This window comes from Saccopteryx bilineata, chromosome 1 (genome assembly GCF_036850765.1).
Source record: "Saccopteryx bilineata isolate mSacBil1 chromosome 1, mSacBil1_pri_phased_curated, whole genome shotgun sequence".
Lineage (NCBI taxonomy): Eukaryota > Metazoa > Chordata > Mammalia > Chiroptera > Emballonuridae > Saccopteryx > Saccopteryx bilineata.
Window position 1 is genome coordinate 309,770,536 of NC_089490.1, and position 128,542 is coordinate 309,899,077.

A 128,542-nucleotide genomic window follows, 5' to 3' on the forward strand; every position below is an offset into this window, starting at 1 on the left:
GAAACCTCAGTTGAGGCCCAAACTGGAACTGGTGATCAGAGGGCTGATCCCAGAGAGCAGACACAGAAGCAAGTTCCAGAAGGAATAACAACAACAAAAATCCTTTCTGAGATTCCACCAGAGATCATTTGTTCCAAAGTAACGTTGGGCCAGAAATCCGAGGAGCTCAGTCTAGCCTCCACCCTATCGGGCCAGACAACGCGGAGGCCAGGAAAAAGAACTGGAGCCCGGCAAACTCCACACTCCATGCCAATTCAACCAGACTATAGCTGGACCTCGGTGAGATTAGGATAACAAAAATCTGGGTTTTGTAAACCTATCCGTTTGTCTGCTCTCATATTTGCTTTCTTTTCCTTCAGTTTGTTTTTGTTTGTTTAAAAAAATTCCAACCAAGTCCCAGTCGAACCAAAAGGAAGGCTGATTTCCCACACCTAAATCAAGATAAATAATGGAATTGCTCCAGGGGCAGTGGCGACAGAGCCAGGGAATCTGAAAGTGAGGATGTAGAAGAAAGAGTTCTGAATGGTAGGGCATACCAATACCTTCCTGCCTGCCTAGGGATTTTTTCCTTTTCTTTCTGCGTTTTCTTGAAGTTTGTGCTTAAACAGTGGCCTTGGGCACAAAGTGGAAGAGGCCTTGTGACTTTCCCATGTCAGGGCAGGGGAATAAATAAAAGATTGCTTTTGTGGAATTTTGGAAAGTTTGTTATCCTAAACAAAAGCACTTGTTTTCTCTTACAGGGAAATTCTGTCATCTTATGTTAGACTGGCCCCTAAAATAAGTAGTCATCAGTGCCTTTATTTTTTTTTTCCAGCTTTATGGAACTATAATTGACATATTACATTGTTTGCAGTGTAACATGTGATGATTTGATATATGTATGTATTGCAAAATGATTATCACAATAAGTTAGTGCCTTTAATATAAGGAAAAACCATAAGCACGGGAAGGTCAGGTGACCTGTCTGTGGATAACCATCCAGGGGCAGTAAATTCAAAAGCAACCTTTATAGCTGCTCAGGTTGTTAACATGACCATGAAATCACACCCTCTTACCTGATCCCAACTGTTTCCTGCTCTGTCCTCTCCCCATCCTCCCTTCTCAAGGAGCAGGATTTTGGAGGCTACAGCCTTTGAGTAGAGAATCAGGGCTCAACCCCAGAGATGGGAAATGGAACTCGTTGACAAGTATTGTTGTGAACTCCTAGTGTGTTTAAGAGCTTTGAGGCAGCCAGAGAAAAGGGGGGTAGTCCAGCTTGCTTTACAGTTGACCCTGTCTTGTTGACAGAGAGTACTTGGGCCCTGCTGTGGGGCCCAGAGCTGCTTGCACAACTCTGCGACGGCCCTAAAGTCTATTTCTAGTTTTTAAAAAAATACATATTCCTCTCCTTTGTGTTAAGATTTTATACATCACCTTTCTTTAATCTCTATAATATAAACAAATAAAGTATGACATTAACAAAAATTTGTTAGGTTTTGTGACTAATATGAAGTGATTTACAATTCTACTTCCTATCTTTTTCTTCTTTACTTTCTATTTTGATGCTCACTTTTTAAAATAGTTTTCCAAAGTGAAATTAGAAACTCAATGTCTTTGTCCTCCTATTTTCATTGTTCTTCGTTGCAGTCTAATCTATAGTATACTCATGCACCCAAACCAAAAGAAAACATAATTATAAATTTATATAAAATAGTTTCTGAGCTGATGTTATTATTCCTTGATAAACCCACATTTAGAAATTTGTAAAATACAGTACAATCTAGTTGATAAAATATTCCTATTCCCAAAAACTGGCAGAACTGGAAAATTTTATGATTAAAATACAAAAAAAATTCGACAAAAGAATTGTTCAACTTCATTGTATAGAAGTTAAATGGTGGAAAGAAGACCAGAGAACACAGTGAAATGTAATGTTTATTTCTAGAAAATGAAAGCTAGCATATAAATTCTATGAGAATTTATTCCAAAATGAAATCAAGTTTTTTTGTTTTAAGATTATATAATTTTGTAAGACTACTACTAATTCTGTATGCTGAAGTTTGTTATCACATGTCTGACCAAGTATTACTTCTTTTGAATAATTGAAAATGCTTACATCAGGAACATTTTAAATAATTTATTGTCAAATCCAAGAATGGAGAAAATGTCCCTACCAAAGAAAAATGTAGCTGATAAGGCAATATGGTTTTACACATTGTCTCTATTTATTAGCAGTGTAAGTATACTAATCCCACATAAGCCTTGCAAATGTTATCAAATGTATGTTTATTAAACAAATGAATTGTTATTTTAGACAAGTGGAGACTTTTAAGCCTCAGACTTTTGATAAATAGCAGAAGCCGGTGTAACTGCTGAGGGTCAATCTGACAGGAATTGGCAAGGATAACAAACAGAACAATGAAGGTCCATTATCCTAGAGTTCACAGAAAAATGGCGTGGCACCTAGCCAATTGCATAATCAGTGTATTTTAGTGTTTATCTCACAAAGCAATGGATTTTTCCAAATAGTTGTAAATTAGGTGTGGTTCTTTTTTTCTTTCTTTCTTTTTTTAAAAGAGGATTTCCTGACAATCTGTTTAGAAGTTATGATAATATCTTTTTACCGTATTTTCATAAAATGGTACATTATGCATCTATGATAAGAGACAATGGGTCTTTGGTATCAGCTTTTTGATTCTGCGTGTTTGGGGAATTTTATTTTCAGTGGTTCTTTGATTCTTTTTTGATTTTGTTAGTCTATTCAAGGATACCTTTATGTTAGCCTAATTCCTTTGAAATATGTGTTTTGTCATGACCCCTAACAATAAATAAGGAGAGTCACATTGCCTATATGGCAGCCTGCTACCCACATATCCCTAAAACATAAAACTGTAGGGTCACACATATGTCTCCGAAGTTTAATAACTGTATTTATTAGCACTTTGCAATAATTATTGCATAATTAACTTTCCTAGTTGTCACATGTATAAAAACTAAACTTTTAACGTTTTGGTTATTAAGAGAAAATACTCCTAAACTTAAAATTATTGAATATTATGTTCAATATTGAAGTTGCCATAAAAAAGTTAAATATTTGTTCTTAATATTAATATAAAAATATTTATTTTTATTAATTGGATATATTATAAATCCATTGAAAAGTCTACAAATAATATTAAAATATGACTTACTATTGTATGTATTTGGTGAAAACTTTTAAATTATATTAAGTAATTGCTCAAACATCAGATAAAGTTCAAAATGTTCAACTATTCAAAACCCATTCAAAATATGAATAAGAAGCAGCTCCTGCAAAAAATTTTATAAAGAGCAATTATGAAAAACTACAGTGAACATCATACTTAATGGTAAAAACCAAATGCTTTCCACTTAACATTAGCAATGTGGCAAGGATATCTACTTCTCTTTAAGACTGTACTGGAGGTCTTGGGTTATGAAATAAAGAAAAAGAAATAAAAGGTACACATATTAGAAAGAAAAAAGTAAAGCATTCTTTATTTGCAGGCAACAGGACCACTTATAAAAAATCCTATGGAATTACAAAAAAATAGGCCCTGGCCGGTTGGCTCAGCGGTAGAGCGTCGGCCTGGCGTGCAGGGGACCCGGGTTCTATTCCCGGCCAGGGCACATAGGAGAAGCGCCCATTTGCTTCTCCACCCCCACCCCCCAGCATCGACCCCTGGTGGGCAGAGCATCGCCCCTGGTGGGCGTGCTGGGTGGATCCCGGTCGGGCGCATGCGGGAGTCTGTCTGACTGTCTCTCTCCGTTTCCAGCTTCAGAAAATTAAAAAAAAAAAAGATGAAAAAATAACTATTAAAACTAGTAATTGAATTTATCAATGTTAGTGGCTATAGATCAATATAAAAAAATCAATTACATGTCTACATACCAGTAAAGAACAATGTCAATTTGAAATTTATTTTTATTTAATTTTTATTAATTTTAATTTATTGTGTTAACATGGATTCAAGTGTCCCACTCAATATAACAAACTCACTCAACAACGTGTCCCCCATTACACACCCCTCCCTCTAACTCCTTCCCCCTTCCCTCTGAGATTTGCTGTCCTGTTATCTGTATCTATGTGTTATGTATATATAATGTCACTAATCCCTTCACCTTCTCTGATCCCATCTCTTCATCCCCCTTCTCTCTGACAGTTGTCCTTCTGCTCTCTGTGACCCTGCCTCTGCCACTATTCCGTTCCTCAGTTCACTTTGTTCATTAGACTCCACATATAAGTGAGATCATATGATATTTGTCTTTCTCTGCCTAGCTTATTTCACTTAGCATAATAATCTCCAGGTCCATCCATGCTATCACAAAAGGTAAAATTTCCTTCTTTTTCATGGCCGTGTAGTATTCCATTGTGTATATGTACCACAGCTTCATAATCCACTCATCTACTACAGACATTTGAGATGTTTCCAGATCTTGGCTATTGTAAACAATGCTGCAATAAACGTGGGAATGCATATCTTCTTTTGAATCAGTGATTTTGTGTTCTTAGGACATATTCCTAAAATCGGGATAGCTGGGTCAAAAGGCAGTTCCATTTTTAATTTTTTGAGAAAACACCATACTTGTTCTCCACAGTGGCTACACAAATCTGCATTCCCAAAAGAAGTGCAGGAGGGCTCCCTTTTCTCCATACCTTCTCCAGCACTTATTATGTGTTGTTTTGTTAATGAATGCCATTCTGACAAGTGCAAGGTGGTATCTCTTTGTGGTCTTAATTTGCATTTCTCTGATGATTAGTGATGTTGAATATTTTTTCATATGCCTATTGGCCATCTGTATGTCCTCTTGGGAGAAGTATCTATTCAGTTCTTTAGCCCATTTTTTAATTGGATTGTTTACCTTACTGGTGTTGAGTTTTAGAAGTTCTTTATAAATTTTAGTTATTAACCCGTTATCAGATGTATTGGCGAATATGTTCTCCCATTGTATGGGTTGTCTTTTTGTTTTTTCATGGTGTTTTTTGCTGTACAAAAGCTTTTTAGTTTGAAGTAGTCCCATCTGTTCACCTTGTCCTTTATTTCACTTGCCCGTGGAGATAAATCAGCAAAAATATTGCTACGAGAGTAATTGGAGAGTTTACTGCCTATGTTTTCTCCTAAGATATCATATTTATGGTTTCGCAACTTAAACTTTCATTTAAGTCTTTTATCCATTTTGAATTTATTTTTGTGAATGGTGTAAGTTGATCGTCTAGTTTCATTTTTTTGCATGTCCCTGTCCAGTTTTCCCAACACCATTTATTAAAGAGACTGTCTTTATTCCACTGTATGCTCTTACCTCCTTTGTCAAATATCAATTGACCATAAAAGTGTGGGTTTATTTCTGGGTTCTCTGTTCTGTTCTAGTGATCTGTATGCCTGTTCTTATGCCAGTACCAAGCTGTTTTGATTACAATGGCCTTATAGTATAACTATCTATCAGAAAGTGTGATACCTCCACTTTATTCTTCATTTTCAAGATTGCTGAGGCTATTTGTGTTCTTTTTTGGTTCCATATAAATTTTTGAAATATTTGTTCTATATCTTTGAAGTATGCCATTGGTATTTTAATAGGAATTGCATGGAATTTATAGATTGTTTTGGGTAATATAGACATTCTAATGTTTATTCTTCCTATCTATAAACATGATAGACCTGTGGTGGCACAGTGGATAAATCGTCAACCTGGAATGCTGAGGTCGCCTGTTCAAAACCCTGGGCTTGCCTGGTCAAGGCACTTATGAGAGTTGATGCTTCCTGCTCCTCCCTTCTCTCTCTCTCTCTCTCCTCTCTAAAATGAATAAATTAATAAAGTATTAAAAAGAAGAAAAAGAAAAATTAGAAAAAAACACCAACAAACATGATATATGCTTCCACTTCTTTAATCTTCCTTGATTTCTTTTATCAATGTCTTATAATTTTCTGAATACAAGTCTTTTACCTCCTTTGTTAAATTTACCCCTAAGTACTTTGTTTTTGTTGTTGTTGTTGTTGTGCAATGCTGAAGAATATTGTTTCTTTAATTTCTCTTTCAAACAGTTTATTATTGGTATATAAAAATACCACTGATTTCTGAATATTAATTTTATATCCTGCCATCTTGCTTAATTCATTTATCAGGTCAGTAGTTTTTTGACTGAGACTTTAGGGTTTTCTATGTACAGTATCATGTCATAAGCAAATAATGTTAGTTTTACTTCTTTTCCAATTTGGATGCCTTTTATTTCTTCTTCTTGTCTGATTTCTGTGGCTAGGACTTTCAGAACTATGTTGAATAAAAGTGATGAAAGGGGGCAACCCTGACTTCTTCCTGATCTTAAGGAGATTGCTTTTAATTTTTTCCCATTGAGTATGATATTGGCTGTGGATTTATCATAGATGGCCTTTATTATGTTGAGGTATGTTCCCTGTATTCCCACTTTGCTGAGAGTTTTGATCATAAATGGGTGCTGGATTTTATCAAATGCTTTTCCTGCATCTATTGATATAATCATATGATTTTTATCCTTCCTTTTGTTTATGTGATGAATCATATTTATTGATTTCTGAATGTTGTACCAGCCATGTCTCCCCAGAATGAATCCCACTTAATCACTATGTATGATTTTTTAAATGTGTTGCTGGATTCAGTTTGCTAATATTTTGTTGAGAATTTTAGCATCTATGTTCTTTAGGAATATTGACCTATAGTGTTCTTTTTCTGTAGTATCTTTATCTGGTTTAGGAATGAGGATAATGCTTGCCTCATAAAAGGAGATTGGAAGTTTTACATCCTCTTGAATTTTTTGATATAGCTTGAGAAGGATAGATGTTAGTTCTTTGAATGATTGGTAAAATTCACCTGTGAAGCCATCAGGTCCATGAATTTTTTTTGCTGGGAGATTTTTGATAACTGTTTCAATTTCATTTGTTGTAATTGGTCCGTTTAGTTTTTCTGATTTTTACAGATTGAGTTTTGAAAGGCTGTATGTTTCTAGGAATTTATCCATTTCATCTAGGTTGTCCAATTTTTTGGCATATAGATCTTCATAGTATTTTCTTACAATCCTTTGTATTTCTGCGGTGTCAGTTGTTACTTCTCTACTTTCATTTCTAATTTTATGTATTTAAGTCCTCTCTCTTTTACTTTTTGATGAATCTTGTTAAAGGTTCATCAAACTTGTTTACCTTTTCAAAGAAACAGCTCTTGGTTTCATTGATTTTTTTTTTTTTTCTGAATTGAGAACCTGGGAGGCAGAGAGACAGACTCCTGCATGCACCTGAACGGGATCCATCTTGCATGCCCAATAGGGGTTGATGCTTGCCCACCTGGGGCATTGCTCCATTACAACTGAAGCCATTCTATCACCTGAGGTGGAGGCCATGGAGCCATGCTCAACACCTGGGCCAACTTTGCTCCAATGGAGCCTTGGCTGTGGGAGGAGAAGAGAGAGTCAGAGAGACAGGAGAGGGGGAAGGGTGGAGAAGCAGATGAGTGCTTCTCCTGTGGCCCTTGCCATGTATTGAACCTGGGACTTCCACACGCCAGGCCAATGCTCTACCACTGAGCAAGCTGGCCAAGGTCTCATTGGTCTTTTGTATTGTTTTTTTAGCCTCTGTCATTTATTTCCACTCTGATATTTATTGTTACCTTCCTTTTACTCCTATGGGCTTTATTTGTGTTCTTTTTCTAGTTCTTTAGATGCAGGGTTAAGTTGTTTATTTGAACCTTTTCTTGCCTCTTAAGGTATGCCTGTAACACTATGAACTTCCCTCTCAGGACTGCTTTTGCTGTGTCCCATGAATTTTAAGATGTTGAATGTTCATTTTCATTTGTTTCAAGAAAATTTATTTCATCCTTAATCTCATCATTAACCCATTCATTATTTAATAACATGCTATTTAGCCTCCAATTGTTTGAATATTTTTCAGTTCTTCTATTTTTGTTGATTTCTAGTTTCATGCCATTGTGATCAGAGAAGATGCTTGATATGATTTCAATCTTCTTAAATTTATTGAGACTCATTTTGTGCCCTAACATGTGGTTTATCCTAGAGAATGTACCATGAACACTTGAAAAGAATGTATATTTTGCTGCTTTGGGGTGAAAGGTTCTAAAGATATCAATTAAATCCAGTTGATCAAGTGTGTCGTTTAAGGCCACTGTTTCTTTGTTAATTTTCTGTCTGGAAGATCCTTTGTTAATTTTCTGTCTGGAGAATCTATCCATTGTGTTAGTGAGATATTAAAATCCCCTACTATTATAATGTTGCTATTGATATTGCCTTTTATGTCCATCAAGACTTGCTTTATATATCTAGGTGCTGCTATATTAGGTGCATACATATTTACAATGGTTATATCATCCTGTTGGATTAGTCCCTTTATCATGATGTAGTAACCTTCTTTATCCCTTACTAAAGCCCTTGTTTTAAAGTCTATTTTGACAGATATAAGTATTGCTACCCCAGCTTTTTTTTCATTTCCTTTGCATGAAATACTTTTCTCCATTTCTTCACTTTCAGTCTATTTATATCTTTTGTTCTGAGGTGGGTGTCTTGTAGATGTATGGGTCCTGTTTTCTTATCCATGCAGATATCATATGTCTTTTGATTGGAGCATTTAATCTACTTATATTTAAGGTTATTATAGATATGTATTTTTATTGCCATTTTATTCTTTAAATCTATAATCCTCTTTTTCTCTATTTCATTTTTTTTCTTTGCTGTTTTTACAGAAGGCCCTTTAACATTTCTTGCAGTACTGGTTTGGTTGTAATGAATTCCTTGAGTGTTTTTGTGAGTTTGGTTTTTTTGTTTGTTTGTTTTTCTGTTGTTTTTGTTTTTGTTTTTGTCTAGGAAGCTTTTTATTTCTCCTTCAATTTTAAACAATAGCCTTGCTGGATAAAATAGCCTTGGTTTTAGGTTCCTGTTTTGCATCACTTTGAATATTTCTTGACAATCCCTTCAGGCCTCAAGTGTTTCTGTTGAGAAGTTGAATGTTATCATTATGAGGGCTCTTCTGTAGGTAATTAACAGCATTTCTCTTGTAGCTTTTAGCATTCTTTCTTTGTCTCTTAAATTTGGCACTTTAATTACGATGTGTCTTGCTGTAGGCCTTCTTGGGTTCTTCTTTAATGGGACTCTCTGTGCTTCTTGAACTTGTGTGCCTTTTTCCTTCATCAATTAAGGGAAATTTTCAGATATGATTTCTTCAAACAGGTTCTCTACTCTTTGTTCATTCTCTTCTTTTTCAAGAATCCCTATGATGAGGATGTTGTTTCTCTTCATGTTGTCACAGAAGTCTTTTAGAGTTTCCTCTGTCTTTTTTTGCCTCTTTTCCTTTTGCTGCTCTACCTCTCTGCTCTTTTTTATCTTGTCTTCTAAATTGCTGATTCAATTCTCTGCTTAATCCAGCCTGCTGTTGATTCATTCTAGTGCAGTCTTCATTTCTAATATTGTGTTTGTAATTTTTGTTTCTTTTTTATGATTTCAATATCCTTTTTTGATGCTTGCTATCTCTTTATTCAGGTGCTCATTGTGTCCGTCCATTGTTGTTCTAAGATCCTTGAGAATCCTAAAAATCATTATTTTAAACTCTGCATCTTGTAGTTTGGTTACTTCCATTTCATTTAGTTCTTTTTCTGAGAATTTCCCTTGTTGATTTATTTAGGTCATATTTCTTTGTCCATTTTGTCTGTGTATTAGGTAGCACAGTCTGACTTTAAAATTTTTGTGGTGTCTTTATGAGGAAGATGGGCTTGGTGGTACTGGTCTCCAGGGTCACCTGTTTTCCTTGTTCTCATGCTTATTGAGGAATGCTTATTGAGGTTACTATTTTCCCTCCTGTAGTATGTGAGTACTGAATGCAGTTGGTCCTTTCATGGGTATGGTTATTTCTTCAGACTGGCTGGCTCTATGGGTCAACCTTGATCATCTGTATTATACACTGTGCAATGTTTGTCCTGTTGGCCGTATTTATTCTCCAAAGTGTCTGATGCCTGCAACTCCTCCTTTGGATGTGCTGCTGTGTAGCTATGTAAGCTGCTGGAATGGTAAGGAAGTTAATGTCTGATGGGATGAATTTCAGCCTATAGGAACCAATGTTTGAATTCTCCTCCTTTCCTGCCTGGACATACTGTTCTGAGATTCAGTCATTCACACTCTTTTCTGAGTTCTCTTTTATAAAGTTAAGCTGTAGGTTGTGCTTGATACCAAGTGATGGGCAGCTCAGCAAAGACCGTAGTATTGATTCTCCTTTATTCCCAGCCTCACTCCACCTTTTCTCACTCCTGCCTCAGGCTCTGGGAAACCTGGGTTGTCTAGGACAGTTGTAGCTGTCCGAATTAAAGAGAAGGGAGTGGGTTGTAGGACTCCTTAAAAGATAATACTATATATTTGGATTTGGTGACTGATAAAAAGTGGAGGCTAATGAAAATGAAATTTTAACAACCTCAAATCTAAAGGACACAGTAAAAGCAGTCTTAAAAGGGAAATTCATAACTATAGAAGTAGAAAAGCATTTAACAAATCCAATACCCATTCATGATAAATACTCCCAGCAAAGTGGGAATAGAGAAAACATACTTTAACATAATAAAAACCATATATGCCAGACCCACAGCTAACATCATACATATTCAATGGGGAAAAATGAAAAGTGTTTTCCTAATGACCAGGAACAAGACAGGGATGTTTGCTTTCACCACTCTATTCAAAATAGTATCAGAATCCTAACCAAAGCAATCGTATAAGAAGAAGAAATAAAAGGCATCCAAATTGGAAAAGAAGTAAAATTGTCATTACTTGCAGATAACATGATACTCTATATAGAGAACCCTAAAGTTTCCACAAAAAACCTTAGAACTTATAAATAAATTCAGTAAAGTAGCAAGATACAAAATAAATATTCAGAAATTGGATGTATTTTTATATATCATTAATAAACTATCAGAAAAGAAAACTAAAAAAACAGTCCCGCCCTGGCCGGTTGGCTCAGCGGTAGAGCGTCGGCCTAGCGTGCGGAGGACCCGGGTTCGATTTTCGGCCAGGGCACACAGGAGAAGCGCCCATTTGCTTCTCCACCCCTCCGCGGCGCTTTCCTCTCTGTCTCTCTCTTCCCCTCCCGCAGCCAAGGCTCCATTGGAGCAAAGATGGCCCGGGCGCTGGGGATGGCTCTGTGGCCTCTGCCTCAGGCGCTAGAGTGGCTCTGGTCGCAACATGGCGACGCCCAGGATGGGCAGAGCATCGCCCCCTGGTGGGCAGAGCGTAGCCCCTGGTGGGCGTGCCGGGTGGATCCCGGTCGGGCGCATGCGGGAGTCTGTCTGACTGTCTCTCCCTGTTTCCAGCTTCAGAAAAATTAAATAAAAAAAAAAAAAAAACCAGTCCCATGTACAATGGCATCAAAAAAGAAAATACCTAGAAATGAATTTAATCGAGGATGTAAAAGACCTGTACTTGGAAAATAATAAGATATTGAAGAAAGAAATTAAAGAAGATACAAATAAGTGGAAGCATATATCATGCTTATGAATAGAAAGAAGTAACATCATTAAAATGTCCATACTACCCAAAGCAATCCATAGATTCAATAACTTCTTATCAAAATACCAATGGTGTTTTTCACAGAACTAGAACAAATAATCCAAAAATTGATGTGGATCTACAAAAGACCTTAATTAGCCACAGCAGTCTTGAGAAAGAAGAACAAAGTTAAAGGTATCATGCTACCCGATATCAAACTATATTACAAGGTCATAGTAATCAAAACAACATGGTACTGGCATAAAAGCAGAAAGAAGACACATCGATCAATCAAACAGAATTGAGAGTCCAGAAATAAACACAAGCTAAAATAATCAATTAATATATAACAAAGTAGACAAGAATATACAATACGGTAAAGACATACCTTTTTACACTATATACATGAATAAACTCAAAATGAACTAAAGACTTAAATCTAAGACTCAAAACCATGAAACCCCTAGAAGAAAACATAGACAATAAAATCTCAGACATTTTCCTTACCAATATCTTTTTTTTATTAAGCAATATGGTAAAGAGAAACACTTGTACACTGTTTGTGAGAATGCAGATTAGTTAGTGCAGTCAATGTGAAAAACAGTATGAAGTTTCTTCAGAAAATTAAAAATGGAACTGTCTTATGATCCAGTGATATCCAAAGAAACACAAAACACTAATTTAAATATATATATGAAGTCTTATTTTCATTGCACCCTTATTTACAATAGCCAACATTTGAAAGTTGGCTATTGTAGCCCAAGTGCCCATCAATGAGGAGTGGATAAAAAGTGTTGTAGATCTTTATAATGAAATATCACTAGGCATAAAAAGGAATGAAATCTTACTATTTATGAAAGCATGGATGGACCTACTGGGTATTATTCTAAATAAAATAATTCAGACAGAGGAGGACAGATACCATATGATTTTGCTTATATGTAGAATCTAAAGAACAAAATAAATGAACAAACAAAATATGAACAATCTGATAGATACAGAGAACAGACTGATGTTTGCCAGATGGAGTGTTGGGTAAAAAAGGTAAAGGGATTAAGAGGTACAAATTGGTAGTTTCAAAATAGTCATGAGGATGTAAAGTACAACATAGGGAATATAGTCAATAATATTGTAATAACTATGTAGGAAGCCAGGTGGGTATGTGAAGTTATCAGATGAATTACTACATAAAGTACATGAGCCTGACCTGTGGTGGTGCAGTGGATAAAGCGTCGATCTGGAAATGCTGAGGTTGCCGGTTCGAAACCCTGGGCTTGCCTGGTCAAGGCACATATGGGAGTTGATGCTTCCAGCTCCTCCCCCCCCCCTTCTGTCTCTCTGTCTCTTCTCTCTCTCTCTCTCTCTCTCTCTATCTCTTCCTCTCCTCTCTAAAATGAATAAATAAAAAAATTTTTAAAAAAAGCACATGATTGTCTGTCCACTATGCTATATACAGGAAACTAATACAAAATAATATAGAATGTAAACTGTAATTGAAAAATATAAATTTAAAAATAGATGGAAAAAGAAAGTGAAGGCTGGGAGGAAGAAGTTTAGAATTACTCTCAGGTTTCTAGGATGGATGTCTTATTAGAAGATACTTTCACGAATTGAGATGGAATATATTACAAGGAGGAAGAAGTAGAAGACAGGAGAAGGTTTAGTGGCAGAGATAATTAGTTCAATTCTGGGCATATTAAATTTGAGATATTCCTGGGTATCATGTAGAGATGCCAAGCAGGAGATAATTATATAAGCCTGCAGCTCAGGAAAGAGGGCTTAAAGCACTTTTCAAATGATTTTGTAATTTTCTGCTTGTGACATTGCTCTTCCCAGTAGACTGCGCTTCTTGAGGGAGAGTGGTCTCACTAATCTTGTGTTCCTAGCACCTAGAACAAACTGCTACACAGTCAGTGCTCAATACATTTTCTTCAGTAACTGAGAGATAGATTAAATAAATGAATTTTAGTCAGTCAAAAAACAAAAAAAAGAAAGACTTTCTGTCATTTCAAGCTGAAATCCTGATATATATTTCAATGGGAACGTGATTACAAATCTCAGTTGGTTGCACAATATCATTGGTGTAGCCACATTATGTTTTCATGAGCTTCTGCAAGCTAGCCTCAGAACTGAACCACCCTTCAAAATCATTTCCACAGAGTGGAAAAAATGTCTTTCAAATTTCAAAACAGTATACACCATAGCTTTAGAACAAAAGGTCCTTCATTAGTTGGGAACATCATTGTTTTATTTTTCCTTTCAAAAACTTACCATAACATTTTGCACACATGTGTCCTGGCAGCCATCATGTCTACCATACAACTGGGTGAAGGTCACTATCTCAATGCTCTAGTGTCACCCTCGTCCTCCACTTTTGGAATCAAGTCACAATGCCCCAAGGAGTCTTGGGGAAGGGAACAGAGGCACATCCCAGTGACTTGAAAATGAATCCAGAGACTAAAAATAGGACTAGATCAAGACACATGTGAATTTGCAAAGGGCCTAAAGAGCTCCCTTTTTCTTCACACTTGGTTATCAGTAATAACCAACTCTGATTCCTTCACACAGTCCTTCCAACTTTTCTGTAATCACTATACTTGTATTAATTTTCTGAGTAAAAAATCATTTAGTTACTAACTTACTAAATCTCATTGTGTAAAGCAATATGTAGTATAGGTTACTTCTGAATTGTTTTTAGTAATGACTGTTCTATTAGTCAGGGTTCTCCAGAGAAACAGAACCAATAGGAAATAGGGAGAGACATATATAAGAGGAAACATTATAAGAATTGGCTCATGCAGTTACGGAGGCCAAGAAATCCCACAATCTTCTAACTGTAAGCTGGAGAACCAGAAAAGCCAGCAGTGTAAATAAATCAGTCTGAATCTGAAGGCCTCAGAACCAGGGGAGCTGATGGTGTAAATTCCAATCCAAAGTCAAAAGCTTGGGCACCATGGGACTGTGGTCTAAGTCCAAGAGTCTGAAGGCCCAAAAACCAAGAGTGCCAGAGAACTAGATAGAGGGTGACGGAGGACAATCTGACTTTGGGCGAGGGGTTTGCAACATAATTTGATGACAAAATAACCTAGACATGTTTTCTTTGAATATATGTACCCTGATTTATTAATGTCATCCCATTACCATTAATAAAAATTTATTAAAAAAAAAAAAAAAAAAAAAGAGTGCCAGAGGTCAAAGGCAGGAGAAGATGGATGTCCCAGTTCAAAAGGAAAGAGAATTAGCCTTTCTGTCCCCTTTGTGCTCCATTCAGGCCCCCAGTGAATTGGATGACTCACCTGCATTGGTGAAGGTAGGGCTCTTCACTCAGTCCACTGAGTCAAAAGCTGACCTCTTTCAGGAACACCCACATACACACAAATAATTTTTTACCATCTGGGCATCTCATAAACAAGTTACACTGACACATAAAGTTAAGCACCACAGTTGTATTTTAGAAAGTAAGTGGCAGAGTCAAAATAAACAAGCCCACACAACAACAGGGCTACTTTAATACAGTAACCATGCCTAGATATTACAGACCACTAGTGTCACCAAAAACAATCTTTGAGGAATATCAGTGATTTTCTTTTATTTTAAAAATTATTATTGAAGTTATTGGGGTGACACTGGTTAATAAAAACTAGATAGGTTTCAGGTGTACAATTTGATAATACATCATCTGTGTACTGTACTCTGTTCACCACCCTAAGTCAAGTCTCCTTCCATATCAGCGATTTTCTTTGCACTTAATAGGTGCATTGACTTGATAGACTTGAGCACCCCAAATTGAGAGCTGCAGAACATTAAACTTGGAGACAGAAAACTTAGGTTTTAGTCCCACACTAACTTCTTGGGTGATTTTATTAATCCATTCAACAAATATTTATTGAATGCCTTACTATGTTCTGGATATTGTATATTTTTACTTATTGGGCATCAGAGTAAAAATAAATTAATGGTGTCTACATTTATAGACCTGTAGTCTAATAGAAGGAACAAAAACAATTTTTCTTTTAAGTCTCTGTGTTAATAATGCAACTGCTATTAAGTACTACAAGGAAAATTTACATAAAGATTATACCAGGGTGGCACGATGGTCAGGATAGCCTTGATTATGACTGAAATCTAAAGAATGATTAAGTGTCAACTGGGTGAGTGGGGCAGAGGGAGCCATATAAACAAAGTCTCAGTGCTCTGGATGGGATAACAGGCATAGTCTAGGAATGGAAGAAGGTCAGAATGGCTAGAGCTTGGAGAACAAGTACAAACCAACGACCAGCAATGGGAAGTCAACACATGGGACTGGAGGTGAAAGGAGATGAAAAGGAGATGTGAGATAATTATAATTGTATTTCAACAAACTGACTTTAGATTCAGTGTTAAGAACTAATTGTAGGAACACAGTTCACATGAGATGACTAGTTAGGAGGCTACTGCTTGGAGTCCTGGCTGGGAGTGCTATAGATATAAAAGAGGGGACAGAGGCAAAAGGAGGTCAAAGCAATAGGAGTAAGTAATAGGTTGAGTATGAAGGAGCTGGAAGAGAGGAAGTGTTAAGGATGGCTCCTACATTTCTAACAGACAGGGGGACACTGGAAGCGCACCAGACTGAAGCAAGAGAAACTCTGCAGATCTTAATTGCCGTTTCTGCAAAATATGAGGTGGTCTTTTCTCTCAAGTCTCATCCAGTTCTAAACTTTTATGTTTGTATTATATAAGTCAGCCATTTTTCTGAAATTAAGGAATGAACTAATTAGAATAGAAATATCTGTAAATGCATTAGTTATTTATTGTTACATAAAAAATTAACATAAACCTTAGAGATGTAAAACAAGGAACACTTATTATCTCACAATTTCTGTGGGTCAGAGATTCAGAAACAGCTTAGGTAGGTGGTTCTGGCTCAGGATACAGTCATCTGAAGGTTTGGTTGACAGGGGAAAATTCATCTGCTTCCACAATGGCTCATTCACACGGCTGTTGGCAGAAGTCCTCAGGTCCTCACTGGCTCCTGGAAGGCGTCCATTTCTCACCATATGGGCCTTTCTGTAGGCTGCTTGAGTGTCCTCATGATATGGCACCTGGCTTGCTCCAAGGCAAGTCATCCCAGAGAGTGCCAAAGAGGAAGCTGCAGTGACTTTTACCATCTAGTTCCAGAAGTCACATAACATTAATTCTACTTTGTTGATTAGAAGCAAGTCCTATATCTAGTCCACTCTCATGAGTGGGGAATTGGGCTCTATCACTTGAAGAACAGAGTTTCAGCTAATTCGTGGATATGTTTTAAAATCACCACAGTTAAATTTAAATCTCATACACTTGACATTTTGCAAAGTGCTGGCCACCCTTCTTTTATATTGTAAATAACAGTTTTATAGATTCAACTAAATGAAAATAAAACTTGTTTGATCAGTGCTAAAGTTCAGGATGAGTTTGATTATTTTATATATTTATATATCTGTATTTTTGAATGTCATTTAGTCACAAACTAATGAATATTTGGGTCAAAATTATAAAATATCATGGTAAGCAATTCTGGATATAAATGTTTAATGCATATGTTACACATACATATTTTACATGTAATCAGAGTTGATGAATTTTAGAGCTTGAAGCAAACTTACACATGGTCTGTCTAATCCAGCTCCCTTATTTAATATGAGAAAACTGAGAGTTCGTTAAAAAAATTTTTTTTTCCTAGAGCTTTCACACTGTGGCTGAAAGCTACTTGATGGGATGGCCATTTCACCATAATGTTGGAGAGGGAATTCAATGCTCTTTGAAATTCTCTTTTAATCCTGAAAACCTACATGTCTGAAAACAATCTCCAGGAAAGGCACAATAGGTGTAACATTCTCCTTTTTTTTTTTTCGCCAGAAGCTCTTAATTGTGGTAAGACTGAACTCTTGTGTGGTAAAAAAATAGACTCCAAGTTAGAGGGGTACAGCAGAGCCCAAGTTAGAATGATATATAAATGTTTGTACTTTGCACTTAAACATGGGAAACAAGTTAATTTGTTGATCAGTTTTTATTTATTTATTGTGTTTACATAGATTCTAGATTCTCCTTTTAACGCAAGTAAGTTACAGACTAGTCCATTGGATCTTTCAAGGTCACCTAGCAGCTTGTTTGTAGAATTTGAGACGAAAGCAAAAGGGATAGAACCTCTCATTTAGACTCTTTTTATTCCGTTTGTGACTTACCTCTGAAATTTTATTGCCGTTATCACAAACTAAATTGGCTTTATTATGTAAGTGGAGAGGATTGTGTTAAAACTTGTACCTTGTCTGTGTTGAAGACTGAAATGCTCATATCTGTGAACACAATATGAATTATGTACTTATGTAATTTGATCTTAGATAGGGAGAGAATAAAGGTAGAAAAGGTCTGTGGTTTCTTGACTCTTAGTTTAAGTACATTAGCCATCAAACTTCTATTGACTGTACTGAAATTTTATAGCTTATATCAGCAATTAAATTTGCATGACTTACTAGGCATACAAAGTAGATGATAAGATACTTTTATTTACCTTGTCTATTTGTTTCCTGAGGGTTATTATATTAGCAAACAAATTGTGCTTATGTACTTAAATACGCAAGCTAGTGTGAATAGTATGAAATACAATTTATAATAAAAATTAATTTTTGCATTTCTTTCTATGCAAAGGTTTTAAAAATATTCAATAGTTGTGATTTTTCATGGTTATGGAATTTATAAAATGGTAAATAAAAATTTTTGATTTATGCTTCAGATTAACTTAATGTCTAAAATTGTAGTAAAATCACTGGCTTGAACAAAACTATATTTTTCAAAAAATAGTTGGAAATGAAAGGCTTATTTTATCATGTTTTCTCTGTATGTTCATTTATTTAACAAGTACTTATTAGATGTCTCACTTGCCATTGTTCTAACAGTGCATTTATTTCCAGCTACTGAATATACATTATTTCCTGATTGTCTATAGACATAAAAGTCTGCATCTTCCTAACCTGCCTAATTATCTTGATCTCTCAGTTCTACTTCTTTAATACTCCCCATTTAGCATAATGGTACCCACTGGAAACCCTGAAATCATTTTAACATCACCCTTTCTCTCACTCCTCATATCTTTTAAAAGATTCTATTTCCTCTTCTTCATCCTCACAGCCTCCCAAATTCTGTTCCTCATCCTCTTTCCTGAGCCTTTATAGCAAAAATCTACATAAGATGTCCCTCCTTATCCACTCACTGTCACACACTTTTCCCCAAGCAATCCACATGACAGCCAGTTACTTACTAACATAAATCAAATCACATTATTCCTCTTTTGAACAACTCTTATGGATTTTCCTCAAGGATGAGGGGTGAACTCTGAACTTCCCAAAATGATCTTAATTTACCTTTCTGAAACTTCTGGTTTAAACGTCTTTGTTTCTAAACATCAACCCCATCTTGCTACTCAGTATCCAAAGCTAATTGCCTTCCCCCAGTTTGGGCCTTTGACTCTCCCTTCCTCTGTGGCTTTCTCTTCCCTAGGCAGAGTTAATTGCCTTCTTGTCTGTCTCCCTTGACACTATGTGCCTATCTTTATTGTAGCTCATATTGCACAGTGGTTTGTTTGCTTTTCTCATTACTGAATCTAGAGGGCCGGACAGAGTTTTACTCTAACTAGCACAGGGTTTGGAACTCAAATGTTTGTTCTAGATTGGAAAACTTCCATTTATAAATAATACTTACAAAAATGAATTTTCTTCATTTCAAGAAGTACTTTTATAGGTGTTAGTGAGACAAAGGTTTTGTAACTATTCCAGAATTCAGAATTAGCCAATAGATGATGGTGGAGTAGAGTAGGATTGCAGCATAAACTACTTAGTAATAGGTACTAATAGATTGGTTTTTGGCCTTCTTTTTATGTATATTATGTGCTACATGTGAAAAATTTTCTTTATAACTACTGATAATATCAGATTTTTCCACCTAAAAATGTTTCAGCAAATATATGTGATACTGTCCCCTTGAAATTTGGAATGTTGGAATTAAACTGTGAAAGAAAATTTTTAATTAAGTCTCTCATATATTTGATGTAAGGGACAAGATAAAACAATGGTTTGTGTAGATTACATTTACCACCAACAGTAAACCTGACCCCTGACTAAAATCCTGTCAACTCAGTTCACCACAATTCTTCACAGAAGAGCCTCACACTTTGGAAATAGTGTCTTTGTTGCTGGTGATGTCAGCTCTCAGTCCTTGAGTTTGACAAAGAAAGAATTCAGAGCCAAGAACTCCAGCACAGAGGAAGTTTATTTAGCATGCAAAGCAAAAGTACTCTTGAAGATTTGCGCTGGCTGCTTAGAGAGCTGCCTTGGACATTTTGAAAGAAAGTCACAGAGGCAGAAGAAGTGAGCCAGTTGGGCCGCCTGGACTCAGGAAACAAGTCACAATGGCAAAAGAAGGGCCCTTGGAGACAGGTTCAGGGGGTTGGCCCAGGACAAGCTGCCACTACCTGCTGCTCCCCTGGTTGCATCTCTCGTGGGGACTCTTAAAGTTTAGGAGAAAGAAAGCAAAGGTACATACCTGAAGAAAAAAGGCGTGGGCTTGCTCTAGAGAGAGAGCATGCACTGGGTCCTTTGTCTTAAGGGGTTTTTAATCTGTTTTCTAAAGGCAGGAATTATCAGGGAGGTCTCAGGAGAGGGTCTCAGTAGAATATTCATCAGCTTTTCAGGTGTAACCTTTTTTATTTTGAATTTATCGGGGTGACATTGGTTAATGGAATGACATACATTTCAGGTCTACTGTTCCATAATACATCCTCTATACACTGCACTGTCTGGGTGTGTCCTTTAATATACTGACACACCAAAATGAGCTTATAGGGTCAGGGTTGTGGTCTCCAATGACTGGTCAGTGCTAGGGTAGGGGGTCATTGGTCACTGCATCTGGTCTTGATGTTAGGCATGGCACTGCTTCCTCTGTTTTGTTGCCTGTCTGGGCCTAGAGCTGAAATACAATTGAGCCCTAGATGTTATCTCTGGTTGACCAAAACTCTGTTTCTGTGGGCAACAGATATGAGCCTTCTTCAGTTCTAAGATCGATTCTGATCAGAGTGGCTGTGCAAGGGAGAAGGAGGCACATGAGTCAGGGTGCTGGATGAGGCTAGTTTGAATCAGCTTTTTATCTCAGTTTCCCCATTTCACTTGCCAAGAAATTTTCATAGCTTCTTACTACCCTGCCACAGCTTTGCTATTTTTATGTAACTGTCAACCCATACTGTAGTCAAGTTAAATAAATTGATTTATTTTACAGCAAAAGTAGCAGAACATACTGAAGAACAGAATAAAGGTGGAAATGCCCATAGAAACACTACCCAGAGACAACTCTGGTTTCAATCTTTCTTATTTTCTAACACCTCATAGATTTTTCTTTTTTAAAAAAAAAACATAGATGTGATCATACTTCGTGGGTAGTTTAACTTGTTTTTTTTCCACTTAGTACTAAAAAAAAAAAAAAAAAAACCCAACAAACAACCCAAAAAACACTTGCCATGGTGTCATATACATTGCATAAACATTTAAAATTGAACCTAAAATACTATGGAGTAGACTTAAGTTTTTATTTTTGCATCTTAAAAATAATACTATGTTGGAGAGTTTATGAATAAAGCTTTTTCTCTGTTTCAGATTTTTCATTCAGGGAGACTCCCAGATATGGGATGACAGGTTCCATGAACATTTATATAGGTTGAATCACAGTGCCAAACTCCTTTTTAAACAGGTTGTTTCAGTTTATCCTCGTACTTACAATGTCTGCAAGCACCCTTTTAATCTCATCAGCCTTGACTATTATCCTTTATTTAAACATTTACTAACATGCTAGCCGACTGAAATGCTACGATTTCTGGTCTGTTTGCTGCTGCATAATATGGAACAAAATCAAGGCTTAGAATTAAGTACAACTAGTTTGGTCATAGCCCTGCCCCTTTCCAGCTGTGTTACATTGAGCAAATTACTTATTAGTTTGAGGCTCTCTTTATTCATTGTCTCCCCCCCCCCCCACCAAACACAGGGCTGTTTTAATTATTAAAAGAAATAGTTATATAAAAGCATTCCACACCAGTGCCTGGCATATGTCAAACAACAATGAATCATTAATTTTCCATTGCAAAAGTATGTTATGTACTTTTAAATAGTGTACCACCTAGGAATTTACATTTAACTTTGACTATTATGCATGCAACATGATGTGGATAATTTCTGCACCCCAGGGAGAGGGTCAGGGGGCAATCTTTTAGTAAAAACAGACAAGCACGCACCTGATTTCCATTCCTGAGGAACTGGCAGTCCAAAGCCCTTTGAGTTGAACTCTTGGGACTTCTGATTGGCCAGAGAGGTCTCAAAGGGCAATGGTGAAAACACACTGAAGAGTAAGCATAGTCAAAGTGATCTGGAGAAAGAGTTACAGGAAAAGCTACTAAGGGAAGGCAAATGTTAAGGAAGGAGGGGATGAATTATTGTTTTGTAAAAGTTAAGTATGTTTCTGGTGTTTTATTTGAATCTAAAGTTTGTTCAGAAACGGTAAACTATATGAAGTATCACAAACTGGGCCAAGCTTAGGCTAATCTAATTTTGTGCACTTGCTGATTGTTTACTTATTAGCAAGTGTTGCTCTTGGCATCCCAGCAGAAAACAGAGAGGAGAGGGAGCATGGCAGATGACACAACCCTGACCACAAACCTATCTTGTTAGCCACTAACTAGAGTGAGTAGGCTATGACCAAACGTATTTGTCTAAATTTAAGATAATTTAGGTTTGGCTGCTCTTTAGCAGTCCCACTTCCAACTTTTTGATCTATTCCTTCCAACTGCCAAAGAACATCGGTGGTGATAAAACAAATTATCAAATATTCTTGCCTGAATAAAAATCTGCATTCCCGTTTGGGGCCATGCCCATCGAGGTTTTGGTGGAGTTTAAAAACTACTCCTGAAAAGCACGTTTTTCTAGTTGGGTAAAACCTGCCAAACTAATTTAAACGTTCTTTGTGGCAAAACTGAATTCCCCTGAAATAGGCCCATTTCTCTCTCCCGATCCGGGATTTTAAAGCTGAACAGCTAAGTAACACCCTCGATTTTGTTCTGGATTCCCTGCGGGAAGAATTCCTCCTCAGGGGCGATGGAGACGCCCTCGGCGAGTTTTTTTGCCACCAGTGGGAGTTTCAAGTTTCTGCGCAGGGGAGGCGGCGGGCGCATTTCGGCCTTCGCGTTGGGCGGCTCCGCTTTCCCCGGCAGCCGGCTCCCTCAAGCCCGGTCCCTGGAAGGAGTGAGCCTTTCTTTCTCCGCGCTCGCCCCTCTTTCCCCCGGGCTCAGCCCGCAACCCCGCCCGGGACCGGGAACGCCGTGGACGCCCCGTGAAGCGGGCAGCTGGGCGCCCGGGGGGCAGGGCGGGCGCCGCGCCTCGCTGCGGCGGCGGCAGCGCTGCGTTCTGGCCGCGGAGGGCGGCCAGGCGGCCGGCAGGGGGAGGCGAGGGGCGCGGGCAGCCCCGCCTTTCCCCCCGAGGAGCCGCTGGGCGGCCATATTGCGGAGCTGTCTGCGGTGGCCGCGGCGCCTCTTTTCTCCGGCGGCCCAACGCTCCCACCTCTGGCGCTCCCCGACTGCCGCAGCCGCAGCCGCGACGCCCTGCCCCGCTCAGCGCCGCCGCCGCACTCCGGGCGGGAGGACCCGCTCGCTGTGGGGTAAGCCGCCGGCGCTCCCTTCCCCCACCCGCTCCCCGCTCCTTCGAGACGCGGAGGTGGCGAGAAGTTGCGGGGCCCGCGCAGCGAGGGCCTCGCTCGCTGCTGTTCGCGGGCCGCGGCTCCGCCACCCTAATGGCCCGGCCGGCGGGCAGGCCGCACCCGGGCTGGCGGGAGCCGCGATGCTCGGCCCGAGTTTTGACCGGGCTGCGGCCCGAACGTGCGGCCGCGCGATTCTCCTCCCGGCGGACGGGGGTCCGCTTCGGCGTCGGCCCTGGAGCGCCGCTGTGCTCCGGGGACGGTCGGACTCCCGCTGCCTGGCGCGGCCCCGGCTCGGCCTGGCGCGTTTCTGCAGGGCAGCTTGGAAATACGGGTATTAAGCGGAGGTGAAATACAATTTGCAGTGTAGGGAAGGAATTCGGTAGAACTTCTTACCCGGTCTCCAGTTTGAAAGTAAGGGTGTTGGATTACTAGAGAGCGTGCGTTCCGCCCTGGTGGCAAAGGGGATGCTGCACTACGGGGTTCGGGGCGCAGAGCGGCTCCTGGGCGCCGGCGGGCGGAGGGCAGTGCTGCGCGCAGCCTCGCCCTACCTGCTGCCGCCGCTGCCCCCACTGACCGCCGCGTCCGAGCCTTAGAACTTTTTTGGTCCCGGAGGCAGCCCGATTTAGTATCGCAGACCCCAGTAGACAAGTTGAATCCATTACAGTCCCCCCCTTCCTTTAAATGGTTCTAAAGTTATTTTTCGGGCTGTGAAAGGAGGGGGCACTACAGTATTTCAGTTTAAAAAGAGCACCTCACTTCACCGATGTCATGGTTCTTTAACCACTTCCAATGTTTGTTTGTTTGTTTTCTTAAGGAGTGGTTATTAATGAGGTTGGAAATGTGAAGGCACCTTCCTCAAAGATGTATTTTGAAATCGAGTTGAGATTTTCAAGAAGACATTTTAACGAATCCTGTGGCACCAAGGCTGGCATGATGTGTATGTGTAATCCTAAAATAGTATGGGTGTATTTGATAAACGAGTACTTGGACGTAGACATTACAATCCAGTGTTTATGGAACATTTGTTAGAACAATAACACTAAATACTTTTATACTTCTAAACAGATTTCTGAATGAACAATTGCCTCATTCACTTTGCTGGATAAATAATGGCTTAATCCATTTGCCAAAACAGCGTTATTAGATTTGAGAAGAGAGATTAGTACTCAGACTTGAAATATTTTTATTTTCAGAATTCCATTGCTTTCACCAGTGTGCTTTAGCTTTCAGAGACAGTAAAAATATGGCAAAATTTAGAACATTCATTTTGAAGTTAATAGTATATTGTAAAAAGGATTGCACTCACTTTGTTTAATGACTTTTATATAGGATGGAATTTAATAAACGGTAATACATTATTAGTAAATACATTATTTGTAAAGAATGAATAGATATACATTGTAATTCTTTACAGAATTGAAATGAGACAAAATGTGGTTATGGCATTTCAAAATGTTAAATTCTTGCCCTTGTGGATTATACCTTGTTTTGTTTACTTCTGTATCTCCATTTATGACAGAGCATGGAGGAGAAGTTTAGAAGTATTTGTAGAATACATGTAATTAATTTCTGTGCGGGGGGGGGGGGCGGGGGGGAGGCTGTTGCCTCTGTCCTTTGTTTTAGACATTGTTATTACATAGTTGGAAATTCATTATTATTTTTCTTGTGGTGTTAAGAAATGACAGCTTTTACTATTCTTTCTCTCTCTTGCTAACTCTCGGGAGTCTCAGGGAGGGAGGGAGGGCAGGAGTTGTTTCTTGTTTTCTGCTTCACCAATCCTAAGAACAGAATTGGGTTTAAGATTCATTTTCATCTTTTGCAGGCTGTTGAAAGTCTATAAATTTCATCTTAATTGCAATTTTCAATCTTTATAGAGGTTGAAATGTTGGATGATTGTGAGAGCCTTGTTTTTCATTCATTTCTAATTTATTGCATTTTAACTTACACCGTTTAAAAATGGCAAGTTTTAGTCTATTTTCCAAAGACTAAAGCCTATAAAAATGTGTTCTATTAAGATTGTGAAGACTGAGCTATGCTGATGGAGCGTATTTGATAAGGTATAGCTAGCTAATAGAATTTTATGCTACTGCTTTGAATTTGGTAAGTCAAGGAACACACCCTTTCTTGGATGGCTTGGACCTACCTCCTGCAGACCAAGAGCTAGAGGGCACTTCTTACCTACCCTGTTACTACTCTTTGGGTAGTGGATCAGTGGAACTGGATTGAGTTGCTGTAGACTCCACCCTTACAAGGTTATTTTAAGCCTCATGGTGTTACTGAGAGCTAAAGGCTGTTTGTTTGGGGAACTTCCAGTATATGTTCACCTCTTAACCGTGGTAGAAGTAACTGGTCTGCCCCTGGAGAGAGGTCCTCACTTTCTAGCTTCTTTCAGAGAACTCCTGCCTTTTCTATTCATTTTAGTTCCTGGTATATTTCTCAATATTTTATTGAACATATATTTAAGCCATTTTTAAAGACTGAAAAAGTAATAATATTTTAGGAGAAAGTTTAAAGACCTCAAAAGGTATTAAGGGAGAAGTAAAAGTTCTCCTCAGTCCTCAGAGTCTCTTAACCTCTTTCCCAGACCTGTTTCTCATAGGTAATTGCTATTAGCAATTCCTTGTATATAGAAAATGCCAGTACTTATGGAAGGATAAACATATAGTTTATCTTATTTTTTACTTTAAAGTCTATAAAAATAAGGTTATTTTGTAACACAGTAAAAGGGTGTTTATTACTTTGTTAAACATTAATTAATATTTCTCAGATTTTCATCATTTGAATGAAATAACACAGTGGAATAGTGATTTTCAACTGGTGTGCCGCAAGAATATTTAAAATATGCAACCCCTATTTAGTCAGGGCACTGACTTCTTTTCCCTTAGATTGTCAAATAAAAAAAAATGACAACAGCCAACATAGCAAAAGCCATTCGATGTGAATGAATCAAAATTATACCTACTTTTGTCAGATTGGCAAAAAGTATATTTTTCAGTGTGCTGCAGAATTTTTGTAGTTCCTTTGTGTGTGTCTTGAGATGAAAAAGGTTGAAGTCTCTGTCCTATAATAATTCTTAAGGATGCTTATGTATATGTGCAAATTTTCTTCACTAATGATTACGGGTGAAGTCACTTCGTTTTTTTCTCAGTATATGGTATGTTAATGCCAGTGGAAAATGGAGTCTTTTGAAAAAGGGTTTATGGTTTTGGGTAGTGAAATGTGCATATAATTTGTATCTTAATACCAAGAACTATTTAGAAAAAAATTATTGTTCATATGATTCAGTGCTTTATTCTATTTTAACTCTAATTCAGCTTCCTGGAATAGAGGAATTCATTCAAAGTTAGGAACTATATAGCAGATATCTTGGTTTCATTGGCCAGAATTGGGGCACATTCTATACCTAACCAGTCACTGGTGTCGTAATGGAATTGCCTGTTCTTCTAACTGGATATTTCCATTGGATTATTTTCTTCATTCATATACCATGTATAGATTTTTTTCTTACCCCCATCCAAAATCAGATCCAAGATTTGTCACACCTAATCCTAACATGGGTACCATATTTATTTAAATTATGGAATGAAAAACATTGATTTCCTTCCAAAATACTTTAAGGCAGGGGTTGACAAACTGGGGCCCATGAGCCAGATCCAGCCTACTGCCTGTTTTTGTAAATAAAGTTTTATTTGAATACATCATAACTTATTTGTTTACATGTTATTTATGTCTACTTTAATGCCACAACAACAGAGGAATTGCAAAGAGACCGTAAGATCCACAAAAATTAAGTTTATTTCTCCAGTCCTTTACAGAAAAAGTTTGCCAGTCGCTGCTTTAAGATATCTTTTTTACATCGAGATATTTATAATTATATGCCAGATACTCTGGACATTTGATGTATAAGATACTGAGAAGGTCAGACTCTAATGGAAATATAGTTGTGCCATATTGTACATCATAAAGTGTGTTAAGTGCTCTTGCCTGTATAAACTGGAGTTAATATTCATTGCAATAGATTTTAACCTATCTTTGTTTTTCTATTTTAAACATTTATTATATGAACTTTTTATGTTTTCATAAATATAAAATGAAGAAATTGGACTGGATTTAGCTTTCTTACCTTTTAGCATTTAAAATTATCATTACAAATGGTAATGTGTTATTTGTTTTTCTACCCACCTTGGGAATACAGATATGGGATTTCTTGTAAATTTATAAAATTCTTTTAGAAGAAAGTGTAAATTCAATGTAAAACTTAAAAAAAATATTTGTAGTTTTATACTGCTCACAAAAATTAGGGGATATTTTATCATTCCATAGTCATTTTGAAATATCCCCTAATTTTTGTGACCAGTCTATAAGTTCTAGACCAGGGGTCCCCAAACTTTTTACACAGGGGACCAGTTCACTGTCCCTCAGACCGTTGGAGGGCCGGACTATAAAAAAAAACTATAAAACTATGAACAAATCCCTATGCACACTGCACATATTTTAAAGTAAAAAAACAAAATGGGAACAAATACAATATTTAAAATAAAGAACAAGTAAATTTAAATCAACAAACTGACTAGTATTTCAATGGGAACTATGGGTTTGCTTTTGGCTAATGAGATGGTCAATGTGCTCCTCTCAATGACCACCAATGAAAGAGGTGCTTCTTCCAGAAGTGCAGTGGGGCTGGATAAATGGCCTCAGGGGGCCGCATGTGGCCCACGGGCCCGTAGTTTGGGGACCCCTGTTCTAGACATTGCATTTTCAAAACATGTATATTTTGCTAAAAAATGTTGACTGTTTCTTTCCCTTGAAAATACACTTGGGAAAATAATCAATTTGCTGCATAAGAACGTACTTAATATCTTATTTAGAACTGCATATCATCCTTACAGGAAATCCATTTATGGTGGTGATTATACCAATATTAATGTGTACTTCCAGTATCCTTAGAGGTAGTCTTTTGACATGCAAACCAGAGAAGAAAGCTCTAGCAATTGTTTGGGATGAACTTGTCTAGAATGATGTCTGAATAAAAGGCAGAATAAGATAGCCCAAAGAGCCTAGAACTAGGATTTAGAAGGACCTCAAAGTTTGTTAACTAGACTTTGGGCAAGTCATTTATCTGAATTTGAATGTCCTTATTAGAATGAGGGATTATGATACTTATCTTGGGCAGGGGGAGGAAGGGAAATTATAAAAATTAGATAATGTGGCTGAAGAGTGAGCATTCTCCAAGTATTCCCTCTATTCTCCAAATATTCCCTCCATTCACTACCCTGTTTTTGCTTTTAGTCTATTTTTCTATTTGCAAAATGGAGCTAAAAGTTCGTGTTCTTTTTGTTTCACTTGAGGAGTCACATGGTGTTATATAGATAAAAGTGAATTATCACTATTAAATACAGTATTAGCACTGTGCTAAACAATAAATAAATATTTCTGTATAGATTAGAGGTTTTAAGCCTATGGATCTGTGAGCTTGGATAGGGAAAAAAAGTTACATTATTACATATGTTTTTTTCATTATAAGTGTGGGCAGCAGAAGCAGAGACTATTTCCAATAGAAATTACAGATTTTTCTTAATCCATTACTGTTGCAGATTGTGTTAAAGTGAAATTTATACTCATTATTACTTAGAAGTTTAAGTATTAGACCCACGAGTAGATATTGTTTAAAGATTAATAAAAAGCATATATATTATTATAAATAATGTGCTTTTTATATTTTGATAATTGTATTTCATTGTGATTGTTTTTGGTGTTATTTTATGTATTTATTTTATGATTTTAAAAATACTTTTCTAAGAAGGGGTTCATAAGTTTCACCAACAGGGGCCAGTGTGTGGGGTTAAAAACTATTATTATTGATACTGTTATTGTGTTGATTTGAATGCCAGAGTTACCTTATTAATTCAGTTTATACTTCTCTTTGTTACACTGCTTCCCAATCAGTAAACTGGCAGAGGAATTCTTTTGTAATTTTTTGGTTTGCAGAGAGACCAAAATCAGAGATTACTTTGTGTCTCAAAACACAAAGAAATTTTCAGTTAGGCTTGGGGAAAAGACAGAAAAAAATTACAGTTAGGCTTAGGGAAAAGAATATCTTAAGAGTAAAATTAGGCAGCTTGATATAAATTATTGAAGCTTTAGTGTAGGCCCAGTATGGACTAGACTTAACACCTGTTTTCCCACCTGACAGGTGGGAAGAGTCTGTTGTGCTGCTGATTTACCAGAGCTCAAGGTGTTACGCATTAGGCTGTTCTTCCATTGTGTGACTAGAGAGGAGGCTGTTTCAGAATCCCCCTTACATTTAAAGGACAAAGAAGAGAATGTTTTATATGAATGTTTTGTTTCTATGAATGTTTTGTTTCTAAAATGTGACACATTCAGTGTTTCTGGAAATGGGGAATATGTATGCTGGCAGCACTTCTTAATTGTTGATTTTGCTGCCATGATATGGTTTCACTGCTTATGGGAAGTCAGTATGGAAGAGGAAGGGTCAGACCACCTTGAGAAATTTAGAAAGAGTGAGGAGGAGGGCCTATTTTTTTCTTGGATATTAGGTATTATGAGGGCAGAAGGAAGAAGAGTTGATTTTTATTATTTATCTTTGATTTTACAGTGGTTTAGGTGATTACAGTGTATATTACCATTCTTTTGGAGAGGGAAGAAAGGAGGGCACTGACAGTATTCAAGATGAATCCGTTAGAGGTGGAACCGGACGTGTATCTAGGTATAATGACTTTTCCTGTGACATTTGTCTGTTCTGCTACTAGCAGATGGCAGTTTCAGAAGAAATACACTAATACAATCAGAAGGACTAGAAATGTTCAATTGAGGTTAAATAATATTGTATAAATATTTTTCAGTAATCACTTAATTGGCTAAAAACTTAGGTTTTAATTACATTTATACATAGTCTTATCCTAAAAAGTTTAAGGCAGAATTCTTATCTATATCATATTATATAATTGAATAATATATAAACAATTTAGTGAAACAAATTCTCATTTGATTTTTAAAATTAGAAACAATAGAAAATACTTTGATTAGAATTAAGTGCTCAGTTCTGTATATCCAAATATAATTTGTAAGGATGCCTGCATTTTTACCTAGTTATAATGCCTGGTACATAGTCTGTCTTTTCACTTTATTGACAGTTTGTCATAATATAGCTCCAAGAAACTAGTTCATCATGTCACATAGTTTCAGCATTAATTGCGTTTTTAATCACTAGCTGTTATAATGAGTGCTGCTGAGACTATTTTGGTACAGATTACTTTCTTTTGTAGTTGTTTATTTCTTTGGGGTATTGTCCAGAAGCTGACTTTCCTGTTCAGATACACTTGGTAGCTTTTGTTCTGCTTTGACAGCTTACTTTCTGAAATGTGGAGTCAAGTTACATTGCTACCAGCAGTATTTTACCTACTTGCTTACCAATACAGACTGATCAGTTCTGGTATGCATAATTAATAATTATTTTGCTAATTGAATGAATATATAATCAATAATACTTTAAAGCAGTGGTCCCCAACCCCCGGGCTGCGGACCTATACCCGTCTGTGGGCCATTTGGTACTGGTCTGCAGAGAAAGAATAAATAACTTACATTATTTCCGTTTTATTTACATTTAAGTCTGAACGATGTTTTATTTTTAAAAAATGACCAGATTCCCTCTGTTACATCCGTCTTACAGGCGTCCCCAAACTACAGCCCGTGGGCCGCAATTTGGCCCCCTAAGGCCATTTATCCAGCTCCCGCAGCACTTCCAGAAGGGGCAACTCTCTCATTGGTGGTCAGTGAGAGGAGCACTGTATGTGGGAGCCCTCCAATGGTCTGAGGGACAGTGAACTGGCCCCCTGTGTAAAAAGTTTGGGGACCCCTGGAAGACTCACTCTTGATGCTTGTCTCTGTCACTTGATACATTTATCCGTCCCACCGTAAAGGCCAGTCCGTGAAAATATTTTCTGACATTAAACTGGTCTGTGGCCCAAAAAAGGTTGGGAACCACTGCTTTTGAGTCATTTTGATTTTTAGTTTTACTTTTTTCTTTTACATATGGTTTGTTGGTGAAGAGTTCTCATTTAACCATTTTTACTAAGTGAAGTCTGAGTGGTATTATTATATATTTAATTACTTTATATATTTAATTTTTACTTTCATAGTAACTTTTGTTATGGCTGTTGAATATTTTTCTATTCTATTACTTTATTTTGATGTTTATTTTATTCTACCTGTGTAGGGATTTTAAATAAAATATATTAGTCTGTTTTGCTCATAACCTATATATCTTCCTAAATCATGTTTTTCCTCTAAAACTAGAATTATTTTAAGTTTCTTTTTGATAAAAGATTAACCTACTTAGATTTTATTAAATGTTATTGTGAAGTTATAAGTCCAACTTTAGTTTATTTACTTAAATTTTGTTCTTTCATTCTAAGGAATTTATTTTTCTTACAGCTTTACATTTTTAATTTAGAAATTTATAGATTAATTCTAATTCTGCAGAGATTCAGTACTTTGGAGTTTGATCATTCTCGGTCTTTTTATACCTTTTAGAAGGAATTGATGATACTGTATTTATGGTTTTATAGCCTGCCTTTGTACTCAGTAGTTTGTAAATAATTTGCCATGTCATTTAATATTTTTCAGTAATATTTTGATTGGCTGTGTTGTGATCCAGAAGAGCCTACAGATGTATCTAACCTCTTAACTAACCTCTCAGTATTCACTTAACTAACTTGTCAATCTTATATATATATATATTTATAAATAACACAATAACTAGAATCTTTATATATTTGTTTTTTCTTTGGGCAAATATTCACAAATGAAATTATTTCCCTCTTTATTATTATTATTTTTTAATATAAAAAGGAAAACAGGTTGATATATGGTGGAGTTTTGGACTCTAGGTGTCTGAAGACCATTTGGTTATTTATTACCCAAGTGATTTAGAACAAGTCACTTTTATGCAGCTGTTTCTTTAACTATCAGGTATCTATAATACAGCCTTTCTTATTTGTCTCCTAATTTTTGTTAGAAAATTAAATAATGTATAAGAATATACAACTAGGAGTTATTTTATAAATACAAAGCATTGTTAAGTAATTACTTTTATGTTCAACTGGTAAATAAGGATGTAGAGTTGTATTATTCTCAGATAATTTATAACTGAAATAAAACAGAGTGATGACTAATTTGAATTTTAAGAAAGAATACTGGTTAAAATATACAGTTTTAGAAGCTCCTTTTAGAAGTTAACCATCTCTGTATTTGTGAAGGCTTTGGGTAGGTCCTGTACTTCCCACTCTGTTTAGATCAGTTAGGCTTGTTGGAGAGTTAAAAAACTTAATTAGCTTGTGTAATACCTGGGTTTTTTTTTGTTGTTGTTTTCTGAAGCTGGAAACGGGAAGAAACAGACAGACTCCCGCATGCCCCCAACCAGGATCTACCGGGCACGCCCACCAGGGGGGATGCTCTGCCCACCAGGGGGCGATGCTCTGCCCCTCCGGGGCATCTCTCTGTTGCTACCAGAGCCACTCTAGCGCCTGGGGCAGAGGCCAAGGAGCCATCCCCAGCGCCTGAGCCATCCCCAGCACCCGGGCCATCCTTGCTCCAATAGAGCCTCGCTGTGGGAGGGGAAGAGAGAGACAGAGAGGAAGGAGGGGGAGGGGTGGAGAGGCAGATGGGCGCCTCTCCTGTGTGCCCTGGCCAAGAATCGAACCCGGGACTTCCGCACATCAGGCCAACGCTCTACCACTGAGCCAACTGGCCAGGGCCGAAAGGTCATTTTTATAGCATATAACTTGAAGTAACTCTAATATTGAAAACAGGGATAAATGATTTTTTAAGGAAAAAAAAAAACGCCCTACCTTCATTTCGGTCTAGTATTTGAGTAATACATAGCTACCGAAATTCTGCAAACCTGCATACTTGATATTTATGTACCTGCCTATCTGGTCCTTGGTTTGGTAAATGCTTTTTCTATAATTTGAGTGCTTTAACTTTGTTTATATGCTAGCATATAATTAATACTTCCTATCCTTATTTCCCTACTGATTAGAGATAGCATATGATCAGTACATGACTCTTAAGTCTGCTAACTTCTTTAGGGTGTTGCCATGGGGTCTCATATGTTAATGGAATGCTAAATCAGGGAATAATAAAAATTTGCCTAAGACAATTAAAATTTCTTGTACTCTGGAAGGAACAAATCTGAAATATCTTTGTAGGGATGTGTACACATTCAGGGTTTGTAGGACTCTTACACTGCTAAAGGACATGGACTTTCTGTTCAAAATTACAAACTCTATAAAGAAATTAGCTATAATGAATTGAAAATAGTGAAATAATATAGTGACATGAAATAAACATCATAAGGATAAAAGGAAGATTCAAAAAAATTATAGTATAGCATTATTAATAAACTTAAATTTTATTTTAAAAATTGATTTTTATTTTTAATTATTTTTAATTTTTTTTATTTTTTACAGAGACAGTGAGTCAGAGAGAGGGATAGACAGGGACAGACAGACAGGAACAGAGAGAGATGAGAAGCATCAATCATTAGTTTTTCATTGCACATTGCAACACCTTAGTTGTTCATTGACTGCTTTCTCATATGTGCCTTGACTGCAGGCCTTCAGCAGACCGAGTAACCCCTTGCTGGAGCCAGTGACCCTGGGTTCAAGCTGGTGGGCTTTTTGCTCAAACCAGATGAACCCACGCTCAAGCTGGCGACCTCGGGGTCTCGAACCTGGGTCCTCTGCATCCCAGTCTGACACTCTATCCACTGCGCCAACACCTGGTCAGGCTAAAAATGGATTTTTAGAGAGAGGCAGGAAGGGAGAAAAGTAAGAAGCATCAACTTGGCCCTGGCCAGATGGGGTCAGCCTGGCATATATGTAGATGTCCCAGTTCAATTCCCATTCAGGGCATACAAGAGAAGCAACCATCTGCTGCTTCTCTCTCCTTGCTCTCCCTTACCTCCTCCTCTCTCTCTCCTCTTCCTTTTCCCCTCTAGAGGCCAGTGGCTTGATTGGCTCGAGGGTCACCCTGGTTGCTGAGGATAGCTTGGTTGGTCCCAGTTGGTTGGCCTCAGGTGCTAACAATAGCTCGGTTGATTGGAGCATTGGCATTAGATGGGGGTTGTTAGGTGGATCCTGGTTGAGGTGCATTTGAGAGTCTCACTGTCCCCTCGTTTAAAAAAAAATTTTTTAAAAGATGCATCAACTCGTTGCTTCACTTTAGTAGATTGCTTTATGTACATCCTTGATGGAGGTGGGAGGGGCTCAAGCTGAGCCAATGACCCCTTGGTCAGGCAAGTGACCTTGAGATCATGTTCATCCCGTGCTCAAGCCAGCAACATCGGGGTTTTGAACCGGGTACCTTAGCATCCCTGGTTGATGCTCTACCCACCATACCACCACTGATCAGGCTGATAAACATTTTTTTTACAAACCAAAAGGAATGTTAAATACTTGAAATAAAAGTATATAATCACTGGAATTTTAAACCCATGGACATTAAAAACAATGGGAGAGAATTAGTGATTGGGGGAATGTTGAACAGAGAGATAAAGAGTTGGAAAATAGGGAAAAGTAAGCATGGTTAGAGAATACGTTATTCAGTAAGTCTATAAGGATTGCTGAATGAAAAGGGAAAATGGGAAAGAAACAATGGCTAATAATTTTCCAAAATTTATGAAAATCATGAGTCTTCAGAATAAGGAAATTTACCAAATTCTGAACAAGATAAATGAAAGCAAATCTAAAGAACCTCCCATCTCCCCCAAATTCTTAAAGAAAAGCTGAGAAGAAAGGCATATTACCTCAGAGGAATGAGTTAGATTGACAGCTGACTTCTCATCAGCAGTAACAGATCCCAGAATGTCTTCCAAATGCTGAGGCAGTAACTGTCCATGTAGAATTCTATGTGCAATTAAATTACTTAATTGAAAAGGACATTATCACTGGAAAGATGTAACAGTTATAACCCTGTGTTCACCTAATAACATAGTATAAATTATATAAATTTAAAAATGTCAACTTAATGCCTGTCCTGTGGTGGCACAGGGGTTAAAGAATAGACCTAGAATGCTGATCTAGAATGTTACCAGTTCAAAACCCTTGGCTTGCCTGGTCAAAGCACATGTGAGAAAAAAATGGCAACTTAAAAAAAGAAATTAATATCCACAATCATACTTGCGAAAATTTAACACCTTTTTCCCCCAAATTGTTGAAGTAGACTAAAATGAACAATAGTAGAGAGACTACACAATGTTAAATACTTGGTCTTACTTGATCTAGTTTATCAAATGCAGAAAATATATTTTTAATTATATCTGGAACAGTCAAAAAAGAAACTTAACTGACCAAGTACTAAACATAAAGGAAAGCTAAATGAATTCCTTCACTATAGTGTAGTAAATTTAGAAATACATAAAAAAAGATAGTATTCTGCTCTCAGGCCTCTAACCATTTCATTTGATAACTTCAAAACGGTTCTTAGTGATTAGAATCATAATTGGAAAGTTACTTAGAGCTAAACAATTTTTTTTTTTTTTTTTGTATTTTTCTGAAGCTGAGAACGGGGAGAGACAGTCAGACAGACTCCTGCATGCGCCCGACCGAGATCCACCCGGCACGCCCACCAGGGGAGAAGCTCTGCCCACCAGAGGGCGATGCTCTGCCCATCCTGGGCTTCGCAATGTTGCGACCAGAGCCATCCTCAGCGCCCAGGCAAACTTTGCTCCAATGGAGCCTCGGCTGCGTGAGGGGAAGAGAGAGACAGAGAGGAAGGAGAGGGGGAGGGGTGGAGAAGCAGATGGGCGCCTCTCCTGTGTGCCCTGGCCGGGAATCGAACCCGGGACTCCTGTACGCCAGGCCGATGCTCTACCACTGAGCCAACCGGCCAGGGCCTAAACCCAGTTTCCAACTTCAGAAAAATACAAAAAAAAAAAAAAAAAATACTATGGTTTCAAATAGAAGGTAAGATATTTCCTCAAAAAATATTCCCCAGGAAAGGATATTTATATTTACGTTCTTAGGAACTCTCTCATTGCAGTTCTCATGTTCTCTTTCTCTTGAATGTGACCTGAAGTGCCTTTTAGTATGTGTGAGTTTGGAAAGCTCAGAGCTCATCTGATAAGAGGCAAAGAAATCTAGCACAGATCTGGTGTTTAAAAAATCACTTAAAAAAATACACTCTGGCTACACTGTCGGTATCAAAAGATACCCCAGTGTTACAAATAGGAAAAAAAGTCCTAGTGTTTTATATAAATGGGCAGTTGTACCTTGGGATAAAAAATTTAGTGAGAGTGCAATTTGCTGATTCGAAAGTGTTTATGTATCTGGAAAATTTACTGTGATTAAAAAAAGTTTGGATACATTCATGTCTCAGGAGTGTGAAGAAAATGTTCATGAAATATGAGATAAAGCAAACAATATTCTGAATCAGTATTTTACAGATTATGTGTTTTAATATTTAAGCATACTAATAAATACATATTTGATTATTTTACATATTCAGATAAAATTATTTAAAAATATTCTCACTGACAAAATAAGAAGATCACTATATTTGGAGCTGCCTTACTTGGACATGTTTAGTTTATGGCCTTAATTAATGCATGTATTAAAGAAAAAAAAGATTGAAATTATATAGTTAACCTTCTCAATTTTAGGGATTGGAAAATAAGCCACAGAGTGAAGCCAACTAATGAGAAGAAAAATAATGAGGAAAAGGACAGAAATTAACAAAGAAAAAAATATTAGCAAAATCAAAACTGAAAGCTGGCCTTTAGGCCAATAAACTAAGCAACTCTGCCAAATTAAACAAAAAGGAAGGCAAAAGGGAATGAAAAGAGGGTTATACCTGCAGATGTAGTAGAGATATAGAAAAATTATGAGGGAATACAATAAATAACTTTCTGGAAATATATCACCAAGACTTTTACAGAAAAACAGATTCAGCGATAGGTTAGGGATTTAAGTGTTCTTTGGCCACATTATGTTTGAGATCTTTAGATGTTGAGCAACCAGGTTAGCTAAGCATGCTCTGGAGACATGTACAGATTTGGAAGTTACTAGCTTATAAATGATGTAAAAAGCAGGTCCATTTGGAAGCTGTTTTAAGATCAGAGATGATAAGGATCTGAACTAGGACATTGGTAGTGGGATGAAGAGGGTGTAGAACAGGAGTCGGGAACCTTTTTGGCTGAGAGAACCATAAACGCCACATATTTTAAAATGAATTCTATGAGAGCCATACAACAACCCGTGTACGTTACTCATTATCCAATAAAAATCTGGTGTTGTCCCAGAGGACAGCTGTGATTGGCTCCAGCCACTGCAACTATGAACATGAGCGGTAGGAAATGAATGGATTATAATACATGAGAATGTTTTATATTTTTAACGTTATTTATTTTTTTTATTAAAGATTTGTCTGCAAGTCAGATGAAGCTATCAAAAGAGCCACATCTGGCTCGCGAGCCATAGGTTCCCGACTCCTGGTGTAGAACTAGAAGATAGAACATTTAGGTTCATGAATGTAGGTGATTATAGGAAGGGAGTATTTATCATTTCCCAGCTAAGAGTTAAGGAAATAGAGTTAAGAAAATGAGTTTATACTTCCAACTGAATTTCATAGCCCACTATATTCGATAAAAAATACCTACGGAGGAAGTTCCCTCTGTAGAGAGGTTTATTGGTATGTGATTGAGTAAAATTTAGGGAAATGAACTTACTTCAGTACTTTAATTTTATTTCAGTTTGGGGAGTTTTCAGTTTTAGTAATTGTAGCATCTTAAAAAGCCATTGATACTATAGTTTAAAACAAAATTAATATATTAATTTAGTTGAAACTACTATAATGAATGAAGTTTCTTGGCAGAGATATTACCAATATACACTGATCTTCAAGTAATAATTTATCTAAATATACTTTTCACTATAGGTTTTCAAATTGGTATGATAATTTTTTTCTGGATAGTCGATATTGATTAAGAATGTCTGATCTTTTGGTAGATTTGCAGGGAGAAAACCAGTTTTGTTAGATGTTTGTAAGAACATTTACCCTAAGACAGCATGATGGTTTTTCAGGATTAGGATTCACTTCTGTTGCTGTAGGAGGAGGAAAGGTAACATTTAACATTGGTTTTACCTGCATTTCAGTGAAGGCCACTGGCTTGCTGGTATGTACCATGCAGGCTACTATTGTGCAGACTATAGCCATTTTATACACCTAAGCTGGATAAGCTACTCATGTATTTTCTCTAATTGGATTTTTAAACTTTCAAGAATAAAAACTAATATTCTTTAAAAAATTATCTTTTATAGTTTATATTAAACAGAATATCATTTTGTCTTTGGCAATACAGAAAGAAGGTTGAAAAGTATTTTTGAATTCATTCCTTTTAGACTCTGAATCCATCTATGCTTACCTTTGCTTTCTGTATCCTTCAGGCTAGGTCTCGGGGTAATCCTGAGTCAGAGACAGCATTCAGGCCTTCAGCAATCTTGTTTCCTTGCTGTGTGTTGATGCTAATTAAAGTTTTAGTTGGTGATCAATATGATTTATGTTATGTTATTTCAGATGCATGCTGTTTTAAATTACAGCTATATGTATTTTTAGAGAATGTGAAATGATAGTAGAAAACATTGAAAATTACAATAAAATAAGAGAGAGTTCTATGTTACCTTAAACTCACATTTTGAAATGTCTTAATTTTTTAGAATCATACACCTGACACCTATATAATTTTATTAACCAATGGCACCCGAATAAATTCAATTAAAATAAAAAAATGTTTAAATTTTTATTTTATTCTATTATACATGTTAAAAGTATTGTATGAAAAAGCTAATATATAAATTATACTTTTTCTTTAACAGAAGGTGACAACAGAATTTTTAAAAGTGAAGAATTTTTAAAGAAGGTGACAAAAAGAAGGAAAATGCCAAAACCAGTAAGTATAGTTTATTTTACTTTTGCTGCTACTTAATATAATATCAATATAGCACTCAGTTTCTTTTGGAACAAGACAAAGTAGCATATAGTAGAGTTGTTGGGAAGGAAAAGACATTGAGGCCTGACTGGTGGTACAGTGGATGGAACGTCAACCTGGGATGCTGAGGTCTCAGGTTCAAAACCCAAAGGTTGCCTGCTTGAGCATGGGTTCATCAGGCTTGAGTGTGGGATCAGACATGATCCTATGGTCACTGGCTTAAGCCCAAGGTCACTGGCTTGAGCAAGGGGTCACTGGCCCAGCTGGAGCCCCCTGGTCAAGGCACATGTGAAAATCAATCAATGAACAACTAAGATGCCGCAACTATGAGTTGATCTTTCTCATCTCTCTTTCTTTCTTGTTTGTGTCTGTCTGTCTCTCTCTAATAGAAAAAAAAGAAAGAAAAAGAAAAATGCACTGATATTATTGTTATTTGTTTTAGATTAATGTGGTTAAAGTGCTGTATTATGTGGGCCAGTGAAGAAGAGGTGTAGGTAACTTTGTAGATAAGTTTAAAATTCATATGTTCTGGGATCAAACTGTTCTGTTTCTTGTTCTGGCCCTGCTAATTAATTTGAGTGCCTTTTGTGAGATAGTTCAGTCTTTCCAATTCTTAATTTCCTCATATATAAAATGGAGATTTATATGGTGAGGATTAGAAGAAGTTGGTACACATTCAGTGCTCAGTAAAGAAAACCTTACTGTTAAACAGAAGGAATGAGAGGTTCATGCATTATTAATTTTCTCATAATTCTGGCTTTGATGCTGATGATATGCTGATACATAGTCTTAGATTTTTTATTTAAGGGTGTATATGTACTCATTTCATTTAGTTTTATAATTATGTAGTTCTTGACTCTTATTCCTTCTGTCTTAGGATAAATGCTCTTTAATAATATCTGGGTGTCTTTTTCAGTAACTTTCTTTTGGCCAATTATCTTTCTAAGAAAATTATTGGTTATAATTATTGGAATTTCCTGGCATGCATATCACTTTGGAATTACTTTAAAGACTCAGCAGGTAACAAAGTGTGCATTGTTTGAGGGAGAGAAGAATAAAAAGAAAAGTCATAATAAAGGAAGATACAAATTTTTCTATTTGCAGATAACATGATTGTTCATGTAGAAAATCCTCAGAAGCAATAGCTACTAGAAATAATAACTGAATTCAAGATTCTTGGACACTAGGTTCTATTTTTTAAAATCAGTTGTCTTTTTTATATACTGGCAGCAAAATTTGAAAAAAAAATTTGTAACAGTATCAAACACATAAAATAATTAGAAATAAATTTACAGAAATGGTACAAGATCTCTTTACTGAAAACTCCTTTGAAACTAAAGACCTAAATATACAGAAAAGTATCTATGGTCTAGATATATCTAGAAAACATTAAGATGTCAGTTCTCTTTAAATGTATTGGTAGTTACAATGCAATTCTAACCAATTAAATACTGTCAGACTTTTGTGACTAAAATTGACTAGCTGATTGTAAAATGTATATGGAACTACCAAACCAAAATTCATATGAAATGGCTAAAGTAATTTTACTAAGTACAGAGTTGGAAAACTTAACACCTGTGTTTCAAGACTTATTCACAAGCTATAAAAATAAGAAACTGTGGTACTATTGAAAGGATAGCTAATAAGATCGATGAAACAAAAATGTACCTGTACACATATATTATAATGAAAATATCATATTTTCAATAAGGGTATCACACAATTCAATGCAGAAATTCAATTCTTTCCAATAAATAATGTTGGAACAAAATTGTTCATACAGGAAAACATGAGCATTGACCCTTATCTCATGATTTGCACAAAAATTGAGCTCTAAGTAGATCGTAGACATAAGTGCAAAAGCCCAAATTATAAAACTGCTAGAAGAAAACATAAGGAAACATTTTTGTTACCTTGGGGTAGACAAAGTTTCTTCTAGAACGCAGAAGCTTTGAACCATTAAAAATAATTGGATTGCATCAATATTAAAAACCTTTGCTCTTTGAAAAACAGTAATAAGAAAATAGAAAGGCAAGACAGAATGGGAAAAAATATTGCAATATGACGTTTTTTAGAACTCAGTAAAGCAAATGTTAAAAAATGGGCAAAAACTGAACCAAATGCTTCATAAAGGAACATATTATAACCAACAAACACAGGAAAAGATCCTCAATATTGTTAGTTATCAGGAAAGCACAAATTAGAACTACAGTGAGATACCACTTTATACTTTTTAGAAGGGCTATAAATTGTACTGATGGTACCAAGTGTTGAAAAGGATGTGGATCAACTTAATATATTTCTCAGAGGAATGTGAAAGTTTGCAACTGCTTTGAAAAAGTCTTTTGTCAGTGTAATTAAGTGGAGAACATTTATTCCTTAGTGTATGGACTCAAATTTTATTTATGGTTGGATATAAATTATGTGGTGTTATGCATAAAAATTCTGAAAGAAAATATTTTAAGACATTAAAGGTAGTGTACTTTTTTTCCTTAAACTTTTTTAGATCAGTATTTAATTAACCACACCTCCCTTCACTCCCCCAAAATAAAAAAGAAAGCCTAGTATTTTGTCTGACTGGCAGTGGCACAGTGGATTGAGCATCAACTCAAGATGTTGAGGTCCCTGGTTTGAAACCCTGAGGTTTCTGGCTCGACCAGGGGCTTGCCAGCTTGAGTGTAGGATCACTGGCTTGAGCGTGGGATCATCAAGATGGTCCCAAGGCTGCTGGTTTCAGCCTCCAGCCCCTCTCTTCAAGGCACATATCAGAAGCTATCAGTGAACAACTAAAGTGAAACAACTATGAGTTGTTGCTTATTTTCCTCCTCTCTCTCCTTTCTTCTACTTTTTCTCTCTCCTCTATCTTTCTCTTTCTCCTCTCTTTTCTCTCTCCCTCTCCCTTTCCCGTTCTCTCTCTCCCTCTGCCTCTTCCCTCTCTCTCTCTAAAAAAAGAAAGACTATTTTTTCAGAACACAAGCTTAGAGAAATTGAATTTGATCTTCATATTTTACACTGATCTTGGTGGCCCAGTATTATACTTGGTAGATATATAGCCTAGTTCAGTGGATAACTTCTATAGATCTATTTTTTTAATTGTAAAATAAAGTTGATTTAATAATGTGCTTTGATTACATCAGAGAATCACTATTGGGATGAAATTTAAAGACTTTAAAAGTTGCTTTAAGTGCTTTTTTGTTAAAGCTATTGATAAGTGATATTTGTATTCATATTATTTATGTTCTCATTTAATAGGTTTATTCTTGTTACATTTAAATGAGTTAATATCAAAATTTTCTCAGTTTTAATTTCTAATGTAATATATGTTGAAAGATATCTCACATAAACAAAGGTGTTTTGGGATGCTTTGCAATTGAAAAGTTTAAAGAGAACTTGGTACTAGGAAGTTTGAGAACTTCTAGCCTAGGGTGTTATTATGTCTTTGTAATTGAAGGTAAGTTAGTGCTGTGTCTGGGTTGACTCCAGCAGGAAGGGAGGAAAAAGCATAAGGAAGCATTCTCACTAATTTATGCCTAGGCCTAGAAGTGGCTTATATCTCTTCTGCTCACGGCCTGTGGGTGAGAGCATAGTCACGTAGCCATGCCTAATAGCAAGAGACATTAAAAGATGTTCTGTAGCTTAGTAGCCATATGTACAACTATAACTTGATTAGATTTTGGTGGTCAAACAACAAGCAATCTCTGCCATAATTAACATGTTAGTTTAAGTGAGAAAAAATTATATGATAAATTTAGAGGGAGCAGTGGCTAAACTTGAACAACTATAAATAATTTTCTTAAAAATTAATACCTCTTAAGCTAGATATAGAAGAAAAGCTATAGTGAAAACAATTCTTAAGATATTAGCAGTGAAGCATTTCTTTCAAAATCAGGAACACGCCAAAAGATACACACTGTTTGAAGATGTTAAGATTTTTTCTTTAAGAGGTTGGCAAATTATGGCCCATAGACCAAATTCAGCCTGCCACATCCTTTTGCATAGCCTGTAAACTAGGAATGGTTTTACATTTTCAATTGTTGGGAGAAAACTATGTGAAATTCAGTTTTCAGTGCCTGAAGTTTTGTTGGAACATACTATGTTTTGTTATCTGTAACTGCTTTGTTGCTGTAGTGTATAGTTGAGTGTGCCATGTGCAAAGCCTAAAATATTTTTAGTCCTTTACAGAAGTTTTCTGGCCTCTGTTTTATATAAACACAAAGATTCATAGGCTCATTATATAATAGGCAAGAGAACAGATCTAAAGGATCAATATGAAAAAATAAATTGCATTTCTATAGAAGCAAAACCAGAAAAAAATTGGAAATTTTAACATATTTTGAATGATGAGTTTAAGCTAGATGAGTTAAGCTAGATGAGTTTTGGTATTTGGAATTTTTTGGATTTTAGTAAGGTGAATATGCCATATTTATGTGTGCCTGTCATTATATCTTGAAACCTTATTGAGGTCTGTTACATTACCTCAAAAACATTAATACTTGTAAAGATTAATATGTAAATATTCATTTGAAGTGGGGTGATTTAATTCATTCGTTAGTTTCATATCACTCTATGTCAAATTTTAATAGGAATTAGCTAGTAGACTTTTTTTTTTAACTGATTGAATTTGGATAAGAGGAAGGGGGAGAGAGAGAAACATTGGTTGATTCTTGTATGTGCCCTGACCAGGGATTGAACTCCCAACCTTGATATTTTAGGCTGATGCTCTAACCAACTGACCTACCTGTCCAGAGCAGTTTTCAATGTTTTTAGGATGTCAATGATTGTGGACCTGTATATTTATAATAACCACAAAACCATAATGAACTAGGGGAAAGATATCTAAAAAATGATTAATAATAATACTTTTATGGAGAAAATTATAAACAATTTTTTGAAAGATACTAAAAAAGATCTAAATTAATGCACAGAGAGAACCATAGTCATGGATAGGAGAGTCAGTATTGAAAAGATGTGATTTCTCTAAGAGAATCTGTTGTATTAATGAATTTAGTGTAGTTCCAATTTAAAATCATAATAGAGTATTGATTATGAGGCATAATGAAAAGTTTACAATTTTATATGGCAACAAGAACAAAGAACTAAGAATAACTGAAACAGTTCTGAAGATAATGAGGGAGACTAGCCCTACCAGATATCAAGAATTATTTTAAAGATATAATAATTAAGACTATATGTTATTGGCAGAATAGTTAAATTGTCCATTGCAGGAGAATTAGCACAAAATCAGACCTATACGTATAGACATATGGTTTGAAACAGAGTAATCTTTTGGGGCATGAAATCACAAATCAGTATACATTGTTTGGATGTTTTAAATCTCTATATCTTTATCCTTTTGGGGATTAAAAGATGAAATTAGACCTCTACTTCAAATCATAAGAAAAAAATCATTGAAGACAACTTATGAAAAACAAAACTTGAGTCGGAAATATATTGTGTATACTGATTAGTTAATAACTTCATGACTCCAGAGTAGAGTAATATCTCTTAAACATGACACAAAAAAATCTCTATGTAAACATTGATAAATTCAGTATTATAGTTAAGGATATGTTTACCACAAAGAAGGGCACTTTATAAAGTAAAATAACAAACTATTGGGAGAAAAAAATTTTGTGACACAACTGAAAAAATATCTAGATCTATAAAAATTTCCTACATAGAAGTAAGAAGACAATTAGAAAAATAAGCAGTAGACATGAACAGACATCTCAGAGATGGAGATTGAATAGTCAGTAAACGTATTAGTTTTATATTGCTCAATAACAAATGACTGCAAACCCAATCGTAGCTTAAAACAACAGTCATGTATGCCTTGCAGTTTTATGGGTTAGCAGTATGGGATGTTGTGACTGGAAATGAAACAGAAAAAAATACCTGCTTTTGTGCTGCCTGTCACCATTCAGCCAAATAAGTAGAGACGAGATTTGAATCTTTATGGGGCTTTGTTCAGATGGCTGGCAATCTGAGAAGATGAGTTCTGTACCTAGAAACGGTCTTAACATCTTGTCTCAGCCATTCTTTTTTTTTTTTTCAGTTTAAATTTTTTTCTTTCTTTTTTTTAAAATAATTTTATTTTTTAATGGAGCGACATCAATAAATCAGGATACATATATTCAAAGATAACAAGTCCAGGTTATCTTGTCGTTCAACTATGTTGCATACCCATCACCCAAAGTCAGATTGTCCTCTGTCACCTTCTATCTAGTTTTCTTTGTGCCCCTCTCCCTCCCCCTTTCCCTCTCCCTTTCCCCCCTCCCCCCGTAACCACCACACTCTTATCAATGTCTCTTAGTTTCACTTTTATGTCCCACCTACGTATGGAATAATGCAGTTCCTGGTTTTTTCTGATTTACTTATTTCAATTCGTATCATGTTATCAAGACCCACCATTTTGCTGTAAATGATCCAATGTCATCATTTCAAACAACAGCTCAGATAAGGGCCTAATATCCAAAATATACAAAGAACTCATAAAACTCAACAACAAACAAACAATCCAATAAAAAAATGGGAAGAGGACATGAACAGACACTTCTCCCAGGAAGAAATACAAATGGCCAACAGATATACGAAAAAATGCTCATCTTCTTTAGTTATTAGCCATTCTTTTTATAGGAGAAAAAAGGCAGAGTTGAGGGGTTTGGAAGTTAGGGAAAAGTTACTAGTATTTTTTTCACCTGCTGATCAGTAATTCTTTATCTGTGTCCTTGTCAATGGGCGTTTAATCCTTGGAGCATTGGGCTTAGATACCATTTTGTTTGTGGATCTCCTAGGCCACAAAGGTAGATTGCTTGCAGCCTCATAGAGTCACATAGACCCATTCCTGTATCTAGCTTCTGGAACAAAGCTTTATACTTGCATTAATCATTAATCCTATTGATTATAACTAAAAGGTACTATTACTAAAGCTAAATTTCTAATTCTTCAGTTCCACTATTAGTTTCTCTGCTTAGGGTTTCATTAGCCTGAAATCAAGATTTACCTCAACTGCATTCTTCTCTGGAGCTTGGGGTTCTCTTCCAAGCCCATTCCTTTTATTAGCAGAATTGATTTTCTTACAAAATGATGCATCTGTTTTTACTGGAGAAAGAAGTTCCATTCTCTTGCTAGCTATTGGCCAGAGTTGCTCTTAGCTCCTAGAGGCTGGTGTCAGGTCCTTGCCCCATGGCCTCCCCAGTTCAGCAGTGGAGAACCTTCTTTGTGTCATACTCCTATCTGAATTTTGACTCTCTGATTTCTACAACCACTCAGAGAAAAGGCTTTCTTTTTAAGGATTTGCATGATTAGTTTAGGCCCACCCACACAATCTTCCTACTTTAAGGCCAACTGATTAGTATCCTTAAGCACAGCTGCAAAATCCCTTTTGTCATGTAATACAATATAATCATGAGGGTAACACCAGGGATGGATATCATGGAGCCATCTTAGAATTCTGCTTAGCACCCAAAAGAAAATGTTCTCAACCTCATTAAGAATATGTCTGCACATTAAGACCATATTAAAATATAATTTTAGATCCACTAAATTGTCAAACATTAAAAAAATTGAATTCCCACTGTTGGTAAAAATATAGATCAGCAGCAATTCTTATACACTATTGATGAGAATTTAAGTTGATACTGTGATGTTGGAAGACAATTTAGCATTACATAGTAAAGTTGAAAGTATGCATAATTTATCACCCTAGAATTCTTCTGAGTATAATCTTCTAGAGAAACTCATCTAGACCCATAGGCATTAGGAGACATGTATAACAATATTTATAGCAGTACTATTCTTTATAGTAAAAATTGGAAACAATGTTCATTGACAGGAAAATGGGTATTAAATTATTAGCTAACATAGATATTGTATAGCAGTCAAAATGAATTGCAGCTACTCACAAAAACATAATTGAATCTTAGAACTATAACTGAAAAAGCAAACAGTAGCATAGTATAATTTTTGTTAAAATTTTATCAAATATAAATGTGTATGTAGTTGATGAATTTTTATAAAATATGTCCATGTAACCACTGCTCACATCAAGCAATAAGACTTTATTGGTAGTACTGTACAATTTTAATACAGCTAAAAATCAAAAACTACATTTCACAAGAAAAACTAACTTTCCATACAGATAACTACATTTGTGATAGAGCTATTTTTATTTAAAGCAATGGAATGACAGCACATAATACAGGTTAGTGCTTACCTGTGGAGGGTTGGGGACAGGGAAATTCAAAAAGAAGAAATACACCGCTATTGGCAACAATCTGTCGTTTTTTATTAAGTTGGATGATGGTAGATTTTTGGATAAATGAAAACTTTCTTTACTCACTAAATTTTTTACTTCAAATGTGTGGGTTTCCAAGAAGTACTAGAGACACTACTGGTAGTGGGTCGCAGACAGCATAAACCCTAAGACTCAACTACCGACACAAGCAGCACACACAAGTTGGAGTCTAGCAGGCACCAGACACTGTGGAGAATAAATATGCCCAACAGGACAGACATTGCACAGTGTGTAATATACATAATCAAGGTTGACCCTTAGAGCCAGCCAGCCTGAAGGGATAAACGTACCCATGAAAGGACCAACTGCATCTAATACTAACATACAACAAGAGGAAAAATAGTGCCCTCAAGAAGCATTCCTAGAACAAGGAAAACAAGATGCCTGGAGGACAGTGCCACTGACCCCATCTTCTTCATAAAGACTACACAAAAATTTCAAAGTCAGACAGTACTACCTAATACGTGGACAAAATGGACAGAGAAATGTGACCCAAATGAATTAGCAAAAGAAATTCCCAGAAAAAAAACTGAATGAGGTGGAAGTAACCAAAATACCAGATGCAGAGTGTAAAACAATGATTTTTAGGATGCTCAAGGACCTTAGAACAATAATGGATGGGCATATTGAGCACCTAAATAAAGAGATAGCAAGCATCAAAAATTACATTGAAATCATAAAAAAGAACCAGTCAGAAATGACAAATATATCAGAAATGAAGACTGCACTAGAAGGAAATAATAGCGAGTTGGATGAAGTCTAGGATTGAATCAGCGATTTAGAGGACAAGATAAATGGAAGCAGAACAGCAAATAGAAAAGAGGCTCAAAAAGTCTGAGGAAGCTCTTAAGAGAGCTCTGTGACAACATGAAGAGAAACAACATCCTCATCATAGGGATTCCTGAAAAAGAGAGAACAAACAAGGAATCAAGAACCTGTTTGAAGAAATCATAGCTGAAAATTTCCCTAAATTGATGAAGGAAAAAGTCGCACAAGTTCAAGAAGCACAGAGAGTCCCATTAAAGAGGAACACAAGGAGTCTTACAGCAAGACACATTATAATTAAAGTGCCAAAGGTAAGAGACAAGAAAGAATACTAAAAGCTGCAAGAGAAAAACAGTTAATTACCTACAGAGGAGCCCCCATAAGGATGATATCCGACTTCTCACCAGAAACACTTGAGGCCTGAAGGGATTGGCAAGAAATATTCAAAGTGATGCAAAGCAAGAGCCTACAACCAAGACTTTTCATTACAACCAAACCAGTACTGCAAGAAATGTTAAGGGGACTGCTGTAAAATCAGCAAAGGAAAAAAAAAAGGATGATAGATTTAAAGAATAAAATGGCAATAAACAACTACATATCAATAATAACCTTAAATATAAATTGATTAAATGCTCCAATCAAAAGACATAGGGTAGCTGTGTGGATAAGAAAACAGGACCCATACATATGCTGTCTATAAGAGACGCACCTGAGAACAAAAGATACACATAGACTAAAAGTGAAGGGATGGAAAAAGGTATTTCACACAAATGCAAATGGAAAAAAAGCTGGGGTAGCAATACTTATTTATGACAAAATCAACTTTAAAACAAAGGCTATAGTAAGGGATAAATAAGGTTACTACATAATGATAAAGGGAGCAAGCAATCCATCAGGAGGATATAACCATTGTAAACATCTATGCACCTAATATAGCAGCACCTACATATATAAAGCAGATTTTTAAGGACATAAAGGGAGAAATCAGCAATAATAGTATAATAGTAGGAGATTTCAATACTCCACTAACATCAATGGATATATCCTCCAGACAGAAAATTAACAAAATAACAGCGGCCTTAAATGACACACTAGATCAACTGGATTTAATAGATATTTTCAAGACCTTTTACCCCAAAGCAGCAGAATATACATTTTTTTCAAGTGCTCTCGGTACATTTTCTAGGATAGACCACATTAGGACACTCAAAGTCTCAATAAAATTAAGAAGATTGAAATAATATCAAGCATCTTCTCTGATCACAATGGCATGAAACTAGAAATTAACTACAATAAAAAAACTGAAAACATTAAAAAACTCGGAGGCTAAATAGCTTGTTAATAACGAATGGGCTAACAGCGAGATCAAGGAATAAATAAAAGGTTTCTTTGAAACAAATGAAAATGAACATACAAAAGTCAAAATTTATGGGACACAGCAAAAGCAGTCCTGAAAGGGAAGTTCATAGCATTATAGGCATACCTTACGAAGCAAGAAAAAGCTCAAATTAACAACCCTGCATCTAAAAGAACTAGAAAAAGAACAACAAAGCCCAGAGGAAGTAGAAGGAAAGAAATAATAAAGATCAGAGCGGAAATAAATGACATAGAGGCTAAAAAAACAATACAGAAGATCAATGAAACCAATAGCTGTTTTTTTGAAAAGGTAAACAAGATTGATGAACCTTTAACCAAAATCATCAAGAATAAAAGAGCGAGGACGCAAATAAAATTAGAAATGAAAATGGAGATGTAACAACTGACACCGCCGAAATACAAAGGATTTGAAGAAAAGAAGATCTGTATGCCAAAAAATTGGACAGCCTAGGCAAAATGGATAAATTCCTAGAAACATATAATTTTCCAAAACTCAATATGGAAGAATCAGAAAACCCAAACAGACTGAGTACAACAAATGAAATTGAAACAGTTAATAAAAAATCGGCCAGCAAACAAACCAGATCACTTCACAGGCGAATTTTACTAAGTCTTCAAGGAAAACTAACACCTATCCTTCTCAAGCCATTTCAAAAAATTCAAGAGGAGGGAAGACTTCCAAGCTCCTTTTATGAGGCAAGCATAATCCTCATTCCAAAACCAGGTAAAGACACTACAAAGAAAGAAAACTAGAGGCCAGTATCCCTGATGAACTTAGATGCTAAAATTCTCAACAAAATATTAGCAAACCGGATCTAGCAATACATGAAAAAAATCATACATCATGATCAAGTGGGATTTATTCTGGGGAGGCAAAACTGGTACAATATTTGCAAATGATAAATGTGATTCATCACATTAACAAAAGGAAGTATAAAAATCACATGATAATATCAGTTGATGCTGAAAAAGCATTTGATAAAATCCACCCCCTATGTATAATCAAAACTCTCATCAAAGTGGGAATACGGGGAACATACCTGAACATGATAAAGGCCATCTATGACAAACCCACTGCCAACATCCTACTCAATGGGAAAAAATTAAAAGCAATCCCCTTAAGATCTGGAAGAAGTCAGGGGTGCCCCCTTTCACCACTCTTGTTCAACATAGTTCTGGAAGTCCTAGCCACACAATCAGACAAGAAGAAAAAATAAAAGTAGCATCCAAATTGAAAAAGAAAGTAAAACTATCATTATTTGCTGATGACTTGAGACTGTACATAGAAAACTACTAGACCTGATAAATGAATTTGGCAAGGTGGCAGGATATAAAAAATTAATATTTAGAAATCAGTGGTATTTTTATACACCAACAATAAATTGTCTGAAAGAGAAATTAAATGAACAATCCCCTTCACTATTGCAACAACAAAATAGTAAAGTACCTGGGAGTAAATTTAACCAAGGAGGTAAAGGACTTGTACTTGGAAAAATATAAAACATTGATAAAAGAAATCAGGGAAGATACAAACAAGTAGATGCATATACCGTGTTCATTGACAGGAAGAATAAACATCATTAAAATGTCTATATTACCCAAAGCAATGTATAGATTCAATGCAATTTCTATTAAAATACCAATGACATACTTCAAAGATATAGAACAAATATTTCAAAAATTTCTATGGAACTGAAAAAGAACACAAATAGCCTCAGTAATCTTTTTTTTTTTTTCGTATTTTTCTGAAGCTGGAAACGGGGAGAGACAGTCAGACAGACTCCCACATGCGCCTGACCAGGATCCACCCGGCACGCCCACCAGGGGCGACGCTCTGCCCACCAGGGGGCGTCGCTCCACCGCAACCAGAGCCACTCCAGCGCCTGGGGCAGAGGCCAAGGAGCCATCCCCAGCGCCCGGGCCATCCTTGCTCCAATGGAGCCCCGGCTGCGGGAGGGGAAGAGAGAGACAGAGGGGAAGGAGGGGGGGTGGAGAAGCAAATGGGCGCCTCTCCTATGTGCCCTGGCCGGGAATCGAACCCGGGTCCCCCGCACGCCAGGCCGACGCTCTACCGCTGAGCCAACCGGCCAGGGCATAGCCTCAGTAATCTTGAAGATGAAGAATAAAGTGGGAGGTATCACACTTCCTGATATTAAGTTATATTACAAGGCCATTGGAATCAAAACAGCCTGGTACTAGCATAAGAACAGGCGTACAGATCACTAGAACAGAACAGAGAACCCAGACATAAATCCACTCCTTTATGATCAATTGATATTTGACAAAGGAGGTAAGAGCATACAGTGGAGTAAAGACAGTCTCTTTAACAAATGGTGTTGGGAAAATTGGTCAGGTACATGAAAAAAAATGAGAGTAGACCACCAATTTATCCATAATACAAAATTACAAATATAATCTCAAAGTGGATAAAAGACTTAAATGTAAGTCATTAAACCATAACCATCTTGGAAGAAAACATAGGCAGTAAACTCTTTGATATCTCTTATAGCAATATTTTTGCTGATTTATCTCCACAGGCAAGTGAAATAAAGGACAGGATGAACAAATGGGACTATATCAAGCTAAAAAGCTTTTACACAGCAAAATACACTATTAATTAAAATAGAGACAAACCACACAGTGGGAGAACATATTCGCCAATACGTCTGATAAAGGGTTAATAACAAAAGTTTATAAAGAATTTCTAAAACTCAACACCTGGAAGGTAAACAATCCAATTAAAATGGGAAAAAGAACTGAACAGATACTTATCCAAAGAGGACATACAGACGGCCAATAGGCAGATGAAAAAATGCTCAACATCACTAATCATTAGAGAAATGCAAATTAAAACCACAATGAGATACCACTTCACACCTGTCAGAATGGCGCCAATTAACAAAACAACACAGAATAAGTGCTGGTGATGATGTGGAGAAAAGGGAACCCTCCTGCACTGCTGCTGGGGATGCAGACTGGTGTAGCTACTGTAGAGAATGGTATGGGGTTTTCCCAAAAACTTAAAAATGAAACTACCTTTTGACCTAGCTATTCCACATTTAGGAATATATCCTAAGAATACCAAATCAGGCCCTGACTGGTTGGCTCAGTGGTAGAGCGTCAGCCTGGCGTGCAGGGGACCCGGGTTCGATTCCCGGCCAGGGCACATAGGAGAAGCGCCCATTTGCTTCTCCACTCCCCCCTTTCCTCTCTGTCTCTCTCTTCCCCTCCTGCAGCCAAGGCTCCATTGGAGCAAAGATGGTCCGGGCACTGGGGATGGCTCCCTGGCCTCTGCCCCAGGCGCTAGAGTGGCTCTGGTTGCTGCACCCCGGAGGGGCAGAGCATTGCCCCCTGGTGGGCAGAGCATCGCCCCCAGGGGCGTGCCGGGTGGATCCTGGTCGGGTGCATGCGAGAGTCTGTCTGACTGTCTCTCCCCGTTTCTAGCTTCAGAAAAATACAAAAAAAAAAAAAAGAATACCAAATCACTGGTTCAAAAGAAGATATGCACCCCCATGTTTACTACAGCATTGTTTACAATGGCCAAGATCTGGAAACAGCCCAAGGGTCCATCAGTGGACGGATGAGTGGATTAAAAAGCTATGATATATATATACAATGGAATACTATGCAGACATGAAAAAGAAGGAAATCGTACCTTTTGCAATGGCATGTATGGACCTGGAGATTACTATGCTAAGTGAAATAATCCAGGCAGAGAAAGAAAACTATTATATGATCTCACTTATATGTGAAATGTAATGAACAACATGAACTGAGGAATGAAATAGAGGCAGAGGAGAGATCACAGGGACCAGACTGGCAGTGGTTGGAGGGAGGGGGGATGAGGGGATGGGATTAGAGAAGGTTAAAGGGATTCGTGAAATTATACATACATAATACAGAGATATAGTTAATAAAACGGCAAATCCTAGAGGGAAGAGGGAAGGGTATTGAGGGAAGGGGGGCATAGGGCGTGGGGGGGACACGGGGGTAGGGGGTGAGGGAGTTGTATTTGGTGGGACACTTGAATTCATGTAAATACAATAAATTAAAATTAATAAAGAAAAAATGGAACTGCTTTTTGACCTAGCTATCCCAATTTTAGGAATGTATCCTAAGAACAACAAATCACTGATTCAAAAGAAAATATGCACCCCCATGTTTATTGCAGCATTGTTTACAATAGCCAAGATCTGGAAACAGCCCAAGTGTCTGTCAGTGGATGAGTGGATTAAAAAAAGTGGTACATATGCACAGTGGAATACTATGCAGCTGTGAAAAAGGAGCTCTTACCTTTTTGTGACAGCGTGGATGGACCTGGAGATTATTATGCTAAGTGAAATAAGCCAGGCAGAGAAAGACAAATATCATATGATCTCACATATATGTGGAATCTAATGAACAAAGTGAACTGAGGAACAGAATAGAGGCTGAGGTAGGGTCACAGGGAGCAGAGGGACAGCAGTCAGAGGGAAGGGGGATGGAGGATGGGGTCAGAGAAGGTGAAGGGATTAGTGAAATTATGTATACATATCACACAGATACAGATAGCAGGACAGCAAATCCCAGAGGGAAGAGGGGAGGGAGTTTGGGGGACAGGGGCAAAAGGGGTATAAAAAAGGGACATGGGTGGGGGTGAGGGAGTTATATTCAGTGGGACAGTTGAATCCATGTAAACACAGTAAATTAAAAATTAATAAAAATTATAAAAAATGTGTGGGTTTTACACACCAAGCAATTCTCCAGTTCTATGTGTATTCCAAATGTGTGTCCTATATTTCATTCTGACACCAACTCCTGAGTTTATGAGGGCTCAGTCCCATAACACTGGCCCCTGGTCTTCAAACACCAATCACAAGATTGGGTCCCCAGGTTACCTATACTTCTAATTTGGCTACAATTGGGAATTTCCATGATCTTTCCATGACTTTCTCCTCAGTTTCTATAATTTGTTATAACAGCTCACAGAATTCAGTAAAACACTACTTACTATTTTATATATATGGATAATATAAATATAAAGGCTATTGTAAAGGATACAATGAATAATTCAGATGAAGAGAAAGGAGATAACAGAGGGTGAGGTCCTGACTGGTCCCGAGCACTGGAGCTTCTGTTGTCGAGTTTCGGTGCATCATCTTTTCTGCATGTGGATGCATTCACCAGCTCTGGAAGTTCACTGAACCCCTTCCTGTAGGGTTTTTATGGAATTTCCATTATGTAGGCACAGTTGATTAAATCATAGGCCATTGAACTCAGTTCCCACTCTCTCCTCTACCTGTAAGTTAGGATGAGTGGCTTTAATCACATAGTTGTTTTCTTTGCCCCCCCCCCATCCTGAAGCTGTGTAGGAGCCCTTGTGGTATCAGCTCATTAGCATAAACTCTAGTATAAATGAAAGGGGCTTATTATGAATAACAAAAGATGCTCCTCACTTCTGTGGCTTAGGAAATTTCAAGGGTTTTAGGAGCTTTCCAGGAACCAGGATGAAGACCAAATATGTATTTCTTATTGTATCACAGTTGGTTTTATTTTTATTATGTTTCATTGTTTACATATGTGACATGTATTGTTTTATTTATGTCAATAGTTTCTAATAGATACTACTTTAAAGGATGAAAGATCTATAAGATTTATTTTATTACAGAGGTAGAAGATCTGTATTGTAGGGGTTGTGGTTATTAGAATGAGTAAAACATGTAAGGAGAAATAAATCTGATTTAGAGTTCTACTAGTGACGTTTAAAAGAAATATTTATACCACATCATGGTGAAGGTGCTACTTTGGAATTACAATTATTTTGGTGAAGGCATGTTAAGTTTTTGGTGAGATAACCATCTAGAAAGGTATTTACATACAAAAAATTAGAGCTTAAAATACAATCCAGCAAAAGGCAATAGATGAATACTTTTTAGAAAGTGAAAAATACCTTTGCAGTATGAACAAAACTTCCATTTTTGTGTTTAAAGAGATATGAGGTAGTAAATGACATTCAAAGAATTCTGAGTTATACCTCAGTTTAAATTTCTGCTCTGCATATGTTAGCCGTGTGTCATTGGGCAAAAAATAGGAACTCTTTCAGTTTCTATAGACATGAGCATATCTTCTAGTATTGCTGCCAGGACTAAATGAGAATATGGAAAGTTTACAGCCTATTACCAGTATATGTTAGTGTTCAATAAGTGTTTTTAAAAGGAGACGTTATAAGCCTGACCTGTGGTGGCGCAGTGGATAAAGCATCAACCTGGAAATGCTGAGGTCACCGGTTCGAAACCCTGGGCTTGCCTGGTCAAGGCACATATGGGAGTTGATGCTTCCAGCTCCTCCCCCCTTCTGTCTCTCCTCTCTCTCTCTCTGTCCCTCTCTTTGTCTCTCCCTCTCCTCTCTATAATGAATAAATAAAAAAAAAAAAAAAAAAAGGAGACGTTATAAGATTTTTGTTTTGTAAGTAGATTTGAGATTTCCCATGATTAAAATCAAACCTTATCACTCTATCTGTTAAAGAAACTATTAGATACAATTACGAAGTTGCTCTTTACTGCCTGCATATTATATCACTTTATTTTAGAAATCAGATAAAAGTATTTTCTTTTGTCTAATGTTTAATAGGTATATTTGCTTTCCTACGGATTATCCCTTTTGTTTTTATTACAGATCAATGTAAGAGTAACCACAATGGATGCTGAGCTAGAATTTGCCATCCAGCCCAATACAACAGGCAAACAACTTTTTGACCAGGTATCATTTAACCACATGAAATGTACAACCTTTGACATCACAGTGTGCATGCTATTGCAACTTTGTGTGTTTTTCTATACCCTTCCAGGTAATGCAACATAGCACTGTAACTTTTCACAATACTGTACCTATTCTATAGTTGAACAGCTATAGAGATATTCTTTCTCATTCCTAGATTTGAGGGATAGGATTTAAAAAAAATAACTGTTAGGTATTTATTTAATATAATCTGCTATGCAAACCATTGTAATGAAGACTAAAAGGAATTCCTAGACATTCTATGTAGTGGAATGGGTGCAGATCTTAGATGGAGGGGATGTCAGGAGCAAGACCTGGGGAACTTAGAGAGAGAAGGAGAAAGGAGGAGAGAGGAGCATCAACCCATTCTTCCACTTGGTTGTGTACTCATTGATTGCTTTTTCTAAATGTCCTGACTGGGGATCGTGCCCTGCGACCTCAATGTGCCAGGATGATACTTTATCCACTGAGCCACCTGGCCAGGCCAGCAGTTAATTCTTATAGTTGCTGTTCTATTTCCTGACAGCTCTCTTGAGCTGAAATGAAAAAAAACTAAGAGTAAGCTTTACCGCCTGATAGGTGGTGGTGCAGTGGGTAGTGTCTCAACCTGGGACTCTGAGGTTCCAGGTTCAAAACCCTATGGTTGCTGGCTTGGGTGCAGGATTGCCAGCTTGAGCACAGGATCATTAATACGATTCCAAGGTGGCCTTTGGCCTAAAGGTCACTGGCTTGAGCAAGGGGTCACTGGCCCATCTTGAGCCCCCCCATCAGGGCATGTATGAGAAGCAATCAATGAACAACTGAAGTGACACAACTATGAGTTTATGCTTTTCATGTCTCTACCTTCTTCTTTCTCTCTCTCTCTCTCTCTCCACTAAATAAATAAATGAATAACTAGTAAGTTTTACTTTGGGTAGAGTGAATATATGGGGTGAGATGGCAGGTATTTAGGTTCAGGGTCAGGTCAGGAGCAGACCTAGAGATAGCTACTCTAAGTGAGAGTACATAGCTACATGAGACCACCTGTAGCAAAGTCTCTTCTAATTATGGTGCTGGCATGAGGCCAGCTGCTGGATGTCGTGGTCTCTGGCTGAGTGCTTCAGGTTCTTTGTTTGCTCCTTGCTTACTCATCCTTCTCTAGCCTCATTTCCAGCGTCCACCTGTAGGATACCCCCAAGGAGTGCTCCACATGATCTGTTAAGGTGCAAGAAAGGAATAGGGAAATAGGGAACTGTTTATACCATATTTTTGTCTTTACTTTCAAATTACTTTAGAAATATGTACTTTATAATATACGTGTGTAGTTTACCAATGAATATACATATAGTTATGTGCCCATTTTTTTAACTTATACATGGTGAGGCAAAAGTAGGTTTACAGTTGTTTATATGGAAAACAATACAATACTTAGTTATACAGTAATAAACTTTGATTCATGTACTCACACCGTAAACCTACTTTTGCCCTATGCTGTACCTGTATGTGATTAAAAGTTTTTGAGAACATTTCCAGAAGTAGGCAAAGAACCACTGAAAATACAAGGTCTCTTCAGGAATTTTTTTTTTTTACAGAGACAGAGAGAGAGTCAGAGAGAGGGATAGATAGGGACAGACAGACAGGAACGGAGAGAGACAAGAAGCATCAATCATTAGTTTTTCCTTGTGACACCTTAGTTCAGGGGTCCCCAAACTTTTTACACAGGGGGCCAGTTCACTGTCCCTCAGAGACTGTTGGAGGGCCGGACTATAAAAAAAACTATGAACAAATCCCTATGCACACTGCACATATCTTATTTTAAAGTAAAAAAACAAAATGGGAACAAATACAATATTTAAAATAAAGAACAAGTAAATTTAAATCAACAAACTGACCAGTATTTCAGTGGGAACTATGCTCCTCTCACTGACCACCAGTGAAAGAGGTGCCTCTTCCGAAAGTGTGGCAGGGGCTGGATAAATGGCCTCAGGGGGCCGCATGCGGCCCACAGGCCGTAGTTTGGGGACCCCTGCCTTAGTTATTCACTGATTGCTTTCTCATATGTACCTTGACCTTCAGCAGACTGAGTAACCCCTTGCTCAAGCCAGCGACCTTGGGTCCAAGCTGGTGAGCTCTGCTCAAACCAGGTGAGCCTGCACTCAAGCTGGTGACCTCAGGGTCTTGAACCTGGGTCCTCTGCATCCCAGTCTGATGCTCTATCCACTGCACCACTGCCTGGTCAGGCCTCTTCAGGAATTCCACTGCTGCACTCTTGCAGTTCCTGGTGCTCGCTGTGATGGTCTGAAGTGAAGGTTTTGTCCCTGGTGTCTCTTCTGGCGCCTCCCCATTTTACTTAGCCAGCATTGTGAATCCCACAAAGCCTGGAGGCAAAAGCTCAGTTCACCTACTCTGATACATTTCTCTCTGTTGTTCACCACCTGTGTAAGTTTCCTACGCCTGCCACTGTGGGCTAGAGTGTTTTCTATAGCTCTGTTGGGGTAACCTGTCTTTTGACAAAGTTAAGAGATCTGAGCCTTTGTCTACAGTAAAGTTTTGTGGTTTGGCATTGATAGGCTTTTGCATCAGTGTGAGTTTTTATATCCCACATCATCCATAAAATTCTCAATTTTGGTTTTTTTATGCACAACCAAATGATTTTTCTCATTTTTTTCTGAAATACTTTATTTATTTATATTTATAAATTAAATTTAATAGGGTAACACTAGTCCATCAGAACACATAGGTTTCAGGTAAACATTTCTGTAGCATGTGAACTATTCATTGCATTGTTTGCCCATAACCCAAAGTTAAACCATTTTCTGTTGCCATATATTTTTAAAGTGTGTGTATGGGAAATTTTTTGAGACGGAGAAAGTAAACTGAAGGGTTCAGTTTGCTATCTTGAAACCAAAAAGCCTGACATGTTTTTAGATTTAAAAGGAAAAAAACAAGAATATTACCACTTAAGAACTAATGTTGAATCTTTCTGTAAAGCTTTTAAAATGTTAATAAACTCTCACCTTCTCTGGCTTAGTTCCCTCATTTTATTTTAAATACAGATTTTAAAAAATATACTGTGTTATTGTGTTGGTATAATCATGGCTTTGGGTGCTAGCTTACCACTTTATTTACTCTTCTACTTTTGAGTACCTGCCACAGGTACTCATTCTTTGAGATGAATGGAGCTTAAGATGAATAAGGCAGATATCCTCTGTCCTTAATTGTAGACAGTCAAGGAGAATAAATAGACATACTGTTAATACAGTTCATTATGATGTGATAGGTAAATGTTCTAATAGCAATATGGATAAAGTACTGTGGGAATGTCAAGGAATAAGTGATTCATTTATCTGGATGATAGGAGAGCTTTATTCACAGAAAGCATGTTAGTAGAGTTGGGCCTTGAGAAATAAATTATTCAACAGATGGTCAAAGTACAAAAGAAACATTCTGGGCAGAGGAAAAGGCATGATCAAAGCTGCGGAGGGTAAAATTCATGGCATGTTCCAAGAAGGGTTTCTTGCTCAGTGAGGGAAGATCATCGACTGGATACTGGTGAGTGAAGGGAAGAAGGAGTGGGCTTGAAATCACCAGCTGAGTCAGCTGAGGCATGGCATTTAGTGTCTCCAGAGCCTCTTATCACCAAAACGGTGCTATATGCCTTGGCTAACCAACAGTGTAGTCGTGGGGGTAATTTGAACAGAGGGCTGCACATATTTTTTCAATTAATGATTTGGGTTTCTTTGGCTATATATATACACCCAGAAGTGGAATTGCTGGATCATAAGGCAGTTCCATTTTTAATTTTTTGAGGAACCTCTATACTGTTTTCCATAGTGGCTATACCAATCTGTATTTGTTGTGGGGGTAAATTGAAATAGGAAAATGGGATTATGGCTTCTGTTTCCCCAACCTATTCTTGTTGTCTGTTGGGATCATGATGGGAGTTGAGAAGGAAAAGGAGGTATCAAATAGGGTTGAAATAACTATAAAATTTAATACACAAAACTGAATTTAAGTTTTCAGATTTTTTTTTCTTTCTGAAGTTGGAAACGGGGAGGCAGTCAGACAGACTCCTGCATGCGCCCGACCGGGATCCACCCGGCATGTCCACCAGGGGGCGATGCTCTGCCCATCTTGGGGCATCGCTCTGCCGCAACCAGAGCCATTCTCAGCCCCCGGGCAAACTTTGCTCCAATGGAGCCCTGGCTGCGGGAGGAGAAGAGAGAGACAGAGAGGAAGGAGAGGGGGAGGGGTGGAGAAGCAAATGGGCGCTTCTCCTGGGTGCCCTGGCCGGGAATTGAACCCGGGACTCCTGCACGCCAGGCCGACACTCTACCACTGAGCCAACCGGCCAGGGCCAAGTTTTCAGAATTTTTAATTTATATGTTGTTTAGGTAAGAGCTTCTCTGTAGCAAAGGAATATGCCTATAATACCTATGTAGTTTTGTTTTTCTATTGAAGTATAGTGCCATCTATTTATAGTGTGATTAAACTAAAATTGGCTTTTTTTTTTTAAGGTGGTGAAAACAGTAGGTTTGCGTGAGGTCTGGTTTTTTGGGCTGCAGTACGTGGACAGCAAAGGTTATTCTACATGGCTCAAACTAAATAAAAAGGTAAAAGTATGTATAATAACATTCAGTTAATAATTAAGTTACTTTGAAATTAATAATTTTGAATTTATGCCAGAAAAGCTTAGGGTCTAACTGATGCAGACCTTCTTTTGCATTATCTCTGTGAGTCTTTAAAGGTGTCATATCTTTTACTCAATAAGGTACCATAAATTTATCTCAGAAAAAGAAATAGTCACTTGAAAACACGTAAGAAATATTATTAGTTTTAACTTAGTACTTTGACTTTTATGTAAACATGAAGAATAGGTTCTTAAGAAGTTTCAGTTTGGTTGTTAGGATCTGTGAGTTATAGGTCATATAGTATAGAATCTTTTTTCCCACATATATTTTCTACAGGTTTAGAATCTTATAGATTTAGAATCTTATTGATGTTTTATAGCTTTCTAAAAAAGTTTGATTTGACTAGATTCAGTTATTTTGAACTTAAGATTTTTGTTGATTATAATTGAAATTACTGTTCCAGGTGACACAGCAAGATGTTAAAAAAGAGAATCCTTTGCAGTTCAAATTTAGAGCTAAGTTCTTTCCTGAAGATGTTTCTGAGGAATTAATTCAAGAAATAACCCAGAGACTTTTCTTCTTGCAAGTTAAAGAAGCTATCTTAAATGACGAGATATATTGCCCACCAGAAACTGCAGTCCTTTTGGCTTCCTATGCTGTCCAAGCCAAGTACGGAGATTATAACAAAGAGATTCACAAACCGGGCTACCTGGCTAACGATAGACTCCTACCCCAGCGGTAAGTGAAACATGGTTTTATGTTCTATTCTCTGACAAAATATATTTCAGAAGTTTGTAAATAGAAAATTTTGAGTTTTTGTTTTGTTTTTTTAGTTTTTAAATTGCCAGCTGAGGCAGAGAGTATAGTTTTAAAAATCCTGACTCAGTAGCTACATGGATTTATATTGTCTGCAGCGACCTAAACCTTCTGCCTCTTCTTTCCTCATTTCCACAAGATAAGCTGAGGGAGGAAGTGACTGTTGCGCTTGTTAAAAAATTCTTACACAGGCAGATAGGTGCTTAAGAAATGATTTTGAGAATAATAAATACCAACCTGTTTCCTCTATAGCGTTAAAATTAACTTTCTAACTTTCATAAGGTGTTTTAAACTCAGTTTTCAGACTACTAGTCTAGTGCTCTGTTCTTATCTGCATTATACTCTTGCCTCTATGAGTTAATTTAAAATAGCATGGCATAAGAAACAATCATCAGACAGGAGACCTAGATTTTGAGTTCTGATTCTGCTCTTTGCTGGTTATGTGACCTTGGGTGCAAAAACCTAAAGTTCTTGAGCCTTCATATCATAATCAGCAAAATGAGGGTAATAATTCTGCTCTGCCTACCTTATACTTGGTTACTGTTCATGAACAGTATGTTTTACGGTTTTAGCTGTAAAATGCAATACAAGTGTTGGTAGCATTACTTAATAAATTTAGAAAGATATTACCTTTAAATATCTCAGTTCTTAATTGTAACGTACACGTCATTGATCTTAGAATGTATGTGGAGACCTGTCTTTTGGAGCTGGAGAGAAGTTATGACTGTTTGTAGTTCAGATTCCCAAGATTTAAAAATTTTAATTTAAATTGAAAACATATTTTTTATCTAAAATTTCAGTTTTGCACCACTTCCTCATGGTAGTTAAACTCTTAGATGTAGTTTCTTTTTCATAGGTACTAAATAATGAAGAAAGGCTAAACTATGTCATGCTCACATGTATTTATTTCCTTTGGTTATAGATATTAATGTTTATTTTTCAGTTACCAAAGTATATTCTTTTGATATATGCTTTATAAGATACTATTAAGTGCAGTAGCTTTAATATTTGATTATTAAATGTTGCATTATTTTGCCCATTAATATTATTGCAACAATAGTTTTCTTAGAAAATAAAACAGTACATATTATTCAAAAAGAGAATCAGGAATGTGAGATACTTATTAGTCCGTATGTTTGTCTGGTATTTACTATTACTCCAATCCAAAATTCTTTTCCTATGATTTTTCTAAGCACTGAATTGAGAAATTGATTATTGGCACAGTAGAATTTAATTTCAGATAAGGATTAGTTTTTATTTTTAGTTGAGGTATAATATATAGTAAAACGTACAGCAGATTAAGTTTTAAGTTAGTACATAAGGTAAATATTATGTATAATCAAATTTACCCTTAAAGTTTTTAATTGTTTATAAAAGCAATTTTATCTCAAGTATAACATAGTGGTTCTTTCAGTGTTCAATCAGATTAGTATTTGGTTGCACACCAGATAAAGTAATTGGTTTACATTTAATAGTCATGTGATTTTTAAAAATCTTAGACTGGAAGGACACTTAAGCACAATTTCTTATTTTAAATGCACTTGTGCTGTAACCACTATTTAAAAAGGAAAACAGCACATGCTCTTTAAGATTTGGCCTTTCACATTGCAAGTCCACTAAGCTGTTCTTCAGGTTGGTAGTGTTTGGAGGACTAATTCCAGCCTTCTAGAACTTAAGAGGCTACTCCTAATGTTAGAATACTAACTTTTGGCTCAGAATGGAGAAAATACATTCACAATGATTGACTTATTTCATGTATGTAAAAGTTACTAGGTGATTATAAATCATAGTCATTATGGTTTTGATGGATACTTTAATTTTTATATTAAAACAATCCAGATAAGCAATCTATTCTTCCATAGTAGAGTTTAGCTTTCTGGTGATATGAATAATCAGCTCCACTGATATGAGCTTGATATGGCCCTGGCCAGTTGGCTCAGTGGTAGAGTGTCAGCCCGGCCTGTGGATGCCCCAGGTTCAATTTCCGATCAAGGCACACAGGATAAGCACCCATCTGCTTCTCCACCGCTTCCCTTCTCTTCCCCCCCCCCCCCCCCCCCCCGCCTCTGCAGCCATGGCTCAATTGGAGCAAGTTGGTCCCTGGCTCTGAGGATGGCTCCATGGCCTCTGCCTCAGGTGCTAAAAAGAGCTTGATTGTTACACAATGGAGCAATACCCCAGATGGACAGAGCATCACCTTCTAGTGGCTTGCCGATGGATCCTGGTTGGGGCATATGTGGGAGTTTGTCTGTACCCCCCCCCCGTCACTGAATTAAAAAAAAATAAAGAGCTTGATACACATAAATTTTTTAATATCCCAGGTTTCTGATTTGGATATTTGGGTGGTTGGTTATACCTTTTTGCCAAATAGGCATGTGAGGGGAGGAATACATTTTGCAGGAGAGAGATTTCAGTTTTGAATTTACTGAGTCTGAAATATCTACGGTATAACCAAGATCTAGTATTCATTTGTTGATTTGGGTTCAGATCTTGTAGAGCAGTTTGAGCTGTGATACAGTTTTGGGAGTAATTAGCAAGTAGATGGGAATGAAAGAGATGGACCTGAAAGTACAAGTAGAGTAAGAAAAAGGCCTGGGACAGACCTTGTTGGGAGTTTACTTTTAAGTACAGAGGAACGGCTCCTATAAAGTATATTGAGATTAGTACTCTGGGAGTATTGCATCATGGAAGTCAAGGTAAAAGAAGCTTTAAGGAGAGACTGGTTAGCAGTGTCAATATACTGCTCATAAAAATTAGGGACTATTTTATCGCATCATATTCATTTTGAAGTATCCCCCAATTTTTGTGAGCAGTATAGTATGAAGAGGTCAAGTATGAGGGAAACTAATATGTCTGTTGGGTTTAACAATAAGAAAAGATTGGTAGTGACCTTACAGTGAGCAGTTTCAGTAGAATGTTGGGGACTGAAGCCAGATTGTGGTAGATGGGGGTGAGGGAAGTAGATTTTGGGTATGGAAATGAAGGATAGTGAATATGGACAGTTCTTGAAGGAAGTTTGCTGTTTAGAAGAAAAAAAAAAACTAGGAGTAAGGAAGTATGGGTATATAGACATATTCTGTAAGAGATGGGAAAGAATTGATAATTGTATTTTCTTTATTTACAAATTTTGAGTAGTCTTTGGTGCTGACATTGAGCATATAGTGTGAAGAACATAGATGTGATCTTTGTCCTTTTTTTAATTTTATTATTTTAATGATTTTTTAATTCATTTTAGAAAGGAGAGAGAGAGGGGGAGAGAGAGAGGAGAGAGGAAAGGGGGGGAGGAGCAGGAAGCATCAACTCCCATATGTGCCTTGACCAGGGTTTCAAACTGGCGACCTCAGGATTTCCAGGTCGACGCTTTATCCACTGCGCCACCACAGGTCAGGCCGATCTTTGTCCTTTATAACACAAATAAGTATAGATGATAATATATGTAGGCAGAGAATAATAAATAGGTCCCCTGCCATAAAGAATGTAGTGAAGATCCTTAGGAAGTAGAGAGAAAAATCATTTAAAGGCCCAGATAGATTTTTAAAGTCAGGCTGGACAGACAGATTGGCCTTAGGCATGGGAGAGGCGTCTGTTCTGCACAGAAGAAAAAGAGGGTGGGAAGTTTTGGATACCTGCAGATCAGTCATGCAGATTTAATAATACAAGTACCTTATGCAAAATGCAAATAATTATATTTAAAATACAGGATGTAAAAGGCTATAGCAGAAATTTTAGTGGCATCCAATTTAATTAACCCATACCTTCAGATTTAATTAACATTCTGGTACCAGCAATTGGCTGAATTGATAATGCCCTGAAGACTGATTACATTCCTGTTGTTGAGCACCGGCCAGACAGCAAGAGATAGTGAAACTGAAGTGATCTAAGGAAGAAGACAAGACTCCTTTCCCTAAAAGTAATGGCTTAAAAAGGATACATAGAAGAGGGAACAGTTCGCAATAAAAACATAATAGTTTGTCTGAAACCCCACTAAGGAGTCCACTCTAAATAGAAACTGGTACAAGGGAAGATTGCATCCTAAGATTTCTTTATACTGCCAAGAATCCCCGGGTTTCATGTAAAATTTTTGTATAGTGTGCATAGTAGGTAAATTATATGCAAATTGAATCTGCAGATTTGGTGTTAAAATATTAGTAGTAGAAAATACAGTTTGTGTGATTTTATTTTTGTATAAGGAACACTGGAAAGATACTAAAGAAATGTTAATGAAAAGTTATTTGGAGGGCATGGGTGGTGAAAAAAGTATGGCTTTTCAACGTTTTACCTATAAAACATAAAATTAAATTTAGCAGCACAGAAAGTACACAGAATAAAGGAAGACTTAAGGCCTAAGAATTCTGATTTTCGATCTGTTCTCTAATTTTTCTATTGATAATGAGTCATTTTTCCTTTTTTTAGTCTATTTTGTTCATATAAAACGTTTGAATTCTTATAAATTATCTGTGTAATAACTTAAAATGTGTTTAAAATCATTTTAGGATCCTAGAAATTTTTTATTTTGAGATAATTGTAGATTCACATGCAGTTGTGAAATAATAGATCCTGCGTCCTCTCGCAGCCTTCCCTGATGGTAACATCTTGCATAGCTTTAGTGAAGTATCATAATGAAAGTACCGACGTTGATACAGTCAACCCGCCTTATTCAGATTTCATCAGATTGACATGCAGTCATCTGTGTTTGTGTGTGTGTGTGTATTCTGTGCAGTTTTATTGTGTATAGATTTGTATGACCATCACCATGGTCAGGGAATGATTCCAGATTTTTAAAACAATATTTTTCAATCATGGAGGCATTTTCATAGATTTTTTTTCTTTATAGTGTTTTGGAACAACACAAATTGACAAAAGAGCAGTGGGAAGAAAGAATACAGAACTGGCATGAAGAGCATAGAGGAATGCTAAGGTATTGGATGACTGTTTTATTTTCCTCCAATTAAAGTATTTTTATTTTCTAACATTAATTATTATGTCAGATTATCCCCAAAAGGTCATTTAGCTTATATGAATAAAGCACTTAATTTAAAGTCTTTTTGTAATTTGTTTGGTAGTACTCTTATTTAAATATATGATTATAGTAAGTTTTATTTCAACAGGGAAGATTCAATGATGGAATACCTAAAGATTGCACAAGATCTAGAAATGTATGGAGTCAACTATTTTGAAATAAAAAATAAAAAAGGAACTGAATTGTGGCTAGGTGTTGATGCTTTGGGCCTTAATATATATGAACATGATGACAAGTAAGTAAATAGCAAACTAGTCATTACTCAGTTGGCTTGATTATCCTTACTGGGTTTTTTTCCCAAATTAAAAGATTAGTTAATGCCACATAGGCCTCCCAATGTCATATTTTCATTTTCTTGCCATTTGTGGTTTCAGATGTTTACTTCCCTGTGTATTTATCAAATGGGAGATTCACTTTTATTTGAAGTGTGCTTCTTGCTCTCTCATGAGTTATGTCTAGTAACGTAATGAACCCTTTGAGTAGTACGAACGTTCATGTACGTCCTCGTGCCTCCTGACCATCCAGAGTACAATCGATTTATTTTAAAAATGTGTAAAGCAACATTAAAAAAAGGCAAATGTATGTTCTTGTTTCCATAAATTGGTTATCAAACAAACATGATTTTAAGTTATAAAATTGTAACTGGAACTAATTTCATTTTTTGAAAAAAAAACTCACTCCTGGGGGTCAGCAAGTATGAAAAAATCTCACTACTCAAAGGGTTAAAATTTGTTCCCTCAATTGGTGAAGAATAATGCTTTAATTGTTATGCCTGGCATACAGGTTGAAATTGAGATTAGCATATATAAGAAATCAGGAGCAGTGAGACAATTAAAAGATGTGTGATTTATTGTGATTTGTAACACTTTTTTATTGAACATTTATATAGGAATTGTTTTGAATATATTTGGACATTAATAAAGTAGAATATCCTGTATTAGAAATAGTGAACAGTATAATATTTATTTTGAAGTTGACCAGGTATTTTTATATTAATATAAAGTATATCAAGCACTTTTCAGAAATGATAGCTATACTCTTGCTTTATATCTTTAATTTTTTTACCACACCACATAAGCATCCAAGTCTGTGCTGGGAGCACCTTCTCCAAAGGCATTTCTCTTTATTCTGGGTTGGCTCCAAAATATCATTATTAAAGATATCTAATAAAATGCATGTTTCTAAGCATATACATTATGACTCCAAAAGAACACATTTTACTGATTTTACTCTGATATATTTTTTCACTTATATTACAAAGCAAGTTAAATGCTCTATCATTCAGAAGGGAAGATTTTGAAATTTTTGAAAACCAAAAAAAGAAACTTTGACTATTATAGGCCAATTTTTTTTCTTTTAAAAATTATTGAATTCGTTTTTATTAGAGTATTCATTATGTATATATAGGTAGAGATAAAGATGAGGAATATGAAAGAGGGGGTTAGTTCAGCAGGAGGGAGGGATAGGGGATTGTGGACAAAGTGTTCTTTGGTTTTTTTCTGTAATGGCTCAATTTCGTTATATACTGAGAATGTATTCATTTATTACTTATATTTCTAAAATTAAAAAATATCAAGATAGCATACAATTTTAAAAGGTTAGTTAGGGTTTTTTTTTTTTTGCCACAGCTCTGCTACTAATGACCTTTGTGACCATGGTCAAGTTACTAACTCTGAAATTTGTATAACCATCAGGCTCACCTCACAAGATTGTTGTGAGAATTATTTGAGGAAATTGCTTCAGAATTTTAAAAGTAACAAGTAAATGTAGTATAATATTGCCTTAGAAATTGTGTTTTAGCAGCCTTCCTTTTAAGTAGATAATTTTGACTTATCTTGGTGGCCATTAGGAGATAGTATAATGCATGCATATTGAATAAAAATGTTTTTTTATAGAAAAAATCATTTGCTGTGCTGCAGTCAGTCTGCTTAAGAATTAAAAGGGCTTGGCCCAGCTGGGTAGCTCAGTTGGTTTGAACATCGTCCCTAAATAAAAAGGTTGCCGTTTGGTCCCAGGCCCGGGCACACGGGAAGCAGCCAAGGAATGCACAGCTAGTGGAACAACCAATGAGTGTTTCCCTTCCCCCTCCCCTTGCTCTCTGTTCCTCTCTCTGTCTCTCTAAAAATCAATCAATAAAAAATTAAGCCTTGGACGTATAGCTTGGTTGGTTGGAGTCTCATTCCAAAGTCCAGAGGTTGCCAGTTCAATTCCCAGTCAGGGCACGTACAGGAACAGCTCGATGTTTCTGTCTCTCTGTCTCTCTCTCTCCCTACCTCTCTCTGAAAAAGAAAAAGAACTTTAAATAGGTAGAAATTTATACTCTGTTATCAGAACACTGACTAAATATGTCTTTTGGCCAACATAGGTGTCACAGTCATTTCATACTTTTTTTTTTAATTGATTTTAAGTTTTAGAAAGAGGGGAGAGAGAGAAAGAAGGATGAAGTAAAAGCTGGAAGCATCAGCTCATAGTAGTTGCTCCCTGTATGAGCCTTGACGGGGGTTTCAAACTGGCAACCTCAGCATTCCAAGCTGACGCTTTATCTATTGCACCACCACTGGTCAGGCTGCATACTCTTGTTACTGGATAGTAGTGAGTGACACATTTGATGGGTAGTCTGAAACAGTAAAATAGATGAAGAGAAGGGGTCAAATTACTTGTTCCAATCTGATTCCCTAAATCTTGGTATGTAGAGAGGCAAATGTTTTATAGTCATAGAGTTAGGATTTCACTTCTGCTGTTTATCCAAACATTTGTGTTATATGAAAGTTAATTTTTTGTGTGTGTGAGAGAGATGTCACATACCATAAAAATAAGCCTTTTTAGATGTACTGGAAATTTAGTATTTTTAGTATAGTCATAAATAATGTAAACATTTTAAAATTAAACGAGGAAGCAACTTTTTAGTACCTTATGTCCATAATTCACTTGAAAAGTTATAAAAACTGTCTTTCCCTCCCTCTCTCTCTCTCTTCTTAAACATATTTAAAATTATTAGTTATAGTAGATTGAGTCTAAATAGAGCTAGTGTAAACCCTAAGAGGCTCGGTTCTACACTCCGTAACTAGATAGTTTTCCCTAGGTGATTTTGGGGAAATTAAAGTTTATGACATATTTATGAAATTTTTGGGATAGTTATTCTTTGTTTTATGTGATTTAACTAATCAAATTTCCCCCTTAAAAATAATTTCAGTAGTATTTTATGAATAAGTTAATATAGTTTGAAAATCTGAACTCTTAAGACTGGTCATTCAGTGAAATTGGCCCCCAAACAGTTGATAGGAATTTTGTCCATTGTTACTGCTTTTAACTAAAGGGATGCTCTCATTTTTTAAGGTTAACACCTAAAATTGGTTTTCCCTGGAGTGAAATCAGAAATATTTCATTTAATGATAAAAAATTTGTTATAAAGCCGATTGACAAAAAGGCACCTGTAAGTAAATTTTTATAATGTTTTATGTATTCTAAATCTCTGCCACTTGGCTATGTTATTACTTGAAGAATGACATTGTTCATATATTAAATTGCACCTGATGAATAATCTTTTTCCATAGTTTAACTTTCCTGGTGATAAAATAATAAATATTAATAAAAATGCAACGTTTTAATCTTAATACAATATATAAACATTATAATTTTATTTTAACTGAAATTTAAGTATAAGGTATTAGAAGGTGATTGAAAATAATCACTATTCCTGAGAAGCACTTTTAAAAATCTTGTTTGTTAATGTCTATAATGTAGCAGAGGTAGCCTTATTCTGTGTTAATTCTGTTCATAGGGTTTTGCATCCTGAATGTTATATTTTTATAACTTGAAGCCTTAAACTTAAATCTTTATATTTAAATAGATTCTTTGATTCCATTAGTGTTGAGCATACTCTTGTACTCTGTTATTGAAAAGACAAAAAGGGAGAACATTTTAGGTTAAGAACTTGACAGCCCTGAACAAAGAGCAGTTTTGAGATAAATATGGCAAAAGGTCAAAAAAAGGGAAAAACCCGTCTGAGTCGGAGGAACAGATGCTAATAGTGAATTTTGAGAACAAATAATAACTTGAATGTATTTAATATATTGCGAGTATGTGATTATTAGCCTCTCCACGAAACTGGTGGGAATGAAAAGGTGAGGAACCTCTTATATGAAAGTGTGGTGTTTTCACCGAGTTAGAAAATTTATGATTTCTAAACTGTATATAATGTGACATAGAATTCATATTGAAATTTAGTGCAGATTATTGTGAGAGAGACTGGTCTTCAGGAAGATTTAAAATTCAGAATACTTTATGTTTAGGATTTTGTTTTTTATGCACCTCGCCTGAGAATCAATAAGCGGATTTTGGCTTTGTGTATGGGAAACCATGAACTGTACATGCGAAGAAGGAAGCCTGATACTATAGAAGTACAGCAGATGAAGGCTCAGGCCAGAGAGGAGAAGCATCAGAAGCAGTTGGAAAGGTATGGAATTTATAGCTTTCATTCTTAAAAATTGTAGAATGCTCCGTTTCTTTCAACATACTCAGAATTTACATTTTTTACATTATTTTTATTGTATTAAAATTGAATGGCAGAGCCTGACCAGGCGGTGGCGCAGTGGATAGAGTGTCAGACTGGGATGCCGAGTACCCAGGTCTGAGACCCTGAGGTCGCCAGCTTGAGCGTGGGCTCATCTGGTTTGAGCAAGGCTCACCCGCTTGGACCCAAGATCGCTGGCTTGAGCAAGGGGTTACTCAGTCTGCTGAAGGCCCGCGGTCAAGGCACTTATGAGAAATCAATCAATGAACAACTAAGGTGTCACAATGAAAAACTAATGATTGATGCTTCTCATCTCCGTTCCTGTCTGTCCCTATCTATCCCTCTCTCTGTCTCTGTAAAAGAAAAAAAAAAATTGAATGGCAGTGTTATCACTATCCTCTTTTAAAATGAGTATGTATGATTTTCAAGTTAGAAATCTTTGAAAGATTGCTGCATAAACAGCTCTTCATGATTTGTTATTTTCTCTTATACTTGCTTCTCATTGACAGACATTGGTGGGATGTAGTATGAAATTTTCAAGTTTGTTTTGCTAGTGGCTTATATTTCTTAATTTTTCGGGGTAAGAATATGCTGAATGTTTTTCTTTGAAATAACATCATGGACATTGTAGAACTCACAACAGCAGTATACAGAGTACAGCAATACCAGTTCTCCCTGCCAACAACACTGATCTTTTTAACTACGGTTCACTTAGATTAAAAAAAAAGAAAAAGATATTGTTAACTATTGGGTTTTTCAAATGAAAAGCTTGAGTAAAATTGTTGTCAACCCTAGAACCAGGTTACTGGGTCTGGCAATAAAACTTCCAAATCTGATTCTAGATTAATTTAAACTTTATGCTTTATTTGAAAAAAATTTATAGACACCAAACTAAAGTTAACCTTTATTGAAGAAACCTTTATAGAATAGCATGATAGTCCAAGAAATAGAGTCAGGTCCTAAAGAAAACAAAATTGAGGAGCCCTAAATATATGTAAATTTATATATTTCAAACATATTAAAAATTACATGTTTTGAATCTAATAAATGGGCCATCTGCTAAATATAATTTTGCTGCCTATACTTTTAGTGTTTCAGTTTTAATGATGTAATTTTTTCTTAAATGTTTGGTGGAATTCAGATCTTTTTATTAATTCATATTGCTAACCTTAACTTATTTGCCTTAGAGAAGTTTACTATATTCTAAAACATTTTTTACATAAGCATGAAACTTCCCAGTAATTCCTGACCCACCAAAGATACAAAGTTGGATTGTTACTTTGGACTGTCATTCTTTTTACTAGTCTCATGTGGCTTAGGATCACAGTGTGGTTCTAGCATTACATTTTAAAATGGTTCTTTATTGGGCTTTACTGTCTATATATTCAGAAATTACAATCATCCTCGTGGGGGATTGGTTCTAAGACACCCCCCTTATATAAAATGGTATATTTGCATATGACTTATGCACATCCTTCCCTGTACTTTAAATCATCTCTAGATTGCTTATAATACCTAATACAATGTAAATGCCATGTAAATCTTGAAGTACCGCATTGTTAGAGAACAATGACCAAAAAAAGTCTGTGCATTTTCTTTACAGACACAACCATTGTGGGCCTAACTACATTGTTTACATGAGCAACAATGGGCCATTTTTCAAATATTTTTGACTCACGGTTTGTTAAATCAATGGCGAGGAACCCACAGATGCAGAGAGCTGACTGTTTCATTGCCTGCTCATCACTCAATAATATCCTAACTGTTCTGCTTGTCTATAATATTGATATTTATATTCTTAAATATATTTGTGTACTTGTTTCTTATTTCTCACACAGAGAAGTGCTATATGCTTTCTAGTTTATGTAGTATGATTAATCCTAAGGCCTGGATGAAATGGAAGACTAAATCCCTTTTTTGCCACAATAAGAATCCCATTGTTCTTATCCTGGATAGATTTTATAGCCTTTTGTTAGTAAGTATTGTACACAGTAGGAAATCATTAACTGTTTAATTAATTTGAAAGCCTAGAAGGTGTTTTATATTAGCAACATAGGGATTGGGCAGGTGTCAGAAATGGCGTGTCAAGTCTTCATTTACTCCCTGCTCTACAGGTCAGAGGGAGAATAATGACAAGTGGTATGTGGAAATAATTTTGGTCAAGCCCATTGGCAGAATAGCCAGTGGACATACTGGGGGAATGCTCAGAGGTATGCTGCCTGCACTGCTGGACTCTCTTGGGCAAGAACAGTAGTTAGGAAGCGGCAGCATGGAAGCCTTTTTGCTACAGTACCTTGGTATATGTGGCCCTGTTCTTTCCCCGTAGCTCTCATAACTTTGGGTTTTTCACAGTGGAAATGTTTGTGTATATCATATAGCATGGATTATTGATCTCTGTAGTCTGTGATCTGAAATATATTTACATCCAGATTGATGATGATTCATTCTGTAATTCTGAACATTTTTTGGTATGGCTAAATTGTTACCAGATTTAAAAACTAAGAGCCTCGAATTTACAATTTATATTCAAATACTCATGCCAATTGTAGATTAGCAATGGGATATTTTGTGTCATGGTTGGCTGCCTGTATCAGTAGGACATAGCTGGTGTTACATAAAGAATACAGGCTAGGGAACCAGATAAATCTGGGTTTGAATCCTCTTCTAACACGTTGCAAAAAACTGAGCCACTGTTTTCTTACCCTTAATTCGAAAATAACAGTTTTACCTTTAAAGGTTTTTGTGAAAAATAATGACAGTAGTATACAAACATTTAATAAATAGTAACTATTTTAATCTTTTTTTTTTTTTAATTCAGTGAGAGGAGGGGAGGTAGAGACAGACTCCTACATGCATCCAGACCAGGATCCACCCGGCTAGCTCACTACGGGGTGATGCTCTGCCCATCTGGGGCCGTTGCTCTGTTGTTTAGCAGCCAAGCTCTTCTTAGCTCCTGAGGTGGAGGCCATGGAGCCATCCTCAGTGCCTGGGGCCAACTTGCTCCAGTTGAGCTATGGCTGCAGGAGGAGAAGGGGGGGGTGGGGAAGCAGATGGGCACTTCTCCTGTGTGCCCAGGATCGAACCTGGGACATTCACATGCTGGGCTGATGTTCTACCGCTGAGCCAACCGGCCATGGCATGTCTTAGAATCTTAAATAGTGCTACAATTTACAAAACCAGGTGGGAAGTTGTGGTGACTCCTAAATTTCATGTTTGACTTGATACATAGGGGGATCACCATCAGTTACCTATCTTACCTTCTTGGTGTTCTTGGTGACTTGCTACAATTCTACCTTTTAGCTCCAAAGCTGTATTCCCTTTCTCTATGGGAGGTAGGGGAGGACAGATATCAGTTGCAGGAATTTTTTAATTTGTTTTTTACAGAGGAAGGTAAAAAAAAACATTGATGAAACATTGCTGATAAGTTTATTAGAGACTGGAAGTTGAGAAACTACATGTCTTTGTACTTGGTTATTCAGAATTGACATCAGATGGCAGTGATATCTTTTTTGAGAGTATTTAGACATAGGTTTCAGAAATGATTTAGGTAAGTTTCAGAAATCCACATTTTTAACTAAAAAAATTATTCTCATTAAAATAATGGTGATATTGAATATTGATTAAACTTATTTAAATAGATAATATTTCTGATGATTAACATAGTGTCACATCTAATTCTTATTTATCTTTTGTATTTCTGGCCTTCAGCATAGAGTCAGTTTCATGGTAGGCTTTTGGTGGATGTTTGATGAACTAATTGGGCGATTTTTAAAAGAAACAGTCTCCTTAGCCCCGTGGCGGATGCAGCTGATGAAGGCAGTGTTTTCCTAGCTCTCACGATAAAATCTTTTAAAAAGATTTTATTTATTGATTTTAGAGGGGGGGGGGCAAGGAGTGGGAAGCATGAAGCTGTCCTAGTTGCTTCACATTTGCTTCTCAGGTGTGCCTTGACCAGGCAAGCCCGGGGTTTCAAACCGGCGACCCCAGCCTTCCAGGTGAATGTTTTTTCCTGTGCTGCCACAGGTCAGGCTCATAATGATCATTTTAAGTAGCATTATGCAGATACCTACTTTCATTCAAATAGAGTTGTGAAAGGGGAAAAACTGATTTGTTGTCTTGTATCTAAGCATAAATTGGTTCTACCTTAGAACTTAAATTTGCATTAATTTATTAATGATTGAACATTGTTGCCCTCCCTTCAAGCTCCTGCTAAGCTAAATAAGTCATTTTCTTGGGTATGAAAACTGTGCAGTTAACTCCTTTTGTGCTGACCTCTAATTTACTGTCAGGGTTGAGTATGCATGTGATGCATCTCATACTGTTATTTCTTCACAGAAATGCTTTGCACACAGGGATATATTTGACAGTTTTACTTTCCTAGCACTTTTGAAAATTTGTCCTTTGAGATTCTTTCTAAAATGGCTGTTTTTTTATATTTTTAAAATAGTGATTGACTAAGTTTATTGTGACCCCACAATAAGAAACACATTTTAATCCAGTATATGTGTATATAATAAGGTACTCCTATATTTTTTAACTATAATTTTTTGAACACAGCTAAATATAATGAAGACAATATTTATGATGTAGTTTCTTCTTAGCTGATCACAGTTAGTACTTAGGTTTCACATGAATATTTCCAGTTATTAATTTGTAATAAAACAATTGCAATTCTTTTTAAGGGCACAGTTAGAGAATGAAAAGAAGAAAAGAGAAATAGCAGAAAAGGAAAAGGAAAGAATAGAACGCGAAAAGGAAGAGCTAATGGAACGTCTAAGGCAAATTGAAGAACAGACATTGAAAGCCCAGAAAGGTAAACGTTTCTTGTGTATTTTTCTGAAATTAGAAACGGGGAGGCAGTCAGACTCCTGCATGCACCCGACCAGGATCCACCCAGCATGCCCACCAGGGGGCGATGCTCTGCCCATCTGGGGCATTGCTCTGCTGCAACCAGAGCCATTCTAGCACCTGAGGCAGAGGCCACAGAGCCATCCCCAGCGCCTGGGCCAACTTTGCTCCAGTGGAGCCTTGGCTGTGTAAGGGGAAGAGAGAGAGAGAAAGGAAAGGGGAAAGGGTGGAGAAGCAGATGGGTGCTTCTCCTGTGTGCCCTGGCTGGGAATCGAACTTGAGACTTCCACACGCTGAGTCTACACTCTACCACTGAGCTACCTGGCCAGGGCTGCCTCATGACTAATTTTTATTCTGGCATGTAAAGCTCTTTTTAAATTGAAGTATAGTTGACATTATATTAGTTACAGGCATACAACATAATGATATTTTATATTTATAAACCTTATAAAAAACTCACTATCTGTCATTGTGCAAAGTTATTGTGATATTATCCGCTTCATTTCCTATGTGCTACTTTATATCCCCGTGACTTATGTTACAGCTTTAATTTTCTTCACCTTTTGCCGGTACCCCCACTGCTCAACCCTCTAGGAACTATCAGTTTTTCTGTATCTATGAGTTTGTTTTGTTTATTCATTTTTTTAAATGACTTCATCAGGGCTCAGAGTGCCCACTCTTTATTGTTTTTTGTTTGTTTGTTTTTTTACAGAGAGAGAGTCAGAGAGAGGGATAGACAGGGACAGACAGGCAGGAACGGAGAGATGAGAAGCATCAATCATTAGTTTTTTCGTTACACTTTGCGACACCTTAGTTGTTCATTGATTGCTTTCTCATATGTGCCTTGACCGCGGGCCTTCAGCAGACCGAGTAACCCCTTGCTCGAGCCAGCGACCTTGGGTCTAAGCTGGTGATCTTTATGCTTAAACCAGATGAGCCTGTCAAGCTGGTGACCTCGGGGTCTTGAACCTGGGTCCTCGGCATCCCAGTCCGGTGCTCTATCCACTGTGCCACCGCCTGGTCAGGCTGTTTATTCATTTGTTTGTTTGTTTTTTGAGATTCCATGCATAAGTGGAATTTTTACGTTTCTGACTTACTTCACTTAGCACAGTACTCTAGGTCTATCCATATCATAACAAATGGCAAGAATTAATTATTTTTCATGGCTGAGTAATGTTCTGTGTGTGTGTGTGTATCACATATATACCACTTGTATATTTATTGATGAACACCTAGGTTGCTTTTATATCTTGATCATTGTAAGTAATGAGTCAGTGAATATAGGGGCACATAAATCTTTTCAAATTAGTGTTTTGTTTTCTTTAAATAATCACCCAGAAGTGGAATTGCTGGTTCCTTCTTTGTCTCTTGTTATAGCCTTTGTTTTCAAGTTTTCTTTTGTCTGATATAAATATTGCTATCCCAGCCTCTTTTCGTTTTCATTTTTGTCAAGTATCTTTTCCGTCCCTTTACTTTGTCTATATGTGTCTTTCAATCTGGAGTCTCATGTAGGCAGCACATGTACAGGTCTTGTTTTTTTATCCATTCAGTCACCCTATGTGTTTTCAGTGGAGCACTTAGTCAATTGCATTTAAGTAATTATCGATAGGTATGTACTTATAGCCATTTTAATTGTTCTCTTACTAGATTTATAAGTGGTTGGTCTATCTTTATTATATGTTTGCCTTTCATATATTATTTCTAGTTTTGGCCTTTTCTTTTCCACTTAAAGAATTTTCTCTAACATTACTTGTAATGCTGGTTTATTGATGATGAACTCCTTTAGCTTTTGCTTGTCTGGGGAAATCTTGATCTCTCTTTTAATTCTACTTTATATCATTGTAGAGTTTAGTCTTATTTTTTTCTAATAGATTTGTTGAGATATAATTCACATACCACAGAGTTAACCATTTAAAATGTACAATTTAATGATATTTAGTATGTTTATAGAGTTGTGTAACCATCAGCATAATTTGAGAACATTTCATAATTTCAAAAGCTCATATCCTCTAGCAGCCATGCCCATTTCTTCCCAGTCCTTTCTTCCCAGCCCTGGGCAACTCTCTCTCTAGAGCAGTGGTTCTCAACCTTTCTAATGCCGTGACCCCGCAATACAGTTCCTCATGTTGCAGTGACCCCAAACCAAAAATAATTTTGGTGGCTACTTCATAACTGTAATTTTGCTACAGTTATGATTCGGAATGTAAATACCTGATATGCATTATGTATTTTCCGATGGCTTTAGGCGACCCCACCGGGGTCGTGACCCACAGGTTGAGAACCGCTGCTCTAGATTCACCTGTTCTGGACATTTCATATTAATGGATCATGCAAAATGTGGTCTTTTGTGATTTGTCACTGTCTTTTTCAGTGAGTCTGTTTTTTTTAAGTTTCATCCATGTTGTAGCATGTATCAAGCTCTTATATATTTTTTGTTGCTGAGTAATACTTTTATTTTGTGGATATTATTACATTTTACTGATTCATCAGGTTTTGGACATTTAGGTTATTTTTACTGTTTGATGACTGTGAATATGCTGACGGGTTACTGTGTTTTCGTATGTGTTCATTTCTTTTGGATGTAAACCTGGGTGTGGACTTGCTGGGTCATATAGTAACGGTTTAACTTTTTGAGGAACTGCCAGACTGGTTTCTAACACTGCTTGCTTGAGTATGATTTCTCCACATCCTCATGGACACTTGTTAATGTTTGCTTTCAGATTATAGTCATCCTGATGGATACGAAGTAGTTTTGATTTGTATTTTTCTAATTGTTAATGGTTTTAAGCATCTTTCCATATGCTTATTGGCTACTTATGTATCTTCTTTGGAAAAATGTGTTTTCAGAGTTCATTCCTGCTTTTTAATTGCATTATTTGTCTTTTCGTTGTTGAAGTGTAAGAATGTTTTATAGCTCTAATACAGGTCTCTTATCCCATATAAGATATATAATTTGCAAATATTTTCTCCCATTTCATGGGTTGTCTTTTTACTTTGTTGATGGTGTTCTTTGAAGCCCAATGGTTTTAAATTCGGGTGGAGTCCAATTTATTTTGTTTTGTTACTTGTGTTGCCTGTTTTTGTACCACATATAAATGAATTCATGCACCCATGTTTGTTTTTTGTTTTTTTTTTTGGCTCAAACTTAAGCATATAGCTGTAGTCTATTTATATTGTTGTGAAATATTCTATTGCACATGTATACCAATTATTCATTCTCCTGGTGATGACATTGGGGATATTTTTAGTATAGGGCTATTATAAAATAAGGTTACCATGAGCATTCTTGAACATAGCATATTTGGATTAACTTGTAGGAAGTTTACCCTAGGAGTGGAATTGCTAGACAGCAGCTGTGCTCAACTATAGGTGCTCCTGCCACCGTTTCCTCAAAGTGTATCAGTTTTCATTTCTACCAGTAGGGAATCAAAGTTCATTTGCTCTGTGACTTCACTGTTGCTTCTACCACTTGTTATTGTCAGGGTTTCCTTTTGTTTGTTTAGTTATTCTAGTGAGTACAGTGTACTTTCTTTATGACTAATGATTCTGAACATCTTTGCAAATGCTTGTAACTATCTATCTGTAAAGTGCCCTTTTACATTTTTTGTGCCCATTTAAAAAAATTGGATTTTTTTTTTTTCAAGTTGAGCTGTAGAAACTGTTTACGTTTATTGTCAAATATCTCCTCCTTATAGTATATGTGGTCATTTAATGAAGAGTTCTTAATTCGAGTTCCATTTATCAAACTTTTCTTAATGGTTGTGAATATATACTACTCACAGAAATTAGGGGATTTCAAAATGACTATGAAGCTATAAAATATCCCCTAATTTTTGTGAGCAATATATCTACTACCTTCTGAAAACTGTTTTGCCTTTCACATTTAGTTCCACAGTCTGTATGTAACCCTTTTGTAAGGGTCAAGGTTTTTTCCCATATGTATTTCTGACCCATTTACTACAAAGACTGTCCTTTCCCCATTGTTCTATGGATTCACCTTTGTCACAAATCCAAGACTGGACATGTATGGGTCTGTGTCTACACTCTGTTCTGTTCCACTTACATTTTGTCTGTCTATTGCTAATGCCACATTGTTCAATGACCAGTTGTATCTAGAAGGATTTGTAACTGACATCTCATAAGTGAATAATAGGTGTACAACAAAATTTGTGCAGTAAGAGCACAGTGATTGTCAAAGACAAGATAGCTAGCTCTTGGGCTTATATGTTACTTAGATTTTTAAATTACTTTTTATGGCATTAATTTTGTTGCACGTTGCATACTTTTATAAAGTAAAATAATTGCTTGAAAAATATATTTTTAGGAAGCCATTTAATTTATAACTGAATGAGCTAAATCTCCAGAAGAGTTTAATATTGGCCACAACTGGACACCTTGGTTTGAGCCCACAGTTCAAATAGTCTGCGTATTTTGCAACATGTACCCTCTCCTGTTACATTGTTAGGTGATGTAGTGCCGGGTCGTTTCTGGGTTGGGTGAGTTTTCTGTTTGCTTGCTTTATTAGCTGAACTTTCCTCTCATCTTCCATGGCCTCCCATTCTATGTATTTGTCATCCTTTCCTGAATACAGAGCTTCTGAAGAAGTAGTTCTGGAGCTGGGAAGTCAGGAGAGGAAGACCAGTTGTTGGGATGGATGTCTTTGCTGCAAACTTCTATAGGCAGAAGATCTCAGAACAGTTTCTGGAGGCAGCTTTTCTGTTGGGTCCTCTGCCCCCCAAATCTGGCGTTTCTAGGTTTTTCCTTAACCTCTCATCTCAGCCACCAGAGGAGCCTCATGTGCTCTTTATGTTTGCAGTTTTGCTGATTATTTGGTGGTTATAAAGGTTTTATCTTTTTTATGGGGGATTCAGTGCATGATTTAGTGGCTCACTGTTTTGCTAAAATAAAATAAGTAGAGTGTCTGGGTCTCTGTCAAAGACCTCATGAATTTTTACTGAATGTTTCTCTGAGGGGGCTATGGATTATGGGCCTAAATGTTAGGTAAAATGAAGTTTCTAGAAGATGGCAAAGGAAAATATGTTCATAACCATAAGGCAAAGATTGATAAATTGAACTTTTATCATTGTAAAGGGACTCTGGCCCTTGGCATCTTTGCAGAGGATTTGTACGATGCCTGGAGATCAGTTGCTGTTACTGTTAGTGTTCCCCTGGACCCTGATTCTTTGCTTATGCTTTACTTATTTCTCAGCTCTCCTGATAAGTAGGCATGATAATAATTATTATTATTATTTGTATTTTTCTGAAGTGAGAAGTGGAGGGGGGGAGGCAGACAGACTCGTGCATGTGTCTGACCAGGATCCACCTGGCATGCCCACCTGGGGCGATGCTCTGCCTATCTGGGGCGTTGCTCCGCTGCAACCAGAGCCATTCTAGCACCTGAGGCAGAGGCCATGGAGCCATCCTCAGTGCCCAGGCCAACTTTGCTCCAGTGGAGCCTTTTGGCTGCAGGAGAGGAAGAGAGAGAGAGAGAAAGAAAGGAGAAGGAGAAGGGTGGAGAAGCAGATTGATGCTTCTCTTGTGTGCCCTGACCTGGAATCAAACCCGGGACTTCAACACATTGGGCCGATGCTCTACCACTGAGATAACCAGCCCGGGCCCATAATTATTTTAATGTCCTATTAACTGGCTCCACTGTAATCCATTATAATAGTGGATAATCTCTAGGCCTAGTCTATAGTCTGTTTGGGGGGGCAGGGTTTATAGAGGGGTCATTTGTTTTCATCTCCTGCTATGCCTGGTCATTTTGGTGGAATGTCTAATGTTGTGTATGGAAAGTTGTACAGACTTTGGCCAAATCTTATTTTCCTGTAGAGAGGACTTAATTTTCTTTTTATTGGCAAAATATGTGCAGATCATCTTGATGGAGTTGAACTGGGTCTCAGGATTTGTTAGATAGGTCTCTTTCTCGTTTAGTCTGTAGCCCTTTGGGGAGTCATCTGAAAGACCACATATTTATGAGGGCCTTTCTTAGAGAGCCCTGAACTCCAGCCTTTGACTCCACGTCTGCAAGCGGGTCAGTCTCTTAGCTCAGTTGTGTTTAACCCCATGTGTATGCTTTAGGAGTTGGCAAGTATCTCGGGAGGTAGCAAGCAGATTTGGGGGCTTACTTTTCGTTCACTGCTCTTCAGGCTCTTGGCATCTCAAGCCTGGATGCAGCGTTGGCAGCTGCAGAGTCTAAACCTGTTGCTCACCCTGGTAGACAGTGCGGGCTTCAGGCTGTTTGTTCTGGTTTACCTCTGCTCCACTCAAGGGGAGGAGGGCAAAGGGGGACAAACGGTAAGGGAAGGAGCCCTGGCTTTGGGTGGTGAACACATAATACAGTGTACAGATGATGTATTGCAGAACTTTATACTTGAAACCTATATAATTTTATTAAGCAGTGTCACCCCATTAAATTCAACACACATTTTTTTAAAAACTTTTTTTGGGGGGTTATTTTTTTAAAAAATGGTATTGCAAATTTTCATTTCCTTCCATTTCTGAAGTGTGAAATAGAGTTTTTAAAAATGATGGGGCTGGCCCTGGCCGGTTGGCTCAGTGGTAGAGCGTTGGCCTGGCGTGCAGAAATCCCGGGTTCAATTCCTGGCCAGGGCACACAGGAGAAGTGCCCATCTGCTTCTCCACCCCTCCCCCTCTCCTTCCTCTCTGTTTCTCTCTTCCCCTCCCGCAGCCAAGGCTCCATTGGAGCAAAGATGGCCCGGGCGCTGGGGATGGCTCCTTGGCCTCTGCCCCAGGCGCTAGAGTGGCTCTGGTCACAACAGAGCGACGCCCCGGAGGGGCAGAGCATCGCCCCCTGGTGGGCAGAGCATCGCCCCCTGGTGGGCATGCCGGGTGGATCCCGGTTGGGCGCATGCGGGAGTCTGTCTGACTGTCTCTCCCCGTTTCCAGCTTCAGAAAAATACAAAAAAAAAAAAAAAAAAGATGGGGCTTTTACTAAATATGAGGTATATTTTTATTTGTACTTTTAGAAACTGTACAGATTAGATTTCTTGCTGTTATTTTGGCTTCTTTTGTTAATGAGTATAATTAGAATTAATTATTGTTGGGTGGGGCATATATATTTTTGACAGAGCTCGAAGAACAGACTCGAAAAGCTCTGGAACTGGACCAGGAACGCAAACGAGCAAAAGAAGAAGCAGAACGGCTTGAAAAGGAGCGCCGAGCTGCTGAGGAGGCCAAGTCAGCGATAGCGAAGCAAGCTGCCGACCAGATGAAGAACCAGGAACAGCTAGTAAAGACCTTCACTTCTATGTTAGAGGAACAGAAAGGTTTTAGACACAAGCATGATGGAGTGAACCTTGTAAAAACTAAGTATATTATTATGTCTTCTGGAAAGCAGACCAAAGATACAAGTAACATAATAATAAAGTGTGGAAATAAACCTAAAAGTGAAACAATAAAAAATAAATGGAGCCTATTGCTAGCAAAAGATTCTGATTCACTTAAAATTTACATGAGCCACTAGCATGTTTTTTTGCTTTAAATAAATTGACAATATACTGTAAGCCCTGTAAGGTAAATGTAGGCTATAATTTATTGGATTTTTGTTTGTTCAGTGGACTTGCAAATAATAAGGAATAGACATGACACTTAGAAGACCCTGGATTTGAATATCGGTTCAGGCATTTACTTCTTACTGTCTTTGGGTCTTTCTGAGCCTCAGATCCCTCTTTTTGAGAAAAAGAATAAGACCACCTAATAAGATTGTTGGGAAACCAAATGAGATTGTTTGATAAAGTGCTCTTTAAACTGTAAAGCATTGTATAAATACAATTTTTTTTGTAGGCATTAGAAAATACTTTATTGATAAAAATTTAAAAACAGCTCCTGAGTCACACATTTTAGGTTTCTGTTACCGAAACATGAATAAGTTCTTGTCTATAGAATAACAAAAATTTACCTTTTCTTTTTATTAGCTCTTATTCACTCATTAGACCTGTTGTGAATAACATATTTATGATCTTAAAGAAATGCTACCTATTTTTAAAATGGAAGACTAAGAAAAACAAAACAGCCCAAGCATGTACATTAAAGTTTTGTTAACTTAATATAAATTATTGAAAATGATTGTTTTTTAGTTTTGGTAATTATATTGTTTATTTTAGGCAGCAGAACTTGCCGAATTTACTGCCAGGATTACACTTCTAGAAGTGGCCAAGAGGAAAAAAGAAGAGGAAGCTAATGAGTGGCAGCAAAAAGTAATTAGTTATTTGTTCATTCACTATCAATAACTGAACCTGAATACCTGTTTTGTACCCAGAAATATGCTGAATTTAATAGAGATGTAGGAATATGGGGTACTCTTACAGTAATTTAGAGGGGAACGATACCTGCATGTAGTGCAGTAATACTCATCTGTTGATGTAAGCTAGGCACTCTGGGAACGCACCAGAGGTGATAATTACTTGGGCATGAGGCACAGGTGTTTGGGAGACTCTTGTAAATGTGAGTTGGGTTTTAAATGATAAATTCAATTTTGGGTTAGAAAAGATTGGGAGTGGTAAAAGACTGAAGAGGAAGTCATTCCTGACAGAGAGGAATGAATGAGTCTGAAAAGTATGGAAGCACATGACAGATTTGAGGACAACCAGTGAGCAAGCAATTCACAAATTTTGATAGATGTGGCTGGAACATTAAAGAGGAAATTAAGTTGTGAAAGGCTTTATATAAATGCCCTGCCAAGGCAGGATGGTGGGGAATATCTGGACACATTGTGTTCTGAAGATTTCCAAACAGGATTGTAACACGATCAATTATGGTTTTATAAAAGTAACATAGCAGTCAGTTTGAAGGATGGATTGGGGTAGTGGATAGGATTACCGTACTTTAGAGCTAAAGATCCTAACTAAGGATGTGGCAGTGAGAATAAAGAGGAACAGGAATTGTGAGAGACATTTTGTGGTGGATTCAAAAGGGCATGGAATCAGATGGTTGGATATAAAGTTGAATGAGAGGGATGCAATGAAGATGATAATGAGATTTCTAATATGAGTACTTAAGTAGATGAAACGGCGATTGTCTGAAATGGCAGACAAATGAAAACTAAGGTTGGAGGAGTGGGGAATTTAAGATAATGTGCATAATTCAAACTTTAGATGACATTAACTCTTAACATTAATTCTTAAAAATTTTTTGTAGCAATATAAATTTTATAGAGAATTATGTGTATATATGTGCAAAAGGGCTAAAACTCTGTAAACCTGCCTGTTTACTTTATTAGAATTTTATAGAGACATAGAAACTTAAATATCACAGGGACAAGTCCTGTGAATTATGGAGATTAGAAAATTCACACGAAGACTCACATTCCTACAGACCAGGATCGTTATTATACCTCAGTGCGTGTCCTTTCACGATCTTTTCCTGTTTGTGTATGTGTATCATTCACATTTATATGTTCACTGTTCATTTTAGTCAGTTTTCATTTCATCTGATATTACACTATATTCAAAATTTTTTTTTTAATTTAGATATACCTAATTAACATTATATTAGTTTCAGGTGTACAACATAATTCATATTTGAATATATTGTGAAATGATTATCACAGTAAGTCACTATACAGAAATACAAATGTTTTTTCTTTTTGATGAAATTCCTTAAAAAAAAGAAAGAAACAGACTCCCTGCATGTGCCCTGACCAGGATCCACCCTGCAAGCCCCGTGCTGGTTAGTGCTCTGCCCATCTGGGGCTGCTGCTCTATTGCTCAGCAAATGAGCTATTTTAGCGCCTAAGGTGAGGCCATAGAGCTATCCTCAGCACCTGGGGCCACCTTACTTGACCATTCAAGCCATGGTGTAGGAGGAAAAGAAAGAGAGCGAGAGAAGGGGGAGAGGGGAGGGGTGGAGACGCAGATGGTCACTTCTCCTCTGTGCCCTGACCAGGAATTGAACCTGGGACTTTCATACTCTGAGCTGATGCTTTACCGCTGAGCCAACTGGCCAGGGCTGAAAAATTTTAAGCTAACTCTCTTTAGCGACTTTCAAACATACAATTTTCTTAACAACAGTTGTCATGCTATACATTATATCCCATGACCTATTTTATAGCTTGGAGTTTGTATTTACTAACCCCTTTGTTGTATTTTGCCCATTCTTTCCTCTGGTAACCACCAGCTTGTTCTCCGTATCTATCTGTTTTATATTCAACATATAGGTGAGATCATATAATATTTGTCTTTCTTTGTCTGACTTATTTCACTTGGCATAATGCCTTCAAGTTTTATCCATGATGTTTCAAGTCACTAGATTTCCTTTTTATGTCTGAATAATATTCCGTTTTGTGTTTGTTTGTGGGCATATTCTTTATCTACAGTATTTATTCCTCAGTGGACACTCAGGTTGCTTTTATATCTTGGCTGTTCTAAATAATGCTACACTACATGTGGGGTTGTATATATCTTTTCAGGTTAGTGTTTTTGTTTCCTTTGGGTAAATACCCAAAAGTAGACTTGTTGGATCATATGATTGTTCTATTTTTAAATTTTTGAAGAATCTCCATACTGTTTTTCATAGTGGCTACACCAATTTACAGTCCTACCAGTGTGTATACACTGGGTTCTTTTACTCCACATTCTCACCAACACTTGTTTGTTTGATTTGATTTTTTTTATAATAGCTGTTGTAACTGGTGTGAGGTAATATCTCACTATGGTGTGATGTTCATTTCCCTGATGATTAATGTTGTTGAGCACCTTTTCATGTGTCTGTTTTAGTGATCTGTATGTCTTCTTTGGAAAAATGCCTATTCAGTTTTCTTCCCATGTTTTAATTGGATTGTTTGTTTTTAACTATTGCATGGTATGAGAGTTTTATATATATATATTGGATATTAACCCCTTATCAGATACATGATTTATATCTTCCCCCATTTGGTAGCTTGCCTTTTGTTGATGGTTTTCCTTTGCTGTACAGAAGCTTTTTAGTTTGATACAGCTTTGTTTAGTTTTGTTTTCTGTTGCCTTTTTTTTGGTATCAAATACAAAAATCATATCCAAGAGCAATGTCAAGAAGCTTATTGTCTATGGTTTCTGCTAAGAGTTTTATGGTTTTAGGTCTTAAATTCAAATGTTTGATTTATTTTGAGTTGATTTTTATGTATGGTATAACATAATGGTCTAGTTTCTTTTCATATGGCTGCCCAATTTTCAACACCTTTTATATATATTCTTGGCTGCTTTCTTATAAATTAATTGAACGTATATGTGTGGATTTATTTTTGGGCAGACTATATTCAAAATTGACTCAAAAAGTCTTTATAGCTAATTTGCCCGGCCAGTGTCCAAAGTAGGACTCTGCATTGCAGCTCTTTGCTCTAAGTCTGTGATATTCAGTTATTACAGGCACCCAGATTTTCCCTCCTCGTGTATTTTTGTCTAGTTGCTTTCTCTCAGGTCATTCAGCTGGTCCATTTTACATCAATATGAATTGCCACATGGAAGATAGACCTAAAAGCTTGAAGGATTCAAGTTAAAAGTTTTTGGTTATAATGCCTCATAGGTGAGACTTCCATGTAATTTATTATACTAATTAGAATATTTTTGCATGTTATTAATAATTACACCAGGACAGTAGTGTAAAGCAGCACTTCACAGGCAAACCAGCATAATGTGATCACTCAAATAATTGGTTTTGTTGGATACTTCCTGTTGTATCATATCAGATGATACTGAGTACCTAGTTAACTCATTATTAGTGATTTTTTTATTATTGGATTAGAGTAATTACAGTCTGAGTCCTGCATTGTATGGTTACATTTTCCCTCTTGTGGCTAAAATGTAATCTATTAGGTGTGGCAATCTTTGACGTTATACTGACATCCATTTCTCATCAACCATTTGCAGAACAATTTTAGCAATAATTGATAATCCTTGCCAGAATTAATAATTAGGGTTTCCAAGTAATGTATGCTTTTTAAAATTGTCAGTCCTGCCTGCTGATATTCTTCTGTAAAAATAGAACTTTCATCAATAGCAGCCTAGTTTCATTACCTGAAATCTAGTTTCTATTAGTAGGTATTACTTTAATTTTTTTTTAATTACTGATTTTTAAAGTTGCTGATTAACTTATTTTTAATACTCAGGCTTATGCAGCCCAAGAAGACTTGGAAAAGACCAAAGAAGAGTTAAAAAGTGTGATGTCTGCCCCACCTCCACCTCCACCTCCACCAGTCGTTCCTCCAACAGAAAATGAGCATGATGAACATGATGAGAATAATGCTGAGGCCAGTGCTGAGTTATCAAGTGATGGGGTAATGAACCATAGAAGTGAGGAGGAACGTGTAACAGAAACACAGAAAAATGAGCGTGTAAAAAAGCAACTCCAGGTATTTAAATTTTGCAATTGTATGCATATTTAAAATATAGATTGCATTTTCCTCTTATTTATCAAAGCAAAATTATTAAAAAGGAACATTTGCTTTTTGGAGCTTTAACACTAGCTAGCCTTGTGATTGGTGAGTGAGGGCTTGTCCTACAGGCACATCATTTCATTTCTTTCATGTAGGACTCCATTAGCCAGTGTTTGTTAGTCTTCTATAACCAGACCTTAACTGGTAGGTTATTCTTTAATTATAGCTTGACCCATGTTTAGAGAAAGTATGTTAATGCTGTGTTTAAGAAACAAAGGAATTTAGTTGTTAAACAAAGTATGCAACAAAAAGCAATGATAATTTAATAGACTACCAGTATGACATTACACAATCTTAATTATTGTTTGCTCTAATTATAAAATTAGATCAAGGAGATAAATTTAAATATTCCTGCACTTTTTTTCCCATTAAGTTCCCTAATTTTTTAATTGGAAAAATCTTATTTTTTACTTTAATTTTTTGAGAGAAAGAGACAGGAAGGGAGAAAAATGAGAAGCATCAATTTATAGTTACGTCACTTAAGTTGTTCGTTGATTGCTTCTCATAGGTGCCTTGACTGGTGGGCTCAAGCTGAGCTAGGGACCCCTTGATCCAGCCAGTGACCTTGGGCTTGAAACCAGCTACCGTGGGATCATGTTGATGATCCCGCACTCAAGCTGGTGAGCTTGCACTCAAGCCGACGACTTTGGGATTTCTGACCTGGGACCTCAGTGTGCCAGGTGGACACTCGATCCACTGTGCCACCACCGGTCAGGCTGGTGAGATCTTTAGAGATGAATAAAGAAAAGAAATTGAGGTGTTTATTTTAATAAATATATTAAGACTTGAAGAAAGCTGCTCTCATGGTGTAGATTTTAGATCATAAAATAACAATATTTTATAATGGCTACATTAAATCTTTTGTAAGTCCTTACAAGTATTTCATGAGAAAGTTAAGGAAATTGAGATATTAACACAAAATCGTAATGGTTGATGGGTGTAGAAATGAAAGGCCATGAGTATTTTTTCCTAACCACTATCCCCACGATTTCTACAAGTAAAACATACTTACCTATTTTAAAGATTTCACAATGGAATTTTAAATATACTAAAAAGCAGGTTTCTTACATGGGCATTTTTGTCTTTAAGCCTTTTTTCATAAGTTTCAAAATCTAAGAAAAAAATAAAGTCATACTTTTTTATTTTTTAAACATAGGCATTAAGTTCAGAATTAGCCCAAGCCAGAGATGAAACCAAGAAAACACAAAATGATGTTCTTCATGCTGAGAATGTTAAAGCAGGCCGTGATAAATACAAGACTCTGCGACAGATTCGACAAGGCAATACAAAGCAACGTATTGATGAGTTTGAAGCAATGTGAGAGCTGTTATTTTGCATACATGTTCTTCATAAGCTGAACCACCAACAGAGAAAAGCAGGCCTTTGCTGATGTGATGGAAGGCATCCCACCTTGCCAAAGCACTTACACCAGTTTGACTGTGGTGGCTGAAAGACAGATTTAAGGGGAGCTCTTCAACATTAAGGCAGTGGGACACCACGCTTGGTTTTCTTTTTCTTTTGAGGCAGGGAATGGAGAAGTGTTCATCACCTCCTTTCATATTTGACATTTTTAATTTTTTTTCTGTTGAAGATTAACACTAAAGGTCATGTCTGACAAATGTGTATGTGTGATTAAGCACCTTGTACATTTTCAAGGATGATGTGATTTAATGAGTGTTTAGGTTGACTGCTTTCCCTTGCTCCTTCCATATTTTACCTGCATGTATTTCCACATTGTCTCTCATTATAATTTCTCAGTGTGCCCGTCTCATAACTTGCCATGCCCACAGCCATAATTCTACCACCTTACACATCATTGGCGGTGTTTACAATGAGGGTAGGTCACAGGTGGACAGTCTTTGTGTCACATTGTATAGAAGATGGCTGTGAATCATGAAAAGAATTAAAAAGTTTAATAGTGTAGTGTGCAGCTGTTGGCTAATTTTTTAAACCCCAATTTTATTACATTATCGGATATTTGATACTTGCTTATTTACTTAATTTACAGTCATCTTAGCTGAATTGATAGGCATTCCTCCTCCTGTCTGCCTTCGGTTTTCTTTGCTTACTGATTCACTAAGGTGTAGACAGCTGGTAGTAGTTCCCTAGGAGAGATTATCGATGAAATACTACCTGCAAATAACAGTTACCTGAAAGACTTTAAAAGTTTTTCTCTTTCATAGACAAACACATTTAATAAAAGAAAATAATACACATTTATTGTTAATTGATTATAATCATTAAAATCCCTGGACCTTCCTGGAAGGGCAGCATGTAGAAACATCAGTCCCCTGAGGGGACAGCACTGCTACCTCACTACTACACCTATGCTGACTGGTTGTTCAAGCACAGTGAGTGTTCAAGCTATATGTTTTATGATGTATAGTAATACGTTCAATCATGAATAACTGTGTTTGAGATTTCCTTTTCCTTCAGAATTACCTTGGAGTGCTAAATTTTCCACTGCCTTTTTGTTGAGCTGAATTGTAGGACTAAATTGTATTAAAATTGTAAGCTTTCACTGGTATACTACCTTCTTAGAGAGATGTTGTATGTCTGAGGAAGTGTGTGTGTGTTTGTGTGTGTGTGTGTGTGTGTGTGTGTGTGTGTGTGAGAGAGAGAGAGAGAGATGTTGCCATTGTAGCATATGAAGAGTGTCTGTATCTTCATTTCTTCATATAATTGTTACATAATCACTTTAGCATATTTGGTTTCTAAATCATTGTGCTTATTTTTTTTTCAGTCTCTAACCTAAGAGTACTTAAATGTGGTTTATTAATCCTACTTTAGAAATTATGATATTCAGTAATAAGTTCAATTATAAATCTTTTTAATCTGAAAGATGTTCTATATTCACATGTTCTAACATTTTCTTCATTGTAAAACATCTGGTTTTGAAGATAAGGAAAGCCTTGTTTTCTCTGTGTGGTTCAGCTACTTTTTATTTGGTATTGTGCATTCAAATTGACATCTATTAAAATTTTCATTTTGTTAAGACATTTTTCATGCACAATAGATTGGAATTGTGTCTGAAAATATCTCTTGTGATTTTTTGATTTTGCTGACTTTAAAAGGATTAATCTGGGCAGACATTATGAAAAGGAAAGGTTGCATTTAATATATTTTTTGGACTTTGTAGAACAAAATATAACTGGTTGACCTTGAAGTGACTGTTGTACAGTGGTTGTGCGCATGCTTCAAAACACTATGGGAGAGAATGTTTCTACTTTGCACACATTAGAGGAATACATGGTGAACCCTGCTATTCATGCTTTATTGCATAAATGTTCATTTTTCTAAAACAGTTGCCATAACATGTGAAAATAAGGACTGGACTACCATTGGATTTTATGAATTTTCTTCATTTTGAATTATGTGCACTACCATTGCTACATCAGTTTGATATCAGTGTTGAAAAATTACCAGTTATATTTGCTGTTTATAATCTATTTGTAGATTAGGATTAAAATGGAGTCAATCCACTTTTAAAGTTGTGTGAATTTTTCTAAACAGGAACAACTATTTGCAATATGGATTTTCATAGTAATTAAACCAATTATAACTTTTATTAGCAGTTGAGAGCACATGTTCATAAAGCACTGTAAAAATATATTAATGAATATTTGGTAAATTCCCACAGGCTTTTACCATTAGTATAATTTTGTGTTGTACAATTAAGTTACAGTTACATCTATAATTTTGGATAACATTCATTGGTTAACAATAAAGTGACAAAAGCTCATGCCTTTTAGGTCCACTGTTGTTATTTAACATGGGGTTTTTGGTATATTTTCTGAAAATCATCATCTCTGTTAGGCCCATAAATCATCACATTTTAAAAATGAAAAGCAGTTAGGAAAAAATTCAAAATCCTCCTGGATTTACTCTTTTCCCTAAATTATACCTTTTTTGAAATGGAGGTAGTAGTGCTTGTTAATTTTGTGGCAATCAATAAATGACTCTGTTGATAATAGAAATCAGGATTTTTAGTCATTTTTTATTGTATAGTATTTAGTTTCTTTTTCCTAAGGAAGATACAGTTTTATTGTCATTGATTGTTATTGGTCAATCACTATTAAAATGCTAATATTCTTTAAAGAACATATGCTAAGTGCATTTATTTAAATACATATTCTTATTTTAAAGTAGCATTACAGAGCAGTTACCATAAATCTAGAAGTTAATTGTCTTTTTAAAAGTTTCCTACTAATTTATAATGTAAAGATTATTCTTAAATAGACAAGGGATAAATCTAAGAATAGATGTCTTCTTAGTTTTTTTTTTGTTTTTTTTTTTACAGGGACAGAGAGAGAGAGAGAGGGATAGATAGGGACAGACAGACAGGAACAGAGAGAGATGAGAAGCATCAATCATCAGTTTTTTGTTGCGACATCTTAGTTGTTCATTGATTGCTTTCTCATGTGCCTTGACCATGGGCCTTCAGCAGACCGAGTAACCCCTTGCTGGGGCCAGCGACCTTGGGTCCAAACTGGTGAGCTTTTTGCTCAAACCAGATGAGCCTGCACTCAAGTTGGCAACCTTGGGGTCTCGAACCTGGGTCCTCCACATCCCAGTTCGACGCTCTATCCACTGTGCCACTGCCTGGTTAGGCTTTTCTTAGTTCATAGTAACATTTAACTTACTTTTTTATTGCTGTTGTCAAAGGCAGGTAGTGATTTCTTTATTCTGATCCTCTGAGAAAAGGGCATTTTATAAGATTTTGCTTTATATTGAATCAGAGCTTTTCTTAAAGACTAGAATTACCTCTTACAGAGTACCTTGGACTGTATTGGAACTCTTTTTCATGATTATTATTAGAAAAGAGTTTCAATGTTACTATTCTAATTAAAAATAAAAAATGCCTACCTCTTTCTCAGTTTTGATTACTTTGTTGAATAGTGATGTTAGAAGAGAAAGTAAAAGTTTTCTGGATCCAAAAGCATCCATCCCATTTTACATATGTATGATGAAAAAATTCGTTTTTTTTAAATCTAGAGCTTCAAAATGAAGTATAAAGAATTACTGCTTTTAGCATTAATTTACTGATTGGTATAAAGCAAAACAAGATATTTTTAATAGGATAAGGGGAAACATTTAAATATTGAATTGCCCTGGTAGACGAGTTGCTCAAGTTTGTTCCAAATGAACAGAACGCTAGCATCTTCTTATTTTGTACTTTTTTAAGCTAGATTATGTATTAAATGTTCTGATGTGGTTTATTATGCAGAATGACAGTATTCTAGTACATTTCAAAAGCTCAGTGGATTCTGCAAATGTTTTGATAACTCCATAAAATGTCAAGGCAGTCTGAGTCCTCAGATTTTACACTGTAGGCTCACAGTAATGTTTTATATATCAGAGCTTATCACTTTCCCATCCTTGACTTTTGTACTTAAGCTTAACTCCCATTTTTTCCTAGTGTCCTACTTCTTAATATGCCCATCTTCCAAGGTTTTAGAGCTGCCATTTTCCCTGTGGAAAGCATTAACTCCTTGCTTTGTTGCCTCGGTATTTTGACCTCCCTTAAACTCTGTGATACAGTTTTCTGATTTCAGGTTCCATACACTGTGTTAGGAATTGAAGTGCCCGTCATTACTCTCCACAGAATTTTGAGGTTAATGATCATGACTGAGATAATTACCCTGTGGCAGATCTTTTAAATTCAGGTTTATGTTTGGCTTTGGACTTCCCTAGCTACTAAATGGTTCCAGGTTCTTATTTAATGACCTTCATTTAGCAGTGTGTTTTACTATGTATTAGCTATATCCTGGGATAGAGAAGAAGCAAGATTAGAATGACTGTGACTCTTTGTTACAGCCTATCTTAAAATGTGGAACATCGAATACTAATTTATGTAAGCTTGTCGACATTAATCTGGTACAATACGAGATTGTTCTAAAAATGGCAATACTATTTTGTCAATTTATGTTATTTGTATGCCCAGATTCCTCCGTGCTTGTTATCTAGTCAGTTGCTTCCATCCGTGTAACTTATTATTTGTATTTCTCTGTTTTAATTGTTCATGTTTATTTAATGGTCATTTAAAAATTTAGATGTACTTTGATATTTATGCATGTCATTTAGTTTGCTCCTAAAAATAGTGATACTGGTTTTATTTTATTTTGACTGAGTTTATATAGCCAATATTCCATCTTCCAAGTGGTAATACGGGACCAGAATTTCTGGGGTTTTTGTGACGATCCTTGGAAGACTTCCTTTTGATAAAACATGGATTTATTATAAGAAATTCTTGCACTTTTATAATGTATGCAATAATATCCTTTTTAGTTTTTTACAAGTTAAATTAAGATGTTTTATCTTATGTTTTGATGTAGAAATGCATGTCTGTCATAGACTCATAAGACGGTACCTTCTCCCTGCCTCCTCTGTTTATACTTAAAGATCTGTAAGTCAGGTCTCGCATTTGAATCTGTATCACATCATTCCATTTATAGCATTGTTTACTTTAAAATTTTAGCTGTTTTGGATAAAAGATCCAGTTTTTGATGAAGGAACCACTCCAATTTAAAGAAGATGAATAGGGTAAAATTAGTGATGGAGAGAGAATAAGAATACACTGTATAGTTTCTCATATGTTTTTTCTTTGACAAATTACTTAATTTTTATTTTATAGCTCAAATATTAAACACTGGTCAGTATTTAAAGATATTTTTTTTAAAGTGCCTAATTTTAAGTTTTTCTAACTTTATAGGAAGGATTATTTTATATACAACTGACAAACTATTCAAGTATCGTAATTAATAATACTCTGTATTAAATATTAAGGTTTAATGGCATTAGTTTTCAGTTGAATTTTTTTAATTGTGTTAAAATATTATATAAATGAAAAATTTACCATTTTTATCATTTTCCAGTGTATAGTTTCATAATACTGGTACATTTACATTGTTGTGCAACCATCACTGCCCTCCATCTCCAGAACTTTTCCATCATCCCAGATAGAATCTCTGTATTCATTAACCACTATCTCTCCATTTCTCTCTGACTCTCTGATAGCCACTATTCTACTTTCTGTCTCTGAATTTGTCTATTCTGGGGACCTCTTAAAAGTGGACTTATGTGTCCTGTGTGTCTGATTTTACTTACCATAATGTTTTCAAGGTTCATCTTTATTATTGCAGGTATCAGAATTGTATTCTTTTTAAGGCTGAATAATAATCCATTGCATGTGTATACCACATTTTGTTTATCCATTCATCAGTCGGACATTTGGATTGTTTCCACATTTTGACAATTGTCAACAATGCTACGATGTACATCAGTGCACAAATAGCTGTTCAAGTCCTTACCTTAAATTCTTTTGGGTATATACCCTCAAATGAATTGCTATGTTTAATTTTTTGAGGAATTTTCATACTATCTTAGCAGCTGTATCCTTTTACATTCCTACCACCAGTGCATAAGGGTTCCCGTTTCTCCACCTCTTCACCAACAATTGTTGTTTTTGTTTGTTTTTGATAATAGCTATCCTAATGGATGAAGTGGTATGTCATTGTGGGGTTTTTTGGTTTGTTTTTTTTTGTATTTTTCTGAAGCTGGAAACAGGGAGAGACAGTCAGACAGACTCCCACATGCGCCCGACCGGGATCCACCCGGCATGCCCACCAGGGGGCGACGCTCTGCCCACCAGGGAGCGATGCTCTGCCCCTACTGGGCGTCGCTCTGTTGCAACCAGAGCCACTCTAGTGCCTGGGGCAGCGGCCAAGGAGCCATCCCCAGCGCCGGGGCCATCTTTGCTCCAGTGGAGCCTCAGCTGCGGGAGGGGAAGAGAGAGACAGAGAGGAAGAAGAGGGGGAGGGGTGGAGAAGCAGATGGGCGCTTCTCCTGTGTGCCCTGGCCGGGAATCGAACCCGGGACTTCTGCATGCCAGGCCGACGCTCTACCACTGAGCCAACCGGCCAGGGCCGTCATTGTGGTTTTGATTTGCATTTGCCCATAATGCATTTCTCTGTGATGTTGAATCTTTTCACGTACTTAATGACCATATGTGTACCTTTTTTGTTGAAATTTTTATTTTTAAATTATTTGTTTTCTGTTATTAATGAGTTATAGTTATAGTCCTTTATATTTTCTGTATTAATCATAATGTGAGTTGCAATGTTCTCCCACTCTCTGGGTTGCCTTTTTACTCTGTTGATTGTATCCTTGGATGCACAAACATTTTTAATTTTGATGAACCCCAGTTTATTTATTTTTTTTGCCTGTGTTTTTAGTTTTCATGTGTTTTAAAGAGAAACAAAATAATTTTTGATGAAGGTGTTAATAAAATGAGGCAGACCAGGATGGATATTATGTACACTGGTTCAGGTCAAAAGAGGTGAAAAGTAGACTGTCTTGGCTGCAATGGACTCTACAGTGGTAAAGCTAGAGTGAGTTGGGTCAGAAATTTGTGAAGCCATGAATCCTGTGCTGAGGCAGTTTTGGTTTGATTTGAAAACATCTCGTGCCTTTGGGAATAAGTTACAGAAGGGAAGAATAACTAAACATAGGTCCAAAGGAAAATTCATGCTGCTACGTAAAGTATACTGGAAAGTTCAGAGAGTAAAGAAAGCTTAGTAGAACTATGTTTACTTTAATAATTAGCCCAACGAAAGGCTGTGATCATGAGAAGATTAAATTACTACCTTCTGAGAATTTAAAGGAAATATCTGGATGTAATTTGCTTTCTTGTTTGCTATGTGTAGTAATGTTTTTTTCTGCTTATTTTCCAAGTGACCTCTTTTGGTACAGTTATGATCTTCATTTTCATTCTTTTATCGAACCTTTGGGGAATAGGTCCTTCAGTGGCAGAGAACGAGAAAGACATCCAAGAAGGAAATACATTGGGTTCTGAGTTCTAAGTCCAGATATTCGACTCTCATCTTTATTTATAAGCAGTTTCATATTACTGAATTAAATTGTTTCAGAACATTTTTCTGGAATCATATTTAGATACCTAGATTCCAGATGCGTTGTCTTCCCAAATACATAAATGCCCCACCGAGGGTTAATGTCTGTGTACTTTGAATTTTAATACTTTCTTATAGTTGAAAAACTATTACTGCAGACTGTGCTTACATCAACAGTTGTATCAGTATCCTTTCTGTCCCCAGATGATCCTAATAATATCCTGACAGGAAGATACACTTGAAGGGTTTTTTTGTTGTTGTTGTTATTTTTTAATTAAGTGAGAGACAAGGAAGCAGTGAGACTGCTGCATGTGCCCTGACTGGGATCCACCCCACAAGTGTCTACTGGGTGATGCTCTGACCACCTGAGGCTGCTGCTCTGTTGCTTGGCAACCAGGCTATTTTAGCACCGGAGCACTGGAGACGAGGCCATGGAGCCATCCTCAGCACCCAGGGCCAACTGGCTTGAACAATTAGAGCTATGGCTGCAGGAGAGGGAGAGAAAAAGAAAAAAAGGGGGAGGGGAGGGATGGAGAACAGATGGTTGCTTCTGTGTGCCCTGACCAGGAATCAAATATGGGACTTCCACACACTGGGCTGATGCTCTACCACTGAGCCAACCAGCCAGGGCTTAAAGGGTTTGTAAAACAGGTTTTTAAGGAGTTCTTAAAAGATCATTATGAAAAGGTTTTATTCACCAAAACACAATTCAGTGAAGATTATCTTAGAATGTACACATACCGTTTATTCATTGACTGTGACAGCTTTGAATAACTATGGAAATTTCTGTGTGTTTTTTAAAGTTGAGTATAGTATTTTATTAGGCTTTGTCAACTTAGCTTTTTCTAGAAAAATGATTGGATTCATCTGCTTATGCCCAAGTGATATGTTAGGGGTTGCTTTTCCTTCTCATTTTTTGCTTATTTTCCCCATATAATTCTTAATACAGTATTTTTCTCAATTTTTAAGCCATAAAAGTTTTCGAATGTAGGGAAATGTAGTCTTTTAGTAACTGAGTTACATGTGAATGGCTTTCATTCCCACTAACTAAACGATAACAGCTTATTGTTGGTGTGCAAATAGTACTTGATGGTAGCTCATTTTAATTTCTTAGAACTTTTAGGTTGATTAAACTGTCATTTTTTCCCTTAGAAATATTAAGATATTTTATTTTATTTTATTTTTTTAATAAATTTTTATTAATGGTAATGGGATGACATTAATAAATCAGGGTACATATATTCAAAGAAAACATGTCTAGGTTATTTTGTCATTAAATTATGTTGCATACCCCTCGCCCAAAGTCAGATTGTCCTCCGCCACCCTCTATCTAGTTCTCTGTGCCCCTCCCCCTCCCCCTAACTCTCTCCCTCCCTCCCTCCCATGTCCTCCCTCCCCTCACCCCTGGTAACCACCAGACTCTTGTCCGTGTCTCTTAGTCTCGTTTTTATGTTCCACCAATGTATGGAATCATGTAGTTCTTGTTTTTTTCTGATTTACTTATTTCACTCCGTATAATGTTATCAAGATCCCACCATTTTGCTGTAAATGATCTGATGTCATCATTTCTTATGGCTGAGTAGTATTCCATAGTGTATATGTGCCACATCTTCTTTATCCAGTCTTCTATTGAAGGGCTTTTTGGTTGTTTCCATGTCTTGGCCACTGTGAACAGTGCTGCAATGAACATGGGGCTACATGTGTCTTCACGTATCAATGTTTCTGAGGTTTTGGGGTATATACCCAGTAGAGGAATTGCTGGGTCATAAGGTAGTGCTATTTGCAGTTTTTTGAGGAACCACCATACTTTCCTCCATAGTGGTTTTTGTACTACTTTACAGTCCCACCAACGGTGGATGAGAGTTCCCTTTTCTCCGCAGCCTCTCCAACATTTGCTATTACCCGTCTTGTTGATAATAGCTAATCTAACAGGGGTGAGGTGGTACCTCATTGTAGTTTTGATTTGCATTTCTCTAATAACTAATGAAGCTGAGCATCTTTTCATATATCTGTTGGCCATTTGTATCTCTTCCTGGGAGAAGTGTCTGTTCATGTCCTCTTCCCATTTTTTTATTGGATTGTTGGTTTGTTTGTTGTTGAGTTTTATGAGTTCTTTGTAAATTTTGGATATTAGGCCCTTATCTGAGCTGTTGTTTGAAAATATCATTTCCCATTTAGTTGGCTGTCTGTTTATTTTGATATCAGTTTCTCTTGCTGAGCAAAAACTTTTTATTCTGATGTAGTCCCATTCATTTATCTTTGCCTTCACTTCTCTTGCCATTGGAGTCAAGTTCATAAAATGTTCTTCAAAACCCAGGTCCATGATTTTAGTACCTATGTCTTCTTCTATGTACTTTATTGTTTCAGGTCTTATATTTAGGTCTTTGATCCATTTTGAATTAATTTTAGTACACGGGGACAGGCTGTAGTCGAGTTTCATTCTTTTGCATGTGGCTTTCCAGTTTTCCCAACACCATTTGTTGAAGAGGCTTTCTTTTCTCCATTTTGTGTTGTTGGCCCCTTTATCAAAGATTATTTGACCATATATATGTGGTTTTATTTCTGGGCTTTCTATTCTGTTCCATTGGTCTGAGTGTCTATTTTTCTGCCAATACCATGTGGTTTTGATTATCGTGGCCCTATAATATAGTTTAAAGTCAGGTATTATAATGCCCCCAGCTTCATTCTTTTTCCTTAGGATTGTTTTGGCTATTCGGGGTTTTTTATAGTTCCATATAAATCTGATGATTTTTTGTTCTATTTCTTTAAAAAATCTCATAAAATTTTGATGGGAATTGCATTAAATTTATATATTGCTTTGGGTGATATGGCCATTTTAATTATATTTATTCTTCCTATCCAAGAACAAGGAATATTTTTCCATCTCATTGTGTCTTTTTCTATTTCTCTTAGTAATGCCTTGTAGTTTTCGTTATATAGGTCCTTTACATTCTTTGTTATGTTTATTCCTAGGTATTTTATTTTTTTTGTTGCAATCGTGAAGGGGATTATTTTTTTGAGTTCGTTTTCTAATATTTCATTGTTGGCATATAGAAAGGCTATGGACTTTTGTATGTTAATTTTGTATCCTGCGACCTTACTGTATTGGTTTATTGTTTCTAATAATCTTTTTGTGGAGTCCTTCGGGTTTTCGATGTATAGGATCATATCATCAGCAAAAAGTGATAGCTTTACTTCTTCTTTTCTGATATGGATGCCTTTTATTTCTTTGTCTTGTCTGATTGCTCTGGCCAGAACTTCTAGCACCACATTAAATAAGAGTGGAGAGAGTGGACAACCCTGTCTTGTTCCTGATTTAAGGTAGAAAGTCCTCAGTTTTATGCCCTTTAATATGATGTTAGCTGATGGTTTATCATATATGGCCTTTATCATGTTGAGATATTTTCCTTCTATACCCATTTTGTTGAGAGTCTTAAACATAAAATTGTGTTGTATTTTATCAAAAGCCTTTTCTGCATCTATTGATAAGATCATGTGGTTTTTGTTCTTTGTTTTGTTGATATGGTGTATTACGTTAACCGTTTTACGTATGTTGAACCATCCTTGAGATTCTGGGATGAATCCCACTTGATCATGATGTATTATTTTTTTAATATGTTGTTGTATTCGGTTTGCCAGTATTTTGTTTAGTATTTTAGCATCTGTATTCATTAGAGATATTGGTCTGTAGTTTTCTTTCTTTGTGCCATCCTTGCCAGGTTTTGGTATGAGGGTTATGTTGGCCTCATAAAATGTGTTTGGAAGTATTGCTTCTTCTTCAATTTTTTGGAAGACTTTGAGTAGAATAGAAAACAAGTCTTCTTTGAATGTTTGATAGAATTCACTAGTATAACCGTCTGGGCCTGGACTTTTATTTTTGGGGAGGTTTTTAATAGTTTTTTCTATTTCCTCCCTGCTGATTGGTCTGTTTAGGCTTTCTGCTTCTTCATGAGTCAGTCTAGGAAGGTTGTATTGTTCTAGGAATTTATCCATTTCTTCTAGATTGTTGTATTTGGTGGCATATAATTTTTCATAGTATTCTACAATAATTCTTTGTATATCTATGATGTCTGTGGTGATCTCTCCTCTTTCATTTTGGATTTTATTTATTTGAGTCCTGTGTCTTTTTTCCTTGGTGAGTCTTGCCAAGGGTTTGTCAATTTTGTTGATCTTTTCAAAGAACCAGCTCCTTGTTCTATTGATTTTTTCTATAGTTTTTCTGTTCTCTATTTCATTTATTTCTGCTCTGATTTTTATTATCTCCTTTCTTCGGCTGGTTTTGGGTTGTCTTTGTTCTTCTTTTTCTAGTTCCTTAAGGTGTGAAGTTAAGTGGTTTACTTCGGCTCTGTCTTGTTTGTTCATATAGGCCTGAAGTGATATGAGCTTTCCTCTTATTACTGCTTTTGCTGCATCCCAGAGATTCTGATATGTCGTATTTTCATTTTCATTTGTCTGTATATATCTTTTGACCTCTGCGCTTATTTCTTCTTTGACCCATTCATTTTTTAGAAGTATGTTGTTTAGTTTCCACATTTTTGTTTTTCCCCCTCTTTTTTGCAGTTGAATTCTAGTTTCAAGGCTTTATGATCAGAAAATATGCTTGGTACAATTTCAATTTTTCTAAATTTGCTGATATTGTCTTTGTGGCCCAACATATGGTCAATTCTTGAGAATGTTCCGTGTACACTGGAGAAAAATGTATACTCTGTTGCTTTGGGATGAAGTGTCCTGTAGATGTCTATCATATCCAGGTGTTCTAGTATTTCGTTTAAGGCCACTATATCTTTATTGATTCTCTGTTTGGATGACCGATCTAGAGCCGTCAGCGGTGTATTGAGGTCTCCAAGTATGATTGTATTTTTGTTAGTTTTTGTTTTAAGGTCAATAAGTAGCTGTCTTATATATTTTGGTGCTCCTTGGTTTGGTGCATATATATTAAGAATTGTTATGTCTTCTTGATTCAACTTCCTTTTAATCATTATGAAATGACCATTTTTGTCTCTGAGTACTTTTTCTGTCTTGTAGTCAGCATTATTAGATATGAGTATTGCTACACCTGCTTTTTTTTGGGTGTTGTTTGCTTGGAGTATTGTTTTCCAGCCTTTCACTTTGAATTTGTTTTTATCCTTGTTGCTTAGATGTGTTTCTTGTAGGCAGCATATAGTTGGATTTTCTTTTTTAATCCATTCTGCTACTCTGTGTCTTTTTATTGGTAAGTTTAATCCATTTACATTTAGTGTAATTATTGACACTTGTGGGTTCCCTACTGCCATTTTATAAATTGCTTTCTGTTAGTTTTGTATCTTGTTTGATTCTTCTCTTTTGTTTTTCTATCATTTGTTTTTGTTTGTTTGTGTTCCGTACTTCTTTCCTCTGTTGCTACCTTTTTTAAGTCAAGTGTTTTTGTGGTGGTTTTTTCAAGCGTGGTTACCATTAAGTAATGAAAAGGGTACCTACCATATTCATTTTAGTACCCTATCTTATGAGTATTTCTGCACTTCATCGTCCTTTGCTACTGTTAATCTCCATCCTCTCCCCCCTTTTTTTCCTTTGTTGTCACAGTTTAAGTTTGATTTTATTGTGTTCTTGGTGGAGCTGTTACTTGTGGTGTTGTTTTCTTTTGTTCTTTGAATCTGGTTGGAAAACCCCCTTTAGTATTTCCTGGAGTGGGGGCTTTCTGCTGATAAATTCTCTCATCTTTTCTGTATTTGTGAATGTTTTTATATCTCCTTCGTATTTGAAGGATAGCTTTGATGGGTATAGTATTCTTGGCTGAAAGTTCCTCTCTTTCAGGGCTTTAAATATTGGGGTCCACTCTCTTCTAGCTTGTAGAGTTTCTGCTGAGAAATCTGATGATAATCTAATAGGCCTTCCTTTATATGTTGTACTCTTCTTTTCCCTGGCTGCCTTGAGAATTTTTTCTTTGTCATTGGTTTGTGTCATCTTTATTATGATGTGCCTTGGAGTAGGTTTGTTGGGGTTAAGAAAACTCGGTGTTCTGTTTGCTTCTTGAATTTGAGGCTTTAGTTCTTTCCACAGGCTTGGGAAGTTCTCCTCTATTATTTGTTTGAGTATATTCTCCATTCCATTTTCTCTCTCTTCTCCCTCTGATATACCTATTATTCTTATGTTATTCTTTCTGATGGAGTCAGACAATTCCTGTAGGGCTTTCTCGTTTTTTATTATTTTTGAGTCTCTTTCTTCTTCTCTCTGTTGTGCCTCAAGTTGTTTGTCTTCTATTTCGCTAATCCTATCTTCTATCTGGGCTGTTCTGTTAGCTAAGCTTGTTACCTCGTTTTTCAGCTCGTGAATTGAGTTTTTCATTTCTGTTTGATTTGTTTTTATAGTTTCAATTTCCTTGGTAATATATTCTTTGTGTTCATTGAGTTGTTTTCTGATCTCCCTAAATTGCCTTTCTGTGTTTTCTTGTATATCTCTGAGTATTTTTAAGATTTCTATTTTAAATTCTCTGTCATTTAGCTCCAAGGCTTCCAATATGTTAAGTCTTTTCTCCATAGATTTTTTCCACATCTATTTGTGTTACCTCTCTTTCTTTTGTATCCATAATATTCTATTTCCTCTTTCTTATTGGCATCTGAGGGTGGTCTTGTTGATAGCACTAATTAGAATTAATAAAGAGTAAAACGTAAAAAAAAAAAAAAAAAAAAAGGTAAAACACCCCACAAAAAAAAAAAACAGTAATAATTTATTATTTCCCCCTTTTTTCTTTCTTCTCTTTCTCTCCTCTCCTCTCCTCAGGGAAATATCGTGATGACCTGTGAATTATATTATGCTAAATGGAACAAAAACTGCCTATAATGGAGGGCCTGATTTGGGGTGAAGAGTTCAAGGGGCAAAAAAAGGGAGTAGGGACCTACTAAATGCAAAAAAAAAAAAAAAAGAAAAGAAAATCTTAGACAAGCATAAGATGATTTGCTTGTGATGGTCGATTAAGAGATATTGGGATAAGAGGGAACCAGAAAAAAGGAGAAAAAAAAAAGAATAATAAAGAAGAAAAAAATAAAAATAAGTAAAAATCTGTTGTATTAAGTGGAGCGAAGACTAAATACAATGGAGACCTTGGGTTGGGAGGAATGCTAGTGAGTTAAAAAGCAACGTAAAAAGTACCCAAAATGCCACAAAAATAAACAAACAAAAAAAAAGCGAAAAAGAAAAATAAAACCAAAAAAAAAACCTTGAGTCCCAAATTAACTAATTTGTTTGTGATTGAGGATTAAATGGGAGGAAAAGTAAAACGAGAAAAGAAGAAACGAATAGAAAGGAAAAAATAAGAAAAAGAAAAATGGAAGAAAAAAAAAGGAAGAGAAAAAAACAAAAGAAAGCAAAAGAAAAAAAAAACAAAAGAGGAGAGAGTGAGAGTTAAGTGTTTTGGAGTATAACCTTAAAGGAGGGTGAGGATGAAGAAAAGAAATAAAATGTAACACTCATGGGTAGTGTAGTTCAAGAAAAGGGAAGCATAAGATGGGCAGAGAATAAAAGGACCGAGGTGGAGGAAGTAGAAATAATAATAATAAAGGCAATAAGAAGAAACAAACAACAACAAAAAAATTAGTGGAACAAGTTGTAAAGTCTGTGGATTTTTCTTGATTTTGAGAGGTTAACTTCTTCCTTTTTCTTTTCTCTCCCTCTTCCTGGTAAGTGACTCTGTACTCCAGGCTCTGCCCCTGTGTCACACTTAGGTAGGGATTTACAGTTGATGGGATTCTATGGCAATGTCATATAATTGGCTTTAGTCTTGCTGGTAGTCAAGGCTTGTTGGCGTTTGCAGGGTCCAATGATGAGAGAGTTTGCTTTCCTGGAGTCTCTCTCCTAGTTAGCAGCCTGGTGATTAGCAGCCTGGTGATCCAGCTATAAGGCTGCTACTGCTTCTGCCTGGGGAGTAAGAGGCTCAAAGAGCTAGGAAATCCCCACTCTATCCCCACTCAGCGCAGGGCTTTGGGAAAGGCTCTGGCAGTCAGATCCTCCAGTGTAATCAGGCGGGGGTGGGAGTCAATTGTTGTCAAGGTGACTGTTCAACGCCTAGCATTCAATTGGACCACTCAACCCAGGCTTTCCACACTTTGTAGCCTGTTTTGGCTGGGAAGAAGAGGCACTAGTCTCTGCTTGCGACTAGTGTAGTATAGATCTTATTATCTGCCAAGTCCCTCTTGTTAGCGTTTATCCCTGAATATGGAGGCTTAATCAATCAGAAGTTGCCCCCGCCCCTTTAGCGAGAGGCACTAAAAAATATCACACCTCTTGTCTTGGATCGCTGAACTGAGAGAGATCTTATCAATTAGAGCCCCGTGGGTGCGCAGATTTCATGGGTTAAGTTAATTTCAGTGATTGGGTCGCAGCTGTGCTCCCGAAGGTATTTCAGGCTGCCTGCGCGCCCCTCCCCCAACGCTTGATTGTTAGCTTGAATGGCTGAGTGAGGTGCCCTGCCCACGGAGAGAATCTCCCAAGTAGGGAAGACCGCCCTGGCGCCTCTCCCGCTCGCCCCGCCGCTGGCGGCTGGGGCGCACCGGGCGCAGGATAATTGGGCACCCTGGGTGTGTGAGCCAGTAGGGCGCTCTGGGCACGTGGAATGCCCAGGGCACGCGCGCGAATGGGGTGCTCCGGGCACCGGTGGCTGGGGACTCTCACAGTGCGTGGGCCGCTGGGAACGTTAGCGGTGCTCGCTCTGCAACCAGACCGGGCGCGCGCCGGCGGGTGCTTGCCGCTCGGGAGTGTGGGCTGACTCACCACAGGCTCACTCCCTCCGCGGCTTGAATGAACGTCCCTGCGATAGTTAGCTTCCTCCACACCCTCATCTCTCAGATTCACGTGATAACAGTCCTTTCGCTTTCAGTTTGTGTGGAACTCCGGAATGCTCCGAGGATAAATTTTTCTGTTTCTAGTTGATAAATTTGTTGTGATTTTGGGGAGATCTGTCGGACGCGCTGCTCACGGCGCCATTTTTGTGACGTCACTCATATTAAGATATTTTAAAAGTAGTTGATCATAAGTATGAAAAATGTTTTTTATTGGTAGGTACAAAGTCACTGCTATTTGGTAGTGTGTATGCATTCTTAAAATATCCAAGAGATTATCTCTATTTTGTAAAAACTAGACTACCAAGCAGTATAAAACCTAGAATTAGAACTGAAACCTAGCCATTTGTAAAGTGTATAATATATAATAGTTTCATGTATGGGGCCACATTACATTCTAGTATAAGCTGATGTTTTTAAGGATATTGAGGATGAGTTTGGGGGACAAAGGCTGTATCAAAGGCTTTGCATCAAATGTAGACAATGTATCCATTAGAAAAGTAGCTTTGCATCTTTAGAGGAGATTATTGGCATTAATGTTTTTGGAATGTTCTCAAGCATTAGGAAGACTGGAAGCAAGTTTGTCTTCTAGATTACTGGTATGATGTCTACAGGTAAGAAAATGTTCTCTACTACTAATTATTTTTAAGACATTATGCATTAGTTCTTAGATACTAGAAATTTAAAAGGCTTTGCATTTAATAGTGTTAAGAAACCAATGCTGAATGGGAGGCAAGGAGGCATGGCAGTTTTTCCTCCCTAAAGTAATAAGATTAATACATATGTGTACATATGCATTCCTACATTCATTCATTCTTCCAGAGATTTACAGAGGAATGGCTATAAAGCACTGTTAGAGTTACTGTGTCATGGAAATTGTAGTTAATCATGGAGTTGAGATGTATACTCAAATTAATATAAAGTAAAGTAGTAAAATACCAGAAAAAAAATGAAATAAAATGTTAGGAATTAGAGAAATGAGAAGTGACTTAGTAGGTGCTAATTAGCAAACAAGAAATATGATATTTATTAATAAGGCTGGAAATTTTTCCTTCATTTGTAAATTACAGTTATTGGGAAGCATCAAAAGGTATATAAATTCAGCACAGGTAGGCTACCTAATATTTTAGATTTGTTAGTTCTCTGCCCCTAAGGAATGGCATGTCCTTGAAATATAAATGTGGTTAATTGAATATGAGCAGCTTTATTAATTATGGTTTACATTAGAAAGGCCAATAGTGAAACATTATTAAAGTTTTCTTACGATCTTTTGTGTTTACTATATTTAACTTGCCATTATGTTCACCACATTTTACTACAAATTATTTTTCTACTTTACATATCAGGTATCCATTGCCTTGAGCAGTGCAGGTAGAATTTCCTTCTTAAACAGTTGTATGAATTTTTGTAAGTTTATATAGTAATAGCTTGTATCATAGCAAAGCATCAAAAATGAATTATTTTTTTTTTTGTATTTTTCTGAAGCTGGAAACCAGACGAGACAGCCAGACAGACTCCCGCATGCGCCCGACCGGGATCCACCCCACATGCCCACCAGGGGGTGATGCTCTGCCCCTCCGGGGCATTGCTCTGTTGCGACCAGAGCCACTCTAGCGCCTGGGGCAAAGGCCAAGGAGCCATCCCCAGCGCCCGGGCCATCTTTGCTCCAATGGAGCCTCGGCTGCGGGAGGGGAAGAGAGAGACAGAGAGGAAGGAGCGGGGGAGGGGTGGAGAAGCAGATGGGCGCTTCTCCAGTGTGCCTTTGCTGGGAATCAAACCCGGGACTCCTGCACGCCAGGCTCTACCACTGAGCCAACCGGCCAGGGCCAAAAATGAATATTTAAGGATTTTTTTTTTTGTTATTTTTTCTTTGGGGATTTTTTAAAGCATTAAAATAATGAAGTTATTACCAAATTTCCTCCTTTCAAAAATATTTATTGGAGTTACACTGGCTAACATAATTATACAGGTTTCAGGTGCTCAATTCAACACGTGTATATGGTTAATATACTGCTCACAAAAATTAGGAGATACTTCAAAATAAATGTGAAGCGATAAAATATCCCCTAATTTTTGTGAGTAGTGTATTTGACAAAGGAGGCAAGACTATACAGTGGAGTAAAGATAGTCTATGGTCTATTCAATAAATGGTGTGGAAATCGGACACATAGTGTCCAAAAGAATTGATGCTAGACCACCTCCTTACACCATACACAAGAATAGACTCAAAAAGACTTACATATTGGGCTCGAAACCATAAAAATCCAAGAAAAAATAATAGGCAGTAAAATCTCAGACATTCCTCTCCTTTTTATATTAAAAAAATTTTTTTAGTTCCACTTAAAATTTTTTTTAAAAACAAAGTGGATTCGTTTTTAAAACACTTAGATAATTTTAGGAAAATATCTTTTTCATTGACTTTTGGTATTATATGCTGAAATTGCCCAGTAATAAAGGTGTTTTAAGTCATACTTAGCTATTTTATGGTTAAAGTCTCAACTTAAAATTTTTAAACTTGGTTCAATCATTAAAATTTTTAAAAAGAAATGAAACAAACATGAAACAATTCAATTGCTACGATAGGATAACATTTAAAAACAAGCCTTTCTCTGTCCTCTAGTCTCCAACTCTCCCCAGAGGTAACTTTTCAACCTGTTCGTCTTTTTGGATATTACTTGCACTATTTATTTTTTGTTTACATAAGTTAGCGCATTCTGTAAACAGAGTTTTGCACTTCTTTCACTGAAGCATTACATGTCTCTACAAAAACATGTGCTTCTAATGAACGTTTATGTTGTGATCAGCCCTTTGCTACTATAAGCAATACTGTAGTGTATTCTTACACAGACTGCTTGTGTTTTATCTTTTTTAAGAAATTGTGTTCTAGTTAAGAGGATAGGATAAGTTTACATAAAATTTTCTGTATCTTATGCATTCCTAAAATATAGGAAGTTATTTTTAATATAAATGATATATAGTTGTACCTTCTCATTAAAAAATTAAATAGTGCTTCCTGTATACTTTATAAATTGGATTTCTGTATATGTCAAGCTTACTTAAAAGGTGACATTGGCTGTAACAGTGTCAGTGCCTCACTTTTGAGAGCCCAAGTGAAAAAGTTCTGCCAATAATTAAAACTCGGACTTCTACAAATTCTATAGTCAGAAAATCTTATTTTTTAAAAGAAGCCAATCAATAGGGTAGGATTTTCTATGTGTACTTCAGTAGCTTTTTGGGTTTTAATTTACCACCATTTCCTCGGTGATTAGTTTTCATTTGCCTGCTTTTCTTAAAATGGCAAATGGCAAACTCAAATCATTACCAAACACTAATACATAAGAGAGTACCATGCCAGCAGATGACAGCAAATGTATTTCAAAGAACTTTGATTTAGCATGTTTTCTCTTATTTTTAAGGAGGTATAAAACACTTTTTAACATCTTCTAAGTTACAAGACATGCATCTTAATGCGATATATTATTGTGATTCTTCCTTCTGAAATTAAGAAAATGTCCTTTGATTTCAGAGCTTTCTTTTGTATCTATAAACTAGCTCTCTTGTCTATAAACTTTGGCTTAGTTCTTAAAAATTACTTTCTTGGGCCACAAGACAGCCTAAATTTTTTTCAAAAGTGTTAATGACATCTCATTCAGAAGAAATGCTGGTCTTGGTGGTTTGCAGTCTCCCTCTTTCCTTCTTCCCCTTTTCCGAGATTCACCCTGAATTCTAAGCTGATGTGTCAGAGAGGCTCAGAAGGTCACCATCATCCCTGTAGCTGCTGACTTCTGATCCCTGCCTTCTGTTTCTGCATAGTTTTCCTGGGTATGCTCAGATACTGACAGGAGTCAAAGGAAAGCTTCTGTGGCCCATGGTTTTCCCCAGTCTTGGGTACAAGGATTCTTCCCAGATTCTGCTGCTGCAGCAAATGTGTTTGTTGTTTTGCCAAAGATTCTTTGATCAGGTATTATAAGTTCAGAGCTCATTGTAATAGCCAATCTGGTTGGCATTCGGAGAGTGTTTGGGATAGATATGAGGCAGCATAACGTACAGATAATTGCATGGGTTTTGGAGTCCCACATTTGGGTTTGAATGTCCCAGCCATTTACTAGCTGTATGGCTTGGGGAAGCCACTCAGCCATTTGGAACCTAAATTTCATCGTCTCTTAAATGGGAGCAACAAGGTTGATCTTGTGAGCATTGATTGGAATACTTTGTTTATACCTTGGCATATTAAAGGTGTTAATAAATAGTAACTTCTGTCATTTTGTATTTCATACTATTTTGTTCATCTCTCAGTATTGTGGATATTAGTGCTTATACCCAAGTCCTTTGGATTGTATTTTTAATATCTTCTGTTTGCCTTTTAAGGATTTTACTTGTGGTTCTTAGGAGGTTTTGCTTAGCATATGTTTATTAGAATGTGTGCCAGAAACTGTTAAGTATGTGGATAAATGAGCAGTAAATAGTTTACTCCCAGTAAAAAAGTAATTTGTGTTTGTATTTTATGGATAAGTCAGGTTGCCTTCTCCGCTGCTTATGGGAGTGCCCCAAAGCCCAGGCCTTCTCTGCCTACGATTGGCTCCTTATCCCATGTTCCATCTGTGTGAAAACTCAAGTCTCCTCTAAACATCTCCTTGAACTTTGGACTAATATATCCAACTATCTACCTGAAATTTCCACTTTGATATCTAATAAGCATCTCAAACTTATTTCCTCAAACCAGACTCAAGAACTCGACCCCCCCCAATAGCTTGCTTCTGTCTCAGCTAATCAATGGTAAGTCCATTTTTTCAGTAAATCAAAACATTGACTTATATTACTCTTCTTTTTCTCTTCTGACCCACATTGAACCCAACCATGAACTGTTTGCTCAACATTCAAAATAGACAGTATGTGCAGAGTAAGACCACGTGATAACCCTCCTCAGCTATCCCTGCTCCACACCTCAGGGTTGCTTGGGTTATTGCTAGAGCCTTCTGATGGGTTTTCTTGATTTCTCTCCTGCTATTCTGTAGTCTTTAAGGTAGCATCCTTAAATAGGTAAATCAGATCTTGTCACTTCTCAAATTCCTCCGGAGGTTTCCCATGTCAGAGTAAAAGTGCAGTTCTTCTCAGTGGCCATGCAGAGCTAAACATGGTCTGGTCTCTTGTCACTAGGACCTCATCTGCCCATTTCCCCTTCTCTTACCAAATTGAAGTCAACTGGCTTCCTTTTTTATTCTTTAGCCAATGCTCCTGTTACCTTACCTGGAATGCCTTCTCCTCCCCTCACCCTCAGCCCCCAGATACTTGGATTTTGCTTAAATGTCACTCCAATGTGGCCTTCCCTTTCCTATTGAAATCACTCCTTCCCTGGTATTCTGCACCCAGCTGTATTCATTATTTTTCTCTATCTAACATCATTCACATATATTTTACCTATTTGTATTGTTCTGTTTCCTCCCACCAGAATGCAAGCTCGATGGGGACAAGAACTTGACCTTAACCCTGGCAACATTTGCTCAGTACCTAGAGCCATTAATGGCTGGTGTGTGGTAGATGATATTATTTGTTAAATAGTGGGCCGGGTTCTGGGAACTCAGAAGGAAAGCACCTAATCTTGCTGCAGAGTTCCAAGGGAGGCTCCCTGGAGGAGGTGATCCCTAAACCAAGTCTTTAAGAAGGAGTTATTCTTAATAGGGGGGGGGTAAAGATAGGAAGACTATTTAGATAGAAGAACTATATATGCAAATACATTAAGGCACAGATAGACTTATTGTAGTGTAACTGCCTGTTTGTATTGAAAAACTATAAAGTTTGAGATTCAGAAGATGGGGCGGTGAAACACTAGAAAATCATGGGCGGAAGCAGTTGGAGATGTGCTGTGACATTTCTTTAGACACTTTCAGTTTTGGAATGCCAGATGAAATTTCCTGAGGGGAAAGTGTGAGGAGAGAAATGGTTCAACACAGAGCCTTGGAGAGAGCCCACATTTTAGTACCGCCAGAGCGAGAGGAGTGACCCTGGAGACAGTGTCAAGGACCACCAGGGGAGAGGGCCACAGACAGCACGGGACAGAGCGGTGGAGAGCCCATGAGACCACCAGCAGCATGAAACGGAAGTCTAATACAATATTTAAAATGTACACTGTTTTTGGCAACAAGAAAATCATTAAAAAGAGCAATTTTTTTGAATTAGTTTTCACTTAGCTTCACTGTACAGTGTTTTCTGGGAAGTGTTTCCCACAAACCTGTGCACAGAACAGGAAACTGTTCTTTCGAGCAGCGCCCTCTGCCACCTCCAGGTGTCTGAAGCTGACCCTCTGGTATGAACTCCGCCCCACCCCCCTCGCTCAAGTCCATGAGCTTATACCTAGTAAGTGAAAATCTGTTCCCATACTTAACTTCAAGGGATGCTCTGTGTGGCACTTGATTGATTTACCTGTAATCCATTCAAATGCTTTTTATTCATTCAACCTTGAGTACCTGAAGGAAAGTCCTTAGGATTCATAGATAATTTTTAAAACCATTCATAGTGCAGAGGAGGAAACTGGAGAGTTAAGGAACAATGTGACAAGTAAAAGAGAATAGAAAGATTTGGGGAGCCACCAACCTCTTGCTAACATCTCGAAGATTATTGTAATTGTCAGCAGTTACCTCAGGAACACATTCCATTTCTCCTGCTGTGCCCTCCTCCCCCCCAGCTTTCATTTAGGGCTGAGGGGACATCTCAGTGGTGTCCAGGAGTGATCTCAATGTTGGTTTGCACAGGCTTTCCTAGAGTAATTTCCAATACTAGACCCAAGGGCACCAGCTATGTGAGCAGAAGCTGAGAAGTCTGGGACTAGATTCAGCTCCAGCGCTGAGTGGGGCAGTGGGTTAGGAAAGTCCACTTATAACTTGGGCTAATTCTAGAGACTTCAGGATAAGTTAAAATGGATTTCGTGTACTGGAGCTGCTAGGAAACTTACGGGGGGAGGAGTCCTTTCATTTATTCATCCAAACACTTTCATGCCTAGTATCTGCTAGGTGCTCTAAGTTCTAGTTATTGAGAATATAATAGTGAATGAGACTAGATCCTCATCCTAACGCACCAAGCTTCTATAGAAAGACTTGATACACAAGCAAAAGAGTTTAAAAGTTGAAAATTATATTAGTTGAATCATGTGAAATTGTCCAATATTCAACCATCTTTGATCTATAACAAGAAAATTTATATCAACTTGATATTATGAGAGAAACAAGGGACTGACATGGGGAAAATATGGGGAGATAATTTGGGATAGAAAGGTCTCAAAAGATCTCTGTGAGAAGGTGCCATACAAGTTGCCACCTGAAAGGAGAGAAGGCTGTACCATCTCTTTTATTTAGATCCAGGTGGTAAATGCAGAGGGACCCAGGAGTGCACTAGGCTGGCGAGGACTCAGCCCAGAATCTCGTGCCCAGTCTGAGGAGGGTGGCAGCCCCTCAGATACAGAAGTCCCTCTGTTGCTATACCATTTGATTTTCCAAGATAAGCTAGAAAATGGCCTTTAAAAAAGCATTTAAAAAATAAAGCTTTAGATATTGGGGGGGGGGCAAGAGAGAGAGAAAGAAAGAGAGAGGGAAAAGCATCAACTTATTGCTCTACTTTAGTTGCGCATTGATTGCCCTTCATATGTGCCCTGAACCAGGGCTGAACCAGCTTCTTTGGGCTGAGCATCAGTGACCCCGGCTCAAGCCAGCGACCTTTGTGTTCCGGGTTGATGCTCTATCCAATGCACCACCACCAATCAAGCTAAAGCTTTAGTATTTAAGGTGAAATGTAATTTTATGTGAAATCTCTCAAATTTTATGTCAAATATGTATTTTTTAATTTAGAAAATGTTTTGCAAGCCAAACGTTTCTGCTTCCCAGGAGTGGCCCACTGGACACCAATTTGCAATCTTCACTTGAAAGCATTTCAGGTAGAGGGAACAGCATATGTGAAGACCTTAGGCAAGAAAGGGCTTGCCGGGCCTGACCAGGCGGTGGCGCAGTGGATAGAGCGTCGGACTGGGATGCAGAGGACCCAGGTTCGAGACCTCAAGGTCGCCAGCTTGAGCGTGGGCTCATCTGGTTTGAGCAAAAGTCTACCAGCTTGAACCCAAGGTCACTGGGTCCAACAAGGGGTTACTCGGTCTGCTGAAGACCCCGCGGTCAAGGCACATATGAGAAAGCAATTAATGAACAACTAAGGTGTTGCAAGCGCAATGAAAAACTAATGATTGATGCTTCTCATCTCTCTCCGTTCCTGTCTGTCCCTGTCTATCCCTCGCTCTAACTCACTTTCTGTCTCTGAAATAAATAAATAAATAAATAAATAAATAAATAAAAAATAAAGACTTAAGAAAGGGCTTGCCGGGTTTGAGGAACAGAAAGAGGGTGGTAAACCCAGAGGGAGTGAATCCATTGGGCAGGGTCTGAGCTAAGTGAGAAAGGAGCCAATCACAGGAGCCCAGAGCAGCATTGGGGCAGGATAGAAGAACAAATTTAGTGTGTACTGCACACCACAAGCATGTGCCCAGGGGCGATCCAGGGCTTCATCTGCCTGGATGGAGGGGCAACTTTTTCTAATCCATACCGAGATGTCATAAATGTTATAGGGCTCCTAAATTTCTTCATTTTACAGTTCAGTAACCTGCCCACAGGCAACTGTAGTGGCAGAGCCTGCATTTGGTTTTTGAATTGGAAGCCTATATCCTCTTGACTACAAAACACTAACTGCCTTTGCAGTTGAGATATGTGTACATGATGGTGCCCTTTGGAGGATTTGCTTATCTGCATAGCTGAAAGTGAATGTACCTGTCAATTGAGAGTCCAAAGAAGAATGTTTTAATATTAATTGAATATAGAGGAACAGTGATCTGGAGATCAAACCCCACCAAATTGAAGATCAGACTTATTCAGCTGTTTTGTGTCAGCTAGTAACTCCAATCTATCAAGTTTTAGTGCTCTCATTTTCAAGATAAGGTGAATATAGCTTAGGTATCAGTTGAAATATATGCTTCACTCTTGTGAGAAAGCACCCTTCTCTCTTTTTTTTAATAAATAAATTTTTATTTTAATGGAGTAGCATCCTTCTCTTTTTATAGAGTGGGAAAGCCCTCGAAATCAAGAGGGTCTCTGTTCAGGGAGCTTAGAAATCTAGAGAAAGATAAAATCCAAGCAGTAAAGATGGATATGGATAAAACTAGGATTTTTTGGCAACCCATAGGTATTGAATAAGATATTTCAGGAATTCAGTGAGTAGGACTTCAGTGACATGATCTGAACTTGGCCTGGAAAATATTCAAACGCTGAGAGTCAGAGGTAGGAAGGATTTGGTCTGGAGAGCATCAGCCGGGGAAAGGAGGATGGTGGCCACAGTACGAGGCCTGAGAAAAGAAGTCCATGTGCAGCCCGAGACAGGCTCGCAGTGTAAGTCACCACCTGAGGAAACGCTGGCGTGAGGACATTGCTAAATTAGTTTTCAAAACTAAATGTGATTGAGTACATTAAAATTCACCATCAGTTCTTTGTCACTTATAAGAATATTTGAAGAGAGAAAGTGCATATTTAATAATATTTCCCAGATGCTTTATGTGGGTTATTTAATTTGTAGATTTAAAAAAAGGAGCTGATGTACTTTATTATTCTTTAAGCCAATAGATTTTTTTTTACCTGTAGAATTAAAATGAAAGTGTATTTTTAAGGTAAAACCAGTATGATTGACTATATTGTGCATTTAGATGGGTGAATTCTTTATCAAATTAAAGCAAAAGCTGGCAAAGTTTCTGTAAAGGTGCAGATATTAAATGTGTTAGACTTTGTGGGCCAAATAGTTTATCCCAACTATGCAACTTTGCTGTTTTAGTACAAAGACAGCTATAGACATATATAAATGAATGCGGATGGCTGCCTTCCAATAAAACTATTTATGGACACTGAAATCTGAATTGTAATTAATTTTTGTCAGTTATAAAGTATATGTCTTTTGATTAATTTTTATTTTTAAAATATGGCCTCTACAAAAACAGGTCCCCAGGTTACAGTTCATGTTCTTCGAAAGGCCAGAGGTCAGGCTTTCTCAGCTGTCTGTAATTTCGAGTTGACTGTAGGGTCTTTCTTTGCTGTAATGAAGAGGCTTCCTTACACAGTGAAAGACTTCCAGTATTGATTCTTACACTAGCATGCATCAGAATCACCTGGAGAGTTAGTGAAAATGTAGACTGCAGGGCCCACCCCCTGAATTTCTGAGTCAGTAAATCTGTGTGAGGCCCATGAACATGCATTTTCCACAGATGAGGTTGGTGCCGCTGTTTGGGGACAACACTTTGAGATAAAGCACTGATTTAGAGATGAGTGTGCCCAACACCGTGGGAATAACAAGGCTGCTTCTTTTAGTTGGTGTCCTTAGAATAACTATTGACTCTGCTACTTAGATGATTTCTTTGAGACATTCCCCATCTATTGTATTTTTCTTCTATTAATTTCTGTTTTAAACGCTTAAAAACTAGAGATAGTTTTACCACAGTGTTGGGAAAAGATGTGTGCCTAGAAGAAATAAAAATAAAGGAAAGAATATATTATTATATATAGTATATGTATCCCCCTCTCCTTCCTCTCTGTCTCTCTCTTCCCCTCCCGCAGCCGAGGCTCCATTGGAGCAAAGATGGCCCGGGCGCTGGGGATGGCTCCTTGGCCTCTGCCCCAGGCGCTAGAGTGGCTCTGGTCGCGGCAGAGCGACGCTCCAGAGGGGCAGAGCATCGCCCCCTGGTGGGCAGAGCATCGCCCCTGGTGGGCGTGCCGGGTGGATCCCGGTCGGGCGCATGCGGGAGTCTGTCTGACTGTCTCTCCCCGTTTCCAGCTTCAGAAAAAAAAATACAAAAAAAAAAAAAACTTTGTGGCTGGTGCATAGAAATGAAATTGAGGGCCTTGGTCGGTTTGCTCAATGGATAGAGTGTTGGCCTGGTGTATGGACATCCTGGGTGCAATCCCTGGTCAGGGCATAGAGGAGAAGCAACCATCTGCTTCTCTTCTCCTCCCTCTCCCCCTTCTCTCCCTCTTCCCCTCCCACAGCCAGTGGCTCGTTGGTTCCAGCATAGGCTCCACTCGGTTGGTCTGAGTGTTGGCCCCAAACAGGCATTGCTAGGTGGACCCCTGCCAGGTCTCATTTGGGAATCTGTCTCAGTATCTCCCCTCCTCTCAATTAAAAAGAAAAAAATTTGATTTTTGTTTGCTTACCTTATATTCAGGAAATTTGCTTAACTCTCATTGTTTCTAAGAATCTGTGAAATCCTTTGGACTTCAGATGAATAGTCATAATCTACAAATAATGAAAGTTATTAGTCTTCTCAATCCATAGGACATTCACTTCTTTTACTTATCTAATTGAGTTGACTCAACGGAACACTCAGTACAATGTTGAACATAGGTGGCATCTCATTTCTGATGTAAGAGGAAGGCATCTGACATTTCTAACATTTGCCACTACATATTTGCTCTAGGTTTTCGGTACATGCCCTTTATCAGGTTAATGAAACTTCCTGTTATACACATTTGCCTATTTTGCTAGAGGTTTGTTTTTGTTTTTTTCAATAAAAAGAAAGTTTAAAATTTGTCAAATGCAATTTCTGTGTATATTGAGATAAATGTTTGTGCTTTTTGTTTGCTAACATACTGGATTAGATAAGTAGATTTTCTAATGTTAAACCCAGTTTACGCTCCTGGGATAGCTTCATAGGTGACCTAACCCACGGCCTGGTGCTCCTCCAATCCTGAGCCCCGTATATTGTGAATATCTTGTCCCTCTGATTTGTGTGGACCTTCCTCTCCCCCTCCTTTAAGGGTTGCTATCTTCAGCGAGGTTATTTTAATCTCATGGCGCCACTTGGTGGCACCCTTTGGAAATTTCTGATTTGATACCTCCACCTTTCCCTCCTAGGGAAGTGGAGCATCCCGGTTATCACTGTAACATCCACTAAGTCTGTTTTCTTCCGTGTATCTTACATTTATCCACTTTACTTCCCTATTCCCCTTTCTCTTGGTCTTCATGCAAATAATTTGCTTTTCCTTCCTTTGCTCTTTTTCCCTTTGTTCCCTTATGAGTATAAATCTGCCTCCGTTATGGTTAATCATGGTGACAGTACTGCTGGTGACTAAGGAAAAAAAGACAGTAACACATTTTTAAATGACATTTCATGTGATAAAGTGCCAGCTCTGCTAACCTTCCAAGTCCTTGAAAGTGCTTAAAATTCCCTTAAAATGTTTTTAGATTTCAAGTACTACATCATCATCTAATTAATTCTGCCCAGTTTAACAGCAAGATAAAGTATCAAAGAAAAGTTATAATAGTGTTAAGTAAGTTTCATTGTTTCTGGCTTCCTTTATGATTAGTGTTGACAGATTTGGGGTTTCTGCTGTGTTTTTGTTGCAAAGACTCAATTTTTCATATGGGTTAAGCTGCATGGAAACTGAACTGCCAACTATAATGTGGTTTCCCTAGGCAACAGACCACCAGAGACGCCCTTTTGGTACATAACTGATAAGAGAAAGATTTCCAGTAACTGACTTCCTAATCGTTTAACCAATGAGCATAAAAATACTCTGAGCAACATTCACCCCAGGGACTGATGCATGGACAGGCTTGCTTGGTGTAGTGATTTCTTTGCAGAGTTAGTTGTGCCTGATTTTGGTGTCTCTAAGACTCTATCTGAGAATGGCAGGTGAGCCAGCAGAAGAAACCAGACCAGAGAAAGTCAAGCTGAAGCAGCTCTCTTGAACCACTGCTGTGCCAGCATGGCTGTGGGAGAGGTGGTTTTTACGTTCCCTTGTCTTCACTCACACTAGCCTCTTAGTAGGCAGGTGCATTATACTGAGAATTTGCTTATTCTCAGTATAGCAACTGTTGATTTTAAAGTAAGACACTGTAGAGTAGTTTGGGTCCATAACTCTGGTTGGTGCCTAAAAGACATTTTAACGGTGTCTAATTAATGATGAGAGACTCTCAAATAAAATATAAACTCTATCTTCAGCATTATTCTAATACTTTCAAAGCTTTGATGTGTGGCTGAGATCCATTATTCTTGTGAAACTGAATAATCTGTGTAGAGTTGCCACAACTGCTAGAATTCTAGCATCTATTTAAAAGGGAGATTTAAAGCTATTCTTATTTTCATATTGTAATAATAGAGATTCAAAAGTGGATTTAGAAAAAGATTAAGAGGGAGATTACTTTGGCACTTGGTTACCCAGAGACCCTGCATGATACAGGGTGACAAGGACTCCTGGCATTCCGCACTATTTGACTTCCTTCTGTGTTCTTTTGCTAAATGCTTTCTAACTTCTTGATATCTCTTTTGAAAGGTGGGGACCCAAACTATATGCATTCTTCCAGATGCGTTCTTGCCAAAACAGCATAAAGCAAATGTAACAGTTAGGAAGAAGGCTCTCTCCCTTACTAGGTAAGTACGACTGGCAGCTGTGGCCAGGGCCAGCCCACCTTGCCATTAGAACTGCCACATCTGTCCACTGCCAGGATGCTGACAGGACCCATGGCATCTGAAGTCTATCAAAGGAGCTGACTCAGAGCAACCCCTACCATTACAGCATCTCATTCTACCCCTCCGGAGCCTTTCTCAACTTTTTACATCTCGTGGGCTCTTTGCTAGTCAGGACCATCTTCCTTGAATTTAATAATTTTGAGGTCAGATAGTTTACTAAATTGAGATTTTACCTGTAATCCTGGTGAACTGACTGCACCTGCTACTTTAGACTATTCTCTTACCTTTCCGCAAAAACCTCCTGATGCGAGGTGTTATGGTGCAAGCTCACATGTGTGATGTGTGCTGCTTTAGGATTTTTCTTATTTTTGAAAATTTAAGATATTCTTAGAAATAAAATCCTACCCATGCATACTGAGTAGAAAAATTCCAGAATTGGTTTATAAACTAGGTTAGTATTATGCATTAATCTCAGTTTGTTAATATTTAAAAATTTTTGGTCAACATGATTACCATGATCACAGCTTGTTTTAAAATTCCTTAATTTCTTTTGCAGATCGATTTTGACTCCCATTTCTAAATAAAACCATAGCAGCCCTGGCCAGTTGGCTCGGTGGTCGAGTGTCAGCCCTGCATGTGGAAGTGCCGGGTTTGATTCCCGGTCAGGGCACACAGGAGAGGCATCCATCTGCTTCTCCACCCCTCCCCCTCTCCTTTCTATCTCTCTCTTCCCTTCCACAGCCAAGGCTCCATTGGAGCAAAGTTGGCCTGGGTGCTGAGGATGGCTCCATGGCCTCTTCCTCAGGTGCTAGAATGGCTTCGGTTGCAATGTAGCAATGCCCAAGATGGGCAGAACATCACCCCGGTGGGCATGCTGGGTGGATCCCGGTCGGGCGCATGCGGGAGTCTGTCTCTCTGCCTCCCTGCTTCTCACTTCAGAAAAATACAAAAACAAAACCAAAAACTAATACATTGATGAAATTAATTGAAAACAAAAAATTAGAAAGATAAATAAAACCATAGCAGTGCAGTTTCTCTTATAAATCTTGAAAGGTTCATTTGAGTTTCTCTAACTTGCTGATCAAGCTTCCCAAAATTCTGTAAACCCAACTCTAGCTATATGCAAATATATTTGATATAATCCTGTAAGATCTGGAATAAATGTCCATTATAACAATAGTATATTTTAGACTTTTTTATGTGACACAAAAAGGATCATATAGATTTGCTTCAGGTGGAGGATTTTTTAGATAAGATGTGCTTCTTGGGCCTTGAATTTTGGATTGCTCTGAAATGAGTTAAAGGTCACGCAATAATCTCTGACATTCCATGACGTCGACATGCACTTCATTGTTTCAAACCCTCTTGCAAGGCTTACAACATATCTGTCACCATTTGCTCTCACTCACTTTGAAAAGGGTGAAGATGGTTGTGAATGCATATAATCCAGTTAGCCTTACTCCTGATATTTGAGCTAAAATCCTTGGTTAAAACACATTCTTAATGTTCCATAAAGTGCCACAAACAATTCTTAGCTATTCATCTTTATTTTTATGAGTTTATTTGAGCCAAACTAGCAACATGTGGTGGGGAAGCAAGATCTCAAATGCTTTAGAAAAGAGCGGTTTTGGAGCTTCTTTTATGAATTTGAAGTTAAGGAGAGAAACTAAGGAAGATTACATGGATATGGGAGAAAGAAGGCAGGACTCAGATTACAGGATAGTTAACAAAATCATGTGCTTTCTTGATGCTGCTTATGGCTTATTTGAAAGGTATGTTAACCTAGATGCACAGAAGCAATGGATAGGGACTGCTCAAGGCAAAGATAAGCCTCCTATAAAAAGTTGTATGTTTGGGGCATGACTCCCCAAAACGCTCATTTAGAAATTTATGATCAGATCACCCTGTTTAGCTATTCATCTTTAAACCATTTTTTCCAATGCAAGAATTTATGTAACTTTTTCCATTTTGTTTGCTTATTGGTAAAAATCCCCAAATTAAAATTTTCCTGATGTTTTACAGTTTTTCCTCATTGACTTTTATCCATTAATGTTTTTGCTTTTTTTTTTAGAGCAAAGCCTTCCAGTGAGTTTGAGTCTCTGTTATTGTCGTCAGAAGTAGGAAAATCCATTTTCTGCATGACTCACTGGAAAAGTCAAGATCAAATGACAGAGATTTTGAGTTATCCAGAGATTAATTTTTTAAAGGATCAAGGAATTGGCGATCATCACATCCTTCAGCTTGAAATATCACATAGTTGGCAGCCTCACAGAAAATGCTGGGCCCCTCCATAATTGATTACAACGTTACCCAAGAAAAAGGACAGGGATCAAATCATAAATCTGATCAAGAAAATTCTAAGTGGTTTTCTGGTTCTTCTTCCCCAATGTTTATGGTTTCTCCATCAACCTATCTTTCTATGGCCTATGGGATTATGATAGTGAGGAATTAGAGGTGCCGTCTGCAGCCATGGACAAGCTCTTGCTGGCTGGTTACTTCAGGGATAGAATGCTCTGCAGCCTCAGGTACCAGGCATATCCAAATTACTAACCGTCCCCCGAAGGCCTCTGGCAGCCTGGTGCTCAGACCACATGGTATTCCATCTCATCCTTCAGGCATTGTTCTTTCTCTGACACTGGGCTGATTTTGGCTAGAGGGCTGTGTTAGACCTGATCTGAAGACACTCTTTCCATGACCTCTGGGGTGGGGAGTGGGTAGGTAAGACCAAGCTGGTGTAAATAGAGCGGGCTCACCCTTGGGTATATATGCCTCACAGGCTGCTCCACGACCTCTCTAGTGATTCATGTCACAGTGGTTTATGTGACTGTGATTTGGAAGGGAGTGCATTTATACTGTGATCTCATATCCACATCCTAATTCTGGATCTGAAGGTTGCAAGATCTGTGTTAGATTGCCTTTGAGACCAAACACAATTCTAGCCTGGCTGAGCTCAGAGGGCAGATAGAGTGTGTGGAACCACCTCTGTTTCGGTGCAATCTGTAAGTCATGGCATTGCGTCCATCCCTCTTCATGATTCACGAGTAAACTCAACCATGGCTAGATGCTACTTATGAAATGGGGAAAGGTTTTCAGGGCCATACCCATTTCAAGCCTACTATAATATTTAAGTTTCATTTTCTTTTTTCTTACCTAACTTCACTGTTTACTTTCTATGTCTTCATGCAGATTCCTGGCATCTGACCTAAGGAGAGCTTTAGGATAAGAACCTACCAAGAGATTCCTGATGCTCTGAATGACTGTCCCCCAAAGTCCGGAATCCCAGCTAGAACCAGATGGACACGTGTTCCTGAAACCAGGGCTCTAGCTGATGGTTCTCTCCACATCTCAGTTTACTGTTTGTTTTCCCTTTCTCGCTATCCTGTCTCTCTCCTGCCCCCTTGTGGTTGCCTTTCCTAGGGACAGACCCAGGAAAGGTGGGCTAGGACTGGGGGAGCCTGCGCCGCACCCTGCAGTTCCAAGCCAGCATCTGCTGTGTCCCATTTCCCAGGCGCGTCCTCCAAACACGCTGGAAGGCATCAGCTTCTCAGAGCCCACTTTTTCTCTGCATGATTAGCTTGTAAGGAAAGGATATATGGAAAGAATTTTCAACTTTTTTCACAAAAATGTATGTGACTTATTTTTGGCTTTGAATTGCAAGCAAACTCAGTGGTGGTGTACAGCTCTGTTTACTTGCGCGCATCTGTGAAATATGGAGAAATTGACGCAACATTCCTTTTCCTGTCTGGGCTGTTTGTATAATTGTATATAAATGTAGCAATAAATATATTCTAACCTCAGCCTGGGGCATTCCTTTCTGCGTGATGGCATCATAATGGTAAGCAGTGACTATCACCTCCTCCAGGAACTGCCTTGCTGACCAGTGGGCTGGCTTGCCCTATCTCAGCTTCTCACCTTCTCTGATTTCATGAAGTATTAGTTTGGAGTTGGCCCTTATTTGGAGAAAGAAGGTGAGGAGTCCAGTGGCAGAGCTGGGACATGAAGCGGCATAATTAATTCACTAGGTGGCACTATTCCTGGCACTGTGAAGTGGCTTGAATGTCCAAGGACTGAAGCTTAGAGGATTGGGTGACAGTTTGCAACAGGAGTCAGCTATTTTAGTCACTCTTACGTCCTTCAAGAATGTATTGTGCTGCGATTATGTGGCAGGTACTTACTTACTGTACCTGCTGGGCACAAAGATACCCTTTAAAGATTTTCAGGAAAACTACACAACATATGCTAACATGATACTGAATTTTATGTCTGAATCTGATGTTTTTCAGGTGTACTAAAACTAGCTGTTTTAGAAGCTGTGACCTTCTAAAGGGGACATATAAGCAGTGAACATTTTCCTGTGGCAGAAATAATGGTGTTTGTCTAATATCAAGGAATACTTATTCCCAAAGTGGTCTCATCACTTACTTGGAATCTTTGGTTATCAGGCATTTTGATCACTTAAAAATCACTTTGTTGTGGTTTATTATCAAGTTGCTGTTTCTAAGGTCTCTCCTCATTTTTTAAGAAGAATTGATGGGCAGTCATTCTGCCAGAAGACCTGGGAACACAGTGGAGTGTGAACTTGGCTTCCCATGGCAGGGGTTCGAAGGCCACCTTTGAAACACTACCTTTTATGTATTGAAACAATATAGACCGGAAGCACTTGACGAAATCATCGGGTTGAGCCCTTTGAGTCACTGATAAATAACTAATCAGATAACTATCTGAACGGTCCATCATGCCAGGTATGTTCTTACTTTCACCTTTTAATAGACCTATCAGAGAACTCGAGGCTCAGGGTCAAAAGATAAAGAAGGCTCAGTGTGGGCCGCTGCCTTCCATGGCAAAGTCCCGTTTGATACCCCTCGCCACACCTTTCTCCACATAGAGCTGTCTGGCCAGGACTGGTGACCCAGGGAGAAATGACTTATAAAGACATGTGACAAATAATCAGTTGCTTCTGGTGACAGTGTGATACAAGATAAGCCCAATGAGAGAGAATGCTCTATAAGCTATGGTTCATAATCTTATTGACGGAGCTGTGGAGAGCTGAGGGTTTCCAGCCGGCGGGTACTAAACATGGATGAGGATTGTGGATGTGCTGCTAATTAGAGGTGAGACCGGGACACGTCACTTCAACTCGCTGAGCCTCTGATTTGTCTGCTGGAAAAGGGGGTGTTTGGACTAAATAATTTCTCAGGTCCTTTTTGTTCTTTGTCTCCTCCTTTGGGAAAGAGAGTAGTATACTTTTTAATGCTAAAAAGGAAGGTCATGGGATAGCAGAAACCAGGCAATTGAGAGGCAGAACAGAGGTTTGAAGATTGCTCATTTTCAGGTACATGAATTAAGACAAGAAGTCAAAGCACCACCTGACCAAGCCCCTCCTGGGAAGCTATATTTAGCTTTCCCCCTTCACTTCCTGTCGAAGGGATTCTTCTTGGGGTCTCTTCCGCAGAGGGCAGAAAGACTGCCGTCTGCCCTCGTCGCAGGGGCAGACGAGTGGATGCTGAAGCCTCAAAATAAGAAGTCATTTCTATTTATGAACTAACTGCCCACCCCACCAAAGGGGCAGAACCATGAAGAGCGCCCTCGGTCCTTGTAAAGTGTTGGACTTCAGTCCTGGTCAAGCAGGCAGAGCTGACAGAGGTGTAGCAACCTAAGAGGGAGAAAAACCGATCACTTCCAGTCACTAATAACCCACACCCACACGTAAGGAACACACTGGCGGGGAACAGCTCCCGCCTTCAGTGCAGATACAGGGCCATTTAGCAGGACACTCCCGCCCTCTGGGCCCACCCTCATCCCTGATCAGGCAGCTGGGATGAGTTGCTTGACTGGTGAGTGTGGAGAGGAGCTGCGGACTTTCGTCCTCATTTCCGGTGAGCAGCTGGCTGTCTGCAGGCAGCACAGATCACGGTCTGCTCCTCCTTGGCTTAGTTTTACAGACGCAGGCCCAGGCTCCCACACAGAGGGGAAGTCTGTCTAATTTGGGGTTCAACATTAGGAAGCTAGTTGCCATTGGGATCAGACCGTGTTCTCCAGGACTAGTTCTGTCAGTGATCAAGGTGATCTATGGCCTTCACCTGCTTTTTCTTTTGCTTTAATTCCCAATCGATTTAGCACAATGGTTCTCACTTTAACGTGTATCAAAATCACCTGGTGGGTTTGTTAAGACACTGGTGCCGGCCCGCTCCCATGGCGTCCAGTGTCCCAAGTCGCAGGCCAGGCTTTCAGCTGAGGCTGTGGGCTTGTAGCCCTGGGACCACACCTGCAGGCCCCGGGGAGCGCTTGGCTGAGAGAGGAGTTCTATTTATTGTTCCCCACCAGCTCTGGGACGGAATGTTCTCAAAGCTGTCTGAGTCAACTGCGTGTCCTTCAGGAAGCGGAGCCGGCAGGCATTCTCTGGTCAGTATGAGTAACTCTTACAAATCAATATTTTCTTCTAGCCCACAGCCTTGGGGAGAAACAAATGATTACGGATTATACTCATTTCTGTTCTGAGCAGAACAGCAGTGAAACCAATACCAGCCATAAATCAGCCTGGAAATGCCAATTTAAAAATAGACTGCAAGAGATGTGTGCAGCTCTCCTTTGATAAAACCTCGTGGAGCACCGTGTGCTAATGAACGCTTAAGCGGGCTTTGCAAGAATGATGGAGTGAATGCCCATTAAAAGCTTTTCACAGGAGTATAAAACACAAACATTTGCAGATTAGTGGACAGACTCCACGGACTGAAAGCTGCAGTGGAACCAGGACCAGACCAAAAGGTCCCCTGTGCTTCCCCCAGTTGCTGTTGGGAAAACAGCTGTTAGGCTTGCCCGCTTGTACTTTGCATGATTGCAGCATGAGCAGGTGGCAGAGGCACGTGTGCATAGTCTATGTAAGGCTACATGTACTTGCCCTCAGGGCAGACTGCAGGCTGCCACCACTGTGAGGGGCATTTCTGCTGTTTGTTCCCCTGAGTAGTTGCTCGTCTACCTTTACAGGAATCTATTAAGCGGAATGGTCCACTGCTTTCTAACTCCACAGTTTCGCTGCTGTCTGCCCAAATCCAATGTGGACTGGCCTGGCCTTGGCCACTGGCATTACACTGACCCTCTGTGGGGCAGCTGTAGGCTTGCTTGCTGGTTTACTGGCTGCAAGCCCTTTGCCTGACTGGTACATGAATGTGTGGCAGCACCACGTGTGTGTGGCCTGTGTAAGGCTGTGGGTGCTTGTGCTCAGGGGATTGCAGATGGCGGATTGCCTGCCCGCCACTCTGAGGGGTCATTCTTGCTGTTTCTTTGCCCGAGAGGTGGTTTCCCCTGCATGTGTGCTTGTCCACTGTGTGAATCTCTATTAAATGAAATGGCCCAACACTTTCTGGCTCCTCAGTTTCTCTACTGTCTGCCCAAATCCAGGGTGGACCTGCCTAGCCTCCATCACCAGCATTTCATCTGGCATAGTCAGCAGAATTTGTAGCAGGTTGGTATGGAGCCCCTGACACCCTTAAGGGGTGGAATAGAGGAGTGGCTGTTCTTGGTGGCTCTCCTGGTGGGGACCGTGGGCTGGGTGTTTTTTATAATCCTGTGAGAAGAAACCAAGGGCTTTGTGTGAGGAGCTGAGTGAGGTAGAAAGCTCCAGGATGAGCTGCATACTGAGCACTAACGATGGTGTGAACTGGAGCCAGCACTGGAGAGGGAAGGCAACTGGGTTTGAGAATTGCGGAGTGGGGTGCAGATTGAGCACCAGCGGTGCCTGAAACTGGAGTGATCTCTGGACAGGAAGTTGCAGGTTCGTGAGTTGCAGTTTGTCCTGGAGGCTGAACGTTGGTAGCAACAGCTGTTGAAGAGACAGTTGTGAGAATAAGAGCTCGAGAGTCAGCTTCAGGCCAAGAGCTGGCAGCTGCAGGGGCCGAAGCCGGCGTGGAAGACGCAGCTGCAGTCCTGACAGCGGAGTGGCTCTGAGTCAGTGGGAGCAGGTGCTTCCAACTCCTCCTCTTCTGAGGAGGAAGTCTGAGCTGCAACTGCCATCTGCAGACTCAGAGCCCAGCCAGTGGTTGCCAATAATGTAAAGACTAAGCAGCCAAGAGTCCCTCAGGGGCAGCCACAGGTCACTGTAGTGGAGCACTCTGTGGTCTGGCCGTAAACCTGGGCAGAGCTGATGGAGTTGGGGGTGGAATTCAGGCAGAAAACCACTGAGCTGCTGGCAGCCTGCTTGGTGCAGCTGCAGGACATAGGGGTGGATGGCATCATGCTCTCCAGAACAGAGATGGACCATAAGGCTGTGAGGGCTGCTGCCTGTGCTGCCCCCCCCCCCCAACTAACAAGAGAAATGGGCCTGCGAAAGTTACCCAAACACAGATGTGGGTAGATTTGATTGTGGCCGGGGCAGATAGGGAGAAATTAGATAGCAAGCCTCATAAAGTCTTGCTGGAGCTTTGGTGGCAGGTTGAGTCAAAACAGAGGTTCCAGCTGCTGAAAAAGTGGAGAAAGCAATTGGCCCCGGCATCTGCCAGGCAGCAGAGAACTATCAAGGCAGCACAGGCCTCAAATGTATTTGACCCTGCCAGGCCCTGTGAGCTTGCTGAGGGGTTTGGATGGGGCTTGTGGCAACAGAGCACTTATGGAAAGGTGCTGAGGTCCGTTAATAAAGAGCTGTGTGGCTAGTTACCGGTAATG

At 37.7% G+C, this 128,542-nt stretch overlaps 1 protein-coding gene across 3 annotated transcripts; it reads left to right on the top strand.

Moving 5' to 3' along the window:
* Positions 1-22,719: 22,719 nt before the first annotated feature.
* RDX (radixin) lies at positions 22,720-92,433 on the top strand. 3 transcript variants are annotated; one of them, XM_066247227.1, is made up of 14 exons: positions 22,720-23,206; positions 39,139-39,212; positions 56,344-56,427; positions 60,942-61,037; positions 61,519-61,793; positions 66,706-66,789; positions 66,980-67,126; positions 70,228-70,324; positions 71,184-71,347; positions 76,087-76,217; positions 83,344-83,504; positions 84,379-84,471; positions 88,356-88,598; positions 89,839-92,433. In XM_066247227.1, exons 2-14 carry the CDS (start codon positions 39,201-39,203, stop codon positions 90,001-90,003), a joined length of 1,752 nt encoding a protein of 583 aa, XP_066103324.1. In that variant the 5' UTR covers positions 22,720-23,206; positions 39,139-39,200; the 3' UTR covers positions 90,004-92,433. The 3 variants fall into 3 exon arrangements, with proteins under 3 accessions (XP_066103324.1, XP_066103331.1, XP_066103316.1); XM_066247234.1 differs by lacking the exon at positions 22,720-23,206 and adding an exon at positions 24,164-24,182; XM_066247219.1 differs by lacking the exon at positions 22,720-23,206 and adding an exon at positions 29,906-29,972.
* The last annotated feature ends 36,109 nt before the right edge of the window (positions 92,434-128,542 follow it).

Coding starts and splice junctions, on each gene's coding strand:
- RDX (XM_066247219.1), top strand. CDS start 29,936: ATGAATCCGTTAGAGGTGGAACCGGACGTGTATCTAG. Junction 70,325..71,183: donor CGATTGACAAAAAGGCACCT/GTAAGTAAATTT, acceptor CTTTATGTTTAG/GATTTTGTTTTTTATGCACC. Junction 83,505..84,378: donor TGAAGAACCAGGAACAGCTA/GTAAAGACCTTC, acceptor TGTTTATTTTAG/GCAGCAGAACTTGCCGAATT.